Source organism: Medicago sativa, chromosome 2 (assembly GCF_051527215.1).
Source record: "Medicago sativa cultivar Bolivia chromosome 2, Bolivia_mono, whole genome shotgun sequence".
NCBI classification, from domain to species: domain Eukaryota; kingdom Viridiplantae; phylum Streptophyta; class Magnoliopsida; order Fabales; family Fabaceae; genus Medicago; species Medicago sativa.
Genome location: NC_140750.1, coordinates 20,033,960 through 20,178,138, shown reverse-complemented (window position 1 = coordinate 20,178,138; position 144,179 = coordinate 20,033,960). Strand labels below are relative to the sequence as shown.

At 33.1% G+C, this 144,179-nt stretch overlaps 12 protein-coding genes, 3 long non-coding RNA genes and 1 pseudogene across 45 annotated transcripts; 3 read left to right on the top strand and 13 right to left on the bottom strand.

Moving 5' to 3' along the window:
• Window positions 1-15,016: 15,016 nt before the first annotated feature.
• Window positions 15,017-15,619, bottom strand: LOC146945352 (uncharacterized). Its single transcript, XM_085748053.1, has one exon. The coding sequence runs from the start codon at window positions 15,617-15,619 to the stop codon at window positions 15,017-15,019; it is 603 nt and encodes a 200-aa protein (XP_085604179.1).
• Window positions 15,620-18,013: 2,394 nt separating this feature from the next.
• LOC146945351 (uncharacterized) lies at window positions 18,014-19,357 on the bottom strand. Its single transcript, XR_015028166.1, has 2 exons — window positions 18,755-19,357; window positions 18,014-18,294 (listed from the first exon to the last, which is right to left on the bottom strand). It is a non-coding gene; the product is annotated as an uncharacterized LOC146945351 (long non-coding RNA).
• Window positions 19,358-34,589: 15,232 nt separating this feature from the next.
• LOC146945350 (uncharacterized) lies at window positions 34,590-37,623 on the bottom strand. Its single transcript, XM_085747892.1, has 2 exons — window positions 37,249-37,623; window positions 34,590-34,809 (listed from the first exon to the last, which is right to left on the bottom strand). The coding sequence occupies exon 1, from the start codon at window positions 37,535-37,537 to the stop codon at window positions 37,268-37,270; it is 270 nt and encodes an 89-aa protein (XP_085604018.1). The 5' UTR covers window positions 37,538-37,623; the 3' UTR covers window positions 34,590-34,809; window positions 37,249-37,267.
• Window positions 37,624-40,086: 2,463 nt separating this feature from the next.
• On the bottom strand, window positions 40,087-40,685 carry LOC146945349 (histone H3.2). The gene has a single exon (XM_085743694.1). The coding sequence runs from the start codon at window positions 40,633-40,635 to the stop codon at window positions 40,225-40,227; it is 411 nt and encodes a 136-aa protein (XP_085599820.1). The 5' UTR covers window positions 40,636-40,685; the 3' UTR covers window positions 40,087-40,224.
• A 7,485-nt stretch (window positions 40,686-48,170) lies between these two features.
• Window positions 48,171-48,769, bottom strand: LOC146945348 (histone H3.2). The gene has a single exon (XM_085747891.1). It carries the CDS (start codon window positions 48,717-48,719, stop codon window positions 48,309-48,311), a length of 411 nt encoding a protein of 136 aa, XP_085604017.1. The 5' UTR covers window positions 48,720-48,769; the 3' UTR covers window positions 48,171-48,308.
• An 11,595-nt stretch (window positions 48,770-60,364) lies between these two features.
• On the top strand, window positions 60,365-64,073 carry LOC146945347 (uncharacterized). 2 transcript variants are annotated; one of them, XR_015028023.1, is made up of 8 exons: window positions 60,369-60,488; window positions 60,875-60,923; window positions 61,011-61,254; window positions 62,441-62,593; window positions 62,797-62,902; window positions 63,006-63,120; window positions 63,640-63,712; window positions 63,764-64,073. XR_015028023.1 is itself a non-coding variant. In XM_085747890.1 (7 exons), exons 2-7 carry the CDS (start codon window positions 60,876-60,878, stop codon window positions 63,658-63,660), a joined length of 687 nt encoding a protein of 228 aa, XP_085604016.1. In that variant the 5' UTR covers window positions 60,365-60,488; window position 60,875; the 3' UTR covers window positions 63,661-64,073. The 2 variants fall into 2 exon arrangements, 1 of the variants encoding a protein (XP_085604016.1); XM_085747890.1 differs by having other exon boundaries at window positions 60,365-60,488; window positions 63,640-64,073.
• A 1,418-nt stretch (window positions 64,074-65,491) lies between these two features.
• LOC146945346 (ABA-responsive protein ABR17-like) lies at window positions 65,492-66,829 on the bottom strand. Its single transcript, XM_085747889.1, has 2 exons — window positions 66,555-66,829; window positions 65,492-66,024 (listed from the first exon to the last, which is right to left on the bottom strand). The coding sequence occupies exons 1-2, from the start codon at window positions 66,733-66,735 to the stop codon at window positions 65,732-65,734; spliced, it is 474 nt and encodes a 157-aa protein (XP_085604015.1). The 5' UTR covers window positions 66,736-66,829; the 3' UTR covers window positions 65,492-65,731.
• Window positions 66,830-72,328: 5,499 nt separating this feature from the next.
• On the bottom strand, window positions 72,329-72,979 carry LOC146945345 (uncharacterized). The gene is made up of 2 exons (XR_015028022.1): window positions 72,673-72,979; window positions 72,329-72,491 (listed from the first exon to the last, which is right to left on the bottom strand). It is a non-coding gene; the product is annotated as an uncharacterized LOC146945345 (long non-coding RNA).
• A 4,291-nt stretch (window positions 72,980-77,270) lies between these two features.
• Window positions 77,271-78,098, bottom strand: LOC146945344 (ABA-responsive protein ABR17-like). Its single transcript, XM_085747887.1, has 3 exons — window positions 78,084-78,098; window positions 77,891-77,964; window positions 77,271-77,800 (listed from the first exon to the last, which is right to left on the bottom strand). Exons 2-3 carry the CDS (start codon window positions 77,934-77,936, stop codon window positions 77,508-77,510), a joined length of 339 nt encoding a protein of 112 aa, XP_085604013.1. The 5' UTR covers window positions 77,937-77,964; window positions 78,084-78,098; the 3' UTR covers window positions 77,271-77,507.
• Window positions 78,099-84,539: 6,441 nt separating this feature from the next.
• On the bottom strand, window positions 84,540-99,232 carry LOC146945343 (uncharacterized). Of its 30 annotated transcripts, XM_085747857.1 has the most exons (16): window positions 99,089-99,232; window positions 97,787-97,860; window positions 96,502-96,722; window positions 95,770-96,046; window positions 95,199-95,246; window positions 94,796-94,843; window positions 94,190-94,264; window positions 91,836-91,907; window positions 90,307-90,372; window positions 89,949-90,014; window positions 89,264-89,338; window positions 87,982-88,047; window positions 87,624-87,689; window positions 86,940-87,014; window positions 85,658-85,723; window positions 84,540-84,974 (listed from the first exon to the last, which is right to left on the bottom strand). In XM_085747857.1, exons 3-16 carry the CDS (start codon window positions 96,508-96,510, stop codon window positions 84,742-84,744), a joined length of 1,242 nt encoding a protein of 413 aa, XP_085603983.1. In that variant the 5' UTR covers window positions 96,511-96,722; window positions 97,787-97,860; window positions 99,089-99,232; the 3' UTR covers window positions 84,540-84,741. The 30 variants fall into 30 exon arrangements, with proteins under 30 accessions (XP_085603983.1, XP_085603997.1, XP_085604000.1 ...); XM_085747871.1 differs by lacking the exon at window positions 96,502-96,722 and having other exon boundaries at window positions 95,681-96,046; XM_085747874.1 differs by lacking the exon at window positions 96,502-96,722 and having other exon boundaries at window positions 94,796-94,840; window positions 95,681-96,046.
• Window positions 99,233-101,869: 2,637 nt separating this feature from the next.
• LOC146945342 (uncharacterized) lies at window positions 101,870-103,267 on the top strand (annotated as a pseudogene).
• A 1,807-nt stretch (window positions 103,268-105,074) lies between these two features.
• On the top strand, window positions 105,075-105,959 carry LOC146945341 (uncharacterized). Its single transcript, XM_085748052.1, has one exon. The coding sequence runs from the start codon at window positions 105,075-105,077 to the stop codon at window positions 105,957-105,959; it is 885 nt and encodes a 294-aa protein (XP_085604178.1).
• Window positions 105,960-114,364: 8,405 nt separating this feature from the next.
• Window positions 114,365-115,928, bottom strand: LOC146945340 (uncharacterized). The gene is made up of 4 exons (XR_015028021.1): window positions 115,802-115,928; window positions 115,275-115,695; window positions 115,161-115,199; window positions 114,365-115,041 (listed from the first exon to the last, which is right to left on the bottom strand). It is a non-coding gene; the product is annotated as an uncharacterized LOC146945340 (long non-coding RNA).
• Window positions 115,929-116,708: 780 nt separating this feature from the next.
• LOC146945339 (ABA-responsive protein ABR17-like) lies at window positions 116,709-118,592 on the bottom strand. The gene is made up of 2 exons (XM_085747856.1): window positions 118,319-118,592; window positions 116,709-117,242 (listed from the first exon to the last, which is right to left on the bottom strand). The coding sequence occupies exons 1-2, from the start codon at window positions 118,497-118,499 to the stop codon at window positions 116,950-116,952; spliced, it is 474 nt and encodes a 157-aa protein (XP_085603982.1). The 5' UTR covers window positions 118,500-118,592; the 3' UTR covers window positions 116,709-116,949.
• Window positions 118,593-123,731: 5,139 nt separating this feature from the next.
• On the bottom strand, window positions 123,732-125,037 carry LOC146945338 (ABA-responsive protein ABR17-like). Its single transcript, XM_085747854.1, has 2 exons — window positions 124,764-125,037; window positions 123,732-124,236 (listed from the first exon to the last, which is right to left on the bottom strand). The coding sequence occupies exons 1-2, from the start codon at window positions 124,942-124,944 to the stop codon at window positions 123,944-123,946; spliced, it is 474 nt and encodes a 157-aa protein (XP_085603980.1). The 5' UTR covers window positions 124,945-125,037; the 3' UTR covers window positions 123,732-123,943.
• Window positions 125,038-127,766: 2,729 nt separating this feature from the next.
• LOC146945337 (ABA-responsive protein ABR17) lies at window positions 127,767-129,160 on the bottom strand. The gene is made up of 2 exons (XM_085747853.1): window positions 128,887-129,160; window positions 127,767-128,315 (listed from the first exon to the last, which is right to left on the bottom strand). Exons 1-2 carry the CDS (start codon window positions 129,065-129,067, stop codon window positions 128,023-128,025), a joined length of 474 nt encoding a protein of 157 aa, XP_085603979.1. The 5' UTR covers window positions 129,068-129,160; the 3' UTR covers window positions 127,767-128,022.
• Between the last annotated feature and the right edge of the window lie 15,019 nt (window positions 129,161-144,179).

The following is a 144,179-nucleotide window of genomic DNA, read 5'->3' as shown; positions in this document are numbered from 1 at the left end:
GGGATATTCTTAACTCTGAAGATAAATTATGGGTCAGGATGTTTAAAGATATTTACTTGGGGGAAAATTTGGTCTTAAATGTTACTAGTCGAAAGGGGTCTCCTACTTGGAACTCTATTGTCAAAGCTATTGAGCTCCTTAAAGATGGGTTTCAATTCAAATTGGGGGATGGTAACTCTAGTTTTTGGTATAGCCCTTGGCTAGATAAGGAACCTCTTTGTACTCATGTGCCTTACGTTCACTACCATGATATGAACTGGAGTATCAAGGATTTTGTTGATGGGAATGATTGGAAACTTTCTCGCCTATATTCTATACTTCCCACCAACATTATTAATAAGATTAATTTGGCTCCTCATTTTCTTGTGCATGACGTTCCTGATGTATGGGTGTGGACCAATTGCACATCTGGCATATACTCCGTTCGAGAAGGCTACCAGTGGTTAATGGGAGCGCAGACTTCATTGCTTGGGGAAGAAAGTTGGAATTGGATTTGGCGCTTTTGTGTTCCTTCAAATATTCAATTCTTCTTATGGCAATTGTGCCACGACTCTGTTCCCTTCAGGTCTGTTTTATTGTCTCGTAATCTTATCTCTTCTAACATATGCCCTATTTGTAATCAAGGTGGTGAAGATATGTTTCATGCTTTGTTTTCCTGCCCTCGTGCCAAGGACGTGTGGTCCTTTTGTCTCCACAAGTCGGTCACTCCTCCACATCGAGATAATTTGCGTACTTGGATGAAAGAATTTATTTCAAATATTGGCCCAGTTGGTCCCATTATCATGTGGAAGATTTGGTGTTCTCGCAACAAATGTATCTTTGAGGATATTAAGCATTCTGTCCAAGAAATTGGCGCTCAAGTGTTATCTGAAGGTGAGAAAAACACAAGAAGGGGGGTTGAATTGTGTTTTGAAAAATTCTTTGTTTCTCCTAAAAACTGAACACACTGATCAGAAGCTAGGTGAGACAGCTTCTGAAGTGATAATCAGAATCTAAATGCAGCGGAATAAAACAGAGAGAGAGAAGAAGAACGACACAAAGCAATTATACTGGTTCCTTCCACAATCCGGAAGTAGTCCAGTCCCCCTTGCACTTCCAAGGAGATTTCACTATGAGTAATATCTGATTACAAATGCTCAAGCACACAAGCAAGAGACTTCCAATGCTCAAGCACACAAGCAAGAGACTTCCTTTGCTCAAGAACACAATCAAGAGACTTCCTGCTCAAGCACAACTGCAAGAGACTTCCTAACTAAACAAAATTACACAGAAAATTGTTTAAGGTTGAACACTTGATATACAATCAGAGGTGCTCACAATACAAATCAGATACAGACTCAATGGACTTAAGAATTTCTAAGATATGACTTTGAGACACAGAAATTCTAAGTGAATGCAGAACAATTTCAGCAGAGGTTTGGTACTTGTGAAAATCTTGTGAGTCTTTCGTTCAGCGTTCTTGCATTACCAAATCTCTAGGTCTTCACTCCTTTATATAGAGGTGTGAAAGAGACGTTGTGAAATTGCCAGCACACCAAAGAGTCGTTTGTTGAAGCTTGATCTTTCACCAATGATCTTTTGCCTGATTTGGCTGTTGTCCTACGAAGAACCAATTTGAAATCCATTCCTTATCCAAAGGAACATCTATGCAGGCGAAGCTGTATTCTGGAGCTGTTTTCTTGTCTTGTAGCGTGGACACAAAACAGAGTAGTGGAGAACGTGGTTGTACAATTCGTACAAAGTACAATGTCAACGCTTTCGTCCAAATTGCAAGCACAAGCCTTCAAACACCTTTGAAATGACCGTTGCAAAATTCCACTAATCCTTTGTTTGTGTTTTCGAATCCAATAGACAGCTTTTGCATTGATAATTCTTCAATTCTTGAATCTTTTGTAAATCCAGTTGAGATTCAGCTTCTGGTGAAATAGCTTCTGATGAGGCAGCTTCTGATGATGCAGCTTCTGATGACGCAGCTTCTGATGATGTGGCTTCTGGACCTCTTGTCTTCAGAAGCACTATTCTTCAGGAGCAGCTTTACTTCAGGAGCGCTATTTCTTCAGGAGCAGCTTGACTTCATGAGCGCTTTGCCTTCAGAATCATCTAAGCTTCATTTTCTTTTGCTCTTTATTTGCTCATTCAGAACCAATGATGATGTAACTTTATAATTATGGTCCTGTACACTTGAACAAATATTAGCTAGTCCAATTTACAATTTTTAATACCTTGTTATCATCAAAACTCTTTAAGGTTCATTGTTAAACACATTTTGTTCCAACAATATCCCCCTTTTTGATGATGACAAACAAAAGTATTTAAAATTGATCAATTGTTGTTAATCTAATTAACAAGTTGACTTCGGGGTTCTGAGGTTTGTAAGCTCAGAGTCTGAGGTTTGTAAGCTCAAACTCCCCCTGAGTCTGATAGTCTTTAAGGTGAGGTTTGTAAGCTCCCCCTAAGTTCTATCCAGGTTAATTAAATTCATTTTTCGCACAATAAAATTATCAGAGCTTTTAAAAAAAATTGAATCATTGAAAGAATTACCTTATAGATAAGAAGAATGGTTCAATTAATTTTACTTGAATTTTGATACTTCTTCGTTCGTTCATAGCTTATACCAATAAGGTAAAAAAAATGATAGAAGTTTTTCAAAAATTTCAAATGCCATTAATGGGGCTCAGAGCCTTTAAATACTTGTCACATATACTCCCCCTTTTGTCATTATCAAAAAAATGAAATAAACAAATAAGCATAAAAGACAAAAAGATTTGAGAAAAACTCAAACAAAAGAGAGTATACAAGAAATTAATTAAACAAATCAGATCAAAATATATGAGCATGAATATCCAATTATCAGAAGGAGTAAGCATTCAGAAGCATTAAGCATTCAGAAGCAGTAAGCATTCAGAAGCAGTAAGCATTCAGAAGCATAGAGAAATAAAACAAGATGGTTTCAGAAACAAGGACTAAGAATTTAAAACAAACAAAAAAAAATAACACAAATGTGTGCAACTAAGGGTTGGTTTGTTGTTGTTTCTTCATCTTCTCCATTTCTTCAATCTTCTTCTGCAACAGTTCTTCAAGCTGTTGTTGCCTCTGGAGAAGAGCATGTTCCCTTTCTCTAGCTTCTTGCTGCTGCTGTGCCATCTGTTTCTTCAGAAGCTTACACAACCTTGCTTCTCTGGTCAAGTAGGCCGTTTCTGAGAAGAAAGGCTGGTTTGCCAGGAGCAGTGTAGAACTTCTTACTCTGAGACTCTGATTCAGATGCTCCATTAACTTCCTGACAGAAGCTTCCTTGCTTCTGATGCACTTAGCCCTTATGCTTTCAATTAGCTCAGTTGCCCGGTTCTGAAGAGATGCCCAGGAGTCTTCATATGCACTTGTGAGATCAATTGTCCTTCGTTGATCCACAAGATTATGCATCTGACTCAGGATTGTGAGAAGCTCAGAATTAATATATCCAGATTCCAGGATGTTTGAGGGTGGTTGTTCAAGGATTTCAAGATCAGAATCACTGATTTCCAAATCTTGAACAGGGTTAGGAACTGGAATGGTAAAGTGTGTTTGTGTGTTTGAAGGTGAAGGCTGGTCAGAAGCAATGTGTGTGGTAGAGGTTGAGGCTTGAACATTGACTAGAGAGTTGTCAACATCCATGGGAGTTGGTTCTGGGGAGTGTTCAATTTCAGTTGGTGGTTGTTGTGGTGAAGTTGATGTTTGAGTGTTGAGTTGGGGGTCAATGGTAGCTGTTGGTGATAGTGGGGGTGTTGTGGGTTTATGTGGTTCAGGTGTTTGTTGATGGGGGTTTTCTGAAACAACATTTTCAGAAGCAGCTGCTTCTGGAGTTGCTTCAGAGGCCTTTTCTGAAGTAGATTTGTCTGTGGGTAACTCACCTGAGTAGTGAAGAGCAAGATTGTCTAAGACAGAAGTGTCTTCTATTGGTTCAGGTACTGATGGTGAAGAAGGTGAAATGGGGATAGAGGTGACTGGAATCTGGATTTCCTGAACTACAGGACCAGCTTCAGAAGAGATCTTCTGTGGACTAGCAGCTTGAGGAACTACTTCTGAAGTTCCCTCTTCTGGAGCATTCTCCATAAATATCATCATTTCTTCATCCTCATTGTCTTCAGTAGATTTACCAGCAATGGCTCTTACTTCAGCCAATTTCTCTTTGAAGTACCTATCACAAACTTCCATACCCAAGGCCTTGAGCTTTTCATCTCTTTGATGAGTGTATTGTGCTTTTAGATCCTTTTTGACTGAAATAAGTTCAGAAGCACGTTCATCTGCCATCCTTTTCCTTATTGGAGTCATCTCAACCATAGGACACACAAGTTGAAGGGGAGCCTTCTTCTTCTTCAGCTTGGGATCAGCCTCTTCTTTCTCCATTTCTTCAAGAGCTTCCTCCAGCTGCTCTTGGGTGATTACCAAATCTGCCTTACCTTTTCTTCTTTTCTGAGGAATAGAGGCAGCACCAACCTTCTGCATCTTTCCTTTATCCTTGATAGAAACAGGTTTAGCTATAGCAGCTTCTGACTCAGTACTAGTTCTGGCCCTCTTTCCTTTAGTAGGAGCAGCATCAGATTCTGAACTAGTTCTGGCCCTTTTCCCTTTAGGTGCATCAGAAACAGCAGCTTCTGACACAGCAACTGCTTTGGCCTTCTTGCCTTTCCCTTTAGCAAGAGCAGCTTCCTCCTGAGACCTCGCATCTTCCTCCAAGACGTACTCAGCTACTAATCTAGCTAAGTGTTCAGGATTACTTTCCTTAACTATGGAAGGAAAGTCCCTGATAATCTCAGATTCTTCTGTGGTCAACTCCAACCATTTCTCATCTTTAGGAGCTGTCTTGAAAAAGTGCATTGAATGCAAAGTCTTGCTACTGATAGTCTTCTCTGCAGTAGAAACTTCGAAGCATTTATCAGAAGCATCCCTTGTTCTTCTCAACAAATCCAGCACTTTCCCTTGATAAAAGATCTCAGAGAGCAATCTTCCATAGGGCACTTGTTTCCTTCCTTTGACTGTGCTTTCATTAATAGCCCAGCAGAGATGATCCAATACATATCTTGGAAAGTTTATCTTTTCCAGATTGGTCATGAAATAGATTGCTAGCTTCTGTTGGTTGTTGGGTTGATCAGACCCACCTGCTCTTTGAAAGAAGCAATCGTTGCTGAATTTCACCAACATTCTATTGTGAATCTCCATTTCAGAAGGCTTAGCATCTTTGTTACCACCCAGAAGAGTGTTGTAGTAGTTTTGCAGCAGGACATCATCCTTCTTAACAATTTCTTGAAACCTTCCTTCTGCATCCATTCTACAAGCTTTAGCAACTATCTCCTCTGTGATGATTACGGGAATACCCATCACTTCAGACCTTATCTCAAGGCTACTGAAGGAAGTGGGATTCAACTCAATCTCCTTCTTTCCTTTCTTCGACCCAGCTGGTTTATCTGCTGCCTTCAAAGGCTTTCTATTGACAATTTCAGCCTTTAACCAGAAATCTTTGACCAAGTTCACATATGTTGGCCCATTTAGCATGTTGAAGTAGCCAGACAGTTTCTGAGTTTCTACGTAGCCTTCCATGTCCACTTCGTACTTCTTGAGTGAAGTGAAGTCCACTGGTGATTCTACTTGGACGATTAAGGATTTCCATGGAATATCCATAGTCTTCTCTTTGTAGATGGACCCAGATTCTGATACGCTTTGCTTGTTTGATGCAGATTCTGAAACTTTTGAGCTTGATGATGCCATTTGATGATTGACGAAGATTTGAAGAAGATGAAGATTTTAGGGTTCTAAGTTTGAGAGAATGCGCTTACTTCGCAAGAGGTTTGAGAGCAAATGTGTTTGTTGTGAGTGAGTAGTGTGTGAATTGTCAAAGTGTTAAAAGTAAAACGATTGCAATTCAAAAGAGACAAACAAACATAACATTAATGACAAAATTGGGGGCGCGTGAAAAGTACTTTCAAAGCTATTAAATCATCATTGCCCTTTTAGTTATACACCAACACATACAGGCCACGTAAGAAGTTCACAGAGTAACTACCAAGTTAATGGGCCAGAAGTTACTTTTTTTAAAAGGTAACTTCCAACGTTTCCACTAATTCAACTATTCAGAAGCAACACATCCAGCTTCTGGACTTCAGATGCTGACGTCATCATCAGAAGCGAGTTTTCCTCATAACCTCAATAAAGAGCTTCTGATGGACTACCGCTTCTGAACTAACTTCAGAACCTAAAATCCTATTCAGGAGCAAGCATTTAATCAGATACAAAGTGCATGTTCAAATTTTTCTTTATAAAATCAAATCTTTCAACAGTTAAAGGCTTAGTAAATATATCAGCCCATTGATTTTCAGTATCAATGAATTGTATATCTAAAATTCCTTTTTGAACATAATCTCTGATAAAATGGTGTTTGATTTCAATGTGCTTAGCTCTTGAATGCAAAATTGGATTTTTAGACAAACAAATAGCAGCAGTATTATCACAATAAATGGGAATACTGTTAGCAGTTATCTGATAATCTTCCAACTGATGTTTCATCCAAAGTAGTTGTGTACAACAACTTGCAGCTGAAATGTATTCTGCTTCTGCTATAGACATAGCAATAGTTGTTTGTCTTTTGCTAGCCCAGGATATAAGATTATCACCCAGAAATTGACAATTGCCACTGGTTGACTTTCTTTCAATCCTATCACCAGCATAATCAGCATCACAGAATCCAATTAGCTTATAATCTAAGGATTTCCTATAAAGGAGTCCAAGATTGGTCGTTCCTTTCAAATACCTGAAGATTCTCTTGACAGCAGTCATATGAGATTCTCTAGGATCTGATTGGAATCTTGCACACAAGCATACACTGAATAAAATATCTGGCCTAGATGCAGTGAGGTATAACAAAGAACCAATCATACCTCTATACAGCTTCTGATCTACTTTAGCTCCTTCATCTTCTTTGCTTAAGGTGCACGTAGGGTGCATTGGAGTGTTCATCACCTTACAATCTTCAAGTTTGAACTTCTTCAGAAGCTCCTTTGTGTACTTTGATTGATGAACATAGACTCCATCTTTGCATTGATTGATTTGAATGCCCAGGAAGAATTTCAGCTCTCCCATCATGCTCATTTCAAATTCATCCTGCATTAACTCAGAAAATTCCTTGCAAAGAGATGCATTAGTAGAACCAAATATTATATCATCAACATATATTTGCACAACAAGAATATCTTTCTCAAGGGTCCTTCTGAAGAGTGTAGTATCAACCTGTCCTCTTTTAAAATCATTTTTGATTAAGAAATTACTTAGTCTATCATACCAAGCTCTGGGAGCTTGTTTCAAGCCATATAGTGATTTCTTCAGTTTAAAAACATGGTCAGGATATTTAATATCCTCAAATCCAGGAGGTTGCTTGACATACACTTCTTCTTCTATGACACCATTTAGAAATGCACTCTTGACATCCATTTGATATAATATTATGCCATGATTAACTGCATAGGAAAGAAGTAACCTGATTGCTTCCAATCTTGCAACTGGAGCAAACGTTTCAGAGTAATCAATGCCTTCTTGTTGACTATACCCTTGTGCAACAAGCCTGGCTTTGTTTCTTGTTACTTCACCTTGCTCATTCAGCTTGTTTCTGAATACCCATTTTGTTCCAATAATGTTCTTGTGCTGAGGTTTGGGTACCAGATCCCACACATCATTTCTTTGAAATTGATTCAACTCTTCTTGCATAGCTAGGACCCATCCATCATCTGAAAGTGCTTCATCAACTGTTGTAGGTTCAATCATTGAGATTAGTCCAATCATTGACTCCTCTTATCTGAAATGTTATCTTGTTCTTCTTGGACTATCTTTGTTTCCAATGATTAGCTCCTCAGGATGTGAAGACTTGTGTTTGAATGTGTTTCTGGGAGGATCTGCTTGATGTGAGCCATCTTGTGCTTCATCAGAAGCAGCTTCATCTTGTGCTTCTGATGTGGGTTCAGCTTCTGGACTATCTTCAGATTCAGCTATCTGATCAGGTTCTGAAGTAGCTTCAGGAACCTGTATCTCTGCAGAACTTTCACCTTGCTTTGAAGTTTTATCTTCAAGCTCCTTGTCATCAAATTTAACGTGCATAGATTCTTCAACACAAAGTGTTTCTGAATTATACACTCTGTATGCCTTTGACCTTTCAGAGTAACCTAAAAAGATTCCTCTTTGGGCCTTGGCATCAAATTTCTTTAGGTAGAGCTTGTTGTTCAGAATGTAACATGTACATCCAAATTGATGAAAGTAAGAGATATTGGGTTTTCTTCCTTTAAAGAGTTCATATGCTGTTTTCTCCAAAATAGGTCTAATATAGATCCTGTTTTGAACATAGCATGCTGTATTCACTGCTTCTGCCCAAAAATGTTTTGGTAAATTGTTTTCATGAATCATGGTTCTGGCCATTTCTTGTAAAGTTCTATTCTTTCTCTCTACAACCCCATTTTGTTGTGGTGTTCTAGGAGAAGAGAACTCATGGAAAATTCCATGTTTTTCACAAAAAGCTTCAAATGGCTCATTTTCAAATTCTCCACCATGATCACTTCTGACTTTCAAAATTTTTGATTCTTTTTCAGATTGAATTTGAGTGCAGAAGCTACTGAATACATCACACGCAACATCTTTACTCTTTATGAATTTCACCCAAGTCCATCTGCTGTAATCATCAACAATGACTAATCCATATCTACTTCCATATAGGGATGCAGTACTCACTGGTCCAAATAAATCAATATGGAGTAATTCTAAAGGTCTTGAGGTTGAAACAATGTCTTTGGTTTTAAAAGATGATTTCACAATTTTCCCTCTCTGACATGCACCACAGAGTGCATCTGAATGATAGTCAATGTCTGGTAGCCCTTTCACAAGTTGTAACTTACTAAGCTTAGAGATTATCCTCCAGTTAGCATGTCCCAACCTTCTGTGCCACATCCATTTCTTATCATTCACTGATAGTAGGCAAACCACCTTCTGATCAGCCAGTTCAGAAAAATTGATTTTATAGACATTGTCAACTCTTTTTCCCTTGAACACAATGGATTTGTCTTCTTTGTTGATTACTGTACAGTTGGGTTTTTCAAAAAGCACATCATAACCATTATCACAAAATTGACTAATGCTCAAAAGGTTATGTTCAAGACCATCTACCAACCATACATTATTAATTGAGGTAGAGGAATTACCAATAGTTCCTGTACCTATGATCTTGCCTGACTGGTTGCCTCCAAATTTCACATTTCCTCCCTCTTTCATTGTTAGGCTGAGGAACATGGACTTGTCTCCTGTCATGTGTCTTGAGCAACCGCTGTCTAGGTACCATGATCTTTGCTTTGGCACTGCTCTTAGACATACCTGCATCATTGACATTTTTAGTTTTAGGTACCCATTGTTCTATGGGTCCTGGAAGGTTAGTACTTAAGGCTTTACTCTTCACTTCTTGTACCTTGTGCTGTGAGTTGGGTTTCTTCTGATTAACCATCACCTTAGGTTTTGGTACTTCAGAAGCAGCAACTGTCTTCTTCTGAAACTTAGACTTCAGAACCCCAGATTTTGGTTTCACCAGACTCTGAGGAATAGGTTCTGATCTTTTCAGGATCCTGACCTTTGAAGTCTTGGAATCAGAGTTGATCATAGCCTTTGACTTAGAGTTCTTTGGCTTTGAAGTAATTTTAGCCTTAGAACTAGAAGCTTCAGGTTCTGATTGAACAACAGTTTCCAACTCAGCCCCTTCTGGTACAAAAAATGTTTTCAGACCTTCCTTGATGCATTCACAACAAGATTTTAGATTGGTTTTCTCAAGTTTCACTTCTGGAAAACCAATTCCTCTGCCGTTGTTCTTGTAAATGCTATAAATCATAGAAGCCACTCTGCTTCTGTCAATGCCAGATATAATAAAATCTTCAAGAGCAATTTCATGGTTACTTAAAGGTTTTTCATTACACTTTTATTGTAGCTTCTGACATAAGAACCTGAGCTGATCTTCATATGTTTTACACATGAAGTCAAAGCCCCTAAGTCCTTGTTCAGAAGCTTTCAGATCCAATAGAGTTGATTTTTGCTGTTGTACCAAATCAGCATATTTTTCTTTTAAATCCTTCAACTCATTGGTTCTTACTTCAAAATGTGTAAGAAGTTCTTTAAGTGACTCAACAAGTTCATTTCTGGAAATTTTGGAATATACCTCGTTTTCATCTTCTGAGTCTGAATCTGATCCAGCTTCTGAAGTTGCTGTTGCTACCAACCCAACAGCTACCTTTGCATCTTCATCAGATCCAGATTCACTACCCAAATCATCCCAGGTTGCCATTAAACTCTGCTTAATCTGCTTCTTGAGTTTGCTTGGTTTGAATGTAGACCTCTTTGACTTGTCCTTTGACTTTTCTCTTTGAAGATCAGGGCATTCAGCAATGAAGTGACCTGGCTTCTTACAGTTGAAGCATCCCTTCTGATCTTCTTTCCTTGAGCTTCTGGAGTTACCCCTTTTGGCGAGAAACTTTCTGTTCTTCTTGGCCAGATATTGAAGTCTGTTTGAGAGCATGGCCATTTCAGCAGCATCTGGTTCAGAATCTGAACTTGACTGTTCTTCCTCTTCAGATTCAACCACTTTGAGAGCTTTTGATGACTTGCCTTTGGATGGAAGAGCTATTGATTTACTCTTCTTAGTAGACTCATGTTCATTAAGACTTAACTCATGAACTTTGAGAGAACTAACAAGATCTTCGACACTTAAAGTGTTTAAATCTTTAGCTTCCTCAATGGCAGTCACCTTTGGTCTCCATCTGGCAGGTAAGCTTCTGAGTATCTTGCTTACATGATCAGAAGCAACATAGCTCTTCTTTAGAATCTGTAGCCCAGAAACTAAGGTTTGAAACCTTGAGTACATCTCCTCAATAGTTTCATCATCCTTCATCTTGAATAACTCATACTGATGTACAAGCAGGAGAGCCTTTGCTTCTTTGACCTTCTTGCTCCCTTCATAATTTGAACAGAGAGAAGCAAACATAGCTTTAGCAGTGGATTTGTCACTCATCTTCATATACTCTGCTTTGGGTATGGCAGTGACAAGGGCTCCTCTAATAATATGATGCTTCTTGTAAAGTTTCCTCAGTTCTGGAGTATGTTTCTTTCTATCCACAGCAGCTCCTTCTTCATCAAGGACTAAATCACCAACACCATCTTCCAGAATATCCCATAATTCTTCATCCAGGCTCATGATGTAACTGTAAAGGTTGGTCTTCCACCAAGATAACTCTTCAGCATCTCCATTGAACTTTGGAACTTTTCCAACACTGGTTTTCTTACTATCACTATAATCATGTGAGACATGTTTATAGCTAGTATCACTAGGACCAGTAGGAGGAGGAGTAGACATGTTTTTCTCAGATCTTTGACTGTTGCACGGTTAAGTGTTACACAACAAACCAAGGCTCTAGATACCAATTGAAGGTGAGAAAAACACAAGAAGGGGGGTTGAATTGTGTTTTGAAAAATTCTTCGTTTCACCTAAAAACTGAACACACTGATCAGAAGCTAGGTGAGACAGCTTCTGAAGTGATAATCAGAATCTAAATGCAGCGGAATAAAACAGAGAGAGAGAAGAAGAATGACACAAAGCAATTATACTGGTTCCTTCCACAATCCGGAAGTAGTCCAGTCCCCCTTGCACTTCCAAGGAGATTTCACTATGAGTAATATCTGATTACAAATGCTCAAGCACACAAGCAAGAGACTTCCAATGCTCAAGCACACAAGCAAGAGACTTCCTTTGCTCAAGAACACAATCAAGAGACTTCCTGCTCAAGCACAACTGCAAGAGACTTCCTAACTAAACAAAATTACACAGAAAATTGTTTAAGGTTGAACACTTGATATACAATCAGAGGTGCTCACAATACAAATCAGATACAGACTCAATGGACTTAAGAATTTCTAAGATATGACATTGAGACACATAAATTCTAAGTGAATGCAGAACAATTTCAGCAGAGGTTTGGTACTTGTGAAAATCTTGTGAGTCTTTCGTTCAGCGTTCTTGCATTACCAAATCTCTAGGTCTTCACTCCTTTATATAGAGGTGTGAAAGAGACGTTGTGAAATTGCCAGCACACCAAAGAGTCGTTTGTTGAAGCTTGATCTTTCACCAATGATCTTTTGCCTGATTTGGCTGTTGTCCTACGAAGAACCAATTTGAAATCCATTCCTTATCCAAAGGAACATCTATGCAGGCGAAGCTGTATTCTGGATATGTTTTCTTGTCTTGTAGCGTGGACACAAAACAGAGTAGTGGAGAACGTGGTTGTACAATTCGTACAAAGTACAATGTCAACGCTTTCGTCCAAATTGCAAGCACAAGCCTTCAAACACCTTTGAAATGACCGTTGCAAAATTCCACTAATCCTTTGTTTGTGTTTTCGAATCCAATAGACAACTTTTGCATTGATAATTCTTCAATTCTTGAATCTTTTGTAAATCCAGTTGAGATTCAGCTTCTGGTGAAATAGCTTCTGATGAGGCAGCTTCTGATGATGCAGCTTCTGATGACGCAGCTTCTGATGATGTGGCTTCTGGACCTCTTGTCTTCAGAAGCACTATTCTTCAGGAGCAGCTTTACTTCAGGAGCGCTATTTCTTCAGGAGCAGCTTGACTTCAGGAGCGCTTTGCCTTCAGAATCATCTAAGCTTCATTTTCTTTTGCTCTTTATTTGCTCATTCAGAACCAATGATGATGTAACTTTATAATTATGGTCCTGTACACTTGAACAAATATTAGCTAGTCCAATTTACAATTTTTAATACCTTGTTATCATCAAAACTCTTTAAGGTTCATTGTTAAACACATTTTGTTCCAACATTATCATCTCTGCATCATATCTTGAAAGTTTTTGCTCATCCTACCCCTCATAGTGTTCAGCAACCTGCACGTATTGTTAGTTGGCAACGACCTAGTATGGATTCAGTAGCTCTTAATGTTGATGGCAGTGTGTTCCTTGATTCCAACTTGGGAGGTTTTGGTGGTCTTATTCGTGATCATACAGGTTCCTTTTTGCATGGTTTCTTTGGAAAAATTAGTAGACCTTGCATCCTCCATGCTGAGATTTTGGGTTTATACCATGGTTTGAAGTTGTGTTGGGATACTGGATTTAAGCATGTGGTGTGTCTCTCTGATTCAACTATTGTTGTTGACCTCATCCAAAAGGATTTGAATGTTCATCACAAATATGGAAATTTAGTCATGGCTATTAAACACCTTCTTCGTAGAGATTGGGTGGTTAGTTTACGACATACTTTGCGTGAGGGTAACGCTGCAGCTGATTTTCTAGCTAAAAAGGGTGCTCTTAGTGGTAGTAGCTTTGTTATTTTGAATGAAGGCCCTCCTGATATGACCTCTATCCTCTTAGCAGATGCCAGGGGTGTTGAGTTTGTTCGACCCTAGTATGGGTCCTTTTTAGTTTTTTTTTTTTCTTCCCTTTTGTTACCAAAAAATTTGTTTGTAATTACTATTGTTTTTACAATTTTGTCCTTTATAAATGACTTAGTTTATGTTTTCAACGTAGTATTTATTATTGACTGAAGAAAAAGATGTAAAAGAAATATGGGTATGTTGGTAAATAAATAATTAATGTAATTGAAAAAAACAAAAGGATCTTATAAAAAGGACAAAAAAATTCTTAAAAATGTCTTATAATTATGGACCAAGCACTAGTCGTCCAACTAATTCAAAAATGTAAATCAATGGTAGGCCACGTATAAGTCAAATAAAATATTCATCTACGTACCCTGTTGATTTTGTTTTGTTTTTTGAACTCTTTCAAAAGGAAAACAGTGACAGGGTCGTTCCTATGAAATAGAAGGCTCGGTTCTCTTTTTAAAATAAGCCTCCAAAAAATAAAAATGCAACTTTTTTGTATCTAAGCTTCATTAAAAAATAGAATCAAAAGAACTTCTAAACATAAGATGAAATAAAAAAAATTAAATGAAAGAGAGGTGAAATTTACCTAACGGTGTCATTTGGATTTTTCACTCCTCCATTATGGGAAAGGGGAAACGAATGGTTTATACGAAAAAGAAATTATTATTGTGATTCTTTTCATGAAATAGATTTTCAAATTGGCTAATTAAGTGATTATACAAATTGGGGATGGTTTGATAACATTAGATTTATGTCTAGTAAGGAGAATTAGAGTCTAGAAAAACCTCAAAAGTGTACCAAAGAAAGAAAAAGAAGTAACATGTATTTTCTTTTATTTAGGTGGGGTGTGTGTATTAGACTTAATTTATTTTTTTGAGGCCCATTGCTTTTGGAGGCCCGACTTGGTTGAACTGCTTGCGCACCCAAGACCGGGCCTGAACAGTGATATAATTCTTTAAACAAAGACAAAGGAAAACATTTGATAAACACACAAAAACTAAACAAAACTAATAAATTGGAGAGCGAACAAACAACATTATTATATATAAAGGCTCTGTTTGGTAAACCCAAAAAAAGAGCTTTTAGCTTATAAGCTCATTTGACAAAAAAAGCTCTGTTTGGTACAACGAGCTTATAGCTTATTTCAGGAGCTTATAAGCTATTTTTCAGAAGCTACTTCAACTAGCTTTTGAGCTTATAGCTTTTAGCTTCTCATTTTTTCTTCCATATTTACCCTTATTATTCAAAGCAAAAGCTATCAGCTAATTTTACCAAACACTTCAACTAGCTTATCAGCTAAAAGCTATCAGCTAATTTTACCAAACAGAGCCAAAACAAATGTCTAGAAGTCATAGCTCAACTGGCAAATGTCAAAATTGCAAGGTCGAACATCATGACCTGGGTTCGAACCTGGGACCTCGGGACCTCACAGTTGTGTGTGAGTTTAATATCAGTGGATTACCACTTCATCTAAGACAAAAAAATCAAATAACATACGAGGAGTAACCCTTATTTATTGATCAATTTAGAAACAATTAAATTAAAAAGAGTAAAAAAGAAAGAAGCTATAAATGGAAGTAGTTTAGATGCATAACTCCCATGAGTGCAACTTGTTCCCCATGAGATAAGCACAGTGAGTTTGAACGCAAGCATAAGCAACTTGATTATCACTAAGACACTCTTCACTCCAATTGCTCATTCTAATCTCTTCACTCACATCCACTTTCAATCCAAGGCTTTTATAAATAATCTCTTCCACTGAATCATGATCGTACTCTTCTCTGTAGAACGAGAGATCTAAAGGATCTCTATGAATCTCCAAACCGTGTTTCGATGACTTAAGCATGTTTCGTAGCTTAGGATTCTTAAACCTAATGAATCCGCAGTGTCGATTCAGAAGGAAATCACGGAGGTTTTGCGGTATGGAATCTGCGTGTGCTAGTTGGAATATAAGGCACCGGTTACCGGTGCAAAGTTGCAAAGTGTCTGCCTTAGGATCAATGGCGATGCCGGTGAGAAGTGCCCGCCATTCATAGTCTTCGCGCTCGAGAATGAAGGTTGTTTTGATCCAGTTTTCCACTACGGAGGCGAAGGCTGTAACTGTCACGGTTATCTTGCTTCCGTGCATGTTGAGGGTGTAAGTGCTGTGATCGGAGTTGTGCTGGTGGTTGTTGACGGTAGCCATGCTTTTTCTGGAAAAATATTGATCGATAATGCTCTCTCTAAATTGAACCAACGATGCTCTTCTTGCTCAAAAACGTTTTTTAAGATTGAGATGAGTTATGAGTTCCTAAGCCCTAAGTTCCATATATATGGGCAAAGACTTGAGAAAATTAAGGGTTGTTATGTGTAACAAACTCATGATTTGTTATTATTTGTTATGATGTACAAACTATGTCTATTTCACTTTTTAATTTTTATATATATCGAAACTACTCCCTCCGGTCCTTATTATAAGAAACAATTAACTTTTTTGGTTCATAGATTAATTAATGTATCTTGTTATAAATATAGACTAGATACATCACTTACACAATGAACCTAAAAAGTCAAATGTTTCTTATAATAAGGACCGGAGGGAGTATTTTTTTTTGTCATACCAACCACCCGAACCTTGTACCCTACCGCGAAACAAATTACTGACCACAATGGCCCAAGCGACAAAATACAATCATAGAAAACCTAAATGGAGAGTTAATTAACAATGATCTCTTTAACACTATGGACTAGCTCTACCAACCAAATGGAAAATCTCGCTCAATTCGAAGAGATTGTGCAAAATAGGGTAGCTGTGGATGCTGATGAAACCAAAGTACATGACCAAGGGCAGCAGAGGGCAATGGAAGGCACAACCGGCACATGAAGATGAACAACCTTTCACAATATTATAGATAAATTATGTGCTTCTGGTTCATGTAATTTAAATTGGAAAAACTGGGGAGGGAAGAAAAAGTAGTAACTAGGCGATTCATATTAATTTCAATTTAAATAAATTTTATTTCATTTATTTATTTATTTTATTTCATAATATTGTTTAAAATAAAAAATGAAAAAAATAAAAAAAAATGTAACGCCATTTCATTTGCGTGAATAAAAAAAGTAGAAAAAAATACAATGTCAGTGCAAGTATGAAAAAAATAATAAACAATTGTTTGTTATGAGAGGAAAATAACACATTAAATTTATTTGAAAGAGAAATTTTATGCAAAAAATTAAAAATTTATTGGTGGATTAAACGAGGGTATAATAGAAAAAAGGTGAAAAAATCCACTTTCCTAATTTGATGTTACTTTTCTAAAACGACACTTAAAAAAGAATGGATGAAGTATCTAACATCTCTCCTCAAACTTACAATGCACTAACATAAAACATTGAGAGTTTTTCAAAAAATAAATCAAATCAAACCAAACAAAATAACACCATAGCCAAAAACAAAAGGAAACAACAAATAAAAAAGGAATTATCAAGAACCAATCTAATCGAAACCAAACGAAACCAAATCGAACCAAACTAAATCAAACCAAACCAAACCAAGTGAACAAATCCAAAACAAATCAATTTGAATCAAACAATACCAAGCTAAACCGAATACCAAACCAAATCAATCATAGCAAAAAAAAAAAAAAAACAAATCAAACCAACTGAAATCAAACAACGTGTGGAGCAAGATAAAGATCACGAAGAAATCAAACAGAAGAACCGAGAGAACAAAGGGAAAAATGGAACATAATGTGTCTGTGACATATCCCATTAGCCTCCCGGAATGTAGGTCTTGACATATTAGAAGGGTTCAAACCTTTAACAAAAGTAATTGGGTCCATAGTCTACAATTGATTTACTTAGTTTCTCAACGTTCTAACAAAAATTGCTAAGCTCAATGTCTTGGTACTAACCCGCTTCTTCGGTCACAATCCTCTAATGTCCTAGATTAGTCTGTAACCATCGAAGGTTTGACTGTGGGTTAAAACTATTTTCACAAAGGCGGTAATAAATTTGTAAAATTATTAGAGATTAAATGGTTAAAGTTAGATCAATCCCCAAAGCTAGGGTTAATAGTCATCCTTATTTATTAATTTTGTTACGTCTGCAGCAACTTAACCTAATTTTTTCTCGCTCATTTGCTTTATTAGGTTTGCAATTATTTAACCTAACAAATTCCATCTAAAAAAATGGATTGCACACCAATTTCATTCCTATCCTCTTGCTTTTTTTTTTTTGAAGAAAATATTTCTACCATATCAATGATCTTACGGGTTAAAAATTATTTATTGGTCTCTATTATAGTCGAGAAAACCCGTGCGACGCACGGGTCAAAATTCTAGCACTACTACAGAAATTATTTTTTACATCAGTTGGAAATGACTTTTTACATCAGTTTGTAACCGATGTAAACTGATATGATGTGGTAAGTCCACATCCTTTCACATCAGGTTGCGACTGATGTGAAATCTTGAATTTCTACATCAGGTCCACTTGCACTGATGTAATAGACGCACTTTGAAATTTAACCCTGCAGTTTTCACATCAGCACTCTGACCCACTGATGTGAAATCAATTTTTATTGAAAAAAAAAATCAAATTTTATAATATAAAATTGCTTACCAAAACTTTCCAAATCATATATTCCATACAATAATAAATAGTACATATAAGTTATATTAGAGCAATATCAACTTATAGCCATATAAAGCAATATCAACAACCATATAACAACATCTTTAGGCAGAATCCTTTAAAAAAAAAAAACAACTGCAGAATCATCATTCCATTCCATATACTGCAAAATCATCTTTAGCCATATAAAGCATAGCCACAGGTAATATCATATCAGCCATAAATATCTTCACTAACATTTTTCAGCTGCAAAAAATAAAATAAAAAAAAATCAATAGAAAAAGTTATCTCAACGGCATAATTTGGTTTAGAAACTAAATCAAACATAAGCACCGGCAGGTTCAATAATGAGTTCGTTCTTAATTAAACAAAATATCACATACCAATAATAACAAAGCATCAAGAGCACTTTCTGATATACATGTCACTAACACAAAAAACACTTAACACATTCATGAGATATTTTCTATGATTTATTAAGAGATATACATGACACTACCAACTTAAACGCACAAAAGAAGATATTTTCTTAGATTTATTATTAAGCCTCAAAATCACTTCTTAGTTAGAATCAATTCTAACGACTCCATACGTGAAACCAAACATAGCTCGCAATTTTGTAATGCTACAATCCACATATATTATCATGCCAATAATGAATGATTGTAGGATAAAGAGTAAAAGAGTTTGAAAAAAGATAGCTTACAATTGTTGTGAAGCTAAATTTAAACTTCTGGTGGAGCTAATGCAGGAGATTCTACAAAGTGCAAGTTAGGATCCCTGCAAATATGGACAAGCTGAAATAATCAGTTGAAATTCAAAAATTAATCTTAAAAGTGTTTCAAAATACGACCCAAATTATAAACATAAATACGACCCGAATTAGAGAAATCACAAACATATGACCAACAATGCATCCATAATTTGTTGTGTGAAATCAGACATCAGTTTCTTACACCAATTTGTTTCATATTTGTGTTCTCGTATTGGTAAAGAGGAACAATCATGGCAGTGTTTTAGAAACTTACTAGGATTTGAAATTGGGGCTGATTACTCACCACACATAACATAAACCAATTAAAGTACAATACCTATGTTTCTATTCAGCCTGCTACATGAAGACTAACTCAACTAAGCCTGCCACATGAAGACTAACTCAACTAATGTAGCAGCTACAATTTTGACACCATAATTCATACAATAAACTATCACAATTAAAGTGTAATATATTGGCAAGATTTATGCACTATACATGCCTACTAGATCTTAGTGTTTCAATTCAAATTAAGGACTCGACATTGTAATGGATTAATTATCATTAGGTTTGTTTAGCATATATAAGATGATTTCATAGACCGTATATTATTAAAATTCTCTAAATTTAGGGCTAATTTTTTTTTGAATCAACATATATTATTAAGACATACCCGGCACAAGACGTGCAAAACGGGTAGGCGAACCTTACAAGCAATGAAGATAGCACAAAGACTGCAGCAGCAACAGAAACAGAAACGCTGCTATCACACAGCTGCTAAAAAACCAGAACAGCAGGAAAACATGCCTAATAAACTCCTCAGCTTCTTTGAGGTATTCAGGTTGCCCACCAAAAGCCCCATGTACCCTAAGAGTTAATTAACACTTAAATGGTCAGGTTATTTAAAGAGAGCAACGATTTGTAGTCTGACTGACTTCCACTTGGTTCAGGCCCAGTCTCTTCATCCATCAAACCTGTCGACGCCACAACAATCTAGAAACAATTCATCACAGATTTTTCAAAGCCACTCCAATGCGGATGCAATACAATTATGAAGAATTTTCCCTCAACAAAATCTAGGAACTTGATCCGAACAATTGGAGAACATGTCATTGGTGTCTCCATAAGCAATAATTAACCCAACAAGTATAAAACATAATAATAAAAAATATAGCATACATAGATAAATACATACACCGTTTTAGAATAACAAGCCATCAAATTATGCAAATAAATAATGTGGATTTTCACTTGACCAATATTTTAACATGCATAGATAAACGTACATACACCATTTTAGTATAACAAGCCATGACATCCTGTAAAACAATAATGTGGATTTGTACTTGTTTTTTAAATTCAAAACAGAAGTCAACATTTTTTTTTCTTTTGTAAAAGTTTATTAATTATCCTACTTGAAATAGTAGAAAGTTGGTTAAGCAAACAAAAGGCTTTCGGTATTGCTCGTAAACTAGTAGGAAATTATATAATGAAATTAACAGTTCATGCAAAGAGAGAAAGAGAGAGATGAATCAAGATAACTGATTGTGGTTATCATGACCTTATTATTAACTTTTTTTCTTTCTTTCTTTCTAAACAGAATGAATCAGATACTACACTTTAGTCTGTTCACTTAGTTAAGCACCACTAATTGTTGTGACAGATTGTACCTGTTTTCATTTCACTACAGTGTGGTAATAGCTTCTGATTAAGAGATATGAAAACACACTTCAAACAAATTAAATTATTATATAGTTTGTCTCCATAATTTTATATGGTTGTGTGTCCCACAATTCTATGTTCATTGATGTGTATAGTATAGTACTAAAAGCTACAACAACTCAAAATAGTGCACCATAACAGTGTAGTAGATTCTGAGATTATGCCAACAGAAATTAAGTAGTAGTTTCCATATACTCTTAGTTGATACAACAAAACAGGCTGAAAACAGAGGCTGCAACAACAACTAACTACTGCTGTCACGCAGCCAGCTGTCATGCCCAAAACAGCACAAAAAACAAACGCCTAACAAGGCCTTAAACCCATCCCAAGACATTTTATGTTATATTTCATTGGCCTTATTCATAAACTCACAAAGCCTGATTTCATTGGCCTTATTGATGGGTCTAATTTCACTTCACTATCATCTCCCAGGTCTCACAAATTATGCTAACAGAACAAATTGTACATCCTACTTACTTTCTTGGTTTATTGCTAAAAGAATTGAATAGGTAATGTTAAGCAAAATGTTTTCCTGAAGAATCCACATTAATCCAATTAAACAGATATCAAAAACTCATCAATCTCACCATCTAAAAACTCATCCAATTAAACAGAATTCAAAAACTCATCAAACTCATCAATCTCACCAATTAAACAGAATGTTTTATTGATAACATTGACAAGGGGTTAGGGTTTCACGATTGAAAAGGGTAAAGCATCTAAAACCACTAATTGAAAAGGGATTAGGGTTTCATGATTGAAAAGGGTAAATCATCTAAATCCAATTTTGTTCAACAATTGAAAAGTCATAGAGAGAGAGAGAGAGAGAACTCACCAGAGGAAACCAGAGATTGAGCTTCGACGGGAGAGAGGTTGAGCTTCGACGGTGAGATTGAGAGCTTCGACGGTGAGACTGAGCTTCAACGGTGAGAGAGAACCTTCGACGAGAGAGGTGGAGGTTGAGAGACAAGCTTCAACGGTGAGAGAGAACCTTCGACGGGAGAGGTGGAGATTGAGAGACAACCTTCGACGGTGAGAGAGAACTTTTTTGACTGAGTGAAGAACGTGTGTGGTATGCGTTTTTACGATAGGAGGCAACAAAGTTTTAACCACTGATATTTTCCCATCAGTGGAGTTCACACCACCTGATGTGAGAAATGTTAGACAAAGTTTTCACTTATATTGCAAAAATGCCACCGCGTTTTTTTCCCCTCATTTCAACTATCCACTGATGTAAATGCTATATGCTATTAGGAATTCCCCTCATTTGCTTATATCAACTGATGTAAAAACACACAGTGTGTATTTTTCCCATCAGATATTTTCCCTGCTGATGTGAAAACTAAAACCCCCATGATGTTAAATATATATTTTGTAGTAGTGTAGTTAAGACTTCATTTTATGAACATTCGTAAACGCATAAAAAACATTAATAACAAATGTTAACCAAATAAAACCAAGTCGATAAATTCCATTCAAAGGTAACTCAACAAATTACATGGTTGAAATATACACAAAGAAGGCCATCTACATGAACTAACCTAAAAAAATAGCTACTCATGATAAACAAACGAATATGTAAAGAAATACATGAATAAAGGATCACCATGTGATGAATATTTGCCTCCAGGATGTTTTCGGCAGATCTTAGACTTCTAAAACCACGATTTCGCTATGTTCCAATCGTTAGAGAGTCATTTTCCAATGAGGTAGGGTTTTTCTATTTATAGGCGAGCGTTTCAAACTTTCCGGAACAGTACGTGCACGCGACATGCTCAACCTTGTGTGCATCGCACATGATGTAGTAACTATACACTCTAGATTTATCCCAACCTGGGCAACATACACCTTAATGCACACAACACAAATCTACCAGTAGCTGACCACTTTAGAATCCTTCTTAGATGCGCGACATGCAACTCATAGCACTACCCATGTTGGACCTTTTGCTTTTCTTCATATCTTGCCCTATTTATCCTCATCGAAAGTTCCGTAATGACTATACCCCAAAAAATCACTAGATTAATCTTGTAAAAAGTATAGCACAACTATAAAGTTATCAGGTTTATGTGGTTTAACACGATTTAAAGCCTTGTATGCATAATTGTTCTTCCATGCTCATCCATTGATTTATTTGCAAAAACTCAACTAAAACATACTTAAACTTGTAACAATGATCCTGAAACGACTTCTAATTAATGCTAAAATCACTATATGACAGTCATCAATAACTTCAATTTGATTAATTTTCTCCATTGATCAGAGTTAAACACGAACATATTGGTGTAAATCATCCTTATCACTAGCCAATACAAAGAAGTTGTGATAGAACCAAAATATTATAACAAAGCAAACTACAAAATCATTATGTTACCGAAAAATATGTTATCGAAATCAAATACATCAATGCATCCAGAATCAACCTTGCTCTTTGATCAATAAGAACAACCATTCACACAAAATCAAATATGTTTCGAATGCATCCTTTTATTAACCAATAAGAACGATCAAGGAGGTATCAAACAAAACAAATTAATTGATTCCAATCCAACAAATTAGAGATGATTACCTCAAAACTCAATTGAAGTGCAATCGATCAATAATTCTAAGGAAATCACAACAGCTTCATATTGCATAAAATTAAAAAAGATCTATGTTCAAACCCATTAAATCCCAAAATGAATTGTTGTATTATCTTGATTAAAGTTTAGATAAAAATAAGCTGAGGTATATTCATTTATGTGAGCTTCTACTGAATATTATTAAGATTAGGATAAGTATTTTTTAAGGATAAAGATTAAGATAAACTTTAAAATATAGTTAAATAGTTTCCATATATATAAAAATTAAAGAGTGAAATAGAAATAGTTTGTACATCATAACAAATAATAACAAATCATGAGTTTGTTACACATAACAACCCTTAATTTTCTCAAGTCTTTGCCCATATATAAGGAACTTAGGGCTTAGGAACTCATAACTCATCTCAATCTTAAAAAACGTTTTTGAGCAAGAAGAGCATCGTTGGTTCAATTTAGAGAGAGCATTATCGATCAATATTTTTCCAGAAAAAGCATGGCTACCGTCAACAACCACATAATATGACAAATATGACAAAAAAAAAAAATTAAGATGTCACACCATTTGATTGGCGTGACATAGCTATAGATGACCAAAAAACTTGATGAAATTGAGTATTTAGACAAATAATATTTAATGTAGGTTGGACTCTTAATTTATTTTCGTTTGAGGGTAAAAAGAAAATATATATAAATACTCTCAATTAACTATTGATCATCATTTAATAAACACGCACTTGGTTTCACGGTGGACTACACCACAATTGATTTTTTCCTCTAATTATATACTCCATCCGGTCCTTATTATAAGAAACAATTAACTTTTTTGGTTCATTGTGTAAGTGATGTATCTAGTTTATATTTACACTAAGATACATTAATTATTCTATGAACCTAAAAAGTCAACTTTTTCTTATAACGGGTAGTGTTAACTTGTGCCCTTAGGGCACATGTTAAGAAACTTAAAAAAAGAAACTTTTTCTAAAATTTTGTGTATTTAAATGATTAAAAAGTTAAATATTAAATGCAACGCACACATTCCAATAAATTTTTTCTATATTTGAATCATTAACTTGTGTCTTGAGGGCACAAGTTAACATTTTCCTAACTTTTATCTCAGATTTATTTAGAGGAGACATGTCGAAATATAAATCACTTCACTTCAAATTCAACAGCAACTGAATCAATTCTATTTAAAATCACATTTTTCAGAACCAATTTTCAAACATCACTTAGTTATAAACTACTTGTGATTTACATATAATCAAATCCTATTGGACCTTAACTATGTTTTTTTTACAAGTATTAGACCTTAACTATCAAGCCTCAGTAAAACAACTTTTGTTATTATAAGCCATATCATACTTAGCTTCAAAGTTAACTATAGCTTAATCTGAAAGTACATCATCATAATTAGAATGTAATTATGCAAAGCCTTAGTAAAACAACTTGTTATTGTAAGACCACTTGAAAGGTTTCTAGGTTTGTCACAAGATATATAAATCAACTACATTGAGAATAGGACTCCTTTGGTAGAAAAACCAAACCAAGATGAACATATACAGCAGTTCGCTAGAAACATAACCAAAAAGTTAATGGTTCGACCCGAACCAAATGTAATCACAAGTTTCCAACACTTTCTGTACAACATAGTTGTCTAACTGAACGTTTATCATAAAGTAAAACCATATTTTTGCAGCAAAAATATCAATTATTAAGAACCTTATTCAACCATCTCTAGATTCTAGCAAGAAATATCACAAGATCAGGAACATGATGTTGATACTTTTCATATATTCAGACTATATATAATAATAGGAAAAACAATGCACAAAACAAACAAGTTAAAGTAGAGAAAGAACAAAGAGGGTCTTATCAGAGAGAGAGAACAAGAGGGACATAGACCGAACTGAAACAAAATCATGTGGTTCTCTTTGTCACACATCCATACAACTTCACTAGATTCTTATGAAAATCTGTCAAGAACCCCTTCACCACATAGCTATAAAAACAAGGGATCAAGGAATTCATGACAGAAATCAAGGTGATCCATCTCTAGGATAGAGAGCATGATAATGTGAAATTACATGAATGTTATGACAAAGACAACTACATGATGAAGTTTGGTAGCATCAAGGATGATGTGAGGGCATACATGATCCTTAGTTAGATATGATAGATGAAAGTGGGGAAACAGAAATGTTGGTGGTTGTATTTATGGATGAAGAATTAGCATAGGTCATTGATGTTCCCATTAATTAGACAATATTGCTTCAACTACCAGTCTATCTATTTACTGTCAAAACTATGAAAATGCTGGAAAATTGTTGTTGACACATTCCATATGGCTGGGACACACATGTAAAATACCCTTTTACCCCCTCGGCAGTTAACTGCCGAGGAATTTGAAATCCGGCTGCAGTTAACTGCCGAGGATTTCCTCGGTAGTTAACTGCCGAGTATTATGTTTCGTCAGATGAAACAGGAAACCTGCTCCCCTACACACTATTTTCATCAACTTCCATATCAAACTCATTCATTCCCCCCAAATCCAATAATTTTTTTCTATCAAATCTTCCCCCAAATGATTCAAACATCAAGCCTAGGATCATTCAACACACTTTTGACGTAAAAAAAAAGGTATTGTGCATTTTATTCGGTTTATTTTTTGTATATGTTACACAGTCATGTTGGTTTACAACGTCAGTCATGTAAGACTGTCATGGGGAATCTCGGTAGCTTACTGCCGAGGAAAACCTCGGTAGCTTACTGCCGAGGGAAACCTCGGTAGTTAAGTACCGAGGAACACTTAGGAAAATTTTGAAGGACGAAAAAATGGCAGCTACTGCCATTTTTTCAAAAAAAAAAAATTTCTTTGTGTTTTTTTTTTTTTTGTTTTAGTTCATTATGGCATTGATGTTTATGCATTAGTTAGTTGTTAATTCATATTTATGTGTTGTTTAATTATAGTAATGACCGAGAACGCGGAAGATGTTTCGGAAGAGACAAAACGTAATTTTGTCCAAATTTCCGGAGATGTCAAGCCGCCTAAGGTTGAAGTCAAACCAAACATTGAACAAGCTTCTAAATATGTTAGCCCCGGTGTCGTCCCACTTCAAGCCCACGAAGTGGACACGGCTAGGTTTTTTTCTAACGACATTAAGTTTCAAGATAGAGAAGAATTGCTTGGGTGGGTACGTTGTCAAGCAAATAAGGCGGGATTTACAATTGTTACACAAAGATCAAGCTTGATCCATCCAATATTGCGCCTAGTGTGTGAAAGGAGTGGAGCTCACAAAGTGCCTAAAAAAAACCAAAGCATGCGACAACGGGCTCAAGAAAATGCGGGTGCTTGTTCATGATTAGTGGATATCAAAGTACGCAAACAAAGGAATGGGGATTGAACATTCTTAATGGAGTTCACAACCATGCGATGGAGCCGGCTTTAGAAGGACACATTCTTGCCGGTAGATTAAAGGAGGATGACAAGAAGATTGTACATGACTTGACCAGGAGCAAGATGCTTCCAAGAAATATTTTGATACACTTGAAGAACAAAAGACCACATTGCATGACAAATGTGAAGCAAGTGTACAATGAACGTCAAAAAATATGGAAGGCAAATAGAGGTGACAAGAAGCCGTTGCAATATCTAATCTCGAAGTTGGAGGAGCACAACTATACTTATTACTCAAGAACACATGGTGAAAGTAATACAATCGAAGATATCTTTTGGGCTCATCCAACATCCGTTAAGTTGTTTAACAATTTTCCAACGGTTTTGGTTATGGACTCCACCTACAAAACCAACTTGTATAAGATGCCAATGTTTGAGGTAGTTGGGGTAACTTCGACCGATTTGACATATTCAGTTAGGTTTGGATTCTTGATGCATGAGATAGAGGAAAACTTTGTTTGGGTTTTAAAAATGTTGCGTAAACTTCTTACTTCAAAGATGAATATGCCTAAGGTGATTATTACCGACAGAGATGGGTCTTTGATGAAAGCGGTTGGAATTGTTTTCCCGGAAAGTTATGGTATGAATTGTTACTTTCATGTGCAAGCAAATGTTAAACAAAGGTGCGTCTTAGATTGTAAATATCCTATGGGAAAAAAGGATGGGAAAGAGGTGAGTAATCGCGATGTTGTCAAGAAGATCATGAGGGCATGGAAAGATATGGTTGAATCGTCCACTCAAGAGTTATATGCAAATGCATTAGTGGAGTTCCAAGATGCTTGTAGTGATTTCCCACCTTTCCTAGCCTATGCCATGACCACCTTGAATGAAGTGAAGGAGAAAATAGTGAGGGTATGGACAAACCGTGTGTTGTATCTTGGTTGTAGATCCACCAATAGGGTAGAATCGGCTCATGCTTTGGTGAAGAAATATTTGGACAATAGTGTGGGTGATTTGGGTACTTGTTGGGAGAAAATACATAACATGTTGTTGCTTCAACACACTACGATACAAACAGCCTTTGGTCAGAGCGTTACTGTGTTGGAACATAGATTCAAAGATGTCACTTTGTACTCCGGCTTAGGTGGTCATGTGTCTAGATATGCTTTGGACAACATTGCTATGGAAGAGTCACGTTGTAGGGAAACGTTGTGCATGAACAAGGAAATTTGTGGTTGTGTTCAAAGGACATCTTACGGCTTACCATGTGCATGCGAAATTGCAACTAAACTCCTTGAAGAAAAGCCAATTTTATTGGATGAGATACACCACCATTGGCAAAGGTTACACATGGGAGAAGAAAGTAATGAACTTGGTTTTTCGGTGGATGATGAGTTGAAGGGTATTGTAGAACGTCTCAAGAAACTCCCTTTCCAAATGAAGCTTGAAGTCAAGGAGGCTTTGCGGCAATTGGCATTTCCTGAAACCACCATGATGTCTCCACCACCACAAAAAGCAACAACCAAGGGAGCCAAGAAAAAAGTGGACATTGCGATGTCTAAAGGAAGAATTACATCCACTAGCCGGATCCCTTCTTCTTGGGAGGTTGTTGATTCCCAAAATCCGGATAGTCAACCGTCACCATCACCAACAACATCATCATATAAAAGGAAAAAAGGTGCTCGTCTTGGTAAAGCACCAATTTCCCCACTTCCACCACCTTCTCGGTATCCAAAGCCTAAGGCTATCCCGGTTATGAGGCCTATTGATTATATGCCACGCTTCATGCTTCCATTTATTGAAAAAGTGGTGGATGTTATTGGCGATGGACATTGTGGATTCCGGGCTATAGCCGAGTTCATGGGCTTAACCGAACAAAATCATCTCATGATTCGTACACATTGTTTTATCTTGGTTTTCGGGTGACAAACATTGATTACGTTTGAACCTTTCTAACCGGTGATATCTTGTTTTTTCTTGGGAAGGGAAAAAGTAAGCAAAACCCTTGAGAATCGAGGTCCGGGAGTTGTTTTCGCTACGGGAAGGTGTTAGGCACCCATAACGACTATAGTATCCTATAGGAACCGTCTTTACTTTCTACGCGCGCGCTTTATTTTTTAAATGCTATTTGAAAGTGTTTATTTATGTCTAAGAGTTTCTAAGTGAAGAATTGGAGGGAGAAGGATGTGTTTGGATTTTTATTTTATTTGAATTGAAGGAATTTTGATTCCTTGCCTACGTACCCGTTTAAGGGATCAAATCCACCGTAGTTCTCTCTCAAAAATATTTTTGTTTTCGTTGGTTGATTTTAAGTTTGAAAATGAAATTTTGAAGAATGGAGATTGAGAGGCCTCAAGGCATGAGATTTAAGAAAAAGGTGGGGTTTGATTAGTTATTTTGGAAAAAGGTCTAAGTATGATTAAAATTCATTAAAATTTTTGATTAAGAAAGGAAAAGGAAAATACAATGGGATTTTGGATCCCAAGGTTTATTAAGAAAATGGTTTGAGTGATATTGTTCATATTTTTTGGAAGATGATTTTTTTCTAAGTATAAATCCTAAGCATTCATCTAAACATACAATCCTAAACATACATCTAAACATGCATATCCTAGCCATACATCTAAAGTGATGTGTGTGCATGTGTCGGTGCTTGTGTCGGTGTACATCATTAGAGTCCATTGTCCTTTACATCATGCCCTAGTTTACATTCTATGGTCTTGCAAGAAATTAAATTGCATAAAAGTAAAGTACAAGAATTCCTAGGTTTTTACATACTAAGTCTTGTTATGAATCAAAGTGCAAAGAAATGAAAGGATGAGAAAGAGATGGAAGATGAAATGCTCATGATGTATGAAACATAAAGTAGAGTGGTTAGTGAAAATAAGGCATAAAATGATAGAAAGGTAGGCAAGGAAATACTAAAACAAAGAATGGTAAAAATGACAAAAATAAAGTGTCAAAATGTAGTGGAAATTTATCATAACCTCTCAATAAGTACATGACCTATAATTCTCTTATTATGAGCAATGTTCAAAGACTTCATTGTATTATGAGTGTGAGAATTATAGGGCATATTCAAATCAAAGATTATGACACATTTTTAGGTACATTTTAGCACTTTATTTTCACTCACACACATTTACATGACTTGTAACACAAGAAACTAATTACACATATTCATATGCAGCAAGAAACACACACAAACAGTAGCTAAAACTTCACAAAATTAAGTGGTATAGGTCACAAACATTCATCAAGAAAATGGAACTAAACTCAAGCAAATTTTTACAAATTTTTAATACAAAACAATATCACAAAATAGCAAGAAAATCAACACATTATTTTTATCATTTTTAATATGCAAAAATCATCACAAAACACCACAAAATTAACAAGAACATATATGAAAATTTTTAGAATTTTTAAGGGATTTTTAGACTCACAAACGTACAAAACTTCACAAATTTTATCAAGAATAGTAAACAAATTAGCAAGAAATGCTACATATATTTTCCTCAGGTTTTGACATATGATAATACCACAAAAATGTCAAGAAAATTGTCAAGAACAAGTAAGAAAATTTTTAGGAATTTTTTTTAAAGGTTTTGATTACAATCAGGGGTGTAATTATCAAACGTAACGTGTAAAACAGCAAAAAACTCAAGAAAGATGAAATCTGCAACTAAACACAACCCAAGCCCAAGGTCTTGATGGGTCTGGACTATCCAAATGCACCAGGAGCGTTGGATTGATCCAGCTCCCATCTAAACCTAGATCCAAGGGACTACATCACGCAGAACATAGTAGAACAAGACAGGTACACAGCAACAAGCAATCACGTACGTACACGCCATACAGATCAAGATCTAACGGTCCACAAAGCCAAAGAACATGGGAATAAGCATACACAGGCATGCATGGTAACAGGCAATATAAAAGCATGAAGATAGGGAAAGTCCACACAAAACTCAAGCCACTCTCTCTCTAGAACGAAAATAGAGAGAGAAGCTCTGCAGATATTCATCTTCTTCTCCGATCTCCACTTCTTCTTCCGGCGCGGCGGCCGATTCATCTTCAGGTGCCGTCGCCGTCGCCGGAAAACCTTTTAGCTTCAGATCTTAAAAAAAATTTATAGTTTTGAAACCGTTTTCCATTTTTACATCCAAATCCGAGCTTAGTTTTTGAACGTGGAGGTCGGAGAAGCGTAGATCTAGGGTTTACTATATATAAAAACGAAAATGAAAGAACGGGATCGAAGAGAAGATTACCTCTCTTGTTGTGTTTTCCTTCACGTCGTTGTTCCGTTTCGAGTATTCCTTGCTCCGATCTGCAGCAGCTCCTTCTCCTCTTGCTCAGTTCTCAATTCGAATCTGGCCTTGGGAACTTGTTGAGTGTTCGTTCTTGACGAGAATCCAGTTTTGCTTTGTATCCCTCTGATTCATTTGGTTCACGTGTTCGTCATTGTTACGAACGGTTTGAATTCATGAGTTTGACGTTTTTTGTTGTTGGATTCGTATATGAACAGCAAGAATGATGAACTGATGAACTTTGGAGATTTATGATGAATTGTTGCGATGGTTTTTGTGATGATTTTATTGAAATTGTATTTTTCTGGAGGTTGAAGATGATGAATGTTCAAGAATGTTCTTGAATATTCATGGAGTTTTCTGTGGTTTTTGTGGAGTTTGATCTGAATTGAGGAGAGAGAGAAATCCTAATCTGTTAGTGACGTGGCTCTCAAATATTGGGGCCTGAAAATCTGATTGTGATGTTGACCATGACTGGGCTTTTATAACTGACACATGTGAGTGCTGGACCAACGATAGACTACCATGTGGCACTGGACTTGTAACAACCTTTTGGACTAATCTGCAATTTAACTAAAAATAAAGGACTAAAATGCAAAAATGACAAAAAAGGACTAAAAATGTAATTAAAATAAAAATTGGTAAAAAAAGTAATTTGGAAATAACGTAAAGTGAAACGATTAAAAATGACAAAACGGACTAAAACGAACCAATTACTTAAATGAGGTACTTTAAAGTAACCTCTCTCTGCCAAAATTTTGTGTGAAATGACCAAAATGCCCCTGGGGGACTAAAACGACTCAAAATGACTCAGATGCAATTTTAAAATGGGTTTTTAACAGGAAATTAAAGCAAGAGCTTATACAAGTAAAATTAAAAGACTCAGAGACAATTTTTAGAATTTAAACAGAGTCTTAACATATGAAAAGACTAAAATGCTCTTAGGGGCTAAACTGACTCAAAATGACTTCAAATGCCATCTTTGAAATGGATTTTGAAATGAAGACTTATTCAAGCTATTTGAAAGGACTCAAACAATTTTTAAAGGACTAAAATGAGCTTGGACACAGGAAATGACTAAAATACCCTTTTTATATGAATTTTGCAAATAACATTGAAATAAGATGCAGAGAAAGATGTAATTGATCAGAGACGTATCAAATGACTTGAAATACAAGAAAAGAAGAATGGAGCTAGTATTTTTAGGTCCAAAATTAGGGTATAACACACATCTTATTCAAGAATTGAAAGATCGTAGAGATGATTATGTTGAAGTATTTGCGGGTGAGGATCGTTATAACTACATTTTAAATGGCTTACATCCTCCTGCAAATACAAAAAGTTGTGCACATCTTGTTGATAAGTGGTTGACTTTTCCGGACATGGGGCACATTGTTGCTAATTATTACAAAAGGTGTGTGGTTGTGTTGACAAATCTTGAAGTTGGTAACTCGGAATCTTTTTTCCCACTAAGAGGGCCACCACCGCCGGGTAAGCAAAAAACTCCCATCATGTGCCTTGGGGTAATTCCTAATCACTTTGTGCTTATTTACTTGAGGAATGGTTGTCCACTACCTCCATCATCTACGGAGTGGCACAATCACAAGAAACAAGATGCGGTGACTTGGGAAGATGAGTATTTGGATCAACATGAGTTGTTCCGAAAGCTCATGGCTATTGAAAGTGGAAACAAACCGCCGAAACTACAAAAGGAATCAAACAAAGCGGCGCCTATTTTGTTGGACACTCCCGAAAAACCAAAGCAACAATTTGAAGTTATTGCGGAAGATGAGGAAGATTTTATGTCACTTGATCTTCTCCAATGACTTGGCCTTTAACGAGTGATTTTTTTGTCGGTGTTAGTCCTTTTTTTTGGTAGAAATTACACCGATGTATATTTTGGGGTCAAAATTGTAATGTCAATTTTTTGTGGCCAATATATAAGTAACATTATGTAAATGATATTGATATATATGATAATATGACTTTTATTGACTTGAAACTAGTGCAATACTTATTTATAGCTTATTAATGTTTACGCATTTGATTTATTCGTTATTACATTCCATTTAATTTTGTTCTAATCTGTGATTATTTTGTTAAAGCTTTTGTCAAGTGAAACATGTCAAAGGTTGCAAGAATAGGTCGTGTTAGGTATTGCGCGTTTAAAAAGACGGTTAAGGTTATGATAACACCGACGGACTCTATTGATGATTTGAAGACACAACTTAACACTTATTTTGAGCATCTTGGTGAAAATCAATATACACGTCACTTGTCTGCTCTAATGCCAATGATAGACCTAGGAGAAGATAGAGATGAATTCACATGGAAAACGGCAAGCTATATGCCTTGGCTTATTAAAGACGATAGCGACGTCGGATTTATGTTTAGGAATATGGTGGAAAATAATGTATTATATATATATATATATATGTTCGTTCCATATGCAATTGTAATGAATGTAAGTAGGGATTTAATTTAATGATGTGTAATGATGTATAATGACTTGTAATGTGTTGTTTGATTATGGACACTATGTTCCGTTTTGATGAATTTCAAACTTTTGTGTGGTTTGAACCAAATGTCGGTTTGATATAATTATGGACATATGTAAAAGATATTGTATTTTTCTTGTTTATGACCGAGTTTCATTGTTGTATAATTTGAATTGCCTATGGAAATGCTCTGGTGAAATTACAGGTCAAAACTGGCCTAAAAACGGCTTGGTAAGGGTTAGCATTAATGCAGGACCTGCTGTCTGCATAAATGCTTTCCTCGGCAGTTAACTACCGAGGAATTCCTCGGCAGTTAACTGCAGCCGGATTTCAAATTCATCGGCAGTTAACTGCCGAGGAAGCAAAAGCGTATTTTACATGTATGTCCCAACCTTCTCTAATGTGTAAACAGCAATTTTCAAAATGCTGACCCTGTTATTGTTGAACCTATCACCTGCATTGAATGCATCACTATTTCCAATGAAAGTGGTACCTGAACTTCAATTCAATGAGAGTTGAATATCTATGGGGTTGTTGAAAGTTTGTTGGTGTAATTAATCCGTTCCTTCTCTATGTTCTTTGAGTTTGATTTTGCATACATTCATTTTCGTAGATGTATCATATATGGCTCATGGAAAATGAGCATGGTACTAAACTTGAATTAAGCCTTAATCATTAGCAATATTAAACTACTAGTAGTAAACTAGATTTTCATAATGATTTTATTATTTGAAAGAATTATTTCATATTTATTACAAAACTATAGCTTTTTTTTCTATCATTCTGTATTCATTCACCTTCCAGCACAATCAGACAATAAAACAAAATTACACAGGCTGAACTTGAGAGTCTGAGACTATAATTATAAATATAAAAAACAAGGAAATTTTTGTAATTGTTCTTGATTTGGGGCATGAATTAGGGCTAGGGCTTTAAGAAAGAATCAAGGCAGAAGGAAAGAGAAGTCTGATAGGGTGCCGGTGGGCTGGAGCAGAGAGTGCGCACGGACAGTCTCTCAACACAACACAGCAATGATACATTTCCACCCAGAAGTACTGTTTTTTTTTTTATTACAAATATTACAAGTTACATATCCTAGCATTATAAACCTGACTCGGGGTTAAAAAATACTGCAGACAATTTGTAATTGTATTTTACAAAATTACAAATTATAATTCCACTACTGATAATACATGTCAAGCTACCACATCCTCTAAAATGGAGATATTGTGATGTATAATATGTAAGCTTTTATCGTATCTACGGCAGATGAAGGCTGCTGGAATCTATATTTTGGTGTACCCATAGCAAAATGAGTCTCAAGGTCATTGGCAAAAAAATGAGCCAAAAACTAGAGTCGATCACAAACAGACAGTCAAGGAGACAATAGTTCTCATCTTGCCATTGCTTAATAGGGACAACAGTTCTCATGTTGAAGTAAACCTTCTAAAGCATGACCACACTATTTTTTTGCTGAATTTCTGTTTAGCTTTGACGGGTCCTGCCATAAAAGAAGAACAACATGAACTGAGATATGAGCGAAATCTCAACCATGGCAAAAAACAACAAGCATAAGCCATTTAAATATTGACTTCAATTTAGTATTGAGGTGCCTCATGCTAATTTAGAAACAACAAGCATAACTCATTTGAAACATATTAGCTTGATTAGTTGCATTTGAAGAGCCTCGACTGTATGTTCCTGTTGTCACTCCTCGACAGTATACACTCCTTTTTGTTAAGGCAAAAGGAAGTTTCATTTAACCAACAAAATGTCAAAGGCTCAAGATATTATAACAAGAATGGACTAACAATATTACATTCAATTCCATCAAGTGTTGTGTTGTTGAAAGTAGCTTACAATAGCACCCACACGAATTATGTTCCTGAGACATCTACTCGACTCATACCAAACAATACCCATGACTTAGACTATCATAAATATATCAATCTCGGCCACTAGCCTATTATCTCGGCCACATACTCGACCCACATAGCTATTAACTCGGCTTAACCCAACCATGACTACTACCAACTCGGCCACGTTTCCCATGAACTCCCACGCTCCCTACCAAATTGGCCACATGCCCTATTAACTCGGCAAACCCACTCGAGAGCTTGAAGTTGGCTGTGTCATGGGGCGTTTGCCTAGGTAAATTGCAATTCTACCTCTATAAATACACTACTTATTCAGCAATTAACCAAAGTCCCGAATTCCACACAAACCTTCTCGAACCTTGGCCATGGCACATTGTTGGCAAGGTATCGCAAGGTTCTAAGCAAGAACATCAATCATAGTTTTGTATTGATAGTATTCAATGCCTAACCTGCTACCACAAACCTTTTTTTTTTTTTTTTTGTGTGTGCGCACCTCATATTCCAAAACTTTAAAAACTATACTTGGTTGATGACAAAAAGTTCAATTTACCAAATGTAAATAGCAAGTAGCAACTACTACAAGACATGTGATTGTGTAAAAAAGATTTTGTGACAAAATTAACCTCTACCTTTAACTCCCATCCGTCCCCCTAAAGAATTAATCTAGATTAATGTCTTCCTACTGCCATTACGAAAAGTTGAGAAAAAACAGCATTTTTCACCGGTTTAATTTGACAGGAAAACTAGATCATTTTCCAGCACTATAGCATCATCATCCACAAATACACCCCTCCACCTAACCAATAGAATAATGATCAAACCAGCACACATGTTACTCGCTTTCAATTCTGGTGCTTCAAATTAAGTTTTATGTTGTGGGTGAAACGAGCCTTTGACCCTTTATGACAGAACTCAGTATTATTGTCATCATACAAGGAAATTTTGCTTTAAAATGTCGCAATATTTGGAATGAATCAATATAATGTCAGTTATCTGATTTAGGTGTTCTTTGTAGAAGATAAGTTAGACTACAACGCCAATTGACTTATCCCAAACTAACATTTAAAATCAAAATCTAATAATTGAGTGGTTCTCCACTACTTATCAATCTATGTGACAATACTGATAATTAAACATTAAGAAAGGGTACTTATATCACATGCAGCACTCATCTACAAAAGAAGTGAATTGCAACATTCAATTAGTTCAAAGAATATTATATCATGTAGTCATGTATAGTCAAATTGTCTGAAATATCATGTTAAATATCAAAAGGGAGTTTAATCTCATTAATCTATTTTCAATATAGATCAAATTACTTATTTAATTACATTTATCTGAAATAGGCTTTTAAATAGGCTAATAGGTTATATCAGACTTTTAAAAGGCCAAACTCAAGTCTAAAAGTCTATGACAGGCTACAGTCAAACTTAATGCCTTCAAATTTTTAACAATTCAGACTTAGACCTTGCAAAGCCTAGCTCGGACCAACCTGTTCCCGGGTTATGATCCTCTCCATTTCCAAAAATAAATGGAAATGTCTATTACTATAGTTTTGGTATAAATACACCATACAAATGTACATATTTCTAGAATTCATTACATCAATTAGACATTTATATACCAAAACTATAGTAATAGATATGTCAGTTTCTTAAGTCTCTACTCCCTATTCCCACCCCTACTTACAACCATCAATTTAGTCCCTAATTATCACTTTCTCTCCAATATAGTCGAAACTATAAAAATGTGATGACTTATGAAGCACTGACACTCCTTGGATTAGGCGTGCGTGTCCGACACCAACACGACGCCGACACATATAATTATACTGAATTATGTGATTTTCTCAAATTATTAGTTGTTGTCGGTGTCCATGTCCGTATCCGTGCTTGATATTGACGAAAATACATAAATTACATAGTTCTACGAAAATTGACGGATTGTATATACTTCAGCTATTATTTATTACAATTACATAGTTATAAAAAAAATAAAAAATAATGATTTGCAAAGCATCAAACATTAGGCATGCATGAAATGGTAAAGTGAGAATTACCAACCAGAAGATATAAGCAAATATTAGGATTCTGAATGAGAATCGAGGCAGAGGGAGAGAGAAATCTGAGCCCGTTGACATTGCCGGCGTTTAAGAGCGGTACCGGCGCTGGAGCAGAGGTTGCGTACCGCCTCAGATTGTTCAGGACAGGCAAGAGAGACAAGGCAGACGGCGAAGGCATGGTTGAGGTGACGACAGGCGGAGTTACGACCGAGACCTGGCGGTATACGACGGTGGCACTCTAATAATGCTCGATGGAGTTCCTCGCATTTCTCTTCTTCCGTAGTTGACATCAAATCAATTGTTACTTACTGTTTGTATATCAGATAGAAGATCGCGTCAAAACTCAAAACAAATAGAAGGAAATGTGAAGTAGAAAAAGAAAAAGAAAAACATAATTTAGATGGAATACCCAATTTATGATATTTTGACATTGGGATAAATAAGTTAAGGGAAATGTTAACCGGTGTCCCCGGGACACTGGTTAAGGAAGCAAAAGTAGAAGCTTTTACATTGAAAATTGTGTAATCAATGCTTCAAAAGTTAAAAAAGTGTATTTTCAATTTAATATTTCCTTATTTAGATACCTTAACCAGTGCCCCGGGGCACCGGTTAACACAACCCATAAGTTAATCAAAGTTTTTTTTTTTTTTTGAGGGAGAGTTAATCAAAGATGGTACAAGGATGTTAATGATTAAATTGAGTTTATTGTATATCGGGATTAAATTAAGGTGACTGAGGATAGTCCACGCAGACAAGTATGGGTCGGCGTGGATTCTATTTATTCACAAAATAGAGAGAAATAATGGATTGATAAAATAAAATAAAAATAAAGGTGAATTTTAACCATTAAATTACTTTACTTGACAAAAAATAATTAAGGCTGAGAGAAAATTGTAAGAATTTAAATTGAGTATACATTCAAAAGTTTAATTTTGATATATTGTTCTCTTAAGAAATCACAATCATTTTACATGGTTTGACGTTTAAAATTTATTAATAGTGTAAGGAATCTTTACACGAAGAATATGAATTAAATAAAAAAAGAAAGTATAAAGTGTTCTATACGATAAATATCTCTACATCTTGAGTTGAATTTGGACAAATCTTATACAATGTGACGAATCACAGTTTGAAAAATATCTCACACTTTTGAGTCATACTATAGTTTTGAATCGTATTATAGTTTTTTTGAGTCATGGAGTGTATTCATCTCAAAGGTTTGATTTCTCACACCTTTGTTCTAGCTTTAAATTGGACCAGGCAAGTTAGCCAAAATGTCCAGCCAAGTTAGCCAAAATGAGAAGGTATAGTAACACACTAACACTTGTTTTATCAGCATTGACATGGTATGCTCACTAGTTTGCAAATTATAATTTGATGTAATACAAATTACAATCTGACATAACTTCACCAAATGTATTTTTTCATTGACAATTCAATTAAGCCACCCTTAACTGGAATTTGAAAATTGCAAACTTGCTTAAAACAATTGGAATGATAGTTATCAGATTTGCATATTCCCTTAATCTGTCATGTAATAAAATCCACATGGATAGGAATAATAACACAACTGAGCCACTTATTTAACTTAACCATAGATAGCACCAATTCACAGTTCAACTGAGCCACTTAAATAACTAAATCATAAAAAGTTCCATTTCTAGAAGGAAGAAAATCCTTGGTTCTAGACTTCAAACCAAGGAATCCACATTCCTTAGCTCTTGCATCAAATTTCCCTCTATGAGCAGACAAAGTATAGCTACTGCAGAGGCATCCAAACACTCAAACACTCGCAAATTACTTAAATCTGGTTTAGAGCCAAAGAGAATAGCATATGAAGATTTGACGTGGAGTTTCACAGAGGGAACTTTTTTAATTAAGTGCACGACATGCAACACAGCATAGGACCAATAAGGTCGAGGCAGTTGGGACTAGAACATCAAATCCCAGCAGACATTAAGAATGTTCTGATGACCCCTCTCAACACGACCATTCTGCTATGGCGTTTCCACACAGCTAGTTTGGTGAACAATGCCTTTGGAGACTTAAAACTGTTTGAGGAAAAACTCAGGGCCATTGTCACTGCAAATGGCCTTGAAAGCTACTGACTCATATGGGACTGTGTTCCAAATTTAGCACGCATCATGACAACCCAAATGAAGCGAGTGTGATTATCCAAGATAGTAGTGAATATTTAAAATCAATTGCTGTGGAACTTCAAGATTTGGGCATTAAATGTGACGCTCTTGTGGAATCACCACAGAAGAGGTTTTGTATAGAACTGCGCAGGAATTTCATAGAAGGGTCTTAACCTTAACAGTATCAAACTCATTATTCAAACCAGCCAGGAATTTCATCACACAATCTTTCTGCATAAAGAGACCAGAATTGCGCATAGCCAAACAGAAATTTGATCTTGCACCCGATGCAAGACGCAATTGTTGCCAATGCCAGTGCCACTTTTTTTCAGTTTAGAACTAATATGCAAACTACAATTTGATGTAATACTACAAATTACAAACTAACATAACTTTACCAAATGTATTTTTTATAGACAATCCAATTAAGACACCCTAAACTGAAATTTGAAAATTGCAAACTTTCATATAACAATTACTCCACTTGGATTAGATTAATAACACAGATGAGTCACTTTTTTTATTTTAAAGAAACCAAACTAATCCACTAAAAACACATTTCAAGATCCCAATTTATGAAGCACAGACACATCAACAACAAAAATAATTTGAGAAAATTACTAACTGAATGTAATTATACCACAAAATCAACTTCAAAATTAACATAGAATTTATATAATAGAACACAATAACATTCAAGATTCATCATCATAAAATAGTCATTAGATTCAATTTCTTAACAAACACATTGAAAATCAGACTATAGTCACAAAAGATACATCAAACCTAAGAACATAACCCTAATTATAAATCCTTCTAATCAACTCTAAACCCTAAATCTAAGCCCTTTCGCCTCTGATTCTTCTCGCAAGCTGAATATCCTTAGGCATAATAGTAACCCTCTTAGCATGAATAGCACAAAGATTCGTATCTTCAAACAAACCAACAAGATAAGCTTCAGCAGCTTCTTGAAGAGCAGAAACAGCACTACTCTGGAAACGGAGATCCGTTTTGAAATCCTGAGCGATTTCTCGAACCAATCTTTGAAACGGAAGCTTCCTTATGAGAAGCTCAGTGCTCTTCTGGTACTTGCGGATTTCACGAAGAGCAACGGTTCCTGGACGGAAACGGTGTGGCTTCTTCACTCCTCCGGTCGCCGGAGCGGATTTCCGAGCGGCTTTTGTGGCGAGTTGTTTGCGTGGTGCTTTTCCGCCGGTGGATTTGCGGGCTGTTTGTTTGGTACGTGCCATTTTGAAGGGAGGGAAATTGGAGAGAAAGAAAATTAGGGTTTGTTTGTGAATTGAGAGAGGAAGGAAAATTGCGATGTGATGAGAGGGAAAAGGGTTTGGGGGAATATATAGAATGAGGAATGAGAGAGGGAAAAGTGAAAATTTTGAGATGATGAATTAGAAGAATCTTGGCCGTTGATGAGAATAGTTATCGACGGTTGTGAGTGTTTAAAGAGATGAATACGGGGATTGCGATCCGTGGCACAAGAAAGTGACCAATAGGATGCTTTCGTTTCCTTTTTCTCATTCGGTGCTGTCCTCAACTTTTTTTATTTGTTAGTTTATGAATTATGAGAAATTCTTTTGTGTTTTTTAATGGATGAAAAATGGTCTTTAAATACAAAATCCACACTTATTTTTTCTCTCACTTAGGGATGGGAATAGGCCAGGCCAGGCCAGGCTTTGATAGGCCTGAGCCTGGCCTACGAAAAAATTTACAGGCTTAAGCCTGGCCTATGGCCTATCATAGGCCGTTTTTCTTGGCCTGGCCTGGCCTATTTAAAAGCCTGGACTGGCCTGAAAGCCTACTTACAGGCCTACTTTATATTAAGGCCATCAAATAGTTCATTTAGCCTACTAAATAAGCTAAACAAGCCTTAAAGCCTACTTAAAAGCCTATTTAACTACAAGTAAATTTTAACTAGATTAAAGTCTACTTAAAAGTCTATAACAACAAAGCCTATTATGGGACTACTAGATAGAGAAAAATATATTTATATTTTTAATATATGCAATTATTTTAATATAAAAAAACATTTTTTAATAAATAGTATTAATAGGCCAGCCTATTAGGCTTAACAGGCTTTTCTGGAAGCCTAAGCCTGGCCTATTTAACTAAACAGGCTTTTTAAAAAGCCTAAGCCTAGGCCTATCTACTAAACAGGCCAGGCCAGGCCAGGCCAAAACAGGCCAGGCCGTAGGCCCCTGTAGACCGGCCTGGCCTATTCCCAACCCTACTCTCACTGTTTTAATTCTTCCATATTATGGTCTATGGGAGAGTAATTATCCGTCTTCCCGTATTTTTTTTATTGTTTTTCATGGTTATATGGGTCTCGCTAATGAGTACGCTTATGACACTTTCTAAGGTTTCTCAATTAAAATATTATTCTTTGACATAGTTTAACACTTCAATTTTCGATTCATTGAATGCACAATTTTACATAAAAATATATTATTTAAAGTCTTTGATGAGTGCATTTAGGACACTTATTAGCATTTCCATATATATAATCATATTTATTGTGGATGCTCTTAAGAGTAAATTGGTATGTTCTATTAAAATAATTACTTTTCAAATTTCCTTAAATTTAGACATATGTTTGAATTTAAATTTGAAAAACAATTGAATTGAAAAGGATAATTTTGTTAAAAAAAATATCTGATCAAAAGGTAGTTAACTTGAGTTATCTTTGCATAATGATGATAGTTTGGCTTTCACACTCATTTGTACATGGTGTTTTTTTTTTTGGTTACAAAAAGTTTAGGTGGGTTCGGCTCCGGTAACCACCAGGGTCAGGGCAGGCCTCAGGGCTCAGAGGAATTTCTTCACAAAGAGCGCTTATAGAGGTACTTACAGATCACCCACCAATACTGTCCTCACATCGGCAGAGGGAGTCGAACACACAACCTTCTGCAAGGAAGTGGCCCGCTCCTTACCAACTGAGCCAACGTGTATTGGTACATGTTGTTGATATCGGTACAAAAAAGAAATTTGATCATATAAACTAAAATAAAGATAAGACAATATAATATTCAGATTATCCCTACACAAGAAAGTGCAACAATTTATTTCAATACTTCGTATATAATAGTAGTAATTTATAACATGATCACACTGTAATACAAATAGTTTATAGCATATATAAAAGTAAAACTATATATCTTGAGCAAACGTACCCGAAGTCCAAACAAGCCTCTCATAAAGGTTATTTAGCTATATAATTTTGATATTATAATACTCACACATTCACACAAGTTTATTATAGATATAAATATATCATTAACACACACCAGCCATGTTCACTAACAATGATCATGGAAGAGTACTTTCAGGTTTAGGAGGAGAATCACAACCATAAGGTGCGTTTAAGCAAAACCTATTGTTGTACCAGTGACAATAGACAGAATTAGGATCATCGTTACACTTCCAATACCAATCAGCACATAATTTCTGCAATTCAGGCGGTAAGTAGTCCATATCATCACAATAGGCTCCATTGATCATAGTTGTCACGACAATGAGAACTAAAATAAATGAAGCTGAGATGAATTTTGCCATAGTTTATATCAATGAGATTATTTTGTTTTATTTTGTGTGATTGCATGGAATGATTTGGTTACAAAATTGTTCCAATTTATAGAACTAATGTTTTCCTTAAATGTGAAGTGAATGGATTAAATTCGGGTTTGCGTGAGGAATATTATTTTTACAAAATTGAAACTATGTGGGAATCATAATATTAAATTTTTACTACGGGCGGATTCCTTTTATTGTTGTAGTTTAAGGTTGACTGGTTTATTAATTAATCAAATAGAAGGAAGATAAATAGTAATATATGGTTGACATAGCAATTAAGGGTTTGGGTGTAGAAAATTATTTTCACAAAATTGAAGACTGTATGAGTGGGAACAATAGTATTTACTACGTCCGGTTTCCTTTTCTGTTTTGTAGTTTAAGGTTGGCAAGCACGTTAAATTAATTTGGTGTATAATATAAATGACATACTCAAATTAGGGATACGTTTGAGGTTGGTGGTGGACATATATAAAAGATGCTTTTCTAAAAAAATATATCAAAGATGTTGGTAGTTGAATTATAATTTTCTTCATAAATATGACATCGTGGTATTTGGGTGATTACTAACATAATTTAGGCTTATCTGGTTCCTTGTCTTTGAAATAATGATTTTGTTGAAGATGGAGAAATCCTTAGAAAATTGCTCCTCTCAAAAAATTGTTCACTTTCAACCAAACTTCCTAAAATACCCCGCGTGATTTAAGTCACGCAGTGTTTATCACATGCGTGACTTAAGTCATGTTGAAGCTAAATATCACTGTAAGGAACACAACTCAATTGATTCCATGTTTTCTGTACGACACTAAACATCAAAATTGAATGATTACTAACTGATAGCACCTATTGTCGAATTGGAAAATGTTAAGTTTGCATCAATTAGAACAGTTTCACATGGATTTGATCATTAACAAGGTTTTTAAATTAGGGTTAATTATGTTTTTGGTCCCTACAAAATTGCGACATTGTAAGTTTAGTCCTTACTTAATTTTAATAGCATTTTTAATCCCTACAAAAAATTTCCGCACTCAATATTAGTCCTTACTCAATCCAAATTTGTTTAATTTATGCTTAAACTCTTAAGTTTTTCAACAATTTTTTACAGGCGTGTTAAGAACGTTATTAAAAGGTCCTCCAAAAAAATATCGCAAAAATTTGATTTCTACGTCCATATTTTTGTTACTTATATCTTAAACTTTTGTCATTTTAAAAAATTCAAATTTAATTTATTTCATGTTAAAAAATTATAGATTTTAGTAAATGAACCTTTCATAGTGTTCTAAACTTGTATAAAAAGAATCGTTAAAAAATTTAAGAGTTTAAGGATAATTAAACAAAATTTAATTTAGCAGGGACTAAATTGATGTCTTAGATGAATTTGCAAGCGAAGGTTAGAAGAGCGTCGCCGGCGTGAACGAGGTGGTGAAAAGAGTAGGAGAGAGTTTGGATTTTTCACCACCTCGTTCACACCGGCGACGCTCTTCTAAAATTTTGAGATAATTTTTTGCATATGAAGTTTTCGTAATGTTCTTAACACTTGTTCAAAATCTTAAAAGTTTAAGCATAATTAAACAAATTTAGATTTAGTAGGGACTAAAACTAAGTGCATAATTTTTTTATATGGACTAAAAACACTATTAAAATTAAGTAAGGACTAAACTTAAAAGGTCTCAATTTTATAGGGACCAAAAACATATGATGTCATTTACCACATGGCAGCCATGTCACTTGAAATGTCCATGTGGCATGTCTAGGTCAGCATTCTGTTAGCCCAGTCATAACCGTTTGATGGCAAGGACCAAACTTACAAACGGAAAAAAACGTTGGGATGAAAAATTTAATAAAATTTAAATAAGGACCAATGTTGGAAGCTCGCTTATTTGTAGGGAACTTAAACATAATTAACCCTATAATTTATAACATGGCACTATAATTTTTTTTTTTATTTTTTTTAGGAACTAGCATTATTGAATGGAAACTAACATATATACCGAGACTTTAGCTTGTTGGTGGCGGAAGGTTTAATTATTTACAGTCGAGTAGACGAACATGAAAAGAATAAGTATTACTTCTGTAATAAGTGTATGAAAGAATTGAAACGAAGTTGTTCCTTTATTGAAATGTAACGTGGATGCAGCTCTTTTGAATAACAAGGTTGGTAATTGGTATCAGTACGTGTTTTAGAGATTATGAGGAGATCATTGTCAAGACTAATACAATTTTCTTCTCCAATATCTCTTCAAGTCAAGGAGGGAGAGACCTTTGTTTAGTGCAAACTATCAAATGGATCGATGAATTGAGGCTTAACGGTGTTATATTTGATTATAATGCAAAATCAATGGTGGATAGCTTCAATAACTTATGTCCGGATTTGTCTTTCTATGGTTGCATCATAAGAATTTTTTTTTTTCAATGGTTTCATCATTAGAAATTGTTTTTTTTTCCTTTCATTTTTAAAATTTATGTTCAAACTCGTCGGTCGAATGCTCTAGAAGGAAGACCAATTAATAATGCTCGATGGAGTTCCTCGCATTTCTCTTCTTCCGTAGTTGACATCAAATCAATTGTTACTTACTGTTTGTATATCAGATAGAAGATCGCGTCAAAACTCAAAACAAATAGAAGGAAATGTGAAGTAGAAAAAGAAAATAAGAAAAAAACATACTCCCTCCGTTTCAAAATGAGTGTCGCTTTAAGTGTTTACACACATATTAAGAAATGCAATGATTAAAAGAAAGAGAATGGTTATTTTACCAAATTATCCTTATTAACTATTGGTTAGTTTTAAAAGTAATACTTTGGAAGTAGTGTGCTGAGTATTAATTGGAGGGTACAATTGAAAAGAAAAAGTTATTATTGCATTGGAAACTGAAAGTGACATTCATTTTGAAACAAATTTTTTTGGCTAAAGCGACACTCATTTTGAAACGGAGGGAGTAATTTAGATGGAATACCCATTTTATGATATTTTGACATTGGGATAAATAAGTTAATCAAAGTTTTTTTTTTTTTTTTGAGGGAGAGTTAATCGAAGATTGTACAAGGATGTTAATGATTAAATTGAGTTTATTGTATATCGGGATTAAATTAAGGTGACTGAGGATAGTCCACGCAGACAAGTATGGGTCGGCGTGGATTCTATTTATTCACAAAATAGAGAGAAATAATGGATTGATAAAATAAAAAAAAAATAAAGGTGAATTTTAACCATTAAATTACTTTACTTGACAAAAAATAATTAAGGCTGAGAGAAAATTGTAAGAATTTAAATTGAGTATACATTCAAAAGTTTAATTTTGATATATTGTTCTCTTAAGAAATCACAATCATTTTACATGGTTTGACGTTTAAAATTTATTAATAGTGTAAGGAATCTTTACACGAAGAATATGAATTAAATAAAAAAAGAAAGTATAAAGTGTTCTATACGATAAATATCTCTACATCTTGAGTTGAATTTGGACAAATCTTATACAATGTGACGAATCACAGTTTGAAAAATATCTCACACTTTTGAGTCATACTATAGTTTTGAATCGTATTATAGTTTTTTTGAGTCATGGAGTGTATTCATCTCAAAGGTTTGATTTCTCACACCTTTGTTCTAGCTTTAAATTGGACCAGGCAAGTTAGCCAAAATGTCCAGCCAAGTTAGCCAAAATGAGAAGGTATAGTAACACACTAACACTTGTTTTATCAGCATTGACATGGTATGCTCACTAGTTTGCAAATTATAATTTGATGTAATACAAATTACAATCTGACATAACTTCACCAAATGTATTTTTTCATTGACAATTCAATTAAGCCACCCTTAACTGGAATTTGAAAATTGCAAACTTGCTTAAAACAATTGGAATGATAGTTATCAGATTTGCATATTCCCTTAATCTGTCATGTAATAAAATCCACATGGATAGGAATAATAACACAACTGAGCCACTTATTTAACTTAACCATAGATAGCACCAATTCACAGTTCAACTGAGCCACTTAAATAACTAAATCATAAAAAGTTCCATTTCTAGAAGGAAGAAAATCCTTGGTTCTAGACTTCAAACCAAGGAATCCACATTCCTTAGCTCTTGCATCAAATTTCCCTCTATGAGCAGACAAAGTATAGCTACTGCAGAGGCATCCAAACACTCAAACACTCGCAAATTACTTAAATCTGGTTTAGAGCCAAAGAGAATAGCATATGAAGATTTGACGTGGAGTTTCACAGAGGGAACTTTTTTAATTAAGTGCACGACATGCAACACAGCATAGGACCAATAAGGTCGAGGCAGTTGGGACTAGAACATCAAATCCCAGCAGACATTAAGAATGTTCTGATGACCCCTCTCAACACGACCATTCTGCTATGGCGTTTCCACACAGCTAGTTTGGTGAACAATGCCTTTGGAGACTTAAAACTGTTTGAGGAAAAACTCAGGGCCATTGTCACTGCAAATGGCCTTGAAAGCTACTGACTCATATGGGACTGTGTTCCAAATTTAGCACGCATCATGACAACCCAAATGAAGCGAGTGTGATTATCCAAGATAGTAGTGAATATTTAAAATCAATTGCTGTGGAACTTCAAGATTTGGGCATTAAATGTGACGCTCTTGTGGAATCACCACAGAAGAGGTTTTGTATAGAACTGCGCAGGAATTTCATAGAAGGGTCTTAACCTTAACAGTATCAAACTCATTATTCAAACCAGCCAGGAATTTCATCACACAATCTTTCTGCATAAAGAGACCAGAATTGCGCATAGCCAAACAGAAATTTGATCTTGCACCCGATGCAAGACGCAATTGTTGCCAATGCCAGTGCCACTTTTTTTCAGTTTAGAACTAATATGCAAACTACAATTTGATGTAATACTACAAATTACAAACTAACATAACTTTACCAAATGTATTTTTTATAGACAATCCAATTAAGACACCCTAAACTGAAATTTGAAAATTGCAAACTTTCATATAACAATTACTCCACTTGGATTAGATTAATAACACAGATGAGTCACTTTTTTTATTTTAAAGAAACCAAACTAATCCACTAAAAACACATTTCAAGATCCCAATTTATGAAGCACAGACACATCAACAACAAAAATAATTTGAGAAAATTACTAACTGAATGTAATTATACCACAAAATCAACTTCAAAATTAACATAGAATTTATATAATAGAACACAATAACATTCAAGATTCATCATCATAAAATAGTCATTAGATTCAATTTCTTAACAAACACATTGAAAATCAGACTATAGTCACAAAAGATACATCAAACCTAAGAACATAACCCTAATTATAAATCCTTCTAATCAACTCTAAACCCTAAATCTAAGCCCTTTCGCCTCTGATTCTTCTCGCAAGCTGAATATCCTTAGGCATAATAGTAACCCTCTTAGCATGAATAGCACAAAGATTCGTATCTTCAAACAAACCAACAAGATAAGCTTCAGCAGCTTCTTGAAGAGCAGAAACAGCACTACTCTGGAAACGGAGATCCGTTTTGAAATCCTGAGCGATTTCTCGAACCAATCTTTGAAACGGAAGCTTCCTTATGAGAAGCTCAGTGCTCTTCTGGTACTTGCGGATTTCACGAAGAGCAACGGTTCCTGGACGGAAACGGTGTGGCTTCTTCACTCCTCCGGTCGCCGGAGCGGATTTCCGAGCGGCTTTTGTGGCGAGTTGTTTGCGTGGTGCTTTTCCGCCGGTGGATTTGCGGGCTGTTTGTTTGGTACGTGCCATTTTGAAGGGAGGGAAATTGGAGAGAAAGAAAATTAGGGTTTGTTTGTGAATTGAGAGAGGAAGGAAAATTGCGATGTGATGAGAGGGAAAAGGGTTTGGGGGAATATATAGAATGAGGAATGAGAGAGGGAAAAGTGAAAATTTTGAGATGATGAATTAGAAGAATCTTGGCCGTTGATGAGAATAGTTATCGACGGTTGTGAGTGTTTAAAGAGATGAATACGGGGATTGCGATCCGTGGCACAAGAAAGTGACCAATAGGATGCTTTCGTTTCCTTTTTCTCATTCGGTGCTGTCCTCAACTTTTTTTATTTGTTAGTTTATGAATTATGAGAAATTCTTTTGTGTTTTTTAATGGATGAAAAATGGTCTTTAAATACAAAATCCACACTTATTTTTTCTCTCACTTAGGGATGGGAATAGGCCAGGCCAGGCCAGGCTTTGATAGGCCTGAGCCTGGCCTACGAAAAAATTTATTGTTGTACCAGTGACAATAGACAGAATTAGGATCAATCGTTACACTTCCAATACCAATCAGCACATAATTTCTGCAATTCAGGCGGTAAGTAGTCCATATCATCACAATAGGCTCCATTGATCATAGTTGTCACGACAATGAGAACTAAAATAAATGAAGCAGAGATGAATTTTGCCATAGCTTATATCAATGAGATTTTATTTTAGTTTGTGTGATTGCATGAAATGAATTGGCTACAAAATTGTTCCAATTTATGGAACTAATGTTTTCCTTAAATGTGAAGTGAATGGATTAAATTCGGGTTTGCGTGAGGAATATTAGTTTTGCAAAATTGAAACTATGTGGGAACCATAGTATTAAATTTTCACTACCTGTGGATTCCTTTATGGTTGTAGTTTAAGGTTGACTGGTTTATTAATTAATTAAATAGAAGGAAGATAAATAGTAATATATGGTTGACATAGCAATTAAGGGTTTGGGTGTAGAAAATTATTTTCACAAAATTGAAGACTGTATGAGTGGGAACAATAGTATTTACTACGTCTGGTTTCCTTTTCTGTTTTGTAGTTTAAGGTTGGCAAGCACGTTAAATTAATTTGGTGTATAATATAAATGACATACTCAAATTAGGGATACGTTTGAGGTTGGTGGTGGACATATATAAAAGATGCTTTTCTAAAAAAATATATCAAAGATGTTGGTAGTTGAATGATAATTTTCTTCATAAATATGACATCGTGGTATTTGGGTGATTACTAACATAATTTAGGCTTATCTGGTTCCTTGTCTTTGAAATAATGATTTTGTTGAAGATGGAGAAATCCTTAGAAAATTGCTCCTCTCAAAAAATTGTTCACTTTCAACCAAACTTCCTAAAATACCTCGCGTGATTTAAGTCACGCAGTGTTTATCACATGCGTGACTTAAGTCACGTTGAAGCTAAATATCACCGTAAGGAACACAACTCAATTGATTCCATGTTTTCTGTACGACACTAAACATCAAAATTGAATGATTACTAACTGATAGCACCTATTGTCGAATTGGAAAATGTTAAGTTTGCATCAATTAGAACAGTTTCACATGGATTTGATCATTAACAAGGTTTTTAAATTAGGGTTAATTATGTTTTTGGTCCCTACAAAATTGCGACCTTGTAAGTTTAGTCCTTACTTAATTTTAATAGCATTTTTAATCCCTACAAAAAATTTCCGCACTCAATATTAGTCCTAACTCAATCCAAATTTGTTTAATTTATGCTTAAACTCTTAAGTTTTTCAACAATTTTACAGGCGTGTTAAGAACGTTATTAAAAGGTCCTCCAAAAAAATATCGCAAAAATTTGATTTCTACGTCCATATTTTTGTTACTTATATCTTAAACTTTTGTCATTTTAAAAAATTCATATTTAATTTATTTCATGTTAAAAAATTATAGATTTTAGTAAATGAACCTTTCATAGTGTTCTAAACTTGTATAAAAAGAATCGTTAAAAAATTTAAGAGTTTAAGGATAATTAAACAAAATTTAATTTAGCAGGGACTAAATTGATGTCTTAGATGAATTTGCAAGCGAAGGTTAGAAGAGCGTCGCCGGCGTGAACGAGGTGGTGAAAAGAGTAGGAGAGAGTTTGGATTTTTCACCACCTCGTTCACACCGGCGACGCTCTTCTAAAATTTTGAGATAATTTTTTGCATATGAAGTTTTCGTAATGTTCTTAACACTTGTTCAAAATCTTAAAAGTTTAAGCATAATTAAACAAATTTAGATTTAGTAGGGACTAAAACTAAGTGCATAATTTTTTTATATGGACTAAAAACACTATTAAAATTAAGTAAGGACTAAACTTAAAAGGTCTCAATTTTATAGGGACCAAAAACATATGATGTAATTTACCACATGGCAGCCATGTCACTTGAAATGTCCATGTGGCATGTCTAGGTCAGCATTCTGTTAGCCCAGTCATAACCGTTTGATGGCAAGGACCAAACTTACAAACGGAAAAAAACGTTGGGGATGAAAAATTTAATAAAATTTAAATAAGGACCAATGTTGGAAGCTCGCTTATTTGTAGGGACCTTAAACATAATTAACCCTATAATTTATAACATGGCACTATAATTTTTTTTTATTTTTTTTAGGAACTAGCATTATTGAATGGAAACTAACATATATACCGAGACTTTAGCTTGTTGGTGGCGGAAGGTTTAATTATTTACAGTCGAGTAGACGAACATGAAAAGAATAAGTATTACTTCTGTAATAAGTGTATGAAAGAATTGAAACGAAGTTGTTCCTTTATTGAAATGTAACGTGGATGCAGCTCTTTTGAATAACAAGGTTGGTAATTGGTATCAGTACGTGTTTTAGAGATTATGAGGAGATCATTGTCAAGACTAATACAATTTTCTTCTCCAATATCTCTTCAAGTCAAGGAAGGAGAGACCTTTGTTTAGTGCAAACTATCAAATGGATCGATGAATTGAGGCTTAACGGTGTTATATTTGATTATAATGCAAAATCAATGGTGGATAGCTTCAATAACTTATGTCCGGATTTGTCTTTCTATGGTTGCATCATAAGAATTTTTTTTTTTCAATGGTTTCATCATTAGAAATTGTTTTTTTTTTCCTTTCATTTTTAAAATATATGTTCAAACTCGTCGGTCGAATGCTCTAGAAGGAAGACCAATAAAGTAGTCCATGAATTAGCTAGGGGCGGCAATATGCACGATTAATTCTTAAGTTTTTGATTTGATGTCAGATTGTATTGCTGCTATTTTTTTTTTTTTGAAGCAACCAAAGACAAAATATATTAAAAAAATTCTATCAAACATGAGGTGTGTTTAACAAGAAGAAGATCAGATTATCAAATACAAATTAAAATCGGCCAAAAATCACCATACAAGTTACAAAGTAGCATATTCAACCTAGATTGATGGGTTAAATTCTATTGAGCACTTATATAAAATATGTTGTAAGGAAATAGCACTTATATAAAATATATGTAATCTGCATATAAAAAAACAAAGAAGTAGTGGAGTCTAAACCATATATGTTTAATACAAGTCCTCCTCTTGATCAACCCTCTCTTGTTTAACTCATCTTTCTTTATTTTATTTTATTTTGGTTCTAATTGTTATCTTTCTTTCTCTAAATAATGGATGTGGAAAAGAGATATCATATCGGTACAAAAAGGACTTTGATATAAACTAAAAAAATATAAGATAAGATATATTCCCAGATTATCCCTCCACAAGAAAGTATAACAATTTATTTCAATATTGCATATAATTTATAACATGACACTGTAATACAAAGAGTTCTTAAATGTTATTTAGCTAGTACAAAGAGGCCCTGCCCATCAAGTTTATTTAGCTATATAATATTGATATTATAGTACTCTCTCACACAACTTTATTATAGATATATATAGATAGATATATTATTAAGACACACCAGCCATGTTCCCTAACAATGATCATGGTAGAGTACTTTCAGGTTGAGGAGGAGAATCACTACCACTAGGTGCAATGTTTGAGCAAAATTTGTTGTACTCGCCAGTCCCTAAACACACCCGAACACATAATTTAATTTTATCCACAGCAGTAGGCGGCAATGGCTCCATATCGTCCTCTCTTGCAGCACTATAGGCTCCATTGATGATAGTTGTCACAACAAGAAGAACTAAAACAAATGAAGCAGAGATGAATTTTGCCATAGCTTATATCAATGAGATTATTTTGTTTTATTTTGTGTTATTGCATGGAATGAGATTGGTTACAAAATTGTTCCAATTTATAGAACTAACGTTTACCTTAAATGTGAAGCTAAGTGAATGAATTAAAGTTGGGTTTACGTGAGGAATATTATTTTTAAAAAATTGAAATTATGTGGGAGCCATACTACTAAATTTGTACTACGTGTGCATTCTATTTAATATTTATGACTGTAGAGTGTAGTTTAAGGTTGCTGGTTTCATTAATCAACTAGAGGAAGATAGTAATATGACATATTTGGGTTTGCGTGTTGAAAATTATTTTCACAAAATTGAAGACTATATGAGTGGGAACAATAGTTTGGTTTCCTTCTTTGATTTGTAAGTTTAAGATTGACAAGCTTATTAATTAATTTGAAATATTTTATCAAAAAATTAAAATAATTTGGAATATAATATAAATGGCATACTTAAATCAGGGATACCTTTGAGGTTAGTGGTGGACATGTATCAAATATGCTTTCCTAAAAATAAATATCAAAGATGTTGGTGGTTGAATTCTAATTTTCTTCATAAATATGACATCATGGTATTTGGGTGGTTACTAGCATAATTAACGCTTATTTGGTTCCTCATCTTTGAAATTATAATTTTGTTGCAGACGGGGGAAGTCACATTGTTAGAAAGAGAGTTTAGGTTTGGGCTCACATTTAGCCTAAATCAAATTTTCAGATGTACTTGCAAGAGACACTTTGATGTTAAAATCCGAAAATATAGCAGGTAGCATATGCATGAGTGAGTATGGTGAAAACATGATGATTGTACTCGGGAAAATACCCCTTATTTGTACTTGGTGGTTATGAGAATGGTGTAGTGGTGAGAGTGTCTAGGTGGTGGTGAGGACGGATCTGAGCTCTCTATCTTGTATGAGTTTTATCACTCCTCGTTCAAGTTCTCTCTCAACGATGATGTAGTGGTGTTTAAAATGATGTGATAGTGATGGTGAGGACAATGTGATGACGATGGAAATGAGAGGAGCGAAGAGAGGAGAGAAAATGTCAATTCTTAAAAATACCGCAAATTTCAGTTGAAAACCCAATTATGCCGATGTACTTCAATGGTAATTATGAAATTGACACTGCTTTAAGATTGGAATGTAAAAAATGCCACCCGGATAAAATATGGTATTGTTATCGTGTCATATTTTTTCCGTGTCCACTTATCATTTTCATTCACGTATTTAAATATTATATCTTCAAATCAATTCATCATATTAAATATGTTTTTGGTCCCTATAAATATACCAACTTTTCCTTTTCAGTCATCACTTTTGGTCCTTATTTTTAAATCATTTCATGAGTAGCATTTGTATTTTTTAATGATATTGTGTAGAATATTTTAAAACTCTCTCCCAAAGAAAAATAGAATATTTCAACAAAACGTGAATTAAATATAAATTTTTAATCGCTAAAAATATAAAAATTCATATTTAATTCTTGTATTGTTAAAAATTAATTAATTTTTTTTTGGGAGAGATTCTTATAATATTATAAATTTTTCAGCAAATTTTATTCAAAAATATGAATTCTACATGAGTTTTCTTAAAAATATGAATTCTGTATGAGTTTTATTACAAACATTTAAGTTAGATGTTTGTAATAAATTAGTTTTTTTTTTTAAGTTTTTATGCAACAAATTAGTCATTTGAATCATAAAATGTAAGCACCATACCCTTTTTTCAATAAACTCGGTTAAAAAGTGATATGTGGTCATTCAATACTAAATTGGTAGTTTCAATTTTAGCGCTCTCAAAACTATGATTCATAAGTGTATTATTCGGTCTTGGTTTAAAACAAAATTGATTGATTACTTGATTTATAATGTTGTTGATAAAATATTTATCTATTATTAAAATTAGGTTTGGATTCAGAAAACATGAAGAAGAAAATGTGTGTAAGTAATATTTTTGTGTTATAAGCACTTTTTATACGTACCACATCAATGTTAAATGGTTCACTAAGCACTTTTTAACGGAGTTGAATGAAAAAATGGTAGTAGTGTAGACATTTTATGACTTAAAGGACCAATTCATTTCATTACATAAAAATAGAAAGATCAATTTATTACAAATATCTAAACTTAAAGACCGCGTGAGATGTTTGACCTCTAACACAAAGAAAATCTACTTAATCTATAAAAATATTAAAAATGTTATAGTTAAGTCTCACTCATATGCTACCTGCTATATTACCGGATTTTAACATCAAAGTTCTTTTTTCATTACTTCTTCTTTTACCTTTTGCTCTATTGAACCATTAGAACCCTTTGTTGTAGCGCTCCGTTTGAATTTGTTGTCGTCTCCATACTAGCTTGAATCAAACCTATCTTGTCTTCTCAATCCTGGTTGAGCTGCTTTTCGATGTTGAGGTCTCATTGTTGGAACACTAGTCATTCTAGTGAAGAAAATTGGAAAGAAAAACACTATGAAAGAACTAGTGTGTAGGTGTGACTTAAAAATGTCTCACATTGGAGGGTCACCCCAACTAGTAAGTGTTTATACATGGGTCGTGGGTCGTGGATTAAAAAAAATGATATATATATTTTTTGGTACTTGAAAATGTTAAATTAATTAATTAATTAATTTAATCACTATCCGTAAGCGCTACGCGTAACAAATAAATTTGTTACGATCCGACCCGATCCAAATCGCGTATCCAGAAACTTCCGGATATATCCAATTAAGAAACAAAACGCGTTTGCTTAAGGATTAAGCAGACTTAATCCCCAAGTCACTCGTTTTTTGTTACAAACTCTCCCTATAAAAGGAGAGCTCGCCCCATTCATTCTTCACACCGAAAAGAATTTCATTGAGTTGTCGTGAATTCTTTTCTTCTCTTCTCCCTCCGACTTGTGTTAACAAGTTTCTTCTGCTTCTACTCCTTTCTGTCCCTTTCGGTTTCAAATAGAGCGGTTACGTACCGTATCGAGTGGCTTCGATCAATCGATTGAACCATATTTTAAGAGTGTTCTTAAGACCATAGTCCCTTTTTCGGTTTAATGTCCCTTCGGAATTAAGAGTGGTCTTAAGTTCATAGTCCCTTCGATAATATATGGAATATAGAGTACTATTAAGATCATAGTCCCTTTTCGTAATACTAATGTCCCGTCGGAATTAAGAATGATCTTAACAGTATATAAATTATTTTAATAATTTTCTATTTAAGGAGAAATGGTGGTATCACCATATTTGAGTGGTCGTAGTGCCATATTGATGTTTTGGAGAAGTTAGAATGGTGGTAACACCATATTTGAGTGGTCTCAGCACCATAATAGAATGGTAATAATACCATATTAATTTGAATGGTTTCAATATTAAAGAGTGGTCTTAGTACCATATTTGAAGGTGTAATTCTCGAACGATTTTCTACAGTGCAGTAGTTAATCGAACAGTTGTAGCTGGGCTTGTTTTATCCTGGAGGCGGCGTGGTTGATAGTCTACCTTGCACAATTTTGGGTAGTGCCACGAAACGTCTTAAAGAGAGCGACCTGGTCGTGACTCAACCTAGTAACAACTTCGGTAGATGATAGAATTTGGAAATTCAAATTTAACAGTTTGGAAATCCAAAAACAACACTCATCACACACCAAGAACTGCCTCTCCCAGTGTTTCGCTCACCATAAAATCCCCATCCCTTCTGATGTATCTCTCGTCCGGCAGCCAACGACGTGTCGGTGACCGGAGGCGTGACCACCCTAGTTCGTCCACTCTCCCGCTCTCTTGCTCGCCCTCTCTCTATCGGTCATGTTTTTCATCCCAAAATTATTAAGAAATAGTAGTACAAATATAATTAATCATCAATTAAACACGATTTATTATCATTTTCAATGTCATTAGCCACAATATTTAATATTCGAATAATATATCTATAGGGAATCTACTATCATCCAAGTTATGTTAAATTATATGATTTTTAAGTATTTAAATATACATCATATTGTGTTATGTATATGGATTAGGAATTGCTACACTTCGATGTCTAAAATTTCACTTTTAATAAACAACAAACAAATATACATTTAGTTAAAATATAAGTCAAATACCTCTCCTGATCATTTAAGTTAGATGTTTGTAATAAATTAGTTTGATTTTTTTTTTTTTTAAGTTTTTTATACAACAAATTAGTCATTTGAATCATAAAATGTAAGCACCATACCCTTTTTCAATAAAGTCGGTTAAAATGTGATATGTGGTCATTCAATACTAAATTGGTAGTTTCCATTTTACCGCTCTCAAAACTGTGATTCATAAGTGTATTATTCGGTCTTGATTTGAAACAAAATTGATTAATTACTTGATTTATAATGTTGTTCATAAACCTATCTATTATTGAAATTAGGATTGGATTCAAAAAACATGAAGAAGAAAATGTGTGTAAGTAATATGTTTGTGTTATAAGCACTTTTATACGTACCGCATCAATGTTAAATGGTCCACTAAGCATATTTTAATGGAGTTGAATGAAAAATGGTAGTAGTGTAGACATTTTATGACTTAAAGGACCAATTAAGTACATAAAAACAAAAAGGATCAATTTATTACAAATATTTAAGCTTAAAGGATCGTGAGAGATATTTGACCTGTAATACAAAGAAAATCTACTTTTTATTTAAGGATAAAGAAAATCTACTTAATCTATAAAAAATATTAAAAATGTTATAGTTAAGTTAAGTCTCTTAGTACACCATGTTAGACAGAGATAATATTTCCCTATAATCATCCAGTTTTCACCATACTCACTCATCTCCTACATGCTATATTACTGGATTTTAACATCAAAGTGTCTCTTTCAATTACGTTTGAAAATTTGATTTAGGCTAAATGCGAGCCCAAACCTAAACTCTTTTTCTTACAATGCGACTTCCCTTGGTGCAATAAAATTATAATTTCAAAGATAAGGAACCAAATAAGCCTAAATTATGTTAGGAACCACCCAAATACCATGATGTCATATTTATGAAGAAAATTAGAATTCAACCACCAGCATCTTTAATTAATAAGCTTGTAACCTTAAACTTACAAATCAAAGAAGGAAACCAAACTTTTGTTCCTACTCATATAGTATAGTCTTCAATTTTGTGAAAATAATATTCTACACGCAAACCCAAATTTAATAGTATGGCACCCACATAGTTTCAATTTTGTGAAAATAATTTTCATATTACTACTATTTTCCTCTAGTTGATTATTGAAACCAGCAACCTTAATTAAACTACAGTCTACAGTCATAAATAGAATGCACACGTAGTAAAAATTTAATAGTATGGCTCCCACATAATTTCAATTTTGCAAAAATAATATTCCTCACGTAAACCCAACTTTAATTCATTGACTTCACATTTAGTTCTATAAATTGGAACAATTTTGTAACCAATTCATTCCATGCAATCACACAAAATAAAAGAAAATCTCATTGATATAAGCTATGGCAAAATTCATCTCAGTTTCATTTGTTTTAGTTCTTCTTGTTGTGACAACTATGATGAATGGAACCTATAGTGCTGCAAGAGAGGATGATATGGAGCCGTTGCCGCCTACGGCTGTGGATAAACTTAAATTATGTTATTTTTGGCATCAGATGTGTTTAGCTGATCCTAAGTCTCTCTACTGTGACAAGTACAAAAAGTATTGCTCAAACATTGCATCTGGTGGTAGTGATTCTCCTCCATGATCATTGTTAGTGAACATGGCGCGCTGGTGTGTCTTAATAATATATCTATATCTATATATCAATAATAAAGTTGTGTGGGATAGAGTACTATAATATCAATATTATATAGCTAAATAACCTTTATGGGCAGGGCCTCTTTGTATTACAGTGTCATGTTATAAATTACGTATATGCAATATTGAAATAAATTGTTATACTTTCTTGTGGAGAAATAATTTGGAATATATCTTATCTTATATTTTTTTAGCTTATATCAAATTTCTTTTTGTACCGATATAATATCTCTTTTCCCCATCCACTAATTAGAGAAAGTAAGATCACAATTTGAAAAGAAAAAAAAAAGATAAAGAAAGATGAGTTAAACTAGAGGTGGACTTGTGTTAGACATTTATGGTTTATATACAGATTACATATATTTTATATAAGTGCTATTTTCTTACAACATATTTTATATAGGTTGAATTGAATATGCTACTTTGTAAACTTGTATCGGTGGTTTTTTGCCAGTTTTAATTTTATACAAGTGTTGGATAGAATTTAACCCGTCAATCTAGGTTGGATATGCTAATTTGTAACTTGTATTAGTGGTTTTTGACCAGTTTTATTTTGTGTTTGATACTTTGTTCTTCTTCCTTCCTGTTAGACAAACATTATGCAACTGATAGAGATTTTTTTAATAAATTTTGTATTTGGTTGCTTCAAAAAAAAAAAATAGTAACGATACAATCCGACAACAAATCAAAAACTCGAGGATTAACCGTGTATATAACCGTTTGTAACTAAATATTCATGTCATGGGCTACCTTATTGGCCTTCCTTCTAGAGAATTCAACTAACGAGTTTGAACATAAATGATGAAACCATAAAAAGACAAATCCAAACATAAATTATTAAAGCTATCCACTACTGATTTTGCATCAATATAACACTGTTGCCTCAATTCACCAATCTATTTTGATAGTTTCCACTAACCAAAGGTCTCTCCCTCCTTAACTTGAAGAGATGGAGCAAAAAAAAAAAGTGTTTTAATCTCGACAAAGTTATCCTCGTAATTTCTAACACACATACCGATATTAATTACCAACCTTGTTACATTTCAATAAAGGAATGCTTCTTTAAATAGACTATACTAGGATGATAAGCTGCATCCACGCTACATTTCAACAAAGGAATGCTTTTACTTTTTTTTTTTTTTTTTTATAAATAAATAGACTATACTCATGTCGGTGCATAAAAATTTAGTTTCGTCGTTATAGACATTTTTTTTATCGATCCAAGAATCGATTAATCCGAGGGGACCAAATCCACCGCCCACTTGCAGCCCCTCTTAAAGCCAACAAGCTCTCTATGAACTTAGCCCACTGATCGATCCAAGAATCGATTAATCCGAGGGGACCAAATCCACCGCCCACTTGCGGCCCTTCTTAAAGCCAATAAGCTCTCTATGAACTTAGCCCACTGAAATTGACACCAGAGGGAATCGAACCTAAGACCTTTACTTAGCCCACTGAAATTGACACCAGACTAACCCCAAATCGGTTGTCGATATAGACATTAAATCTATAATGTATGCGGTTTAAATATTTAACAGATTTTTACATATATTTTTTAAAATAAAAATTATATTAATACTGATAATTTTCATTTATCATTTGTAAATATTTCATAATATTATTAATGTAATTATTTTTATATGTAACTACTTATTTATTTCATTCTACACGTATGATAAATCATTTTTGACTCTTCAATTGATTGATAGCGAGAGGGAGAGACAGAAGTGTTCCCGCCAGTGTACTTACTTCTCTGCTTCTCTCCTTCGCTTCCGGCACACTTGAATCCACCGTGAGTTCTTCTTTTCCCTTTTGCTTTGATTAATTCATTATACAAGTTTTAGAATTTGTTTCACGGTTATCATGAACCCTAATTTGAATTTCCCAATCAATTCTCCAATTGCTTGTTTTAGGGTTTTAGAATTGGGAACTGGAAAATTTAGACATGTCGATGAATTATGCTTGCTTTGGTTAATCAATCACTCTTTTGGGGTTAATTAATCACTATTTGAGAAAATGACATAATTCAGTGTAATCACATGTTTGGTGTGTTGGATACTCACACCTCAAATCAGAAGTGTTGGTGCTACGGTCTTTTCCCATTTCATTTTATTTTTGTTCTGTGTTCTTTCTGAATTCGAAAACCAAATTTGAAATTTATCATAACAATGCTTGCAGGATGGCGAACAACGTTGAAGATTTCTCCCAATTTGGAATTTCTAAAGAGGTGTGTTCAATCTTCCTTTTAAAAAGTCACAATCTTTTTTTTTTTTTTTGTGAACAAGGGTATTTGATTATTTGATTTGTATTTTAGGAAAAGGATAAGCTTGTTGGAGAGGTTATCCGATACATGCTGTTCAAAACCCATCAAAACTCGGGGTGCCCAATTAAGAGAGAGGAACTCACTCAGCTTATCACGAAGAATTATCATCAGCGGAACCTTCCTACTTTTGTCATCAATGAGGCTAAGGACAAACTTGCTGCCGTGTTTGGCTATGAAATGAGAGAGCTTTCAAGGTCTGTTCCATCATCAAAATCTCAGACACGTGCTTCACAAAGTGAGTTTTTCGTTAGCCCATTTTATGCACGCAATGAACAATCTGAATTTCTTACTCTGTTGATTTCAGTTTTGTCAATGTTTTATTAATGGGACAATTGATATGCTTTGTGATTTAAGTTTTTAGGTAATGTAAAACCTTATTAAAACTAATAACATGTGAGAAAGTAAAAGAAAAATCAGGAGCCATGGTTTTTGATCAAGCAGGGATCATATCCCATAAAAAAAGTACATGTTGGTTACCATTGCTCTATGCCAGCTAAGGATGAAAGTTTTGTGAATGCTAGTAATAAAGAAGTTTTTAGATCAAAAAGCAAGTGATAGAGACAAGTAACAAAATTCAGAGGTCTTACTAAAGCAAATTTGGCGAGCGCTGCTATACAGCATGAGGGATTTAACGCATGAGAATTGAAATCACACGACTCGTTCCACAGCAGGAAATTTACTTTATTAATGTATTTCTTGCTGGTTTATTGATGCTTTTGTATATAGTATATATTAAAAAAACCATGTTCCCCAAGAAATAGCATACATAATACACCGTTCTATATGACATTCATGAGGTAAGACACATACAAAAGTTGATTTGGAGAAACACCATCCAGTGAGGTGTTTTTGTGATTTTTCATGAGCTACATCCAGCAGAGGCAACATTTGTCATTTTGTGTCAAATCAAAATCAAGAGAAAGAACTTTATGACAACTATAAACTTGTTCGTGCACATTTGACGTCAAATATTGTCATGCATTTCAGCATTTCTGAAATTTGGCTTATGCTCAAGTCTTGATCAAACCCCATTCTCCAAAGAGAAAGCAAATGTGAATTACCATTGTGCTTGGCAAGCTAAGGATTAAAGTTCTGTATATACTACTAATACATGAATAAGTTTATTTCTTGTGGGCCTACTACAAGTCTACAACAATAGTTTGGGCCGCCTTTTGCTCGGGATGTCTATTTACAAACTTAGCGATGGTTAGACAATAGAGAATTTAGTTTTCATTCAAATGTTTTTTCTTTCTTTCTGTTTTCATAAATCAATGAATGTGTTTTGTACATAGATTTGAAGTGAATGAGTAAATTTGTTCTACGTTGCTTTTTCTTTCTTTCCTTAGTGTTTTTCAACTATGTTTTACTTGTTTCAATTTACTTTTTCTCTCATTATAAGCTTATGACATGTGATCTTTCAGGTAGTGCGGATGCCAAATCATATATTCTCATTAGTCGACTTCCTTCTAATTTATATGAAAAATATGTTGTGGATGCGAATGCAGCGTACATATCTGGTTTCACGTTTGTCATAATTAGTATTGTACACCTTGCTGGTGGCAAAATTCCAGAAGGTATATTTTAAGTTGTATACAGCTATAATTATCTTGTGCACTTGTTGAACTTGTGGAAATCAAATTTTGCTAGTTTAAGGTCTCTAGATGAATGCAATAAATATAACTATACAAGGTTCTGATGTTTAAAATGTCAAGGGTAATTGAGATCTGTGATGCTGCCATTTTAACATAATTGAACTTCATATGGTTGGATATTGCAGAAAGTCTGTGGAGCCAATTGAATAGGATGAGTTTGAGTGACACTGAAGCACATCATCCTGTCCTTGGAAACATTAAACAAACATTGGAACTTCTTGTTCAGCAAAGGTGAAATTAAATTACAAGATTCATTGCATTCTGTGGCACACATAGTTTCCCTAAAAAAACAACGAACAATGAAGTAATTCATAATTCATCTTTTTCTGTGTAGGTATTTACAGAAGGACAAAGTTCATGGTCCTGAAGGCAATATCATATATTATGAGCTTGCTGAGAGAGCTTCAGATGGACCCATCAATGACAAGGTCAAGGAATATATATCTCAGGTAGTGTTTTGAAAAGTAAATTATGCAAGTTTTGTTTTTTTGGTAGACAATTATGCACGTTTTGTGTCCAGTTTTTTTTTTCTTTCTTTCTTTTCTTTATATTTATTGGGATAAATGCCGATGTCCAATCTTTATTACTTTTAGGGGAGGTCTAACCTAGCATTGATGAATGTTTTCTATTTAGTTTATTAAATTGTTGCTGAACACTGTTGTCTGTATTGAAAAAATAGCTGAAGCGAATAGAACACCAAATGTTCAGGATTGTTATATAATACACCAGAAGTTCTAAAATTTCATATAGTATCTAGCACTGCAGTGGTACCTATAGTTTAGCAGAAGTTATAAAATTTGATTTATAGTATAAAATAAGCAAAACCGAAGGAATATGTCGTAACTCGTGTTGTGTTGAATGATGATGTTACTATAACTTACTCTTCATTAATAAAAATACTGACATGTGTTTTGAAGTTTAATACTATTGTTACTTATATTTTTTCTGAAATATTCCTTCTTTTGCAGATTATGAAGGACACTGCCTAATCAGTTCCTAGCTCTTCAATGTCTTAATTGTGATATAATTATGCTGATAGAGGTTAATGGGGAGATGCTAACTGGATTCCAATTTACTCCTGATCTATTTAAGGTTTAAGCTCTGCAAGAATATCAATCTACATTTTGTCTTCAGTAAAATTTTGCTAAAACTGGATGTATAAATATTAGTGGTATGCAACGGGCACCATGTTTTTTTACAGATTGTAGAAAATTAACCTAAGCATATTTTTTTCTTAGCATTTTGGAGGGTATTTGGTCCAAATTTCCCACAATTTGGAGTTACGTACTTTTGAGTTTATCTCGTTTAGATGTAATCAGTAGCATAATCATACACTTAACAAGTTGAGATGGAATTGTTGACTAGTAGTTTTACTTGTATCCTTATTTCAAACTTCAACTTTATTTATGTGGTTAAGCCAGACTTTCACGTCTTGTATTTCACTCAACTCGTTAACAAAACCTATGATCCTTCAAAAAAAAACCCTATGACCATTCAACCCTTTATTTTCCTCCCAATTTAGACTAGTGAGTGCACCATTGGAATAAAAAAACGGGTAATAGTCACTTTAATCCCTGAATATTTAATGATTAGTCATTTTAGTCTTTCATTGTATCAAAATTTCAAAATAGTCTCTGATTGTGTATTATGTTAGTCAAAATAGTCATTGATACTAAAATAACCTCTCAATGTTCACAATAACTCTTTTCATATAGGGACTAAAATGACAATAAACATGTACTTATAAGGACTAATATGACAATAAGTAAGTATATTGGAGGACTAATCTGACAATATTAATGAAATATTTTAACGTTAAGGACTATTTTGACTAACAAAATGCACAATCAGGGACTACTTTGAAGTTTTGATACATTGAAGGACTATTTTGACTGTTCATTACAATTTCAGGGACCAAAGTGACTATTACCCCAATAAAAAAAACCTATGATTTATGATAAAATTCTTAGAGTTGATGTAACGTGTCAGTCAAAATGAGTCAACCAACTCATTTGATTCATGGTTGGAGATGGTCTTAAATATTACTCCCTCCGTACCAAATTATATGGCATTTTGACCATTTCACACATATCAAGAAATGCAATTAATTTTGTGTGGAAAAGAGATATTATAAGTTGTTTTACAAAATTGTCCTTAATAAATACTCCCTTCGTCCCTACACCCTACGGTCACAATTATAAGCAAAATTTTACAATTTAGATTCATTCATTAAATGATGTATGTAGTCTTTATTAAAGACCGCATACATCATTTAATGATTGAATTTAAATTGCAAAATTTTGCTTATAATTGTGACCGGAGGGTGTATATGTAAACACCCTCTGTCTCTAATAAAAGGGTGCTTACATATAGGGTCGGAGAGAGTAAAATGGGAAAGATAAATGAAAGAATTGAAAGAAAAGAGAATAATAAATAGTTAAGGTTATAACATTAATGTTGCATTGGTATTGTAAAACGACATATAATTTGGGATAAATATTTCCATGAAGCAACGTACAATTAGGAAAGGAGGGAGTACATTTTCAAATGAATACTCCCTACTTGGTGTAATTTAGACTAAATATGTGGACTTTTTACTTATACTTGAGATTGAGACTAGATGGAGTAATTTTTTTTAATTTATTTTACAAAGACATTGGATAAAATTCATGTGAATGTCGTTATATTTGATGTGACTCTTTTTAGTGCTTTGTCGTATTTGTCTTCAAAGTGGGATCTTGAAAATAATAACTTTTTATTATAGTATGGTGCATGTAGGCTTATTAAATAACGTTTTATAGATAGAATGATAGAAAGTAGTACTACGAAATTCTTTTTCTTTATTTATTGAAGAAATACAGATGGTACAAAACCTAAACATCATCACTTAGATTTTGTACTAAAACACCCAACCAAATTCATCCAAAACACCACTCAAAACCGACACTATCTCAACATCAAACATAGCTCACACACATGTAATTAAACAACCATATCTTAAACTTCAATTATTATTCCCATGACACGACACAACCAAAATTAAACCAAGTATACTTTTACTTAGTAATTAGGGTTTGCCACGACGTAGCCCTCAATGGCCTTGATAAGTCCAGTTCCTCTGGCCTTAGTTTCATCACGGACTGCATCAGATAGAGCTGCATCACCTTTGGTGTGGTATTTGACTGTAATCTTAACAATGGATCCACCATCAGAGCCAGCCACAATTTTTGTTTCGAATTCAACTTTCTCTAAACTTTCATCCAACCCTGTTCCTCCTACCAAGCTGTAGTTGTATCCCAAGTTTGCCTCATCTACTGCATCTAATTTGTGTAGCACAAAGTTGGTTTTGCCATCTGCAATACAGCCATTATAATTTATTTATATAATTCTTTTTTCGATATAAGTAAAGTTTGACTAAAAACTCTTTCGTTTAAAGATCGATTTGAACTTTATCGAGTATCATTAATCACATGAATCATTTTTTTTAAGGTCCATAATTATTAGACATACTCCTGGAACGAGCTTATGTATTATCTCCTTCATTTCTCAAGATTCTATTTTAAAAATAAAAGTATAACATAAATGGCTTCTATTTTTTCTACACTTAAATTTAACTTACTTTTTTTTTTTAGTAGTAATGAATTTAACTTACTTTTCTTTGGTATAATGAATTTAACTTACTTATCTGTGAATCATTTAATCCACAACTCTTCAATATGTCACGTCATATTTGTCAATTTTTAAGTAAAAGGTAGTTACACAATTCTTTGTTGTGCTGGCGAATTTTGATCGATCCTCGGTGTAAAACAATTTTACACGAACACTATGTATCATTTGATCTCAAGTATTATATATTTGTACATACTATATGCTCTTAAATTACCTTCAGACATGGATAACTTCTTAATGGTTCCTGGTCCTCCATTTCCTTCAACAATTTCAACACTTTGGGCAGCAGAAATCACCTTTGGGACGATTTCATCAGCATCTTTTGCAAGAGCTTTGTAGAGTTTAGCTGGAGCCACGGTTGATACATGTTCATCATTGAAAGTAAAAACACCCATGATATATATATCAAGATAAAAAAGATTAATATGCAAGAAGAAAATGAAAGGAGAAGTATATATAAAAATACAACTAGTATATAACTTGTGATGCGGTTTATGACATGGTGAGGGATGCTATTTATAGAACTTGGGTAGGACCTACCTTGTTTGGAAATCTCATTGTTTAGCTCAAGTAGCTTACTGAGGCCGTTGGTGAATATTTTAATATTTATTTATTAGGTCACTCCTCTTTGTATCTGGACAATCTCTAATTAGGTTGCGAAAAACAAAATGAATTAGTATAGCAGTCCATGACTCAAAGTGTGGATTGAATAAAAGAAATTAAAATAATGTTAACAACGTACTCTTTTAACATATATTTGCAACACTTTATTTCTCGGTTAAAATTTATGTGTTCTATTAAATTATATGAAATCCACATGATTTATGAGTATATATATGAATTTCAATCGATAAAAAACTTTGTAGAAAAATGTATATTAAAGTGCACGTGTGTTGCTAACCTTCCTCTAAAATCCTTAAAAAAAAAAAAAAAAACCTTCTTCTAAAAGTTACTACAGTAACTTTATAGCAATATTTTCCCAATTGAAAGTATAGCAATGGTGTCATGGTGGGTCCTAAAATTTGTTAAATAGTAATACTTTAGTACTTTAAAGTGTATTATGTAAGTTAATTAGTCGTGTTTGCAGACTTTAACACCACATTGTCAAAAGTTATATACCAATATGATGTAACAAAAGTGATAAATATTTGAGTCTCTTAATTATATGATCATGATTTTAATCTCTAATCAGCGCATATTGAAAAATATATGTTGAGATATGTCAAGTCCTGCAATGAACTTTGTTTACATTGAGAAATTATGTCATCGTAGTCATATGTAGAAAATGCATTGGTTTTAAAACATAAAAAGAATCAATTGTATAGGGTAGAAATCTCTCTCTCTTTTCCTTTTTTCAAACCTTAGCCGTCACAACTTTTCTTCTTTTTCATCTAGATTTAGGGTCAATTTTGACTTGAAATCACCCTTTTGAATTGTTTCTCTTTCTCTTTTAGTTAAATAAGTGATTTTTCACATATTTTCACCTTTGGTTTTGTGATTTCGTCGTCTAGCACGACTTTGTTTATTTTGATTTTCCTTCTTTGTGCGGTGTGTTTTTCATTTCCTATCGTAATGCGGTGTTTATTTGATTCAGGTTGAAAGATTAGCTTTGATCAAGTGCAGATTCAATCAATGACTTTTGCATCGTCAACATTGCAGATTCAAAAACATGAGTATTTCGGTGGCTTGAATATAGTCCTATTTGTAGACATATATATACTCTGCCTTTTATGCTATTAACATGGATACTCCGAGTTTGTTTGCAGATTCATCCTTTTTATTTTTAGCGGTTTTGAATTTGTATTATATCGATGTACTATATTAATTTGAATGAATGCATGTCATTAATTTTTATAAAAAAAAAAAAACTAATATATAATTCAGTCGAGTGGTTGGGCTGAATTGCTTACTTGACTTCAGTTTACGATAAATTGTTATGAAAACCTGAGTTTGTATCATGACTTAAAACAATCATTTGTCATACTTCACTTAACATTATGTCGAACTTCAAATTACCATGTCTATTTATGTTAGAACTTTTCAGATTAAAAAATTCAACATGTAAATCTTTTATAAATGTCGATGATTTATTTTTCATAAGATGTTTAATAGATGAACTAAATTAATTGATATTATTTTTTTTAATTGATTAATTATTATTTCACAAATTTTAGTGAATAAATAATTTGACCTTATTATTCCGAGAACTAAAATGCTAATTTACTTATATTTATAGTTTATTTTTATTTTTATGGATTTTGGTATTATTTATCTAGAATTTGTCTCTTCTAAAGTGTGTAGTTAGTAAACTGAGAAAATTAATCGTTGATATCTTAATCACTTGTAATTTATTATGCAATTGTATACAATATCGATCATGAAAGACATATCAATGGGGTGGAAAGGCTGGACTCCACACTCCTTCTTGTTATCATAAATGTAAAGTGAGAAATATTAACTTGAAAGTGATGCAAATAATATTAAATAAAATATACAATTTAAAAAAATAATATTATATTAAAAATTGAAAGGGTGTCAATTTTGAGATATTTGTTATGCAGATGACATACACTGTAATTGAGCAAATGGTCTATAGTACGTTCACATGATTTACTTTCTGCATATTTTTAATATTTTAAAGTATTTGAATTTTTATTATTAAAAATCGAGATTTTTTTTGGTAGACTAAAAATTGAGAATTTATAAAACAATTAATAATAAAATAAGAGTATTTTGACAAAAAAAAAAAACCAAAGACTTAGAGGAGTAAGAAAAACAATAAATAAGTTTTTTTAAGGGGAAAACAATAAATAAGTTAATGGCCAAGTTTTACTAGCCTAAAGTATATGGTTTATATTTTTTATTATTAAAATAAAATGGATACTGCCTCTCCATTCCTATCTATAACTCTTTTTTTTGTTGTTGACTTTTTTATTTTCAGGTGAAATAGGTCTTGATATAATTCGAAGTTCAATCGGGAGGTAAGTAAAGTCTTCTGTCTTGATATAATTCGAAGTTCAATCGGGAGGTAAGTAAAATCTTCTCAAGAATTGTTCTACACAAGAATTAAATTCAGGTTCTTATGAACAATTCATCCTTTGGTCTGATAAAGTTTATTAACCACTTGAACTCAATTGTTTAGTTTATCTCTCTATAACTCTTTGAGACTTTTCAAGCATATTAACAAAAATTGGTAGTGTATTAATATGCATAATTTATGTATACTATTACGAAATTGTTCTTGGGTTAATGTCACTTATAACAAATAATTTATAGTTTGTGAGTTCATGTGACTAAAACAAACATGTTTGATAACAATTTTTCTCACGAGTTATAACTTTTTTTTTGGAGCTTATACCTTTTTTTAAGCTGCTTCAAACATCTTATAACTCATAGCTTATCATTTTTTATCTCAATTTTGCCCTTGTTAATTTAATTTATAAAAGTCAAATATCAATTAAAAACATCTTTTATGTCATTTTATATTTATCATCTAATTCAGCTGCTACTTTACCTAATATAACAAATTTAATCTGTTAGGTTATTCGCTGTTAGTTATCCGCCATCAACTAACAAACAGAGTCTTTGTGTATAGATGCATCAATTAAATATTTAATTTTTTTTTATATTTTAAGACAAATTAATAGTATTAATAAAAAATTTACTTTAAAACAAATATATAAATGTATTTAGAAATTTACAATGGGTTCTCTTATATTTAGGAATAACAAATACTTTCTAAAAAATCTTAATGATTATGGACCGAAAAATATGACCTATTTTATATGAATTATGATATAGTACTCTTAAGATTGGGTGAGATTGATCATTGTTGTATAAAAAATTCAAAGTCGATGTCCTGGAATTATAAGGAGACTTCGTCGGTAGGTTTTTGTTTTTTGTTGAATAGACTCAGTCGCAGTCAACCACGAAATAATGAGAAAATATTCACGTAGTGACAATAGACAAATTAATGACAATGAAATATCATACTCCTTTAATTATACGTCCATGTTCATCCCTAAAAAAAATGTTCATTCCTGAAATCACGCTTGTAATTTAGTGACTAAAATAGTTTAGTGATAAAAAATTCACTTTAAGATGATTAAACGGAAAATTCAAAGTTCGAACTTGGTACTTTTTTTATTTAAAATAAACGATATTCATTCATTCAAATCGATACAGTATATCGATACAATACAAATTCGCTAAAAACAAAACTGGTGAATCCGCAAACAAACTCACAACAACATTGCAAATGTTTAAATCATTGATTAGATCTGCACTAAATCGAAGTTAATATGACAATCTGAACGAAACAAACACCTGAGAAAAGACGGAAAATACAAATGTCATACAAAGAAGATGAACAAAACAATGCAGCACTAAGATGACGAAAAAATTAGAGAGAATTAGAGAAAAAAAAAACTAAATAGATGTGAAACTCAATTATTTAAATAAAAGAAAGAAAAAGAAAAACGATTTAGAAGAGTGCTTTGAGGTTAAAAATTGACCATAAACTATTTGTCTTTAATGGATAAAAGAAAAGAAACTAAAGGTGAACCCGATTTCTATATACTATAATATCCCTACCAATGCTCACGTTTATTTTTTTATTCTTTTTACAAAGTATTTCTTTTTACAAAGTATAGATCGTGTTTAGTGGAGATGCATAAAGAGAGTCCTTTATAACGTCCAAAAAAGAATTCTTTTACCACAATTTTTATTCAATAAACAATCAAACATGCGTTTCCCATTTGTTACTACTACATGCATAGCAGTATTACATTAAACTACCGTGCATTTACATTGAAAAATAATATACGAAAATAAATGTGATGGACTTCATGAAGTTACCTATTAACATCAATAGAGAAAAAATGAAGCTTGCAAGAAAAAAAATTAGTTTGAGTTTTGCGATAATAGTTGTTTCAGAAATATTTTGCCAATACATACATGACCAAACATAAAAGATAGTCACATATATTAGGACCAGTCTCCCTTGAAGAAAAAAATATTAGGACCGGTCTTGTGAAATAAGTTTAGATTCACTTGTGACAAATTAAAACATTAGTTTCACAAATTTGTTACACCATAACATCAATAGAGAAAAAATGAAGCTTGCAAGAAGTTGCATATAATGAATGCATTGTTCAATGGCCAATAATAGCATGACTAATGTATTCTCGGACAGCCACTCCACCGTGAGGCAACTTTGTCAATTTTTCTTTGTCTTTCTCTCGGATCATATGAACTATGCTTATGACTTGCTTTGTTATTCAAAAACTTAACTTATAATCAAATGTGATTTGACATCTTTCTTTTTAATAATAGAATATGTGATTCACACCTGAAAATTCCAAAAAAACAAAAAACTACAATTGTTCAATTACCTATGTCATATAATTAAAATTAGGAATGTAAAAAAAGTCAATATATTCTCAGTCATTTTATTCCGCTTTTTTTTTTTTGTCGTCACACCATCTCCCTATTTTTGTTACTTAGTAGCTTTCTTATTTTGATTATATGGGTTTTTTTTATTTTTCCTGCTAGAGTATATTTTTGTATATCTTTATCTCTTAATCGGGTACATCTTGTGTTTGGATTTTAGTTCTTTTAAAATATATTTGATGATTAAAAAACAACTTGTGAGTAGTCAATATATATATATATATATATATATATAGAGAGAGAGAGAGAGAGAGAGAGAGAGAGAGAGAGAAATCCACATGCAAAAATTTATGTTAGATTAATATAAGTTGTCGTCACTATTATTTGGGAACATCTTGTGCTTGGATCGGAGTTCTTTAAATACATCTTTGCCAATTTTTAAAAAAATACAAAATGTGATTCCTCTTGTAGAAGGCGCAATATAATAAAGAAATCCGCATGTAACGATTTATGTTAGACTAATATAAGTTGTCATCACTCAATTAACTTCTAAACAAGTAGAAAATTATGTTACATGATAAATCCACTTGCAACGAATTATGTTAAGACTAACATAAGTTGTCATCGCTCAATTCAATTCATAAGAAGTAGGAAATTACATTACTTGACCATGAGATTATTTTGGTACAAATCTAAATGCATTCTACTTTGATTTCCTATTTATTTCCTTTGTGGCCTTCATGTGTATTGAGTTGGAGTTCTTAGAATCATAGAGAAAAATATTAGAAATAAACACTTGAAACAACTAAGAAATTTCTTAATTTCTTAAACAACATCATATTCATATAAGAGAATAAACTGAGCAATACAAATGAAAGAGGATAAATATAGATAATTACATAACCTAACCATATGGTCAATTTAAGAGGAACAACCAATACCTTCTCATCAATTAGCATATTAGAGAAATCATCCACAAAGGTATGCGTACCTTTGTTTTTAACTACTCCCAGCCTGTGAAAGTAAAGATTATACAATAAGATTAGAACACTTGAATAACATGGTTAAAAAAAACGTAGAAAATAGCTTACTTTGTGTCATTGACATCAACAACAAACCTGGTGGTAAAGCCAAAAGATCAGGAGGAAAATGATCAAATGCAACATATAATGAGTGAAAAAGGAATATGAGAGATTAGTGTTGGTTATATACGTGAAAGAGAAATAAGGGAATTAAGATGATTTAAAGCCTAACATTTTTTTAGGTTTTATGTGGAGGAATGTAAAGGGACACATCTTATAGTGATGGTATAAAAATAAAATGAGTTACAATAATTAATTGTTTTTTTTGGTACAAACAATAATTAATTGTTATTTACATATGAATAGGAATGTAACCGACCATTTATTTTTATTTTATTTTTTAAATGAATGAGTTAGCACTACTTGTAGATGAATAAATCGTCCAAAAAAAACAGCCAGATGTAGTTGAAAGATGTAAGAATAGATAGTGGAAAGTTACAAAGCTCAAATGGTGAGTTACATAATAAATATAAGAATTAATATATGTAAATGGAAATATTTAGTAAATAGATACAAAATCATGTGGACCAATAACAACAAAGCATCTTTGGCGCCAAAGAGTAGTAGAATTAAAGTTGACAATTTTTCTTAACATTGTTATTAGTATTAGAAATAAGTTAGATATTAGAGCTAATTTTTTTGGGGTTCTCCTCTTTTAGCATTACTACTTTTTATTAACCAAAAATAAAATCTTGACGTTCTTTATTTGTGTAAGACGTCGGCAAAAGCAATGACTCTAGAATTCTTACGAGTTAGGTTGGGTTTTGATTCTTGTTGTGCTATATATGTTGAAGGGAGAAGTGGAGGGATACCATCATAGGTTGAAATAGGTCAAACGGTTCGTCTGAGGACTATAACTCGATCTACTTAAAATCCGACTCGACCTAACTCGTTTAGTAAATAAGTGAGATACATGCTTTTTAAAAAACCATTAATTTAAATAGATTAAACTAAGACTTATAGAAAAGTATACTATGTTTACAAGACATCCCATATATATGTAATTACATATACTTCATTGTATTAATAAATTTTTGTCCCATATATGTTTAATAGCCTCTATACAATGGATGTAGAGGCTTTACAAAATTTTATTCGATTTACATGCAATATATGCTTATAGAGTGAAACGAAATTGATATACAAGCTCTATAAAATTTTATTGGCATCCTTCTAAGAAATATATATTTTTATTAGCCTTTTTAAAAATAGACCAAATACTTTATTTAAAATTCTTAGCATGAATTAGGCTTTCTGACAGGTTAATAGGTCAGACTAGACTTTTAAAAAGGTCAGGACGGGCTTAAAATAAAGCCTTTGACAGGTTAATAAGCCAGACTTAGACTTTAGCCTTTTAAACTAGGTCTGACCTATTTAAGCAAAGCTCGACCTGACCCGACCTATTCCCACCCCTAGATAGTAGTGATATGGAAAGTTAATAGCATGTGTAAAATTATTAATTACTCCATAAACAATATCAATTTAATTGTGGAAGATACAATAAAAGGAAATTGATGTTAATTGGTTTTTATGGTTACCCAAAAGGAGGTTGAAGAAGAGATTCGTGGATTATGCTAAGAGAGTTGAGGGACCTGTCTCATCTGCCTTGGTGTATCATAAGAGATTTTAATGATCTTTTATCTCAAGAGAATAAACGACGCCAACATTCCCATCCTAATTGGATTTATCTTGGGTTTAGGCAGGAACGTATCTGAGGCAGGGCGAGGAGGGCAACCGCCCTAGACCACAAAAAATAAGTTTAAAATTTGAGCCTTAAAATACAAAATCAGGGATTCATTAAGTAAAAAAAATTAGGGAATGCTAAAACGATATACATTTTAACTGAAAAATGACATATCAGAGACCTGAATAACACATTTCCTAACATAATGAAAACTATCATCTTTAAGAAAATTATTTTTACACTTTAGGAATTCAATTTTCTGTTTTTATATACTTATTAGTTAGGGCCCAAATTGTAGGTTCGCCCGTAGGCCACTAGAACCTCAGAAACGGCCCTGGGTTTAGGGAGGCGGTAAATGATTGTGATCTTAAAGATATGTCAAGGTGAAAAATTATCCATTTGCGTGGATAAAAAGTCGTGGAACAGATAGGGTGGTAGAAGAAAGATTGGACCGTGATATAGTGAATTCTTCCTTGGAGGAAACTTTCCCTAATGCCCGGTTAATGAATTTGATAGCTTCACATTTTTTATCATAGCCCTATTCTTCTCAATTTGGAACCAATAGTGAAAGAGAGAAGGCCAAATATGTTCATGTTTGAGATTAGATGGCTTGTAGAACCCAATATTGTGGAGGTAATGACGAATGGTTAAGGAAGGAGGATAATATAGAGGTCACATAGCATGCAAATTTGCGTGAAGTGGCCGGCTTGATGGTGTTTGATAATCTCTTTCAATGTAGTGGAGGGCACCATGCATCACTCCTTGGTACGATTCAGCCTAAGATAACCGAAGCAAACAACAACCTTATTTTAGCACCGTTTACTAAAGAGAAGCTGAAACATACGTTATTTCAAATGCATTCAAATAAGTCATCGAGTCTTGATGGGTTTAGTTTAATCCAGGTTTTTTTTCAAAGGTTTTGGAATCTTTGTAGTGATGAAATTTTTGGAGTTGTGAATGTGTGGTTAGATATAGGTTATTTTCCGAGCACATTGAATGATAATAATATTTTCCGTATTCCTAAATGTGACAAACCAACCAATACGAAGGAATGGAGGGTAATTTCATTATGTAATGTGCTTTATAAGATGATATCTAAGCTTCTTGCTAATAGGATGGAATAGTGCTTGGATAAGGCTGTCTCGAAAATAGATACCAACACCAAACTTTTCATCAGCTTCTAAAAGAGCACAATCAAAGTTACACTTGATCCAATCTGCTTACAGTTTAGACCAAGTTGGAGTAGCAGACTGCACATCATCGTTGATACGGTGACACCCCATGAAATCTCGAACTGTATTTAATGCCAGGACGCAAGATGTGTGTGCCTTGACAAGTTTTTTTTTTCTTCTTCTTTCCATAAACAAGCATTACATACATGCCAAATACTCCATAAAATAGCTACAATAATATCAAAGATAATGGATGAAAAACTACCATTTGACGTTATGTACGACTCTATCTTGCCCAAAGATTCGCTTCTTTCCAACCATCAGTAGCAAAATTACAGCGCATAAACATGTGCTTTTCATTATTACAAACCAGACAAGCAGGGGTGGTTCTACCGTATGGCGACCCCGGGCGGTCGTCCGGGCTCGATCGATAATCAGTCGCGGATTTTCCTTGGTACCCATGGTTATATATTTGTGTGTTATATATTTACTTTTTTGTCAAAAAAGGTCCATGGAGGGATTCGAACACACACCCCTGCTCCATATTCAAGTAAATTATACCACTACAGCAGTTAACTTTTCATATAAATCTTTCAAACAACTTAATATATATTTCATAGAATTTTGGCACCCCAAGAAAATAACTCAAGATCCGCCACTGTCGATAAATCCTTCAAACAACTTAATATGACGATCCTTTTTTATTTTGATTTATGACTATTATATATATATATATATATATATATATATATATATATATATATATATATATATATATATTGAAGGAAATGTGAATTTGCGATAAATTTTTCGCCCAGGCTCTATATAATTCCTGGCTCCGCCACTGCAGACAAGTGACTGACAATGTACTCCACGACTTTGCAAATTAAACCTCGTGGGTAGCCAACAACGAAGAGGCCTCAAATCCTCGTGGATACGCAATGACCATATCAACTTTAGGTATAAATACATAATATGACAAAATAATTATAAATGCTTGCATAACTTTAGTTCGTCAAGAAAATGCTTCAAATCCTCTTAATCTTTGGTTCAAACCTTAGGTTCAACAAAGTTTAATATTTTATTTGAAAAAGCCTCACTAAAAAATTCGCTTTACACCTACCAAAATGTTGGATAGGCTATGTATATGAGTATTTTGGTTACTTTAATTGTCGCATTTGTAGGTATTTTGTCCTTTTATATTTTAACTTACATATTTTATTTTTAAAAAAGAAATTGAGGGGTTGTGAGGTTATTCACAATTTTATCTTTTTTAATTTTAGCATCGTAAAATTTGTGTTGTTTTGATGTATTTTAATTTCTTTTTAGCGATTTCACAAACCGACAGACTGTTTTAAAAATCATACTTGGACATGATGAGACTTTCAAAACATGATTCAATTGCTTTAGATTGCTCAAATCAATTCACGACAAAACGCAACCAAACTGTTTAAATAATTGAACCGTGGACAGTGTTAGTTTAAAATTCAACCAATTGAAAACCATATATGCACTATGTCTATTAGTTTCATGTTATCCTAAATTAAATAAATTAAAATGACGTAAAGTGCTATTCCTCAAAAGAAAAGAATGACGGAAAGTGCTAGAAAATTCTTTTGCATTATTTATTGCATAACACAGATGGTGCAAAACCTCATCACCAACACAACATTGGTTTTTTGTTTTTAAACACCCAAAACAACACTCAAACCTCAAAATATCCAACATAGACCCACACACATGTACGAGCTAGAGATCGTGATGTATACTATTATTAAACAACCATATCATAGGCTGTAAAATTATTATTCTTGTGACACAACCAAGTATACATTTACTTAATAATTAGGGTTTGCCAAAACGTAACCCTCAATGGCCTTGATAAGTCCAGTTCCTTTGGCCTTAGTCTCCTCACGTACTGCTTCAGATAGAACTGCATCACCTTTGGTGTGGTATTTCACTGAAATCTTAACAATGGAACCACCATCAGAGCCAGCCACAACACTTGTCTCGAATTCAACTTTCTCTAAACTTTCATCCAACCCTGTTCCTCCTACTATGCTATAGTTGTATCCCAAGTTTGCCTCATCCACTGCTGCTAATTTGTGTAGCACAAAGTCGGTTTTGCCACCTACAATACACACATCATAAATTTATATAAGTTTTGTTTCCTTAAATGTAAATAAAGTTTGACTAAAAATTATTTCAGTCATCGGTTGACCTGAAAGTAACTGGATATCGTTAATTACTTGTTTGTTGAATCTCATTTCACTATACCAACAATCAACTCTAGTCCTAAAAAAAATCAACCGTGTAAATGTTTTAGTTTTTTGTAGAGACGTGTAATTGTTACAAAAAACCAACTTTTCTCACTTTCATTTTGTTCTTCACACACCACAAAAATACCAAAATACCATAAACAACAGTTAACTGTCGCTCACTCCACAACAACAGTTAACATTTTTGTAGAGCTTTGTAGAGTTTAGCTGGAGCCACAGTTGAGACATGTTCATCAAGGAAAACAAAAACACCCATGATATATATATCAAGATAAAAAGGATCAATATGCAAGAAGTAAATGAAAGGATAAGTGTATAATATGAATACTACTGATTTAGTTTGTGATGCGGTTTATAACATATTGAGGGTTACTATTTATAGAACTTTGGTAGGACCGACCTACCTTGTTTGCTTATTATTTTGATATTTATTTATTGGGTCAATTCTCTTTGTGATGTCGACAATCTTGAATTCGATTCCGAAAGTCTAGAAATCCATGACTTTAAGTGACATATTGGTAGGTCCTACCTTGTTTTAGAAGATAGGAGTAAATGTTTGATATTGATTAAAGTCACAAACAACCGTTTTCGTAAGCATAACTCAGTTGGTATGGACAAGGCATAAAATATGTAAGATTCAAATCACAGCTACCAAAAAAAAAAAAGTTACAAGGAACCATCTAAAGTTGCGTCAAAAATAATAATTCAAGTTCGAATTAATTTTTGTTTAGAATTGAAATGGTACCGACAGTTTTTTCAACATAGATTTGGTGATTTATATTATTTCTCTGTTTTTTTTATCTTTTGATGCTGCTTATTGCTTTGTTACTAAATGAATTTGTCATTTCTCTGCTTGCTTATTGCTTCTGATGTCGCGTTATTTATCTGTTTGCTTTTTGTTCTTTTTTGTGAGAATTTTAACCCAGCTTTGTTACTTAATGAATTAGTCATGTACAGATTCAGTTGTTTTAAATTGTAGATTTAATACTCAAATAAAATGCTAGTACGGGAAAATTATGTATCAGAATTTTAAATTGTAGATTTTAAAGTGTATTAACTATGAAGTATATATCAGAATTTAACTCCTATAAAATAAGTGAAAAAAGAAAATAGTTATTATATATGTATGTGGAGTATGAAAGTGCTCATAATCTCAATCGTTAAGTATGAACTCTGATTCTGAAAATTAAGTATATTGCATTTTTTTTTCAACTTTTATACTTCTTAATATTATCCATATATGATATTCTCAAGTGTGAAATATTATCTAAGAAAGTGAGATTTGTCAAATTTGGAATCACTATATATTTGGATGTTTGTGCTTTGTTTAGAATGTTATATATGGTGTAATTCCTATGTTTCTAATATAGTATTATGATGTGCAGCAATTTTTTGTTTTTAATCATGACACATTTGATGGAAATACGTGAGCAACCATACATATATGTGACTTTTAAATGCTGAACCTGTTGAAAAATATTTTTGCAGTTGTAGTTTTATCACATTCTGAGGGCAGAAGTTCCTTTTTTTGTTGCTAATGATAATAAGGGCCTAATAATAATGGCAGAAGTTCCTTTCGGTCAAAATCTGTAGCAAGAAGCCTCACAAAGAACTACCAAGATGAATACATTAAGAAACAGATTTAATAAGATACAAGTTAATATTGAGAAATTTGCTTATCAATGATAAAATATTATTTAAGAAATTACATAAGGTTCCATCTAATCGTAATTGGTTTGTAACTTGTACAGTTTACTTGCAACCTGGGATGTAAAGAAGATGGTTTGTACAATAGGGGTATTTGTGTAATTATAACGATCATTCTCAGGATTCTACATTTCAAGCCAAACATATTTTACCTATTCCTTGGAATTATTTTTAAAAATGTTCCCAGGAATTAAACAATTAACCAAGCACTTTTTCCTATATTTTCCTGGGAATAAAATTTTAACCTTCACATTCCTGGGAAAGTTGATACCTGGGAATAAATTTTGTAACCCTCAAACAAACGCCCCCTAAACATTTAGCTTTAAGTAGAATTAATTTTACAAGCAAAATAAATTTTACTTTAAAACATTTAAACATATAGTAAGTGTAAAATGTGAAGAATTATATATTCAAACACGCACTCCAATTCATCAAATATCCTTTAAATCTTTTACCATTCAAATTGTATTTACGGAACTAAATAATGTAGCTTTGATCCGCAAAAAGAAAGATAGTGTTTGTTGGAGGTGCAGAAAGATTGCTTATCACATTTTTCTTTTTAGTAAATAATCAAACCGTGCTGCATCATGGATGGTCTAAGTTTCCCATCAGATACTAGTAGTATCATTAATAAGTTCGGTTAATAAGTATGTAATTAAAAGCTGTCCATATTAGAGAGCGGGGAGAGGATCCTCTCCAGTCTTTTTTCTCTCCAGTTTCCTCCTGTGAATAGATCTCAGCCCTTCATTTATTTAAATGACAAATCAATGGATAGAAATAAAACACAAATGAGATGTTGTTTTCTCTATTTCATGTCGTTTTGGCTATCTCCAGTTTTTACCTTTTTTGCTCACAAACCCATCTCAAGATTGAAACTCTGTAGAGTACGATTGAAACTCTGTAATTTGAAACTCTGTAACTCTGAAACATTAAATTTGAAACTATCTTCATGTACTTGTTCACAAGATGCATCCCTACAATTTTCCATCAAAAAATAAAGATGCATCCCTACAATTTGAAACTTTGTAACTCTGATCTCCACACAAACGTTAATCGCAACCGTGATCTGTTAAATTTCAGTTGGCTTCCCTTATTTCTTATTAATCTGATTAATTGATTTCTTGCTTATTGATTTGAAATTAGGTTAATTTGAATAATAATAAATGGAAACCCATATTAAACAATATCACAAAATTTACATAGAGAATGGGAGAAGGAAGGAAGAGGGAAAATAGAGAAGGAAGAAGGACACCGTTGCGAACCTGTGAACCTGTGTATGGAATGAAGCAGAAAAATGGTCTGTGAAGAAGGGGATACGTGAGGGATGAGTGAAAGGAATGAGACAAAATCTGATTTAATTGGTTTTATTGGTAGCCGTTGATCTGTCTTTTAAAAAAATGAAAGGCTGAGATTGCACAAGAGAAAACTGGAGAAAAACTTAACAGGAGACAATCCATTCCCTTAGAGAGCGTGTATCATTTTTCAAAACCATAAATTGTGGATCATATCTTCAAAAGGATATTTTCAACTCAATAATGACTTTTCTTATATATGGATATAGATCAATGAAAATCGAAGTTTGACTTGGACAAAAGCATAAACAACTCAACTCAAGGACGGCAAAGTTTCAAAATTTGCAACCTACGTCCTACCAGTGAGAACTACGTTACCCTCTCTTGTTTAAGGGGTAATTACCCTCTCATGATATCAACCAATCAAAATGTAATATGCATAGACAACATTAATTGTCAAATAAATGAATCAATTTTTTCTAAAAATAAAAAAGTTAATCTTAATCATAAGGTAACTTTTAATACTTTTAATTTTTATTTAGAGTAAATTACACTCCCCTCCCCTCTTATGTTAAAATATACACTTCCCTCCCTTTAAAAATAAAATCTACACTCCTCTCCCTATAAGATGCTTGAATTACAACCCTTTCCCTTAATAATTAAATATGTACTACACTTTAATCTATTTTAACATAAATAAATATTTTTATGATATATACTAATTTTGAACCACTATTTAAGAAAAATAAATTAATTTTTTGATAATTTAAATATCAATGGTAATTAAACTTAAATATTTTGCTATTAAGTTTATAATTTATAGTATAAAACTAATTTTTAAATAACCATATTTTACTGTATTTAGTAATTATTGTGATTTTATTTTTTGGTTGTTTCATATTTTATAATAGGGTTTAAAACTATATGTTAATGTAATTGTGAATAAAAAATAGAGAAAATTATGTATTCAAATTTTGATTATGTTAAAATAGACCCGTAGTACTTTTTTGTTTTAAGTGTGTTAGATTATTTTATTTTATTTTGCTAGACTTATAACAAATAATATTTTTACATCAAATTTCTTTCATTTGGATGTCCTTAAATTCATCACTTACATTCATAAAATTTCTTCCATTCCACAACCCCGAACGTGAGAACAAAAACCTCTCCTTCATTCAAATTTCTTCTTTATTCTTCCCTATTGATCAATTCTTATTTCCTTTTCGTTTTCTTCCCATTTTGATTGTTCAATTTTGTCATTTCAAACTGCTGCAGTTTCAAATTATAGTGAGAATTGTCGTTGTTTCTAGAACCGCGTCAGGTATCGTGACTTTTTTTTTATTTAAGCAGCCAACCTAATAAAATCTGCTAACACGCATAGACCTGCCTCACTATCAGCCATAGCCTTTAAGTCCAAACAAAAGAACAAAAGCCTCATGACATAACCATTTCAGCAGCAACCGAAAAAAATGCTAGCAAACTCCCAAAACATCACATCGCCAACACCTGCTAGCAATTCTTAAAGTATAACGGATGACTTACTCAATTGTTATAATTAACTACCTCACAACCATACTTGACGTGGTTCTGAAAATAACGGTAATTCTCACGATATTTGGAATCAAACGAACGACGACTATTCTCACGAAAATTGAAAAATGCGGCAGTTTAGAACGACAAAATTGAACAATCAAAATGGGAAGAAGAAATTTTATGAATGTAACCGATAAATTTAAGGACATTCAGATGAAAGAAATTTGATGTGAAATTTTAATTGTTCTAAGCCAGTCTTGTAGTGTAAATTAATTAAGATTGAACACCTAAATATAATTAAGGCAAGATTACATTAGGGGTCCTTTATCTTATTTTTTTTGTAACAATTTGGTCATTTATCTTTATTTTTTCCCGTTTAGGTCCTTTATCTCTCTTAAAAGCACATATACATCTTTTTTTCTCATTTTTTATTAAAAAATACATAATTTTATTTTTAAAAATATATTTTTATTAAAAATGAAAAAAAAAATCCATAAATATGATGAAGATGTTCATCATCTTCATCTTCTTCCTTTGAATTTTCATCATCTTCTTTAAATAAAAAAATTCTACTAAAATATATCTCCAAATATCGTGAATTAATGTTATATTCACCTCAAATCTTCTTTTAAACACAAAACATCACAACACCGACCTCAAACCAAACCCACGTAACCGAATCAAAAAGTAGTTTGCGTTTTTGTTTTTGTAAATCTAGGTAGATCCATTGATCTTTTTTTAAAAATATTTTCATAAAAAGAAAGAGGAAGGAAAGCAGAATCGAAAACTAAAAAAAAAAAAAAAGGAGCAATTTATTTTTACTCCAGTGCGGAGGCGCCGCCGCGACGCCGGCCACCGCACCGGAGTTTCTTCCGGCCGCCCCCCACTCATCGGTGAAGAAGAAGAAAACAAGAGAGAGGAGAGAGCTTTTAGTAAGAGAAAGAGAAGCAAGAGAGAGAAAGATGGATGAAAAAATGAAAAAAAAAAAACCGGACCTTATTCCCATATATAAGCTAAAAAACCGGACCGGTTTCATTGAACCGGACCGGTCCGGTTTGTTTTGTTTTGGGTTAAGCCCAACGCGGCCCAGACCTGCACCCTTGGCCCAATCTTTTTCTTTTTATTCTATGCACCCGTCTTATTACTGCTTATACCCCCTGCATCTCATTTTATTTTTCGTCCATGCATTTTAATTTCTTTTTGCACTTCTATTTTATGTTCCCTCGCATTTTATTTTCTTCCTTAGTTTAAATTCATCGTCTTCGCATTTTATTTATTTATGCACATTTATTTTTTCATTTTTTATTCTTATTGCAAGATTAGAATGTACTTAGGTACAATGTAAAACCATAAATGAAAGTGTCTTTTTATTTTAGTTTTTTCTTTATTTCTTTTACCGCTTTATCTATCGAAAAATGCAAAAAATTAGATTAGTTTAAGAGATTTTGTGGTGATCCAACGTCACTACAAAATTCTCACGCTTTTATTTTATTGCTACGTTAATTTACTTTTAGTTTTCAATTAGTATTTTTGAATGGATGAAGATGTGTGACAGACACCCTTGCGTGCTTTAATAATATCAAGTGCCGTGGAAACTGGAAACCATTTCGTTCAAAAAAACCCTCAAGTAAATTGCCCTTCGGCAGTTAATTGCCGAAAAAACCTAGACAGTTAACTGCCGAGAGTTTGTTAATTGTGGAATTAACTTTATCACTCAATTCGAGAATGTATAATTTAAGGTTCTCAATTGATAAACAGCCAATATACTATCCACACAAATAAATGTCCCAAAATATGAATCATTTACAATAGCACTGCTGTGAAGTATGCCAATCATGATATAGGACTAGGGATGCTTAGTTTGAACAGTATAATTTGAATGTCTAATTCCTCAATTAACAAACAAAAGCTAAAGCAAATATGATTCGCATTGCATTGTTCTTCGATAAACATCAAAGTTGATCGATCTGTATGCTTCCGTTTCAACCTTCCAATAATAATCAGATCAAGAACTGGGCATAAGCTATTAAGATTATATAATCATGCCGGGAAACATGGCTGGACAAAATACATCATCTAAATAGATAAACCAAAAGCAATCAACAAAAGTCAATATTACATGTGCAGCAACTGATAGAAGTTCAAAGCAAAACTAAAATACATCATCTAAATAGATAATGTAACATAATCAAAAACTGCAGCAAGACAAATATAACAGGTGAAACAGCAACCATTCTAGTTTATTCAGCATCCTTCTTTTTTTATTTCTTTTTCTTCTTGCTTGAATCAGCGTTGGCACTATCATCTACAACCTTGTCATGAACTCCAACCTCCTGGTCCAACTTTCTCTTCTCTTTCTTTTCTGACTTGTGATCCTCCGCATCACCAATTGTAATTTCTGCAGCCTTATCTACAGCCATGTCATCTTCATCTGCAGCAGCAGCCTCTTGCTTCTTCTTGGATTTCCTCGCGGAAACAACTTCTTTTTCCATTTCTGTGTAAATCAGCAAAAAGAATTGTAATTTATGTAGTGCATTAGGAACTACATATATGCAATAAGCACTGGTGGAATGCTCTCAAGTTAAAACAAATTAAACTTTCCACCGTATAGCATCACCAAAATATGGAAAAGACCCTCCATTATGGGTCAAAAGGCGTGGAACACAATAAATTTCACAAAATCTCAGTCTTCAAATAGCACCAATTCAAAGATTTTCAGCCGTAATCCCCCCAAAACATAAAGATTTGAGTGTTTAATTTCGTGTGAACACAGTCAATTTCTCAAAATCATTAAAAAATGCTTCCCCAAAAAGGTTAGAGTAATTCTGACAAACACTGAATAGATTAAATATCAACAAAAAAATAAGAAATGCGAAGGTGTAGGAGAGAGATGATTAACGGGGCACAGAAAACAAAGAATGCACAAATTGATCAGCCAAAAAAACATAACAGAAGACAGACAAAAGCAAAAAATAAATAACAGAGAATTAAATAGGGTCATTTTTCCAAGTCCTTGAACAAATAGCAAGAATAACATTTCCATAAAACCCGAAAGCAAAAACGAATTGTACCTTCACATGGTTCTTAAGTCAAAATCTAAATCATAACAAATGGATGAAGTGCAAATTAATTCAACTGTAAAGAACATATTGATACAACATTGAGAGTAAAACTTACGGTCCTTCCCAGTCATGTACGGGTTGATAAACACTCCGCCCTTTAGTTGTGCCTCCTCAGCAACTTCTGTTCATTGTTTTGATCAAACAAGAAACCACAGGTTATGGTTATTTTCATATGGTTGAAAGTTTAAAAAAGAAAAAGACAATGCACTAAAGCCTAATGCATAAACTGAACAGCCAAAAAACCATAACAAAAGAAAGACAAAAATGAAAAAAAAATAAAAATAATAGAAAATGAAATTGGGTAAATTTGCCTGGTCTAGTAACAATAGCATTATAAACATAACCAACTTATGTGCATGGTTGTAAAAACCGAGATCAAACCTAGGATCGTTTGGGTATCAAAAGATCGTCAATCGTAGGATGGTAACACGGATTGTAAGATCCCGCCAAAAACAAACATACATTATAAATTAATAAAAAAAAATTAAACGTACTAAGTATACAGTATTATATTATTAAATATATTATGTTCAATAAATAACCAATAGGATTAGCTAATTTGTCAGAAAAATAACAATTAAAATATATAATATAAGATTTACTCAGGCTAAAACAATCAAATAATTTAAAAAAAGAGCACACTTGGCAAATTAGCATTAAAAAAATAAAAATTCCTTTAAAACAAACCAATAAAAAATTAAATTAAATTAAGAATAGCAGGCAAGTACCAGCTACACTGACTGCGCAACTTTTCAACATCCATAAGGGTCAACGAAATCATAAATCAGCTTTTAATATTTTTTTAAACAATAAATGACATTCAACATCCATATGGTTCAACGAAATCATAAGTCAGCTTTTAATATTTTTTTAACCAATATTTGAACTTTTATTATTCACTGCATGAAAGGCACACTTGCTTGTTTTGACATTCAACATCCATATGGGTCAAGGAAATTTTCACTGCGAACCAAGTCAAAATTGGGTCAAAAGGCGTGAAACCGGTGAGGGAGATCGCTGCACACGGTCTCACGATCTAATTCTGAGTGCCGGCCGCGCCGCCCTCTCCAACGATTTTCGAACCGCTCCGGCATGGTCAAAGGAGAAGAACGCGTAAAATCATACGATCTTACGGTCTAGAACTTGCGCTTAATAACCATTCTTATATGCATATCAACATTCAATCATGATATTGCATTTTCATAAAACAGGAAAGCAAAAAGAATTGTATCTTCTTCACATGGTTCTACAGTCAATATCTAAATCAGGACAAATGGATCAAGCGCAGATTAATTCAACTCCAAAAAACATATTACAACATGGAGATGAAAACTTACTTTCTTTTTCTTTAAGGAAAGCATTATAATGTTGATCCAATTGATCCGTCCAATCAACCATTCTCGCCGTACTACCTGTTTATTCATTAAAGGCAAGAGAATAATATTAGTTTATTAATGATGATGGTGATGATGATATTCAGTGTGATTGAGGGTTTGATTTCAAGAAACACAATAAATTTCACAAAATCTCAGTCTTCAAATAGCACCAATTCAAAGATTTTCAGCCGTAATCCCCCCAAAACATGAAGATTTGAGTGTTTAATTTCGTGTGAACACAGTCAATTTCTCAAAATCATTAAAAAATGCTTCCCCAAAAAGGTTAGAGTAATTCTGACAAACACTGAATAGATTAAATATCAACAAAAAAATAAAAATTCAAAGGTGTAGGAGAGATATGATTAACGGGGCACAGAAAACAAAGAATGCACAAATTGATCAGCCAAAAAAACATAACAGAAGACAGACAAAAGCAAAAAATAAATAACAGAGAATTAAATAGGGTCATTTTTCCAAGTCCTTGAACAAATAGGAAGAATAACATTTCCATAAAACCCGAAAGCAAAAACGAATTGTACCTTCACATGGTTCTTAAGTCAAAATCTAAATCATAACAAATGGATGAAGTGCAAATTAATTCAACTGTAAAGAACATATTGATACAACATTGAGAGTAAAACTTACGGTCCTTCCCAGTCATGTACGGGTTGATAAACACTCCGCCCTTTAGTTGTGCCTCCTCAGCAACTTCTGTTCATTGTTTTGATCAAACAAGAAACCACAGGTTATGGTTATTTTAATATGGTTGAAAGTTAAAAAAAGAAAAAGACAATGCACTAAAGCCTAATGCATAAACTGAACAGCCAAAAATACATAACAAAAGAAAGACAAAAATGAAAAAAAATAAAAAATAATAGAAAATGAAATTGAGTAAATTTGCCCGGTCTAGTAACAATAGCAATATAAACATAACAAATGGATGAAGTGCAAATTAATTCAACTGTAAAGAACATATTGATACAACATTGAGAGTAAAACTTACGGTCCTTCCCAGTCATGTACGGGTTGATAAACACTCCGCCCTTTAGTTGTGCCTCCTCAGCAACTTCTGTTCATTGTTTTGATCAAACAAGAAACCACAGGTTATGGTTATTTTAATATGGTTGAAAGTTAAAAAAAGAAAAAGACAATGCACTAAAGCCTAATGCATAAACTGAACAGCCAAAAAACCATAACAAAAGAAAGACAAAAATGAAGAAAAAAAAATAATAATAGAAAATGAAATTGGGTAAATTTGCCTGGTCTAGTAACAATAGCAATATAAACATAACCAACTTATGTGCATGGTTGTAAAAACCGAGATCAAACCTAGGATCGTTTGGGTATCAAAAGATCGTCAATCGTAGGATGGTAACACAGATTGTAGGATCCCGCCAAAAACAAACATACATTATAAATTAATAAAAAAAAATTAAACGTACTAAGTATACAGTATTATATTATTAAATATATTATGTTCAATAAATAACCAATAGGATTAGCTAATTTGTCAAAAAAATAACAATTAAAATATATAATATAAGATTTACTCAGGCTAAAACAATCAAATAATTTAAAAAAAGAGAGTACACTTGGCAAATTAGCATTAAAAAAATAAAAATTCCTTTAAAACAGACCAATAAAAAATTAAATTAAATTAAGAATAGCAGGCAATTACCAGCTACACTGACTGCGCAACTTTTCAAAATCCATAAGGGTCAACGAAATCATAAATCAGCTTTTAATATTTTTTTAAACAATAAATGACATTCAACATCCATATGGTTCAACGAAATCATAAGTCAGCTTTTAATATTTTTTTAACCAATATTTGAACTTTTATTATTCACTGCATGAAAGGCACACTTGCTTGTTTTGACATTCAACATCCATATGGGTCAAGGAAATTTTCACTGCGAACCAAGTCAAAATTGGGTCAAAAGGCGTGAAACCGGTGCAAGGGAGATCGCTGCACACGGTCTCACGATCTAATTCTGAGTGCCGGCCGCGCCGCCCTCCAACGATTTTCGAACCGCTCCGGCATGGTCAAAGGAGAAGAACGCGTAAAATCATACGATCTTACGGTCTAGAACTTGCGCTTAATAACCATGCTTATATGCATATCAACATTCAATCATGATATTGCATTTTCATAAAACAGGAAAGCAAAAAGAATTGTATCTTCTTCACATGGTTCTACAGTCAATATCTAAATCAGGACAAATGGATCAAGCGCAGATTAATTCAACTCCAAAAAACATTACAACATGGAGATGAAAACTTACTTTCTTTTTCTTTAAGGAAAGCATTATAATGTTGATCCAATTGATCCGTCCAATCAACCATTCTCGCCGTACTACCTGTTTATTAATTAAAGGCAAGAGAATAATATTAGTTTATTAATGATGATGGTGGTGATGATATTCAGTGTGATTGAGGGTTTGATTTCAAGAAACACAATAAATTTCACAAAATCTCAGTCTTCAAATAGCACCAATTCAAAGATTTTCAGCCGTAATCCCCCCAAAACATAAAGATTTGAGTGTTTAATTTCGTGTGCACAGAGTCAATTTCTCAAAATCATTAAAAAATGCTTCCCCAAAAAGGTTAGAGTAATTCTGACAAACACTGAATAGATTAAATATCAACAAAAAAATAAGAAATGCAAAGGTGTAGGAGAGAGATGATTAACGGGGCACAGAAAACAAAGAATGCACAAATTGATCAGCCAAAAAAACATAACAGAAGACAGACAAAAGCAAAAAATAAATAACAGAGAATTAAATAGGGTCATTTTTCCAAGTCCTGGAACAAATAGCAAGAATAACATTTCCATAAAACCCGAAAGCAAAAACGAATTGTACCTTCACATGGTTCTTAAGTCAAAATCTAAATCATAACAAATGGATGAAGTGCAAATTAATTCAACTGTAAAGAACATATTGATACAACATTGAGAGTAAAACTTACGGTCCTTCCCAGTCATGTACGGGTTGATAAACACTCCGCCCTTTAGTTGTGCCTCCTCAGCAACTTCTGTTCATTGTTTTGATCAAACAAGAAACCACAGGTTATGGTTATTTTAATATGGTTGAAAGTTAAAAAAAGAAAAAGACAATGCGCTAAAGCCTAATGCATAAACTGAACAGCCAAAAAAACATAACAAAAGAAAGACAAAAATGAAAAAAAATAAAAAATAATAGAAAATGAAATTGGGTAAATTTGCCTGGTCTAATAACAATAGCAATATAAACATAACAAATGGATGAAGTGCAAATTAATTCAACTGTAAAGAACATATTGATACAACATTGAGAGTAAAACTTACGGTCCTTCCCAGTCATGTACGGGTTGATAAACACTCCGCCCTTTAGTTGTGCCTCCTCAGCAACTTCTGTTCATTGTTTTGATCAAACAAGAAACCTCAGGTTATGGTTATTTTAATATGGTTGAAAGTTAAAAAAAGAAAAAGACAATGCACTAAAGCCTAATGCATAAACTGAACAGCCAAAAAACCATAACAAAAGAAAGACAAAAATGAAAAAAAATAAAAAATAATAGAAAATGAAATTGGGTAAATTTGCCTGGTCTAGTAACAATAGCAATAAAATTTGCCTGGTCTAGTAACAATAGCAATATAAACATAACCAACTTATGTGCATGGTTGTAAAAACCGAGATCAAACCTAGGATCGTTTGGGTATCAAAAGATCGTCAATCGTAGGATGGTAACACGGATTGTAAGATCCCGCCAAAAACAAACATATATTATAAATTAATAAAAAAAAAATTAAACGTATTAAATATACAGTATTATATTATTGGGTTAATTATGTTTCTAGTCCCTATAAAATAGCGACCTTGTAAGTTTAGTCCCTACTTAATTTTAATAGCATTTTTAGTCCCTAATTTTGTTTTTCTGCACTGAGTATTAGTCCCTACTCAATTCAAATTTGTTTAATTTATGCTTAAACTCTTAAATTTTTGAACAATTTTTTGCAGACATGTTTAGAACATTACTAAAAGTTCGTCCGCAAAAAATTATTGCAAAATTTGATTTCTACATCCAGATTTTATTACTTTTTATCTTTAACTTTTGTCGTTTTAAAAAATTCATATTTAATTCATTTCATGTCAGAAAATTCTAAATTTTAGTAAACGAACCTTTCATAGTGTTCTAATCTTGTCTCAAAAAAATCGTTCAAAAATTTAAGAGTTTAAGGATAATTAATCAAACTTTGTTTTAGCAGGGACTAAAATTATAAGTAAATTTTTTTTATAGGGACTAAAAATGCTATTAAAATTATGTAGGGACTAAACTTACAAGGTCGCTATTTTATAGGGACTAGAAACATAATTAACCCTATATTATTAAATATATTAGTATTAGCTAATTTGTCAGAAAAATAACAATTAAAATATATAATATAAGATTTACTCAGGCTAAAACAATCAAATAATTTAAAGAAGAGAGTACACTTGGCAAATTAGCATTAAAAAATAAAAATTCCTTTAAAACAAACCAATAAAAAATTAAATTAAATTAAGAATAGCAGGCAATTACAGGCTACACTGACTGCGCATCTTTTCAACATCCATAAGGGTCAACGAAATCATAAATGAGCTTTTAATATTTTTTTAGCCAATAAACGAGCTTTTATTATTCACGCATGAAAGGCACTCTTGTTTACACATTCAACATCCATCTGGTTCAACGAAATCATAAGTCAGCTTTTACTATTTTTTAACCAATATCTAAAGTCAGCTTTTTCAATATCTAAATCAGGACAAATGGATGAATTGCAGATTATTTCACCTCCAAAGAAAATATCATTATATCATGGAGATGAAAACTTACTTTCTTCTTTAATGATATCATTAAACCATTGAACCACTTGATCTGGCGTATCAGCCATTCTCGCCGTACTATCTGTTTATTCATCAAAGGCAAGAGAATAATATTAGTTTAATGATGATGATGACGATATTCAGTGTGATTGAGGGTTTGATTTCAAGAAACACAATAAATTTCACAAAATCTCAGTCTTCAAAAAGCACCAATTCAAAGGTTTTCAGCCGTAATCCCCCGAAACCATAAAGATTTGAGTGTTTAATTTCGTCTGAACACAGTCAATTTCTCAAAATCATCAAAAAAAAGCGTCCCCAAAAAGGTTAGAGTAATTCTGACAAACGCTGAATAGATTAAATATCAACAAATAAATAAAAAATGCAAAGAAAGTGTCGGTGAGAAATGATTAACCGGGAACAGAAAACAAAGAATGCATAAATTGATCAGCCAAAAAATCGTAACAGAAGAAAGACAAAAATGAAGGAATAAAAAAAAAAAGAGCGATGCTAGGAGCAGTCGCTTGAACACACTCTTTTGAATACTTGCGCAGTGATTGGCCCACGTGTCTATTATTGAAAAGTTTGCAACAGGCAACCGGTTTGTTTCAATTTTGTTTAATATATTTTAAAATAAAAAATAATGACTTTAAAATCATTGCCTCGTCTTCTCAAAAATTGTTGTCTCGTCTTCTGGAAAATAAATTATGCATTTTTTAGTGTGGCAAAAATGGCTGCTTTGCAGCAAGGCTGTATTCTTCAACAAAAATCGTTAGAGTGTTGAAATTTCAAATATGGAGACTGAATTGAATTGAATTGAAGAAGTTAGATTCAACTATATTTTGTTTGTATGGGTATGTGGTTGCTGCAAATGAGATAACTATGGAGAGAGATCTAGAGAGAGACAACGTTTAAAAAAGAACTAATTCTTTGGGGAAAATAAAATAACCCGTTTTTTCTTTTCTTTGTGAATATGCAAAGATTTAATTTTAAATTGGTGAAGAAGTTTCTCAGAAGTACAAAAAAAATAGAATTTCCCATGAGATTGTGTTTGATTCTCAGGTGGTGAGTGGGAACGAAGGGCATGTGCCAATTTTTTTGTTTTAAAGTGAAAGGAAAAAAAAGGGGATTTTCTCTCTCCATGTAAACCAGTATAGCCGGTTCTTAGGTAATGAGTCTTTAAAATATGATGATGTGGACCAATTATAGAGGGAGTGCATATGAGAGAGTGTTAGAGAGGTTGTCCATAGCATTCCTCAAAAAAAAAATACTAGAAAATGAAATGGAATCAATTTGCCTAGTAACAATAGCAATATAAACATAACCAACTTATATGCATGGTTGTCAAAACCAAGATCTCACCTAGGATCGTTTGGGTATCAAAAAATCGTCAATCGTAGGATGGTAACACGGATTGTAAGATCCCGCCAAAATAAAAATTATATTATAATTAACAAAAATATTTAATGGTACTAAGTATATAGTATTATAGTATTATGTTCAATAAATAACCAATAGTGTTGGCTATTAAAATAATTTGTCAGAAAAATAACTATTAAAATATATAATTTAAGATTTACTCAGTCTAAAACAACCAAATAATTAAAAAAAGAAAGTACACTTAGCAAATTAGCATTAAAAAATAAAAATTCCTTTATAAAAAAAATTTAAGAATAGCAGGCAATCACCAGCTACACTGACCGCGCAACTTTTCAACATCCATAAGGGTCAACGAAATCATAAATCAGCTTTTAATATTTTTTTAACCAATAAATGAGCTTTTATTATTCAATGCATTAAAGGCACTCTTGTTTACACATTCAACATCCATATGGTTCAACGAAATCATAAGTCAGCTTTTAATATCTTTTTAACCAATATATGAACTTTTATTATTCACTGCATGAAAGTCACATTTGCTTGTTTTGAATTTCAACATCCATATGGGTCAAAGAAATTTTCACTGCGAACTAAGTCAAAAACAATCTTATGGGTCAAAAGGCGTGAAACCGGTGGAAGGGAGATCGCTGCAAACGGTCTCACGATTTAACTCTGAGTGGCGGTCGGGCCGCCCTCTCCAACGATTTTCGAACCGCTTCGGCATGGTTGAAGGAGAAGAACGCGTAAAATCATACGATCTTGCGGTCTAGAGCTTGCGCTTAATAACCATGCTTATATGCATATCAACAATCAATCATGATAATTTACCAAAAAAAATCAATCATGATATTGCATTTTCATAAAACAGGAAAGCAAAAAGAATTGTATCTGTTCTACAGTCAACATCTAAATCAGGACAAATGGATGAAATGCAGATTAATTCAACTCCAAAGAACATATCATTATAACATGGAGATGAAAACTTACTATTTTTTTCTTTAATGATAGCTAACATCCGTTGAACGACAAGATTTTGCAATTCAATATATTGCACCGAATAAGCTGTTTATTCATCAAAGGCAAGAGAATAATATTAGTTTAATGATGATGATGATGATATTCAGTGTGATTGAGGTTTTAATTTCAAGAAAACACACTAAATTTCTCAAAATCTCACGGTCTTCAAAAAGCACCAATTCAAAGATTTTCAGCCGTAATCCCCCAAACCCTAAAGATTTGAGTGTTTAATTTTCATCTGAACACAGTCAATTTCTCAAAATCATTAAAAAAAGCTTCCCCAAAAAGGTTAGAGTAATTCTGAGAGACACTGAATAGATTAAATATCAACAAAACAATAAAATATGCAAAGAAGGTGTTGGGAGAGATATGATAAACGGGCCAAAGAAAAACAAAAAATGTATAAAATTGAACAGCCGAAAAAACTTAACAGAAGACAGAGACAAAAGCAAAAAATAAATATCAGGGAATTATATAGGATCATTTTTCCGAGTCCAGGAACCAATAGCAAGATAAACGTAACCAAAATATGTGCATTCTACACAATCAATCATGATTCATGAGAGGAAAACTTACGATCCTTCCCAACCACTACACCCTTGAAGATTGGCTTCCCAGTAACTGCTGTTCAATGTTTTGATCAAATAAGAAACAACATGTTATGGTTATTTTAATATGGTTGAAAATTAAAAAAAAGAAAAAGAATTCGCACTAAAGCCTAATGCATAAACTGAACAGCCAAAAAAACACAACAGAAGACAGACAAAAGCAAAAAATAAATAACAGAGAATTAAATAGGGTCATTTTTCCAAGTCCTGGAACCAATAGCAATATAAACGTAACCAACTTATGTGCATATCAACAATCAATCATGAGCTTGCATTTCCATAAAACTAGAAAGCAAAAAAGAGTCGTATCATAATGCAAATTAATTCAACTGTAGAGAACATATAAATACAACATTGAGAGTAAAACTTACGATCCTTCCCAACCTCTACGGCCTTTACACTTGGCTCCTCATCAACTTCTGTTCATTGTTTTGATCAAAAAGAAACCACAGGTTATGATTATTTTAATATGGTTGAAAGTTAAAAAAAGGAAAAAGACAATGAACTAAAGCCAGCCAAAAAACATAACAAAAGAATAAAAATGAAAAGAAAAAAAAAAAATAAATAATAATAATAATAATAATAATAATAATAATAATAATAATAATCGAAAATGAAATGGAGTCAATTTGCCTGGTCTAGTAACAACAGCAAGATAAACATAACCAACTTATGTGCATGGTTGTCAAAATTGAGATCTCACCTAGGATTGTTTTGGTATCAAAAAACAAAATTATATTATAATTAAGTAGAATAAATTAATATTACTAAGTATATAGTATTATATTATTAAAGGAAGCCCCTAATATGGTCCTTAATTTTAGGGGTTCACCCATGGTCCTCTCAAAATTACCTTTAATAACAGGTTTCAACAAAAAATACTGTTTTTTTGGTCCCAGATACAAAAAAAAATCATTTTTAAACTGCATCAACTGATATTACTCTTGTGCCCTTCCAGTAAACACAAAAAATCCATAAGTTTAGAGCTCCCCTCTGTCTCTATCTCTTTCTTCATCGCCATCCTTCTCTCTTTCACCTTTATTAATTGATTAAATCCCCAATTCTCCATTATTTTTTTCTTCTTCCCATTAACCTCCCACACCTTGCGAGCCTTCTCTACACCACTTGCCTCTTGAGATAGCTGGTCCTCAAATGAAGCAAAAGCTTTATTCCAGCTCCAGTAAACACCATATTTTGTTAAGCTTGGATCACTTACAACCTACATTAAAAACAAACAACCATACATGAGAAATGAAGATACTTCCAATGATTTATGCACTTTTCACAATCACATTCCATGAGTGTCAATGTTATTTACCCCTGTTTGGATAAGAACTTGACTAAATAGTAAAGAGTCATAACATATTTATCATATATGTTCAAATATATGCCAGAACAGACCCTACTCAATGGGAGTAAGGCTTATCGATGTTCAATTAGTTGTATTCTATTAGTAAAAGTCGGCTCCTAAGTGAAATTATGATCTTCCAACACCTTCCCACAAGATGTACAAACCGTGACAACCAAAAAAAAAGGAAAAAAAAAATCAATACGCATAAGAATTTTTCAGTTTCAAAACACAGTTCAAAATTCCACAAGCATAATAACAGTAACAGAATGCAGAAATTGAATTAGAAATTAAACTAAAAAGCAAAATTGTTTGTTGATACTTACAAGTAACATTCTTCGTGTAGCTCGGCGAGAATGTTTTTTACGCAGTGATCGCAGAAAACCATTGTGATGTGAGTTGAAGAAAACGAATCTAGAGTGAGTCAGATAGCCGCATAGAAACTCGTTAAATTCTTGTATGACTTCATTTCACTATGAGTAAAAGTGGATGATTTCATATCCTCCTCGTTAACTTAAGGTCCATATACTCCTCTGCGTGACTGCATCTGTGTATCGTTAAATGGCTGATCTAATCAATTGATTAATGAAAGTGAAGGAGTGATAGAAGAACAAATCTGGTCTGGGGATGAAGAGAGAGAAAAAAAGGAGTGAAATGATTTTGTAGAGAAATTTTGCTTTAATATGGAAGGGTAGAGAAGTAATATCCGCTGCTGCACTTTAAAAATATATTTTTTGCTATGTGGGACCATGAAACAGTATTTTTGGTTGCAACCTGCTATTGAAGGTTATTTTGAGAGGATCATGGGTGGACCTCTATTATTAAGGTCCATACTAGGGGTTTCCATTATTAAATAGTATTATGTTAAATAATAAATATAAATTAGTATTAACTGGCAGAAAAATAACTATTAAAATATAAATGAAGTAATATATTAAATATAAGATTTACTAAGGCTAAAAACAATCAAATAATTTTAAAAAGAGAGTAGACTTAGCAAATTAGCATTAAAAAATAAAATTCCTTTAAAAAAAAGCATCAAAAATTAAAACTAAATGAAGAATAGCAAGCAATTACAAGTTACCCTCATTGCGCAACTTTTCAACATCCACAAAGGTCAATGAAATCATAAATCAGCTTTTAATATTTTTTTAACCAATAAATGAACTTTTATTTTTCACTGCATGAAAGGCACGCTTGTTATGACATTCAACATCCATATGGGTCAACGAAATTTTCACGGCAAACCAGGTCAAAAACAGACATATGGGTCAAAAGGCGTGAAACCAGTGCGAGATAGATCGCTGCACCGACAGTCTTACCGGCCCTGCCGCCCTCTCAAACGATTTTTGCACCGCTATGGCATGGTTGAAGGAGAAGAACGTGTAAAATCATACGATCTTACGATCTAGAGCTAGCACTTAATAACCATGCTTATATGCATATCAACAAACAATCATGAGATTGCATTTTCATAAAATAGGAAAGCAAAAAGAATTGTATCTTCACATGTTCAACAGTCAATATATAAATCATGACAAAATGGATGAAGTGCAGATTAATTCAACTCCAAAGAACATATATCACTGCAACATGGAGATGAAAACTTACTTTCTTTTTCTTTCATCATAGCATTAAACTGTTGAGCCATTTGATATCAGTCTTTGCCGTACTAGCTGTTTATTCTTCAAAGGCAAGAAAATAATATTAGTTTAATGATGATGATGATGATAATATTCAGTTGGATTGAGGTTTTAATTTCAAGAAAACACACTAAATTTCTCAAAATCTCACACAGTCTTCAAAAAGCACCAATTCAAAGATTTTCAGCCGTAATCCCCCAAACCATAAAGATTTGAGTGTTTAATTTTCGTCCGAACACAATCAATTTCTCAAAATCATTAAAAAAAAGCTTCCCCAAAAAGGTTAGAGTAGTTCTAACAAACACTGAAGAGATCTACATTCAACATCAATGTGTCGACAAAATTTTCACCGCGGACCAAAGTCAAGAACACGGACCAGGTCAAGAACAGACATATGAGTCAAAAGGCCGAGAGAGAGAGAGATCGCAGCAGCCACGGTTTTACGATCTAACTCTGAGTGCCGGCTGCACAGCCCTCTCCAATGATTTTCGCACCGCTCCAGCATGGTTGAAAATATTTAGTGTGATTGAGGGTTTAATTTCATGAAAACAGACTCAATTTCTCGAAATCACTCACAGCCTTTAAAAAAAAGAAGCCCCAATTAAAGGTTTTAAACCCTATACCCCGAAACAGACTTAAACTAAATTTGAATATTTGGAACAGTACAGAACAGATTCGAGTACCACATGAAAACACAGTCGATTTCTGAAATTATAATCAACTAGAATTGAAAAAGAATGAAATTATATAATCAACTAGAATTGACAATTCACGTTGAACATAGCAATAATCACAATAGGCAAATTAACCTAGCAATAATTTAATTGATACTTCTCTTTCCTATAACATGGATGAATATAAGAAACCAAAACAACACAAGATCAACGAAACAAATCATCTTATTATTCTCCTTAATCAATTATGAATGTATGCAATTACAAGCAAATTATCGAAACCTAGGCTAGAAATAATTGAATAACAGCATAAACTAGACAAGAAAATTCTAACAATAGCAGAAATAATTTGATTATTGCTACGTTCAACGTGAATTGTCAATAACAGATATAATTGAACAATAGCTGAAATTGAATCAAAAACGAACAATGAAACAAAATTCTTAAACCCTAATTTCATAAATTGAAGAACAAAAATCGAATCGCAAGCTAAGAACAATTCAAATTGATACGAAAAACAAAGCTCAAAAACGAAATATGCAATAAACCCTAATTTCCTAAAAAAATTGAAGAAGAAAAGAGAGAAAAAAACGAACCTGGAAATTTTTGCTTTGTTCTTCTTCTCTTGAGGAAACTCGTTAGAGGAAACTCGTGAAGGCGTATATATATAGCGTGTTAGTTAGAGATCCAACGGTTCCAGATACTATCCGTGTGCTTTCTCTGTTAAAAGAGGTGCAATTGAAGGAGGTACGAAGATGATGGTCTTTTTTATATAAAAATTAGGGTAAACAATGCTTTTAGCCCCTGTAATATTGGGCACTTTTGGGTTTAGCCCCTATAAAAAAAAAAATTTAGATTCCACCCTCATAAAAAAATTTTGTTTTGGTTTTGGCCCCTGACCCCTGTGACTCAGCAGAATCTATGAGGTGGCACTGACGTGACATTTTTTTTATTTTTCAATGCCACGTGTGTAAATGAATGTCCACGTGGCATTTCTGATTTTTTTTAATAAAAAAATTTTAAAATATTTTTTTTAACGAAAAAAATTCATAAAAAATGAAAAAAATTCTGAAATATGAATTTTTTTAAAAAAAAATTGGAAAAAACTAATAAAAATGAAAACAAAAATCTGGAAAATTTTAAAAATAAAAATACTAATATTTTTTTTTAAGAAAATATTTTTTTTTAAATTTTTTTCAAAAAAAATAAAAAACGAAAAAAATTCTTAAAAAATGAAAAAAATTCTGAAATCTGAAATTTTTTTAAAAAATTGGAAAAACTAATAAAAATGAAAACAAAAATCGGAAAGTACTTGTCATTCAACCTAAGCCCGGAATACACAAAAATTCCCGACAAAAATACTAATGAAAATTTCAAAATTTCGAAAAATACACAAAAAACATAAGCTCGGTTTATAAATACACATATTTTTTCCCTTATTCTCGGTTTATAAATACACAAAAATTCCCAAAAAAAATTTTAGAAATAAATACACTGAAAAAACCTAAGCTCGACATATATACTAATGAAAATTTTGAAATTTCAAGAAATACTAATGAAGATTTCAAAAATTTCATTTTTTTAAAAATGATTAATCTTCAAGAAAATTTCGAAATTTTTTAAAATATTTTCCAGAATTTTTTCACAATTTTTTATTTTTCATTAAAATTTTAATTAAGATTTTTCATTAAAATTTCATTTTTCCAGAATTTTAATTTTTTTTAGAAAATTTCGAAATTTTATTTTTTCAGAATTTTTCATTTTATTATATTATTTTATTTTTTTAATCATTTTTTATTTTTATTAATTTTTCCAGAATTTTTAAACTTTTTTCCGTATTTTTTAAATTTTTTTCATTTTTATTAATTTTTCAATTTTCCAGAATTTTTTAATATCTTTTTCAATTTTTTTATTAATTTTTCATTTTTCCGGAATTTTTTTATTAATTTTCAGATTTTTTTTCAATTTTTTAATTTTTTTTAATTTTTTTAAATTTTTTTTTAAAAAAATAAAAAATGCCACGTGTACCCAAAAAAAATATAAAATAAATTTAATTATACAGTCAGCGTGACACGTCATCAAAAAAGGTGACGCAGCATGCCATGTCAAAGATTCTGCTGACTCAAGGGGGTCAGGGGCCAAAACCAAAACAAAAAAATTTTATGAGGGTGGAATCTAAAAAAAAAAAATTACAGGGGCTAAACCCAAAAGTGGCTTATATTACAGGGGTTAAAAGCACTGTTTACCCTAAAAATTACTAGTGGCAAAAAAGCAAACAATTAGAGGATAGAATCGAAAAACAAACAATTTATATTTCTTTAAAAAGCAAAAAAACCATTCATTTGAGGATTTTTTTCTTTTAAATAAGTCATTCATCGTGGAATGAAAAAATATATACTAGTATATGTACTCCCTCCGTTTCTTTTTATAAAAGTAAAATTTGCTTATAAAAAGAAACGGAGGGAGTATATATTTAAAATAATTAAATTTGATGTATTTTAACACATGTTTGTCCAAATAGTATGATCAAATGATTATAATCGAGCATGTATCTTCCATGGTTCTCCTAGAAGAAAAAAAGGTACTTTTCCATGTTTGGCATTGCTTTTCTCTTTTTTCTACACTAAAAAGAAAAAGAAAGAAAGTAATCTTTCACTGATTCGGAGGGTTACCTCGGAAATGTGGAGTGAGAGCGACTTTTGATATGAGCAGAGCATTTGTAGTATTGGAGGCTTCCCTGCAGTACATGTTCTGATGCCCACACTCGTTACCTTATAAGCACATTCTTCAATATCTTTTGAAAAGGACCCACCAACCAATACTTTACTATGTTGTGCTCATTTATAAGAAACAATTGTTGAGTCAAAAATAAATTCCCGTGTGTTTGGTTGAGAGAAGAAACTGAGAAGAGAGAGAGGTGAGAAAGAGTATGAGAAGAGAGAAAGAGAAGAGAAATAGAGTAGATTTGATGTAGTGTTTGGAATAAAAGAAAGAGAAGAGAAATAGAGAAGAGATAAGTGTTGATTGTTAACAAAAGTACAAAAGTACCCTTGATTTTAAAAACTTTTCTATAAAATCAATTTTTATTAAGTTATTTATTTTTAATATTAATTAATTTATTATAATTAATTTAATTATTTAAACAAATTAATTAACATGTCGTAATAATTTTCAACTTAACATTTTGTTTTAATTTACCCAATAGGGAGAGAAGAAGTCCAGTTTCAGCTAGAGATGGTTCCTTCCATGACTATGGACGAGGACGATCACTGACACACCGTCGTGATCGTCCGTTTTCTTGTTCGCGGGAGGTTGCAATGAAGCAAAGGGATGGTCAGTACTGTGCAGGGAAAGCAATACATACCAGCAGCGCAAAAATGGCCTCCAAACATGCTAAAACCGAACCTGTTGAAGGTGTTTATGTCAATTCTTCAACCGTGTTGACTCAGGTATCCGCTGTGTATTACATCAATAATTTTCCCAATCGTTTACTGTATGTTGACTTGAGGAAAGGTTTTGAGGTGTGCGGAATTCTGGCAGATGTTTATGTTTCTCAATATCGTAATTTTCATTGTCAACGGTTTGGTTTTGCTAAATTCTTGAAAGTTCGCGATGTTGCAAAATTAAACAAGGCTCTTAATAATGTTTTCTTTGGTGATTTGCGTCTATTTGCAAATGTTGCTAAATTTGATAGATTTGTGAAGGAGGATGGGAGGAAAGAGGAAGTTGTCGGGAGGGGGAATAGCTGGAGTGGTGAGGGAGAAAAAAATGTTGGAATAAAGGTAGAAAAAAAACCGAGGGAATTGATAGGAGGATAAGATGTGAGGGGGAGTAAACGAAAATTAGAGTTAGAAGCGGTGAAGGAGGCAGCCATTAGAAGTGAAAAGGAGATGGAGAGTGAGTTGGTGGTTAAGGTGGGGGAGATTGAATGCTCAGGGAGAAAGGAGAAGGGGGGACCGAAGGTAGGAGGAGGAGAGGATATGGGTGGTTTAAAGGAAGAGGAGGAGGCGGGGAAGGAGATTACTAGTGGTATTGATGTTGACAACAATATCATGTGTAAATTCATGCCGTTTAAAGATGACATTAATTGGGCATCCAAGAGTATTTTAGCCAGAATTAAAAATGGCTATTGTTTGTCTGTTGTTCAACAATCATTCGTTGATGCAGGGTTTGTGGATTTCAAGCTTATTTCTATGGGTGGAGATAATGTGGTTGTGCATCCAATTGTTGAAGGTGATGTTATGGAACTTTTTAATGCGGCAGCTGATTTTATTGGTAATTTTTTGGATGACTGTAGGCCTTGGACGTTGGATTCTAGTGTGAACTATGAAAGGGGAGCATGGGTTAGATGTTATGGGGTACTTCTTCATGTCTGGAATGATATCTTCTTTTTGGAGTTGGCTGCAACACAAGGCCGACTGCTCAAAATTGATGATTGCACTATTAACAAGGTTAGATTGGACTATGCTCGTTTTTTAATTTCTACTCCTTCTCTGAAAGAAATTAATGTTATTAAAGAGGTGTGGATTGATGGGAGGAGGTTTACAATTCGCATTATTGAGGATCTAGAGTTTGGTTTTGCCAAATATGCTTGTTTGGTTGAATGTGAGGATGATAATAATTCACAGTGTTCGGTCCCTGAAGGACTTCAAGAAGAAGATCCGATTGTGGATGCTCTTGTTCAACAATTGAGAGATGATTGGGTCCTGAAAACAAATGAAGGTAAGGAGGGTCATAGTGATACAGTAAATCAACATCTGATGAGTCATAGATAGTCTTATTTATTGCCTTATTTAGTTTAGTTTTATTTTAGATTTGATTTTATTTTATTGCATTTTATTTTAGTTTAGAATATTTTACTTCAAATTGTGTTTTATTTTATTTTAGGAATAAATATATGGTGGAAGGTGCCTTGGAGCAAAAGAAAGAGGACTGGAGCAAATACAGCGCAAGAATACAAAGATACGGGACAAAAATATGTTCCCCCAAAGTCAGAAGCTTGGCACGGCCCGTGCCAACATGTGGCACGGCCGTGCCCGTCTCCAGGACCTGTTTTGCTGCTTTTCTTCAAGCCCAAGTTACCCTGTTGCAGCTTTACCGTTTTATCCTTTTAGTTGCTTAGTTTCTAAGTCAGATGTAAAGCTATAAATAGAGTAGCTCTCCACCATAAACAATCATCTTTACTTTGTTTATTTCAATTGTTATTTTAATAAAAGTCTTTATTTTCCCTTTTACTTTCTTGCAATTTACTTTACTGTTATTTTCTCTCTTCTTCCCCCATGTCTACGATGAACATGAGTGAGTAGACTTCTTCGTCTTGGGATTGTTGGGGAGTCTAATGACTCAATCCTAAACAAAACATGTCTAAACCCTAATTTCTATGTAACCCTGATTTCTAATCTAGATTCACCGTCTTAACGTGGATTAACAATTATCAAACTGTGGAAGCGAAAGCGGAGGGTTTGATAATCGTTGATCCATCATCCCAAACATCAATTCATAAAGCGAGAGCGGAGTCTTGATGTTGGAACAAGTGAATCTAGACAATAATTGCAAAACAGTGAAATAGTCTTTGCAATTATTGAGACAAAGAGTAGTTTCAATCCTCTATGCATCTTCTAGTAATCATGTCAGCGAAATAGGCTTGGTTGCTAGAAGTAAACGCTCACCGGACTTTCATCGGAAAGGTGAGGGGCTAAGGGAAACCAGTCTTTAGAAATTAGTGTGTAAATCATGAAATTAGATGTTTAGGTTTTGTCTAGTGAAGGATTAGTCATTATGATGAACCAATGATCCTAAGACCCTTTATTATTATTGTTTTTACCTTCAGCAATCAAACTCTCTTTTATTAACTTTCTCTCCTCTAATCATTCATTAAAAGTTAATTAAGTTGAACAACTCCCTAGCGGAACGATAACTCTACTTACTACTATTACTTCGATAGGCCGTGCACTTGCGGTTTGGCCCTATCAACATCCTGCGACTTATCAGCCGGAAACGTTTCAACTTGAGGTGATAAACAATTCTAGTCGGCCTATTATTGAACCTCTAGTCGAATGCAACAAGGGGGCGGTGATATCAAATCAGTGCAACATCTCAAACAATAGTCAACACTCTAAAAAGAGAAGAAAGATGGCTCCGTCATTAATTGATTTAAAAAGAATTGCAAGATTATCAGCAACAGATAGAAACACTTTGATTCGTTCTTTGAAAAGTTCAAAGAAAAACAAGGCGACGTTGACTACTTCCAAATCATACTCATGTAAACAAAAAGGGGTATCTTTGTCTATAGGGTTGGGGCCTTCTGTTAATTCTAATGAATGGAAAAATTGGTTGTCTGCTCATGGTGATGCAAAGAGGGTGGAGGCTGATATTGTAGATGTTGGTAAGACTATTGGCGTTACGTGTAGTAACAGTTTTCAGGTGTTATCTCGAGGGGGTGGTAAAGGTAAAAGAGGGGTGGTAGATAGTGGGGTTGTGAGAAAAGGAGGAAAAAAATAGAGTGTGAGGGTGCCGGGTGTGCGGAGGTAGGGGTGGGAGTTTGTAATGAAGATCTTTTCTTTTAATATTCATGGTTTGGGGATGGCGGAGAAAAGGCGGGAGATTAGAAGGTTGATTGTAGAGAAAAATCCAGATGTTTTTTGTATCCAAGAAACAAAATTGGAGGTGGTGGATGATGTTTTATGTAGGTCTCTGTGGGGGTCTGATGATGTGGCTTATTCTTTTAAACCATCAGTGGGAGCATCGGGGGGTATTCTTACAATGTGGAATACTCGTGTGGTGGATATTTGGATGACAATGACCTTACCTAACTCTTTGTTTGTTAAAGGAAAGTTTCTTATTAATAATGTAGACTTCTGTTTGGCCAATGTTTATGCTCCGTGTGATAATAGAGGTCGTCGGGATTTATGGAATGCGATTGGAGGTATGCTTCAGAGTCACAACTCGGTTGCTTGGTGCGTTCTTGGTGACTTCAACGCTGTTCGGTCTATTGTTGAGCGGAAAAGTCGATCATTGAACAACAATAATGAAGATTTTGCTCCTTTCAATCACTTTATCGATGGTAATTCTCTTGTTGATCTGCCTCTCTGTGGTCGTAATTATACTTGGTATCGTGGAGATGGTTTGTCAATGAGCTGTCTAGACCGTTTTTTTTTATCAGAAGTTTGGTTTTCTATGTTCCCTAATTGTATCCAACCGGCTCTTCAAAGGGGGCTGTCAGACCATTGTCCGATCATTCTATCAATCGATGATCAAAATTGGGGACCAAAACCTTTAAGAATGCTAAAATGTTGGTCAGAGATTCCAGGGTATACTGACTTTGTAAAAGACAAATGGCGTTCTTTTCATGTTTTTGGTTGGAGTGGCTTTGTTCTTAAGGAAAAATTGAAGCGGATGAAGGCGGAATTGAGGTGTTGGCACTTGAAGCACACTTCTAACATTGATAGCAAAATTCGAGATGCTTAAGATCGGTTGGCAATCTTAGATGTGGTTGGGGAGAGTCGCGAGTTGATGAGTGAAGAGGAGGACGAGTTGCATTGTTTACCTGCAGACATCTTGGCTCTCTCAAAATTACAAGCAAGTATGATGTGGCAGAAGTCCCGAGTAACCTGGCTGAAAGAAGGTGATGCTAACACAAAATTTTTCCACGGTATCATGTCTTCTCGTAGGCGTTCCAATGCACTAGTTTCTTTAACAGTTGATGGGGTCTCAATTGAAGAGGTATCTGAGGTGCGTCACACTGTTTTTCAACATTTCAGAAATCATTTTAAAAGGATCTCTAATTTTCGTCCAGACATTGGTGGTTTGATGTTCACATCGTTATCTGAGGCGGAAGGGGCAAATCTCATTAAATCTTTTCTGCTATAAGAAATTAAGGCAGCAATTTGGGACTGTGATAGCTACAAATGTCCTGGACCTGATGGTATTAATTTGGGTTTTTTCAAGGATTTTTGGGAAGTATTGAACATTGACTTGCTGAATTTTTTTGCGGAGTTCTACCGTCATGGTAAGCTTACTAAAGGCCTCAATTCCACTTTTATAGCTTTGATTCCAAAGGTGGATAGTCCGCAAAGGGTGGCTGATTTCCGTCCAATATCTTTGGTGAGTAGTGTTTATAAAATTCTTTCTAAGGTGCTGGCTAACAGGTTGAGAAATGTTATTGGTAATGTAGTCTCGACCACTCAGTCGGCGTTTATTAAGGGTAGGCAAATTTTGGATGGTATTTTGATAACAAATGAAATTGTTGATGATGCTAAAAATTCAAATAAAGAGCTTCTCCTTTTTAAAGTTGATTTTGAGAAGGCTTTTGACTCGGTGGACTGGGGTTACCTTGATGAAGTGATGTTTAAAATGAATTTTCCGGTGTTATGGCGTTCCTGGATTATGGAATGTGTAACAACTGCAACAGCTTCAGTGGTGGTTAATGGGTGTCCGACAGATGAGTTTTGTCTTCAAAGAGGTCTGCGTCAGGGAGACCCTCTCTCCCCTTTCCTGTTTTTGTTGGCGTCGGAGGGACTTAATGTTATGATGAAGGCAATGGTGGATAATCATATTTTTACTCCTTATAGCATTGGGTCACAATATGTTGTGCCAGTTTCACATCTTCAGTTTGCCGATGACACCTTGTTGGTTGGGGTTAAAAGTTGGTCTAATGTCCAAGCTCTGAAGGCAGTGTGAATTCTATTTGATTCCATCTTGGGCCTAAAAGTCAATTTTAATAAAAATATGCTTTTTGGTGTCAATGTGAATGAGTCTTGGCTTCATGAGGTAGCATCAGTTATGAGTTGTAAGCATGGTCGCCTACCTTTCCTTTACTTGGGGCTGCCTATTGGTGGTGATCCTCGGAAAATTCAGTTTTGGTATCCGCTGATTGACAGGATCCGAAATTGGTTGTCTGGTTGGAAGTGTAAAAATCTTTCTTTAGGTGGTCGGTTGGTTCTGCTTAAGTCCGTTCTGTCCTCCGTTCCGGTTTATTTCCTTTCTTTCTTCAAAGCTCCCTCAGGTATTATTTCTTCCCTTGATTCCATTTTTTCTAATTTTTTTTGGGGGGAAGGTGAGGATGTGAGGAAAATTTCTTGGATTAAATGGGATAACATTTGTTTAAATAAGGAGAATGGAGGACTGGGGGTAAAGAGGTTGAAGGAATTTAATATTTCTTTATTAGGCAAGTGGGTGTGGAGGTTGTTGGAGGATCGAGAGAGTTTGTGGAATGTTGTCATTCGAGCAAAGTATGGTGAGGAGGGAGGAAGGGTGCGGTTTGGGGAGGGTGTAGGTTCGGTTTGGTGGCGCAACCTGAACCAAATCAGGAGGGGAGTTGGTCTTGTGGATAGTGGCTGGTTGTCAGATAACATTATTCGGAGGGTGGGGGATGGTCGGGATACTTTGTTTTGGGTGGATCCGTGGCTGGATGATTGTCCTCTTGCTAGAACTTTTGGTAGGCTTTACTACCTTGCGGACAATAAGCTAGTTACGCTGTCGGAGATGTTTGAGTTAGGGTGGAGGGTTGGAGGTGAAGTGTGGAAGTGGCGTAGGAGGTTACTTGCGTGGGAGGAGGGGCTGGTCTCGGAGTGTACCGAGCGGGTATCTTCTTGTATTTTGCAGGTTGGCACGTTAGACAAGCGGGTGTGGAAGCTCCATACATCTCAGTGTTACACAGTTAAATCAGCATATTCTTTTTTGACAACGACTGATACGAATCTCAATGAAGATTATGATAGTTTCTTGTGGCTTAAAGCAATTCCTCTGAAGGTAAATCTTTTTGTTTGGCGACTATTCTTGAACAGACTCCCTACTAAGGATAACCTGTTTAGGCGCAAAGCCATTGATGCTACAAAGCTTCCATGTGAGGCCATGTGTGGATAATTAGAAGACGGAGATCACTTGTTCTTTCAGTGTGATGTGTACGGTCGCATTTGGTCCTTAGTTTCAAAATGGTTAGGTTTTTATTCGGCTTTTAATGGCAACATTTCTACTTATCCCTATCAGTTTAGTGGCCTTGGAGGCTTTTCCAAAAATTCAAGGTCAGCTTTTACTATTATTTGGATTTCAGTGATTTTTGCTGTTTGGAAAGATCGTAATAACAAGATTTTCCAAAGAAAGTCAGATCAGCTTGAGACTCTCACAGAAAAGATTAAACTCCAAACGTACTGGTGGTTGAAAGCGCACTTTGTTTTGTTCGATTTTGATTACCCCTTTTGGAGGTTTAACCCATTATGTTGTCTGCAAGCGATAGTTTGATTCATTTTTATTCTATTTTGGGTGTTTTATGTTGAAAGAAGATATGAAAAAGATAGAAATGCATCTGTTAAATGAAGAAGAAGCAGAAACAAGCTAGAGTTGAATAAACTGCTGTTCAGAAGCTGTACTTCAGAAGCACATGTTCAGAAGCTGTACTTCAGAAGCAGTACTTCAGAAGCACATGATCAGAAGCTGCTGTACTCCAGAAGCTGCTGTTCAATAACTTGCAGCTCAAGTTACCAGCCTTGTTAGCTCAAGTCACTAGCTTATATGGCTAACTTGTAGCCCAAGTTTCTTGTAACTAACTTGCTTAGCTGTCAATTAGTTAGTTATAATCCTGTGCGAGATGGTTCATAGTAGCTTATAGTATAGCTTCATTTTATAAACCTATATAAGGCTGTTGTATCAGTGATTCAAAGCTAATGAGAATTATTCTTCATTCTTCATATTTTTCTCTTTTTCTTCTCTGAATTTCATCTTCTCAATATGGTATCATTGAGCCTTCAGATCTAAACACGTTTCTTCCGCAAGCTTTTCAAGCTTTTCAAGCTCTTCATCAATGGCGCCACGCAACAAAGACGTTGGTACTTCTTCTACTTTCGAGGAGGATCCCACAAATCATTCAAGTCCTTATTTTGTTCATCCAAGCGATGGTCCTTCTTCAGTTTCTGTTTCTCCGGTTCTTGACGGATCAAATTATCATTCTTGGGCTCGTTCAATGCGAAGAGCTTTGGGAGGGAAAATGAAGTTTGAGTTCGTTGATGGATCAATCTCTCCAATTCTTGATGAATTCGATCCTCTTTTTCGCGCTTGGAATCGCTGTAACATGCTCGTTCATTCTTGGATTGTGAATTCGGTTTCTCCTTCAATTGCTCAATCCATTGTGTTTATGGAAAATGCATGTGATGTTTGGGTGGATTTGAAGGAACGATTTGCACAAGGTGACTTGGTAAGGATCTCTGAACTAATGCAAGAAATTTACTCCTTACAACAAGATTCCAAAACAGTTACCACTTTCTACTCTGAATTGAAGATTCTTTGGGAAGAATTGGAGATTTACATGCCTATACCAAACTGCACTTGTAGAGTACGTTGTTCTTGTGAATTCATGAGAAATGCACGACGTAATCATACTCTACTCTACGCTATTCGTTTTCTTACTGGTTTGAATGAAAGCTTTAGTATGGTGAAATCTCAAATTCTGTTAATGGATCCTCTTCCCTCTATGTACAAGATTTTCTCCATGGTTTCACAATATGAAAGACAATATAATCCTTCTCCTACTGTTGATGACTCTGTTTTAATCAACTCTGTTGATTCCAAGAAGTTTAAAGGCAACAACTTTTTTGGTAAATCATCATTTCAAGGATCAAATTCTAAAGGTACTTCTCGTGTTTGCACCTTTTGTGGAAAGAGCAATCACACCGTTGAAACGTGTTGGAAGAAGCATGGAGTTCCACCACATCTTCAGAAACAATTCAATTCTGCTTATGCCAATCATGCTGCACCTGAGGGAGATAATATTGTTGCAGAATCCCCAACTAGTGTTGATAGCAAGGGTAGTGCTCCAACTATTACACATGAGCAGTATGAAAGGTTAATGACTCTTCTTCAAGGTTCATCTCTTAATCAAAGTCCAGGAACTGTGCATGCTTCCAATCAGGTTACTTCTATGTCTGTTGGTTATTCACCATCAGATAGGCAAGGTACAAGTTTCATTAATTCTTTGGCAAATTATAATTTCACTCAAAACTCCTGGATCATAGATTCAGGAGCTTCTCATCATATTTGTTGCAATCTGAAGTGGTTTCATTCTTACAATGAAATTGCTCCCATGTCCATAAAGTTACCTACAGGTCATATTAGTATGGCAATATATTCAGGAACTGTTAAATTTTCTTCCATTCTTATTCTTTATGATGTTCTTTATGTCCCTGATTTTAATTACAATTTGCTTTCTGTGTCCAAAATGAATAGTTCCCTGAATACTATTGTCAGTTTTAATGGTTTTCAATGTTTGATTCAGGACAAGAAAACCATGAGGATGATTGGTTCTGGTGATAAGAGAGAAGACCTGTACTACTTGAATCTGGATAATAAGTTGGCTTGTTCTGCAAGCAAGACCATTCACTCAACCATCCCTTTACCTGACAGTGCCCTTTGGCATTTCAGACTTGGCCATCTTTCATTTTCTAGAATGAATTTGTTGCAATCTAGTTTCCCTTTTGTTCATGTTGATTCTAAGGCAACATGTGATGTATGCCATTTTTCTAAGCATAGAAAACTCCCTTTCCCTATCAGTTGTAATAAAGCTTCAAAACCGTTTGATCTAATACATTTTGATATTTGGGGCCCCATTTCTGTTCCTTCTGTTCATAATCATGTTTATTTCCTCACTGCAGTTGATGATTATAGTAGATATACTTGGTTAACCCTAATGAAAACAAAAAGTGAAACCAGACAACATGTCATTGCTTTTATAACCCTTATTGAAAATCATTTCAACTGTAATGTGAGAACTGTCAGAAGTGATAATGGTCCTGAATTTAACATCCCTTCATTTTATGCATCCAAAGGAATTTTACACCAAACTAGTTGTGTTGAAACACCTCAGCAAAATGCAAGAGTTGAGAGAAAACATCAGCATATTCTAAACATTACTAGAGCATTACTTTTTCAATCTCATTTACCTAAACAATTTTGGTCATATGCTGCAGTTCATGCAGTTTTTATCATGAATAGAGTGCCCAGCCCCATTTTACAAAATCAATCACCCTATTTTCTATTGCATAACATGCAACCTGATTTACATCAACTTAAAGTTTTTGGCTCCTTAGCCTATGCCTCTACTTTACAAGCTCAAAGAAGCAAACTTGATTCTAGAGCAAGAAAGTGCATCTTTCTTGGCTACAAAAGTGGCATGAAAGGTGTTGTGCTTTTAGACATACACTCAAAACAAATATTTGTTTCTAGAAATGTCACACATCATGAAACTATTCTTCCTTATCAGTCCAATCCTTCACATATTCCTTGGACCTATCATACCAACATACAACCTGTTTCTGACATTTCTTTTTCCCCTAGTGTTGAACCTGTTTCTGATACTTCACCTTTATCCATTGAATTCTCTCTTCCCACTACCAATGACACATCCACATCAACATCCCCATCCACCACTTCCACTATTCATTCACCCAAACCCACAAGACTTAGGTCTCAACCAGCTTATTTGAAAGATTTTGTATGCAGCTCATCTGCTCAATCACCATCATCAGTCAACTCAAGTATACCATATCCACTCTCCTCTTTTCATTCTTTTTCTCATTTATCATCTTCACATAAAGCTTTTTCTACTTCTGTCACACAAAGTACTGAGCCTAAAACCTATAAAGAAGCATGTCAGTCTGATCATTGGTTAAAAGCAATGAATGTTGAACTGGAGGCATTAGCCAATAATGGCACCTGGTGCATTGTTGATACACCACCAAATATGAAACCTATTGGTTGTAAATGGGTGTATAGAATCAAGTACCAAGCTGATGGTTCTATTGAAAGATACAAAGCAAGATTGGTGGCTAAAGGATATAATCAAATAGAGGGTCTTGATTATTTTGATACATTTTCACCAGTAGCCAAATTAACCACTGTGAGGACCCTTCTTGCTATTGCATCTATTCAAAATTGGCATTTGCACCAGCTAGATGTGAACAATGCTTTTCTTCACGGGGAGCTACAAGAAACTGTTTTCATGACAATTCCAGAAGGTGTCTCATGTTCATCTGGCAAAGTCTGTAAATTGAAGAAAAGCCTCTATGGTTTGAAGCAAGCTAGTAGAAAATGGTATGAGAAACTGACTACATTGCTTTTAGCTGAAGGATACAATCAATCCATTGCTGACTACTCTTTGTTTACCCTTCAACATGGTAGTGATTTCACAGCACTTCTAGTGTATGTGGATGACATTATACTAGCTGGCACTTCACTTGATGAGTTTCAGAGAATCAAGAATATTCTTGATAATCAATTCAAAATCAAGGATTTAGGGATTCTTAAATACTTTTTGGGATTAGAGGTAGCTCATTCCAAGGAAGAAATCTCTATTTCACAGAGAAAATACTGTCTTGATTTGCTTGATTCATCAGGTCTTTTAGGTGCCAAACCTGCTCCTACACCTTTAGACACTTCAGTCAAATTGCATCAAGACACAAGTAAACCTTTTACAGATGTGTCTTGCTACAGGAGGCTTATTGGAAGACTGTTGTATTTAAACACTACAAGACCTGATATTTCATTGGCCACTCAACAACTGAGTCAGTTTCTCAATGCTCCTACCACTACTCATTATAAAGCTGCGTGTAGAATTCTAAGATACCTCAAAAATGCTCCTGGCCTTGGTCTTCTGTTTCCAAGAAAGTCAGAAGTACAAATATTGGGGTATGTTGATGCAGATTGGGCAGGTTGTGTGGACACTAGAAGGTCAACTACTGGCTTCTGTTTCTTTTTGGGTTCTTCACTCATATCTTGGAAGGCAAAGAAACAGCCAACTATCTCCAGGTCCTCTTCAGAAGCTGAATATAGGGCTCTATCAGTGGCAACTTGTGAGCTTCAATGGATACTGTACTTGTTGAAGGATCTCAACATTAAATGTGTTAAGCAGCCAGTTCTTTATTGTGATAGTCAGAGTGCTATTCACATAGCATCAAATCCAGTCTTTCATGAGAGAACAAAACATCTTGAAATTGACTGTCATCTAGTTAGAGAAAAATTACATAAGGGTGTTCTTAAGCTCCTACCCATTTCAACCAATGAGCAGCTGGCAGATTTCTTAACAAAAGCACTTCCACCTCCAAAGTTTAATTCTTTCATATGCAAGCTGGGAATGATCAACATATATCATGCTCCAGCTTGTGGGAGGCTGTTGAAAGAAGATATGAAAAAGATAGAAATGCATCTGTTAAATGAAGAAGAAGCAGAAACAAGCTAGAGTTGACTAAACTGCTGTTCAGAAGCTGTACTTCAGAAGCACATGTTCAGAAGCTGTACTTCAGAAGCAGTACTTCAGAAGCACATGATCAGAAGCTGCTGTACTCCAGAAGCTGCTGTTCAATAACTTGCAGCTCAAGTTACCAGCCTTGTTAGCTCAAGTCACTAGCTTATATGGCTAACTTGTAGCCCAAGTTTCTTGTAACTAACTTGCTTAGCTGTCAATTAGTTAGTTATAATCCTGTGCGAGATGGTTCATAGTAGCTTATAGTATAGCTTCATTTTATAAACCTATATAAGGCTGTTGTATCAGTGATTCAAAGCTAATGAGAATTATTCTTCATTCTTCATATTTTTCTCTTTTTCTTCTCTGAATTTCATCTTCTCAATATTCTGTAACATAACTTTGATGTAATTTTTCTCCTTACAGGTTCTCTTCAGCACACCTTGTGCTTGAGGAGCTGTTTGTTTCTTTAATAAAATTTTGCTTAGCTTCTTAAAAAAAAACCTTATTTTCTAATGTCTTTTGCACTATCCACATAGATGATTGATTTTGTAATAGCAATTGTCCAATGCTCCACTGCTATTGTCCTACAAATTACATGTCTTGAAATTAAGCATCATTCTTATTTAGAAGTACATAAATAATATTTTGTTTCTTTTTTGTTAAAAAAACAGGGCCTTATTAAAATAAAGACACAAAACATTGATAAATTGCATAAAAACGTACTTGTTTAATCCTTATGAATATGATTTTCAATGACCATTTATTTTCAGAGATGTTGAATACTACTAATCAATAATTACATCTACTATATGAATCTATTTATATGCTATTGTGGCTTTTCAATACAATATTCACCCATATGTAACTTGCATATCGTATGAAAGAAGTTGATTTGCAAGCATATCGACTCTCAAGTCTCAACATATTGCTCAAATTGAAAAAACCTTATATCCTCAAATGCTCATATCTACCATATAACTGAAATAAAATTGACGTACTATGGTATATGTACTACAACATGTTTAACTGATAGTCATATATACGAACAAAATTGGACCAAACACGAGAAAAACTATATGAAGAAACAAATTTCTTCTTGATAGTCATATGAAAAAAACTAACACAGACTTCTATTTTAAATTGGTTGAAAGATAGACTAAAATACAAAGAAACAAATTTCTTCTTTGATAGTCATACAAAATTGTTGTACAAACAGACCCAAGAGAGACAATCTATATGGCCAAAGCACACCAAAAGTAGAGATATCATTGCACGCCTTAAATTCATTGAACTTATATCGATGATACTATGAACTTATATCTGTAAAAAAAAAAAAAACGCGTTAGTTTCCACATTATCCTGTCCAAAAATCAACAAATAAAATAAAAACAAAATAGCACCATGTATTGTTTAGAAAGAGAATAAGAGAAAGGAGCTACCAAACTTCAATTGTTGTTGCAGCCTCATGCGACATGCCGCTGTCAACACAACAAAAGAGAAATAAGTGTATGCATACACTTGTACAATTAAAAGAGAATATCTCAATAACTCACCTTAGGGAAATTGCAAATGATGATCTCCATAAAAAGAAGAATAAGGAAACACTTGTTTTTATTACCATTACCATCGCCCACTTACTCAAAAGGTACAGAGAAGAAGAGACATGATTTGGTTTGCGAAAGTTGGGTTTTGTTAAGAACCAAAATTCTCCACCAAAAAAAAAAAAGCATGTCTATGCGTTTGTAGTGAGAAGAGTGGAGAGTATAAATGTATTTATAAAGAATATGGTAGACAATTGTTAGAACACAACAAAAACAAAACGAATAAGTTGTTGTTATACAGCTAAGAGAATCGACGCCATAGCGATGAATTTGAGAACGAACGCGGCGGACTCGTCTCGACATAGGTCTGACTCAGCGCCTCTGCATGTTGAGTTCGTCATTGATTCTTTGAGTCTGATGAACGATTCGTGTTCTATAAAATCGAATAGAATTTAGAAAAGTGCGTGCAAAATTGAATTGAAATTAGGGATTAAGAAAAAATTAAAAACAGAGAAATGCATATATAAAAAAAGTATTACCAGAGAAGAAGCGAGTTTTTTGAAGGAGGTATTGAAGCAGTAATTGCCAAAGATCCTGAAATGAAAAGAAAAAGGAGTGATTGTGAATTTATATGGAAAACGGTGAAGAAAAAACAAAGAAGGAAGAGAGAAACGGTTTAATGGGAACAAACCTCGAGAAAAATCATGGATAGGTAAAAAAAAAAAGAGCCAAAATTTTAGGGTTGAGGATTAGCATTTACTGATGCAAATTTAGAGTCAAAATTTTAGGATTGAGTTGTTGCAAACCTAACAAGGGATTAGTGGAAGGAAAAAATTAGGTTAAGTTGGTGCAGACTTAACAAAATTAATAAATAACGATTTTTAAAAGCCTCACTAAAAAATTCGCTTTTAACCTACCAAAATGTTGGGTAGGCTCTGCATATGAGTATTTTAGTAATCTTAATTGTCGTATTTTGTCCTTTTATGTTGACGTACATGTTTTTTTTTTAAAAAGAAAAAATAAAAACTCTGAATGCTGTAAAGTTATTTATAATTTTATATTTTTCAATTTTGGTATCTCATTTTGGCTTGTGACAAAAAAAAATTAGTATTGTAAAATTTGTTTTGTTTCAATGTATTATAAATTTTCTAGCGGTTTTGCAAACCGGCCGACTTTAAAAATCATATTGGACGTGATAAGACTTTCAAAAATAATTCAATTGCTTTCCCTCAAAAAAAAATAAAATAATTCAATTGCTTTAATTTGCTCAAATCAATTCAAGACAAAACTCAACCAAACTGTTTAAATAATTGAACTGTAGACAGTGTTAGTATAAAATTCAACCAATTGAAAACCATATGCACTATTAGTTTGATGTTATCCTAAATTAAATAAATTAAAATGACGTAAAGTGCTATTCCTCAAAAGAAAAAAAATGACGGAAAGTGCTAGAAAATTCTTTTGCATTATTTATTGCATAATTCAGATGGTGCAAAACCTTATCACCAACACAACATTGGTTTTTTGTTTTTAAACACCCAAAACAACACTCAAACCTCAAAATATCCAACATAGACCACACACATGTACGAGCTAGCTAGAGATCGTGATGTATACTATTAATTAAACAACCATATCATAGGCTGTAAAATTATTATTCTTGTGACACAACCAAGTATACATTTACTTAATAATTAGGGTTTGCCAAAACGTAGCTCTCAATGGCCTTGATAAGTCCAGTTCCTTTGGCTTTGGTCTCCTCACGTACTGCTTCAGATAGAGTTGCATCACCTTTGGTGTGGTATTTCACTGAAATCTTAACAATGGACCCACCATCAGAGCCAGCCACAACACTTGTCTTGAATTCAACTTTCTCTAAACTTTCATCCAATCCTGTTCCTCCTACTATGCTATAGTTGTATCCCAAGTTTGCCTCATCCACTGCTTCTAATTTGTGTAGCACAAAGTCGGTTTTGCCACCTACAATACACCCATCATAATTTATATACAAATTTTGTTCCTTAAATGTAAATAAAATTTAACTAAAGATTGTTTCGGTCATCGGAGATTTGAAAGTAATTGGATATCATTAATCACTTGATTGCTGAATCTGATTTAACTATACCAACAATCAACTCTAGTCCGGAAAAAAAAATAAACCGTTTAAATGTTATAGTTTCTTTTTTAGAGACGTGTAAATGTTATAGGAAAGCAACTTTTCTCACTTTCATTTTTTCTTTTCAAACACTGCAAAAATATCAAAATACCCCAAGCGACAGTTAACCATCACTCACTCCACAACAACATGTGCTAACTACCGTGAAGGTATTTTGGTATTTTCACGGTACATTGGAGTAAAAAGGAAAGCGAGAAGAGCAATTTCCATGTTATAGTTGTAGACCACATATTATGTTAGCCTGATTTTTTTTTTGAGAGAATGTTAGGTTGATTATAAAGTTGATCTTATTATCATTTACGAATATGTTAATAATTTTTGGAAAATGACCTATTTACCATGAAGTTGAAAACATTGAAAATGACCTATAATTTGATCATTCATTTTGTTTGAATATTTGACTAATATATATCACGAGAGCAAGCATCAGTGAATCACTATTACAATGGTTCCTTTCTAGTTAACTGCCACAAATAGTTGGATCTACCGCTTACTGTAGTGTGATTTGAGTTCAAGTTTAGAATTTTACCGTTGATAAGTTATATATAAATTTTTAGTAAATTTGGTGATTCTCTATAACCTTGCATGAATTGTATATCCCGTTATTTATTATTTATTTATTTATTTATTTCCATGAAAAATGGTTGTTCTTTGAAGCTTTAAATTTATTGATGGACTAAGCTTATTTATCACCATGTCTCCTTCAATTCTCAAATTTGAGAGGTTTCACATCGTATATGTTTTCTTAACATGCCTATTCAAATACTAGAATTGAATTCAACAACTCTTTTTGGTACACACTTGAATTGAATTACTAATTAATAAAGTTTTTTTTTTTTTTTTTTTTTGCATAATATAGTATATGCTCTTAATCAATTACCTTCAGACATGGATAATTTCTTGATGGTTCCAGGTCCTCCATTTCCTTCAACAATTTCAACACTTTGGGCAGCTGGAATCACCTTTGGGATGATTTCATCAGCATCTTTTGCAAGAGCTTTGTAGAGTTTAGCTGGAGCCACAGTTGAGACATGTTCATCAATGAAAACAAAAACACCCATGATATATATATCAAGATAAAAAGGATCAATATGCCAGAAGTAAATGAAAGGATAAGTGTATAATATGAATACTACTAATTTAGTTTGTGATGCGGTTTATAACATATTGAGGGTTACTATTTATAGAACTTTGGTAGGACCTACCTTGTTTGCAAATCTCACTTAGTATTTAGCTGAAGTATTTTGGTATTTATTTATTGGGTCAATTCTCTTGTGATGTCGACAATCTTGAATTCGATTCCAAAAATGTGAATTAGTCTAGAAATCCATGACTAAGTGACATATTAGTAGGTCCTACCTTGTTTTACAAGATAAATGTTTGATATTAATTAAAGTCACAAGGAACCATCTAAAGTTGCCTCAAAAAATAATAATTCAAGTTCGAATTAATTTTTGGTTAGAATTGAAATGGTACCGACAGTTTTTTCAATCCTCTACCTCTTCTTGGCTCTTGCGAAGAAAGTCCAAGAGAGCAACCTATTTATTACATATTTCCAATTATGCCCCTTTCTTTTAAATGCTTTATACTTTAATTAACATGGTGTATTTTTTTACAGCACAATAAAAAAGTAAAACATTTTCCACTTTATTTCATGAGATTTATTATTATATTACTATATTATAATATAAGATAATTTTTATGACAAACTTTAGATAGCATAATATAATATAGCAGCAATATTTTACTATTTTATTTTTAATGGAGGTTGTTTTTGTCTTTTTCAAAGAATAAAACATCTCTTTCTCTTATATTTCTCTTCTCATTTTTTTATACTAATCAACGCTACAAATCTACTCTATTGCTCACGACTTTCTCTCTTCTCATAGACGTCTTTCTCATTTTCATATTACATCCAAACACACCATTAAAGTTAGGTGAAGATTGATGTATGAAAGATTTGAAGTCGTTATCCTAGAGTAAGGAGACCCAGTCATACATGGCCACGCACGAATTAATTAATGATAAAAAAATCTAGGTGAAGTTTTTACACAGTGACAAAAAAAAACAATTCTTTTATTTTTTTATTACAAAAAAAAATAAACAAACTAATGGGAATGAACACTGACTATGAAATCATTCTGCTCCTTTTTTTATTTTAGGTTAATATGTCTTTACGCCCTGTAATTTGGGCGAGTTCCGGTTTTCATCCATGTAAAAAATTTTGTTAAGATTCCGACCCTGAAATTTGAAGATTCCGTCGAAATCACCCCTGGTCGAATCTGGCACACGCCAGGTGCTGACGTGGCGCGCCACGTCACCTTTTTTATGATGACGTGGCACGCTGACTGTATAATTATTTTTATTTTTTTTATATGGTACACGTGGCATTTTTGATTTTTTTAATTTAAAAAAAATATTTTGTTTAATTTTTTTTTAAAAGAATAAAAAAAACAAAAAAATTCTTAACAAATAAAAAAAATGAAAAAAATACCGAAAAATTTGGAAAAATTAATAAAAATGAAAACAAAAATCTGGAAAATTTTAAAAATAAAAAATAAAATCTGGAAAAATTAAAAAAATGAAAACATTCTGGAAAAAATTAATAAATTTCGAAAAATTCATATTTCCAGATTTTTTTCAATACCGGAAAAATGAAAAAAATTCATATTTTTTTTCTTCGGAAAGTACTTGTCATTCAACCGTATAACATAATTTATATACCGGTGTCAATCAATATACATTGTATCCTGTTATTCGGACATGGTTTTTATAAATATGATTAATCTTCAAATTTTTGAAAATGATCAATCTTGAAATTTTTGAAAAAAGATTAATCATATTTACAAAAACTTAATTTTCGAAAAAAAAGATAAAAAAAATATGGTATTTGAGTCAAACATAATTCATATTTTTTTCGAAAAACATACAAACTGCTCAAAACATTTTGTATGTTAGTGTCTACTAGTTTCAATGGTATTTCAGTCAAACATAATTCATATTTGTTCTACTATTTGAACTTCTACTATTTAAAATTTTTTTTCGAAAATTCATATTTTTTTTTATCTTTTTTTTTTTTTTCGAAAATTTAGTTTTCGTAAATATGATTAATCTTTTTTCAAAAATTTCAAGATTGATCATTTTCAAAAATTTGAAGATTAATCATATTTATAAAAAACATGTTCGAATAACAGGATACAATGTATATTGATTGACACCGGTATATAAATCATGTTATACGGTTGAATGACAAGTACTTTCCGAAAAAAAATGAATTTTTTTTCATTTTTCCGGTATTGAAAAAAATCTGGAAATAAGAATTTTTTGAAATTTATTAATTTTTTCCAGAATGTTTTCATCTTTTTAATTTTTCCAGATTTTATTTTTTATTTTTAAAATTTTCCAGATTTTTGTTTTCATTTTTATTAATTTTTCCAAATTTTTTCGGTATTTTTTTTATTTGTTAAGAATTTTTTTGTTTTTTATTCTTTTAAAAAAAATTTAAATTTTTTTTAAAAAAAATATTTTTTTTTTAATTAAAAAAATAAAAAATGCCATGTGTAGCATATAAAAAAATAATAATGATACAGTCAGCGTGCCACGTCATCATAAAAAAGGTGACGTGGCGCGCCACGTCAGCATCTGGCGTGTGCCAGATTCGACCAGGGGTGATTTCGACGGAATCTTCAAATTTCAGGGTCGGAATCTTAACAAAATTTTTTACAGGGGGAAAACCGAAACTCGCCCAAATTACAGGGAGTAAAGACATATTAACCCTTTTATTTTTAATAAAGAAATCAAACTACTTAATTTAGTGTGTGTTTGGTTATGCTACACAACAGAAATTGATTCTAAATGAATTAATTTAGTACAATTAATTCTGATTAAAAGTAAGTTGAATGATCGGTAAAATAATTTATGTTTTATTGTAAAAATGAATTGAACAATAAATTCGTGCCTAAACATTTAACTTTAAGTAAATTTAATTTTACAAGCAAAATCAATTTTACTTTAAAACATTTAAACGTATAGTAAGTGTAAAAAGTGAAGAATTATATATTCAACCTCGCACTCCAATTCGTCAAATATCCTTTAAATTTTTTACCATTCAGATTGTATTTACGGAACTAAATAATGTAGCTTTGATCCGTAAAAAGAAAGATAGTGTTTGTTGGAGGTGCAGAAACAAATTGTCTATCACATTTTTCTTTTCAGTAAATAATCAAACGCTGCACTGTGGATGATCTAAGTTTCCCATTTGTTACTAGTAGTATCGTTAATAAGTATGGTTAATAAGTGTGTAATTAAAAGCTGTCCATATTAGAGAGCGTGTATTATTTTTCAAAACCAAAAATTGTGGATCATATCTTCAAAAGGATATTTTCAACTCAATAATGACTTTTCTTATATATGGATATAGATCAATGACTTATTAGCCCAGAAGTTTTGACCGATGAAGAGGTATATGGGCAAAGAAATTAAAAATCGAAGTTTGACTTGGACAAAAGCATAAAGAACTCAGCTCAAGGACGGCAAAGTTTCAAAATTTGCAACCTACACCCTCCAGTCACTAATATAAGCAAAAATCAATTTTTTAGATTCATTCAATTAATAATGTATGTAGTCTTTATTATAGGCTACATACATCATTTATTGAATGAATTTAGAAAATGAATTTGTGCTTATATTAGATACCGGAGGGTGTATGTAGTATGTACTATATCGTTTATTTAGTTAATGCTTTCACATTCATCATTCATAAAACTTCGTTTCCTTTATAGAATTTGTCACTTACCAAATTATCCGACTGCAAGGAATACTGAATTGAAGTCCATTTGGTTTACATAATTTTTTATAGGGTAGTGTTAACTTGTGCCCTTAGGGCACATGTTAAGAAACCTAAATGAAGAAACTTGCTATAAAATTTTATGCATTTAAATGATTAAAAAGTTAAATATTAAATGCAATGCACACATTCCAATAAGTTTTTTTATATATTTGAATCATTAACTTGTGCCTTGAGGGCACAAGTTAACATTTCCCTTTTTTTATATAGTTTGCATGATTAATTTAAGCATAAATGATAAATGACACATTGCTTTAAAGTTGGAGTTGTTTTTATGTCCTTTGAATATATTATGAATTTAAATAATAATTATACAAAAAAAATGGAGTTTTACCCTCACACACATATAAATACACAAACATTGCATAAGGAAAAATTGTCATTGACATACATTAGTATTGATATCTATTTTACAACCGGTTAATATGATATTTGAACTTAATCTTTTTAGATATTATAAAGTCAAGTTCTTACTATTGAGCGTCGTTGTATTGATTATGAGATCGATGTACTTTTGAGAAAGGATGTGGACCTAAAGATTGTTGGTAGGCATGGCAATGAGGCAGGGTGGGGACGTGTTTAACCTTCCCGTTCTCATACCATACTCTCATATACTTACCCGTGACCCTACCTATACGCCCTGGAGATGAAAAATCGAATCTCATCCCCGTCCTCGACGGGTTCGGGTATCCCCGCCGCATCCCCATCTCTGCAATGGATATTTTTTTAATAAAAATAAAAGTAGTTTTTAGTCCCGAACACAATGTTGTAATGCATTATCCAGCAAAGAGATGTTGGCGATCGATGACTATGGTGAAGGAGAAGAAAGAGGCTGAGAGTGTGAGATATGGAAGGAGAAAAAAGAGAACTATGATAAGTGACTGTCATATGAAAGACTGAGACTCTGACTGTGTAAGTGAAATGATTTAGGGTGTGAGTTTCTATTTATATAAAAGTGGTAATAAATTTATTTTCTACATTTGGGACGAGTTTGGGTATCAGTTCGGGGTGGATACATATATCTCCGTTACCTGTCTCGTACCCATGTTTTAAAATCAGGCCAAATTAACCCAAATTCATACCCAAACGTTGTCAAAGCTGAAAACCCGTCAAATTGAGTTTGGTTCGGGCGGATAATTGTGGGTATGAGTTTTGTTGTCATGCCTAATTGTTGGTATACCTTGAAGAAAATCATATACAAGCTTTTCAAGAAGATATACATTAAAAAGTGATTGAACCACGGTAAAAAGTGTTGAACAATATTAACTATCGCTGGAGAGACGAACGACATTTAACTCCCGTCATGGTGAGTTTATGAGAGATTTTAGAAGTGAGGAGAGAAATATTCCTGAAAGTTGTGTTACAAGTCACAATTTATGGTCAAAGGCAAATTGGTGCCGCAATAATGGTCAAGGCATATAAAATTAGAATACCAAACGGAAAGTGCTAGCTAGAAAATTTTTCTCCATTATTTATTACAGAATTACAGATGGTATACAAAACCTCAACATCAACACATAGATTTTTGTATGCAAACAACAAAGCCCACACACATGTACGAGCTAGAAATCATGATGTAAATCAAACAACCATATCATAGACTTTAATTATTATTGGCATGACACAACACAACCAAAATTCAACCAAGTGTTTAATTATCTAGTAATTAGGGTTTGCCAAAACATAACCCTCAATGGCCTTGATAAGTCCAGTTCCTTTGGTCTTAGTTTCATCACGGACTGCATCAGATAGAACTGCATCACCTTTGGTATGGTATTTCACTGAAATCTTAACAATGGATCCACCATCAGATCCAGCAACAATACTTGTCTCAAATTCAACCTTCTCTAAACTTTCATCCAACCCTGTTCCTCCTACTATGCTGTAGTTGTATCCCAAGTTTGCCTCATCCACTGCTTCTAATTTGTGTAGCACATAGTCGGTTTTGCCACCTACAATACAACCATCATAATTTATATAAGTTTGCTCCCTCAAAATGTAAATAAAGTTCGACTAAAAATTGTTTTCGTCAGAGATCAATTCTAACGTAACTGGATATATTAATCACTTGATTGTTAAGTCTCATTTTACTATAGTATTGTGTGAATGTTATAGTTTAGACAACACATTTTGTTTGGCTGATTAGAAAGTTGATCTTATTATAATTATTGAATACGATACGAGTCTATTTACAATTAAGTTTTGTAGTTTATACAAATAGTGGTTCTCTTGAATCTTGCATGAAGTATCTTATATATAGATTTTTTTTCCATGGAAATTAGTTGTTTCTTGAAGCTTATTATTTATATATATAGACTCAGTTTATGTATTATCATAGGTCTCCTTCAACACTCAAAATCTATTTCAAAAATAAAAGTGAGTATATGATTTCTTAACATGTCTATTGAATTACTAATTCATAAAGCCTTTTTTATTTTTATTTTTGACGGGGATATAGTATATGCTCATAATGAATTACCTTCAGACATGGATAACTTTTTGATGGTTCCAGGTCCACCATTTCCTTCAACAATTTCAACGTTCTGGGCAGCTGGAATCACCTTTGGGATGATTTCATCAGCATCTTTTGCAAGAGCTTTGTAGAGTTTAGCTGGAGCCACAGTTGAGACATGTTCATCATTGAAAGTAAAAACACCCATGATATATATCAAGATAGTTAAAAAGGATCAATATGCAAGAAGAAATTGTAAGGAGAAATGTATAATATGAATACAACTAATTTAGTTTGTGATGCTGTTAATGACATGGTGAGGAGTGGTATTTATAGAAATTTGGTAGGACATACCACATGGCTTTTTCGTAAATCTCATTTTATTTAGTTGAAAACTAGCACATTGAGGTCGTCTTTTTTTGACAAAAGCTCGCTCATTTATTTATGGGTGATAGTGATGTTTTAATATTATTTGTTTATCAAGTCAATGCTCTTTGTGAAGTATGGGTTAAGAAGAACAATTTGAAATCAATAGTCTCGCAGTATTCCATGACTCAGTATGTAGACGGGATTCAAACTTGGAAAATTCGTAGGTGATATAATAGACCCCGTTTGTTGTATCTTTTTTGAAAATAAATTTTTATAGTGTTATGTCCTTTTGCTGTAAGTTTTTTAGCAAATAATCTTTTAAGGAAAGCTTTTGATGAAAAATTTATTTGAATAATTTATCTTAAAATTATTAGTTTTTAATTTAAGTTTGATTAGATTGATTAGTTTTAATTCAAGTTTGTTTAGTGATGACTCTTACTCATATACTCTTGTTTTTTTAGTTAGTTTTTTTTTTTTTGAGCAAGTTAGAGATTTTTTTTTGTTTTTTCATGAATTACATACTGAAATGAGCTGAAAGTTGTCAGAAATGTTAAGAGGTCACATGACTATGAAATAGGCAAGTTTTGCACAATTTTGAGAAGATTTTGGAAGCTTCGGCTACTGGAAAAACCGTGCCACGGTGGACATGTATCGTGGCATGTTTGAAGGAGCATCAGAATCTAGAGGTTGTTACTTTTTACTGCATCGTGGCACGTTGGAACAGTAACGAGGCACATTGGAACAATAACATAAATTTCTCTATAAAAGCCAAGTGCAAATTCAAAATAATGGTTTGATTTTTAGACGATTTCAGGGCATAGGAGGCGACCGATGACCTAGAAACACATAGTGGATCTCACACCAACTCATAATTGGTCCTGATTTATGTATGTTTTATCATTCCTATTTGTTAATTGTCTTAGTTATGAGTAGCTAAGCTTTTGTGTATGAACTCTCTTTGACATCAACAGAATCCTAGTATTATTCAGTATTATTTGTGTTTAATGCCTTTTATATGATTATATACGACTACTAGCCCTAGCTTCTTGATTATATAAATCGATCTTAGAAATTAATTGACTACTAGCCATAACTGTTAATTCTGACCTAATAATGATGTTTGACTTAATATATTAAGCTAGAGATAGACAATTGAGAGTAATGATTTATGGATTAACGAACTAGTAACACTTCCGAAGTTAGAATTCGACTTAAGAGATTAAGGGATTATAACTTAGGAAAGGGTTTTGACTCAAGAGATTGATTAAAACTATAGGGTTAATCCGTCGTAAAACTAGGTGAACATTGAGAGCGAAGAGGAGCAAATTGTTCATAGTGAGGAATAGACGATTCGAAGGCTTGATCATCTGTTTTAATCTATTCTTCAAATCAAGTTAATTGCTTTATTTCTTACTTTTTAAGCAATCAAAATCCAACTGCCTAGGGCAACCCTAAATTTTATACATTCGAAATATTACCCTTATTGCTAAAATTGAGATTAACAGAGTCCTCGTAGATACAAACTTAGAATTATTACTTCGATAGATTTAGTACACTTACTAAAAATCTATCAAGTTTTTGGCGACGTTGTCGGGGATTAATCATTTCAACAAAGGCAATATCATTAAAATTTTGGATTTTTGCAATTTATTTTTTGTTGAAAATTTTATTGAATCAGTGTTCATAATTATTTTTCGCATTGTGCAGTGCTACTAAGGTATTCCGTTACTGTTTATGCGAGGTATAGTGCAAGCCGGGGACTTGTTGCACGATCCTGAGATCGAGAAGACTGCAAGAGTGAATCAGAAAGCTGTCTGATTAGCTCGATCAGCTGAACCTAGTTCCAGAACACAATACACTAGTCTCAATCAAAGTGAACCTGAAACAATCATAATGGGAGATAACATAGGTAACCCACCACCACCACCACACATGTGAGACCTATGATAGGAGACTTTGGGTTAACAGCCAACTGTGGCCAACTTACCCATGTTTTCCAACTAGCCAATCTCATGGCCTTTGACATTAAGACCTCTGTCCAACAAGGACTGGATGAAAATCAATATGAGGGGAGATATGCACAATGCCCTCACGAACATTTAAGTAGGTTTTATGAAACATGTCGATTCTGTGTGCCACCAGCCAATGTTACTAAAGTATAAAAGAAACTCAGGTTATTTGCTTTTACCTTAACCGGGAGGTCGAAAGACTGGTTACTATCCATACCTAGTGGAACTATCCAAACCTGGGGTGAACTTGAACTTAAATTCCTCGAAAGATTGTTTCCTATGTCCAGATATTGGGAGAAAAGACATGAGTTCACCAACTTTAGGTAAGGGGAACATGAGTCGTTATATGATGCTTAGGAGAGGTTTAAGTTATTGCTTAACTGGTGTCCTGCACATAGGGCTGACAATGAACCGAACCAACTCGATTACAGTTCGTAATTCGATTCGGCAATTAATTCGTCGAACTTAGTTCATGAACCAAATGAGCCGAACTTGAGCTGAAAATTAAGTTTGTCAACTAATTGAGTTGAACTTGAGCTATATTTAGTTCGACTTGTTTGGTTCACGAGATGACTTGAATATATATTGTTAATTTGAGTCATATGCACTGTTAATTTGATGTGATATTAAATTAAATTAAAATGACGGAAAGTGCGATAAAATTCTTTTGCATTATTTATTGCATAATACAGATGGTGCAAAACCTTATCACCAACACAACATAGGTTTTTGTTTTTAAACACCCAAAATAGCACTCAAACCTCACAACATCCAACAAAGCCAACACACATGTACGAGCCAAAGACCTTGATGTATACTCAACACACTTCAACCGCATCATAAACTTTAATTATTATTCGCATGAAACAACACAACCCAAATTAAAGTCCTCAATAGGGTTTAATTGGCTAGTAATTAGGGTTTGCTAAAACGTAGCCCTCAATGGCCTTGATAAGTCCAGTTCCTTTGGCCTTAGTCTCCTCACGTACTGCTTCAGATAGAGTTGCATCACCTTTGGTATGGTATTTCACTGAAATCTTAACAATGGATCCACCATCAGAGCCAGCAACAATTTTTGTCTCAAATTCAACTTTCTCTAAACTTTCATCCAACCCTGTTCCTCCCACTAAGCTGTAGTTATATCCAAAGTTTGCCTCATCCACTGAATCTAATTTGTGTAGCACAAAGTTGGTTTTGCCATCTGCAATATAACCATTATAATTATTTATATAATTTTTTTTTTCAATATAAGTAAAGTTTGACTAAAAACTCTTTATGTTAAAGATCGATTTGAACTTTACCGAGTATCATTAATCATCTGAATCATTTTTTTGAAGGTCCATAATTATTAGACATAACCCTGGAACGAGCTTATGTATTATCTCCTTCATTTCTCAAGATTCTATTTTAAAATAAAAGTATAACATAAATGGCTTCATGACTATTCTAGAATTGGATTACTATTTTTTTTTGCTACAGTTGAATTTAACTTCCTTTTTTTTTGGGTATAAAATTAATTTAACTTTCTTTCCTTTGGTATAATGAATTTAACTTACTTATTTGTGAATCATTTAATCAAATTATTAATCAATTGCAACTCTTCCATTTGTCGCATCATGTTTGTCAATTTTTAAATAAAAGGTAGTTACACTATTCTTTGTTGTACCGACAAACTTTGATCGGTTGTCGGTGTAAAACAATTTTACGCGAACACTATGTATCATTTGATCTCAAGTATTATATATTTCTACATAGTATATGATCTGAATTACCTTCAACAATGGATAGCTTCTTAATAGTTCCGGGTCCTCCATTTCCTTCAACAATTTCAACACTTTGGGCAGCAGAAATCACCTTTGGGACGATTTCATCAGCATCTTTTGCAAGAGCCTTGTAGAGTTTAGCTGGAGCCACGGTTGAGACATGTTCATCATTGAAAGTAAAAACACCCATGATATATATATCAAGATAACAAGGATCAATATGCAAGAAGTAAATGAAAGGATAAGTGTATAGTATGAATACAACTAATTTAGTTTGTGATGCGATTTATGACATAGTGAGGGATGATATTTATAGGACTTTGGTAGGACCTACCTTGTTTGGAAATCTCACTTTGTTCAGCTCAAGTAGGTCGTGAACTAGTGATATTTTAATTTTATTGGGTCAATTAATGCTTATCTTTGTGCTGTATAAATTTGACAATATGTGAATTAGTCTAGCACTCCATGACTCAAGGTGTAGACGGGAAGACGCTTTGGACAGGAAGTTTTGAATTCTAATCTCGTTTGTCTTTTTGAAACAAGATAAGTGTAAATTGTTTTGTAAATCAACATTTTTGTCTTTGAAATTGTAAAAGTTAGATTTTTAGTCTTTTAAATTTATAAATTAGCAAGTTAGTTTTTTTAAATTGAAGAGTATTGGTCGATTAAGTTACTTTTAAATTTAACACAATCTTAATTTTTTTATATTTATATATTGGGTCTTGTTTACCGGTGTCATCAGAGCAATGGTTAAGGTAACCAAAATTAGTAGTTTTAAATTGAAAACAACAATTTGTAAACTTTTTACAAGTCGACTTGACCACTTTTTATCATTTCCAACATAAAATTTCTATTTACTATGTTCCTTTATCCAATATCCCAAAGACAATCTTTAAAATCTTGCTCACTAATAACATGGTTTCCCAAAAACAAATCTAGGTCTTTTGATAAGATATTTTGTTGAAAGAATTAAATTGATTGACGTTTTTTAACTTAAAGGAATATATTTTTATTTCACAAATTCAATATATTAAGTTGTCGGGCACTTATAATTTCGAGTTCAATTGTTGATTTAACAACCTTTAACTTATTATTCCTTCTAAAATAAAATTTATTATTATTTAAAAAAATCTTAATTTACTGTTATGCATTTTAATATTTTTTTTTTGCACAAAAGTATTTTAATATATCTACATGAGGAAAAGGACACCGACATGGCTATGCAATATTTGCTTTCTTAGTGCCGACATGGCTATGCAATATTTGCTTTCTTAGTGTTTTGTTGTGTACAAAATATTTCATCGTATTTTTTTATAAGCCGAAATATTTTATTTTATACTATATGTTGCATTTTTTTCCTCGTGAGCTTAACTCAGTTGTTATGGACAATGCATAAAATATGCAAGGTTCGGGGTTCAAAATTTGGCCACCACCAAAAAAATATGTTGCATTTTTTAATTTGCTTGTTTCAGTTTTATAATATCTAAAATATTTAACTTTATCTGAATTTTAGTGTCAATATAATATTCAAGATGCTCATACCAAAACTAATATTCAAGAAGTATGTTTTTAAATTTGAGGTTTGAAAAGATTGTGTTGTTATGAGCAAATTTGTATAAAATAATGTCTAATTAAAATTAGTAGTTAATTTGGGATTTTAATTTTATATATCTAGATTTAAGTTTGATAAAGAATTATTTTTTATTGTTCAAAGATATATCTTTGTCTATTAAAAGACAGGTCCCACTAAAATTAGGTGTCATTCATAGCTATATGAGTATATATTTATTTACTTTCGGTAAAGAAAAAGGTACATCTGTCTCTTTTTGACTAGCTGAATCTGGCTTGGTTTAGCGGTATAATAGAAATATGTGACACAAATGGAGAGACAAAAATGAGTGACGGATTCATTTTTGTTATACAACAAAGTGATTAGTGAACGAACCTATCAATGAGACTTTGACACTAATCCGTAAATAAATGTTTGATATTAAAGTCACTTGGATAGACGACAAGAGGGGTGGCTTTCTAAGATCAACGTGGTGGTTCCTAAATCAACATTAGTACAAAAAAGAATTAGGGTAGACTATAATGTGTGTTTAGAGATGGTACCTCCGTTTTTTTTTATTATAGATAGAATATAACTTACTTTTTAAATTTATTGAATAATCGATGTTTCTTTTGTATAATTAGGTTTTTTTTTGTGTGGTGGTCGGGGTTCTAACCCCGAACCTTACATATATCATGCATTGTCCCTAACAACTGAGTTAAACTCACGAGTCACGATGATATATAATTAGATCAAATACATATTTTGTTCAATTAATTTAAAAAATTGATTGTCTTGTATTACTAGAAAGAGTAATGATATTTTGACATCCATTTGATGACAACTTTGTTGACAACCTTGTTTTTCTCACTTTTTATTGGTCAAAAACAATAGAGAGAGAAAAAGGAAGAGATAAAATAACAATATCACGTGAGTATGAGAAAGAAAGTTGTCCAAAAGTTGTCAAAAAATGGCTGTCAAAATATCATTTCTCTACTAGAAATTGAGTAGTATAAAATGATATAAAGTAGGATAATGTTAGAAAATGAAATAGCCATAACAAAGAAATATTGTATCATGTGTTTGACCGCACATGATAACAAATATAACATTATTTTGTCATATAATAAGTGGTGGAGATAGAAATAATAAAATTGTTTCAATTTGTTTTAAAGTTAAGTAATTTTATATATGTTAAATTATAATTTTGGTCATTTAAATTATTTTTAGATTTTTCTTTAACCCCTTAAGTCTTTTATCTTTAACTTTGGTCCCTTAATTTTTTGTTTTTTCATTTTATTTTCGTTCCTTAAGTTTTAAACCTTAGATACTTTTGTTTTTTAAGTTACAAATATTAAGACATTTCAATTCTTAATGGGATAGATGAAATGTCTAAAGTTTGTAATATGAAGATCAAAATAGCTAGTTTGTTGATTAAGTTACCAAAATAAAACTAAAAAAAACTTAAAAATTAAATCGTCTAACATTTATAATTTAAGGACCAAAATAAAGAAAAAAACTCAAAAGACCAAAATAAAAAGGAAAAGTGAAGGAATTACTTATAGCACTATGGAAAAAGACAAAAATGGGGTGGCCATGATCTTCCTATGCCGCCCCTAGTTTTGTATGAATTATTATGAATATACTATTCGCAGATGCTCGTTAAAGATATCTGCTTTAAAAAATAATTAAGAGAAATGATATTTTGACAACCACTTTTTGACAACTTTTGGACAACTTTCTCTCTCATACTCACATGATGTTGTTATTCTCTCTCTTCCTTTTTCTCTCTCCATTGTTTTTGACCAATAAGAAGTGAGAAAAACAAGGTTGTCAACAAAGTTGTCATCAAATGGATGTCAAAATATCATTACTCAATAATTAATTATAATATTATAGTGATAGTACAAACTTAAGTTTATGCTCTAGAATGAATTATAGATATCTGACTTAGTCTGGTCATAATCACCCACGTATTAATAAGAATGAATTCTGGTTGGATTCGATGAATGGTTCACGTAGTGACAATAAACAAGTTTTCTATATAGATACAATAAACAAATCAAATCACAACGAAATCATACGACAACTTTTGACTGGAAGAGATCATACGACTTAATACTTCAATGAGAAATGATATTTGTAAAACTATTTTTGACAATTTTGTGACAACTTTCTCTTTTATAATCATTTATATTTTTGTCGTCGTGAACTTAGCTCAGCTGGTTGGGTCGATGTATAAAATATGCAAGATTTGTGGTTTAAACTCCGGCCACTACAAAAAAAAAAATCACATTATATTTTTACTTTCTTTCTTTTTATTGTTTTAATTTTTGTGTCGATACATCTTTTCCTTTATAAAGTTATAATTGTCTCAAAAATTATCAATTAAATAGTTTTTCAAATAACACAACTCTATTTCAATTATATGTTTGTGTTCATTCCTCAAATCACACTGATAATTTACGTTACGATCCTTTTTATTGGAGACATATTGGTTGATAATAATTATATATTTTGTTCAAAATATAGATCAAGTACATTAATTTTGTGACCCATATTTTCTTATAAAAAGTAACAGAGGTTAGAGATGGAGGTAGAAGGGGGGCAAACATAGGCCACGGTCCCTCAGATTTTAATAAAAAAATTCATATTAGTATGCTATTATATATATATTTTTGTCACTATAGTTGTTTTCTGTGCATTTTATATGATCTTGTATAATGAACTTTTCTTTACTTAATATATTTAACCTTGTACATATAGCTTTCAAACTTTAATTGCATGAATCCTTAACTAGAATGCATTACATTGAAAAATTAGTGAAATTTTGCCTGCAATTTACATAAGAACCTTTACTAGAACATCAATTTATGATTACTTGTTGCAATTTCATTAAAAAAAGAAATTTACTTTATTGCATACAGTGTTGTTTGCACACTCTCAGTCACTACCAACGATTCACTACTCGTGATATTATCTTGAATTTCACCTCATATCTTTGTATTCTTATTGTTTCTTATTTTCTTTCTCTACTATTAAGAAATCTTCTTTAGTCCGGTCATACTCATGGAAGTCTCAAAGAACTCATCTTTCTTATATCTTTGTTTTTTTTTTCTATTTTTAATTTCGGATACATATTAACTTTGGATATATATCACATAATTTCTTAAATTTCTTATCTACATTATATATGCATATCATTTTTTTCCTTATGTTAGTTATACTCTTAAACTTGGTCTCCCTGATGCTAAATTTCTGGCTCAGTCTCCGACGGAGGTAGTACCTTTTCAATTTCTTTTTTACAAACTATAGGCAAAAGGTCTATTAATTTCTTGGAGATGCCTAAGCATATCCTTTATCACGTAATTTTATTTTCAAAAAATAATCAAACATAAAATTTATATCTGTTACCACTATTTAACATGTGTCATTATTACCATCTACTTTGTCGGGAATAAAGAGCTTCTATTGTGAATATGCTTTGAAGCTAAAATTTCTCCCTTCTCAACTTTTGATATGTGTGAATTTTAGGGAAAATACTTCCAAGACATTGCTTGGGTGTCATTGGTGCAATCCTGGCCGTTGATGTGTGTGAATGTGTGTGTGATGTGTGTGTGTGTGGTGGAGATGCAAGCTATGACACCAATGACACATAACTATGGCACCAAAGTGGTTCCCGAATTTTAGAGTGACGTTCCTTATAAGTAAAAATAGAACTTGTATCTTGACCAAAAATAAAAATATAGCTTGTATTATTTTTTAAATCGATAAATAAATTATGGAGCTAACATTTTCAAAAGAGTGTTTTCAACTTACTGACTTATATAACCCAAGTTTCAAAATTGGCAACCTATGCATATCATTTTATGCTTTCACATTCATTAGTCATAGAACTTTCGATTCCTTTATTCAATATTTGTCCATACCTTATTATCAGACCGCAACAAATATATCGAATTGAAGTCCATTTGGTTTACATCATTATTCTAAGCATTTACATTACATGAATATCGAATTTGGAGTCATAACTTTCTTTATTCAACCAAACTCATGTGTGCGTGTGTTTATGATCGTTGTTAGGTGTATGTGACAGATTTGCCTTTCCCCCTATTTCGCTAAGTTTTTTGGTACCCTTTGCACACAACTCTCTCTCTCATCATCTGTTATGCATAAACCTAATACTGTTTTTGGCTAACAACTTTGATTATTTTTAGACATAAACAAATGTGTTATGCATCAACTTAATATTTAACTTTGGTACCCTTGATCCAAATAGCAATTACTCAATGAACATTGTAATAATGTTTCGTAAAATAGAAAAAGTATCTGTTGTAAATCATGCCCCAACTCACAAATCGTTAATTTATCAATAAAACATGCCGGTCCAACGATAACTTTTAGATTTGAGAAGTTAATTTTAGATTTTTTTTAGATTATGATTTTTTTGAAAAATTGTAACAAACACATACAATACTCTTAAAAGTGATTATTTTTTTTAAATTTTTTTGAAAAATTGTAACAAACACATACAATACTCTTAAAAGTGATTATTTTTTTTAAAAAGTGATTTTTTCCTTAAAAAACTATAACAACGGCCTCTAAACATATCTTTAATCCCATACCACCATGTTCGTTGTGTACAGAAAGTGTTTTCCAAAATAGCCAGTACATGCCTCTAGAATTACCCCCGCTCTGACCCATGAGAATGACTTCAACATTTTTTCAATCTCATCATGAATAAGAAAAATGCACATCACATAAGTCAGGATAGATTGCAAAACATTCTTAATCATAATCTCTCTATCTACATGAAATTTTATATTCTTTAATTATAGCATAGTAGTTTGGTTGTGTGGATATTTTGTGTGGAATTCCGGGTTTTAACTTGGGTCATCAAAATTCACCATCCTCTATATGTTTATTTAAGCATGTCTTGACATTTAGGCCAATAAATATGTAATTATATATCGATAAAAATAATATAATCTATATAATATAAATTTACGACCTGTTTCATGGTTTCTTCTCTTCTTTTCATGACAAGTGTCACCATATTTCAAGGTTTTAAGATTTCTTTCAAATAGCGACATGTGGCGCTCTAATGTTCTTCTATTCTAATTTTTTTTTTTATGGAAATGTTATAATTCAATGTTTTTTTTTGGAAGAGCAATTATATTGTGTTATTATATGTTATTTTTTTTATGGAAATGTTGCAATTCAATGTTTTTTTTTTTTGGAAGACCAATGATATTGTATTATTATATTATTTGTATAATCGTGTAATGTAGTGTTTAGTTATCATATATTTTATAGTTGGTATTAAGGAATGAAATTTTAACGAGATTGTTTTATATAGTATGATATTTCAATTATAACATGAAAATATGTGCAGAATAAATAAAAAATATCGTTGAAAATAAAAGGTTAACCCACGCTGATATTTATCCCTGTGCCAAAAATATGAATATTGTTTTATCCCTGCGCCAAGTATAGTGACCGTGATCCACCATATTTTTTTGTTTTATCCCTGCGCCAAGTATAGTGACCGTGATCCACCATATTTTTTTTTTTAATAAATTTCGTTGAATATTTATTTTAGAAAAGGAAAAAAAATCGGATACTTTATTTTAGGACAGAAAAAATATTGGAGTTTGAGGTATTTAATTGGATTTAAAATCATAAATGGGTGATTGGCAACAAATATGAAAAATATGATTACAATATGATATGAAAAAAGAGTTTAATGAGCATATATGATCGGAAAAAATTAGCTTTACATAAACTGACACCCCATTACAGTAATTTCTTTCTCCATATTTTATTGCCAATCTAAAAACACAATTATAAAAGTGGCAAAATTGGATACTTTATTTTAGGACAGAATTTTTTTTTGGAATTTGAGGTATTTAATTGGAATTAAAATCATAAATGGGTGAATTTGAGATAATTTAAATGTTTTTTTAATATTACTTAAAATTGTGATAATAATGAATTTGTATCTCCATTTAACATAAAGATTTTGAAGGTGTATTGAGTTATTGAAATCGTTATTATGAATTAAAAGGCCATAATATTTATAACCATTTTTGTCAAATTTTTTAATAAAATATGATTAAATGTGGAATGATTCGTAAATGAGTATATTATTGTATTTATTTCTAGAACAAGGATAGAATGGAATGCCTATTTGACTTTTTAATTCAAATCTTTTGATCTTCTTTTTTTCTCTGGAAAAAATTGTGTTTAAATACATTTTACATAAAAAGAATTATACATCTGGTTTTTGAACGCATTTACAATTTTTTTTACGTATTTATATAAAAAAATTAAATAGAGATGTGCATCATGAGTATTTGTTTCCCCTAAAAAAAATCATGAGTACTTTTTGTTTCTTTCTAATTTTAATCGTATAAATTGTTGATAATTAATGTACCATTTTATTTTCAATTACTACATCCATAAATTAAGGGAAATTTTTTTGTGATTGTTTCATACATATTGGCTATAAATATTATGTTTGAGACTCACACTTTTCACACCATTTTGAGTTACAACTCACAAATTTCACATCAGTGCTATAAATTGTTCTTTTTGAAAATTTTCTCGAGATCATTCTTTTAATTTATTCATTATTACTTATTCTAATTTTTTTCTTAGATCTAATTCTCATTACCAGTTCAATTTGTAATTTTTTTTTTGTCAATTCATTTTTATCTTTATTCACCTTCTATTTTGTTTTTGTAGAAGTGCATCTCAAACAACGAATATGATGAAAGAATCAGCATATGGTGTGAACTTTGAAGAGATTGGATTGTACACTTTGATTAGAATGAATGTATTTTATTAGTTTTTTAAGCGATGATTATTCTTTTGTACAATTATTCATCTAATTAGCTTTAGAAATACAATTTGTGATCTAAATGTTATTTTACATTCTAAATAGTAGTGTTTCTATAGATTATTAAGAACTGTCATCTATGAAAAAAAATTGTAAGAACTGTCATATGTTTATTAAGATTTTTTTTCTTAATATTATAATATTGATAAGATTTTATTGAATATTATAGAAATTTGTTATTTGCTTCTTTGTAATTTGTTATTCAACGAAATTAATGAGCACAAAAATACAATTATAGATCTTCTTCTTAAGAGACATGGAACATTGTGGTTCAAATCCTTCGCCCTATGACTTTGTGTGGGACACGAACATAGACCAATTTTCTTAATATTTAGAAATGGTTTTAATGAATCAAAAGATTGACTTGCAATTTTGATTTTTAATTTTTGAATTTTTTAGTACTTTACGTTATTGGTGATTAGTTCAATTTTTTGTTGAATTTTAGATTTTTTTTATGATTTTCAATTTTAGTTTTTTACTAATATTTGACGTTAAAAATAAACATATCCGAAATTAAACGATATATATACCATTTTAGGTATATATTTTACATTAATATTTTTTTATTAGTTCAATTTTTTTCCAATTACCAAAATTTTAAAGGAATTATTGTTTTAATGGACATTTAATGAGGAAATATTCACCATTCAATAGCTATTATCATTGTCCCGGACTTTTAATGTGTATGCTTGAAGTGTTTTGTATATTATAAATACAATGTTAGTATTTTAATTTGACTAAATAAAATAAAAGATGATACCTTTTTTTTTTGTTGGTATGATACCTTTTTTATGCCGATATTTTTAGATGATTATGAGCACATAAAAAAAAAAACATAGACCTCTATTGCCTATATTAAAACAAAGTTCTTCAAAGCCTACTCTTGACACACGATACCATGGACCAAACCAAGCATTTTCATGCATTTAACATCTGTGGCGGTTATTTCTTTATTATAATTTTTTTTACTTGGTCAGACCATTTGTGATTATATATACTTGGTGTTGTTATACATGCTTTTGCATCGACACCTACATGTGTTCACAGGATGGGTCACTTTTCATTGTAATCTATTACCCGATGCAATGAAGTTTCGTTAGGTTGGATCAACAAATCATTACATATAACTTTTTTTAAAAAAATATTTAAAATATATATAATTAAATGACATTCTATATTATAAAAACTTCAAGACTTAGACTAGATTCTATTGTTTAAAATTTGAACACTTGAATACAATTGAAACACTTTGAATCTCTGTGACATGAACCGAGTATTAATAGTGTGAACCCTAGGTCAGTGCTTAGAGGAAACACGTTGTATAAGTCAAGTACAATGTTAAATGAGCAAGGGTCGATACATCGCCGCCTGGATGCAGTAAAAAATAAGCAAGAGTCTCAACATCTTTGTGAATGAGTGTGGGTAAATAAGTTGATTCACGAGAGTATGACCCATTTTAGAACATGGAATAAAAGCACCCTTGAAAATATATGGAAATAGTTGACTCTATGACTAGGAGGAAGGTTAATTTTATGTGCCAACAAGAAACTAAGTGGGTGGGTGAAAAGGCGAAAGAATTAGATAGTTCAAGATTTAAGCATTGATACACTGGAAAAGTTGGATCAAGGAATGGTGTAGGCATTATTGTGAATAAATAAGGGAAAAAGGATATTATGGATGTAAAGAGGACAGAAGATTGGATTGTAGCCCACAAATTTGTAGCTGAATTAGACATCTTTAATTATTATTTTTTGAAAGGAAATAAGACAACTTTAATGTTATTAGTGTTTATGCATCTTAGGTATGGTTGAAAGAATGTCCTAAAGTAAAATTTTGAAAGGATTTGAAAGGCTTAATTCAAGATATACCACAAGAAGAAAATGTTTTTCTAGGAGGGGGTCTAAATGGGCATGTTAGAAGTGTTTGATAAGTTTTGAAGGTGTGAATTAGGGTATAGCCTCGGGGAGATAAATGCACAGGGTAAATTTATCCCAGATTTTTTGTTGTCTTCTAATCTTACTTTAGGAAAACAAAAGGGAGTCTTATTACATACGAGAGTGAGATGTCATGTTTTCAGAGAGATGTATTTCTTATTAGTAATTATGACAATAAGATTTGATGAACTTAAGGTTTTACATGGAGAGAGTTTGACTATCCAACATATAGTATTGGTTATAGATGCAAGGGTTAAGAGAAGAGAGAAGAGGAGATGCCACAGTTGGGATACAAGGATCAAATGGTGGCATTTAAAGGATGAAAAATAAAGTGTTTTCCAACAAAAGATTTTAAAGGAAGGTTGCGTCAAGCTACATAGAAGCGAAAATGATAAGTGGAACAAGATGACATATGAGATTAGAAAAGTAGCAAAAAAGACAATAGAAAAACTAATAGGTTTTGGACCTAACTAGGAGTAAAGAATCATGGTGGCACTAACATTTTTAAATTAAAATGAGAATCAAAAGGGGATGTTTTAAAGTGTGGTATAGGTGTACACGTACAAATATTTAGGAAAATTATAAGAGAGCTAAGAAAGGGGCAAAGAAGGCATTAAACGCAACAAGAACACAAGCTTTTGATGGGTTATACCAATCCTTACACACCAATGAGTGAGAAAAGTTTATATATATTCTTGCTAAAGGACAAGAAAGAAAGAAAAGATAGATATTAGAGAGGCAGATATAAACTATACCTACTATCATCGTATTATAGAACACGAGGTAAAAGAAGTGTTGAAACAGATGAGACAATAAGGTAGTTGAGCTTGAAAATAAATCTATTGAAGTGCAAAAAAGTTGTGGAGAAATTTCATCCTCAAACCTGAACCCGTCCCCAACCTAAACATTTTCCCAAACCCGAACCTACTACTAGAAATTCATATCCACCATTTTTTATTAATCTAATCCATTTGAGGTAGGAAAACACACAACACCATATTTTATATCAAACGAACCTCTTCACAAAGTAATTAGTCAATTTTAAATTAGGGTAATGATTACAGTGATTAAAAGTTCAAGAATATCTCAAAAGTAGAGATAATATTTAGAGATTTGCATGTTACATATTAATATATTTCTACATTCGGTATAGGTTCGAAATGGGTATCTATATCTTTAAATACTTGCCAATCATAATAGGAACACAGGCTACCATAGATCTTATAAAAAAATCCATTTTCAAAAGATGAATTTGACAATAGTAAATATTTTTTTTTTTAAATGTCAATGTAATATATTCTTGGGGCAAATATCATCATGTTGGAGAGATCAAAACAATTGCCCTTTTTTTTAATGACAAATGTTAGTAATTAGTTGTTAAATTAATATTACTCCTTCGTTTGAGTTTGACCCAGTACCTCCAACTCCTTATTCCTTAACTCAAATCATTTGAACTACTCAACCCCAAAAACAATTTATTAGTTAGGATAAAAATACCAATTTAAAATAAAAAACAGTTGTAAACTATATATATACTTTATATTTGTAAAAGAAAATGTTCCCTCAAAAAAAATTGTAAAAGAAAAGATCTTGATACAAATATATAATATTATATTTTTTTACAAAAACTATTTATATTAAGTTATATTTTTTGTCAAAAAAAAAAACTATATAATTTATTTAACAGAAATGATAAATGGACACACATTCTTAGACACAATACAGACACCACCGTATAATTATACATTATACTGTATTTTCCTTCTTTTTTTTTTCTTTCCCTCTCCATCTTTGTTTTATCTTGGTTTTCGGGTGTCAAACATTGATTACGTTTGAACCTTTTAAACCGGTGATATCTTATTTTTTCTTGGGAAGGGAAAAAGTAAGCAAAACCCTTGAGAATCGAGGTCCGGGAGTTGTTTTCGCTACGGGAAGGTGTTAGGCACCCATAACGACTATAGTAACCTATAGGAACCGTCTTTAATTTCTACGCGCGCGCTTTATTTTTAAATGCTATTTTGAGAGATGTTATTAGACCTAAAGATATTCTAAGTGAAGAATTGGAGGGAGAAGAATGTTTTTGGATTTTTATTTTAATTGAATTGAAGGAATTTTGTTCCTTGCCTACGTACCCGTTTAAGGGATCAAATCCACCGTAGTTCTCTTCCAAAAATGTTTTTGTTTTTGTTGGTTGATTTTAAGTTTGAAAATTGGATTTTGAAGAATAGAAAGAGGCCTCAAGGGCATGAGATTATGAAATTGTGAGGTTGAATTAGTCATTTGCAAAATATGGTCAAAGTATGATTATTTTTTCATTGAAATTTGATTAAGAAAATAAAAGGGGAAATTCAATGGGGTTTTGACCCCAAGGTTTATTATGAAAAATGTTTGAGTGAAGTTTATTCAAGTTTTTTGGAAAATGATTTTTCTAAGTATAAAGCCTAAACATACATCTAAACATACAATCCTAAACATACATCTAAACATGCATATTCTAGCTATATCTAAAGTGATGTGTGTGCATGTGTCGGTGCTTGTGTCGGTGTACATCATTAGAGTCCATTGTTCTTTACATCATACCCTAGATACATTCTATGGCCTCTTTGCCAAGAAATTAAAAGTTGTATGAAGTAAAATATTACAAAAGCTCCTAAATATTACATTCTAAGTCTTGGTACAAATTAAATTGCAAGAAAGAAATAGAGGGAAAAAAAATATGAGAAGGAGATGAAATGCTTATGGATGTATGAAACATAAAATGAAAATGGGTTAGTAATACCAATGATATAGAAGCAAAATGACAAGTGCATGGTAAAACAAATATAACTTGCAAGTAAAGTAAACTAACAATTTTAGTAAAAAGTGACAAAAGAACTTGAAATTCAATATAATCCTAAAGCAAACTCAAGACCTAGATTCTCACAATATTAAGACATTTCAAGTGATTCATTCCAAGGGAACAAATATGAGAACCAAGGGAAATTATCATGCCAAAAATTATACGATTTTCAAGCTCTTTATGCACTTTTATCTCACAAAAGAGTTTCACATTATTTACCAAACACAAGGTCCTCAAGAACTAAACCAAAACAGCAAGCAAACACCACATTAAGAGGCAAATTTATTCCACAAAATTACATGTCTAAATGTCACAACTTTATACCAAAATCTCAAGGTCAACATCACATTAAAACTTCACAAAATTCTTCAAAAAAAGTGAACTAAAAGCAAGACAAAAACACACATACTCTTGGAGTGAATTTTGGCATGAAACCACATCCCAAAGGATAGGCTTACAGGGCCAAGATTACTACAAGAAAGAGTTTACAAAGACCTAGGCAATTTTTAAACAAGAATGCACGTAAAAATTAACACAAATGCATTAATGAGAACACAACACATTTCCACATATTTTGATCAAGATTTATCATGCAAAAGCTACTAATAGTCATCAAGAATTCACAATAGTAACAAGAAAAACAAACGTGCGTTTTTTGGAATTTTTTAGCGTTAAAATTACATGCGTGGGGGTGAAAATAGCAAAAAACAAGGAAAACGCCCAGGAAAGGGGGGTGCGAGCAGCAGTGGAAAATGAAACAAAAACGTTGGGCCTAAGAGGGAACATGGGTTGGTGGGTATGGGCATTGGAGCGGGTTATGGACAAGATCCATGGGTCGAAGGTTTAGACCCTTTCTTCTTCATTGCTTTCACGTTCCCAACAACACCACACAGTCATTTTCCTATTTCTTCATTCATGCTCCTAATAACAACACATAATCCTCCTCTTATTTCCTACTTCTCCTATGTTCATATTTGAGTTTTAGATTCCAAAAGTAACAAGCACAGACACGCCAATCGGAAAGGCTTTCACGAACAAGATTAAGAGGGAAAACTGTCAAACCTTCGTGAAGCCATGAATTGAGAGTGCAGCTCCTTCCGTGTTGTTTGCAGGTATTCGTCTTTCTTCTTCCTTTGATTCAGTTGAGCTGCTTCCAGCTGCACCGCTCCTAACCGCTTCCTCACGTCCTCCGCCGTTGGTCCTTTTAATTCTCCACCGTTGCAGCCTCCGTTGCCGCCTCCGGAGGACTTAATTCATCCAATCGAATCCGGTTTCTGGCAATGTCCATCTCCCGGAGTTTCTGGAGAAGGCCATCGGAACCACCTGGATGCGGTGGTCGGAGCTCAGATTTAAAACCAGCTTGTTTATGTAAAAATTGACGGAAAACACCGTCGTTGGAAGAATCTCCCGGCTCTGGTGCAATGTCGCGGTTCGCGACGGAGGAAGGGTTGCGTGATTGAAAGGATGAAGATGAAGTGCGACAATTTGATAAAGATTGTGATGAGATTTTGGTTAAACTTAAGAGACGTTGAGTTGAGTTTTCTTAAACGCCATTGATGAAGAATTGAAGGTTCTAGAGAGAGAAATAGAAAGAGGATGAAAGTGTTGAATGGATTGAATTTGGTTCGAAATCTGAAGGTGAAGGTTCATTTGCGTGAGTGATTTTTTTTGTGAAGGAAGTATGAAATGTACAGTGATAGAGAAAGAAGTAAAGAAAGAGAGAAGAGAGTGTGAGGTTTTGTTTCTTTTGGATGATTCAAGCTTTTGGTTATGGAGGTTGTTGTGGTGGTTATGGTTGTTGAAGATGGTGGTGGAAGTTGGTTATGGTGGTTAGAGTGGTGGAGAAAGTTTGTTAGGGTGGTGATGGAGGTTGTTGAAAATGAAAGAGGTGGAGGGAAAATGAAAAATGTGAATTTGTGGATTTGTGAGAAATGATTGAAATAATTAGTTGTAAAAAATGATTAGTTATGGACCTTGACCAACTTTGACCTATTTATAGGTGATGTGGAAATGCTTGGACCAATGGGAGTGAGACATGTGGCACTTGACTTGTAACAAACCTTGACTTTGACTTAAAAA

Coding starts and splice junctions, on each gene's coding strand:
- LOC146945352 (XM_085748053.1), bottom strand. CDS start 15,619: ATGGCTACCGTCAACAACCACCAGCACAACTCCGATCACAGCACTTAC.
- LOC146945350 (XM_085747892.1), bottom strand. CDS start 37,537: ATGTCAACTACGGAAGAAGAGAAATGCGAGGAACTCCATCGAGCATTA.
- LOC146945349 (XM_085743694.1), bottom strand. CDS start 40,635: ATGGCACGTACCAAACAAACAGCCCGCAAATCCACCGGCGGAAAAGCA.
- LOC146945348 (XM_085747891.1), bottom strand. CDS start 48,719: ATGGCACGTACCAAACAAACAGCCCGCAAATCCACCGGCGGAAAAGCA.
- LOC146945347 (XM_085747890.1), top strand. CDS start 60,876: ATGGCGAACAACGTTGAAGATTTCTCCCAATTTGGAATTTCTAAAGAG. Junction 60,924..61,010: donor AATTTGGAATTTCTAAAGAG/GTGTGTTCAATC, acceptor TTTGTATTTTAG/GAAAAGGATAAGCTTGTTGG. Junction 63,121..63,639: donor TCAAGGAATATATATCTCAG/GTAGTGTTTTGA, acceptor CTTCTTTTGCAG/ATTATGAAGGACACTGCCTA.
- LOC146945346 (XM_085747889.1), bottom strand. CDS start 66,735: ATGGGTGTTTTTACTTTCAATGATGAACATGTATCAACCGTGGCTCCA. Junction 66,025..66,554: donor GAAGTTATCCATGTCTGAAG/GTAATTTAAGAG, acceptor GCTGTATTGCAG/ATGGCAAAACCAACTTTGTG.
- LOC146945344 (XM_085747887.1), bottom strand. CDS start 77,936: ATGAGATTCAACAAACAAGTAATTAACGATATCCAGTTACTTTCAG. Junction 77,801..77,890: donor CGATATCCAGTTACTTTCAG/GTCAACCGATGA, acceptor TGTGTATTGTAG/GTGGCAAAACCGACTTTGTG.
- LOC146945343 (XM_085747857.1), bottom strand. Junction 90,373..91,835: donor TGATATCATTAAAGAAGAAA/GTAAGTTTTCAT, acceptor AACAATGAACAG/AAGTTGCTGAGGAGGCACAA. Junction 84,975..85,657: donor GTACATGACTGGGAAGGACC/GTAAGTTTTACT, acceptor TGATTTACACAG/AAATGGAAAAAGAAGTTGTT.
- LOC146945341 (XM_085748052.1), top strand. CDS start 105,075: ATGGCGGAGAAAAGGCGGGAGATTAGAAGGTTGATTGTAGAGAAAAAT.
- LOC146945339 (XM_085747856.1), bottom strand. CDS start 118,499: ATGGGTGTTTTTGTTTTCATTGATGAACATGTCTCAACTGTGGCTCCA. Junction 117,243..118,318: donor GAAATTATCCATGTCTGAAG/GTAATTGATTAA, acceptor GGTGTATTGTAG/GTGGCAAAACCGACTTTGTG.
- LOC146945338 (XM_085747854.1), bottom strand. CDS start 124,944: ATGGGTGTTTTTACTTTCAATGATGAACATGTCTCAACTGTGGCTCCA. Junction 124,237..124,763: donor AAAGTTATCCATGTCTGAAG/GTAATTCATTAT, acceptor GTTGTATTGTAG/GTGGCAAAACCGACTATGTG.
- LOC146945337 (XM_085747853.1), bottom strand. CDS start 129,067: ATGGGTGTTTTTACTTTCAATGATGAACATGTCTCAACCGTGGCTCCA. Junction 128,316..128,886: donor GAAGCTATCCATTGTTGAAG/GTAATTCAGATC, acceptor GTTATATTGCAG/ATGGCAAAACCAACTTTGTG.